Consider the following 119,414-nt stretch of genomic DNA (forward strand, 5'->3'; position numbering starts at 1 on the left):
TCTCTTTTGTTTTGTTTGATTATGTCAAATCTTATGGTATGTAATTTCAAAGACAGAGAAGAAATATGGTAGCAATTTTGGATTTACTGTTGGCTTGAAGTCCTTTATTGCATTCAGTGTTTTGTTTCTATTTGATTCTGTTCTGTTTGATTTTTATCATGTCCAAAGTTATCTGCAGCTATTTTGAAGACAACAAAAGGAATTATGGTAACTATTGTTGATTATGTAATGTTTTGAAGTCCTGTATCTCTCACTCTGGTTTGTTTTGATTGGTTTTATTCTGTTTTGTCCTCTTTAAAATAAAATTTAGGGCTGGGGATTTAGCTCAGTGGCACAAACGTCTGCCTGGCAAGCATGAGGTTGTAAGTTCAATCCCGGGTACTGAAAAAAAAAAATTAAAAATGTAGAAAAATACAATCACATCTACTCACTTACATAAGATCATTTTCTGTTAAAAAAGGACTTTTTTTTAGTAAAAAAAGGAAATATATTTGATCAGTTGGTTGAACCTTTTCAGTGATTTCCTACTGTACTTGAAATTAAATCCAGATTCTTTATCATGATTCTTTATCATGAAAATAGATTGCCTACTTTCTAGTCTTATGTGCTACTACTTTTTCCTTCTCTAGGTAAACTTCTTACTGGACCCAAGCTTTTTGCAATCCAACTTCTTACAACTTGAATTCTTTTTCCCCACAAGTTCTTTGCACTTAGCTATGTTTGATCTGTGGAAGAACAACTTCCCCTTTTTCTTCATCAATAGAATGGTGATTTTAGTTGGGAGAGCAACATTTATTTATAATATTTTCTCCCCTAACCTCCCTGTGGCTAGAAGTTGATGAGATATAAAGAAAAGTTACTGGGTGTGACCTTCTGGGAAATATATATATATATATAATTTTTACTATGTTTCCCAGATTGGCCTCACATTTTTGGGCTCAGCCTCTTGAATACCTGGGCCAACAGGTGAACACCATCATAGTGGACCAGTGGAAAGCTTTTTAAAAGAGCAAAACTGAGCTAGGTGTGGTGTCAGGGGCCTGTAATTCCAGTACTTGGGAGGCTGAGGCAGGAGGATTGCTATGAGTTTGAGGCCAGCTGGACTACATAGTGAGCACAGGACCAGCCTGAACTACATAGCAAGACCCTGTCTCCAAAAAAAGCAGAACCAACTGGCATTCTATTTCTTCCTTGTCTTGCTGAGTTTTCTGGTCATGAAAATTGTTATAAAGCTAAGGTTGAGGCTATCAAAGGGTTCTCCCACTTTATCAGCCTCAACATCACCTGGGAACTTACAAAAATGCAAATTACCAGGTTCTACGCCAGACACAGTAAATTAGGAAGTCTAGGAGAGAGGCCTGGTAATCTGTTTCAACAGACTTTCCTGTGATTTTTATACTTGTTGCAATTTGAAAGCCACTGAGTTAAAACATAAAAACTTCCTTAGTGAAAGCCAAAATGTTGAGAAAAAAATGAGTAAACCTAAGACACTGGGGAGCCACTGTACCAGCTTAGACTTCTTCAGGATTTGTGGTTATGTGAAAAAATATTCCCCACTTGGTTTAGCTCCCGTTATTAGGTTTCTGTTACACACAATTCTGAGAAATCACTTTGAAATCTCAGCTTAAACAGTATCTCTATAAAGAGGCTTCCATACCTATTCTGTTTACATATCCATCTCCAATAATAACCTCAACCTTCCCCTCCTATTTCTGTCTGTTAGGGCACTCATCATACCTGAAATTTTCTCACTCACTTGCTGTTTATATTTGATAGTGTGTACATTGTAAGAGTGCAAACTTCATACTGATAAGGTCTTTGTCTTTTCACTGCTGTACTGTAGTATACACTGAAGTGTCTGGCACATAATGGCTATCCTGTAATTATCTATAGCATGATTTTAAAAACTTTAAAATTATATATTCTATTTTAAAGCATGTATTTTTAAAACTTTTGAATGAAAAAATAATTCATTGCAGACAACTTTACAATTTTTAGGAGAAATTAATTTAAAAAGTAGCAGATACAAATGTAAAAAATGCATGTAATAAAGAATAGTCCTCCATACTTGTCTGTGACTATCTGCTACCTTCAGTGGCCTACCAATTCCAAAGCCATACATGACTAATAAAAGATCTAGGTAAACATTCAAGTCCTACAGAAATAAATACAGAAATGTAGCATTTCTTTGGTAATGCTCTTTTCACAGGCACCATTTTTTGTGTCACTTCAAAGTAGGAGACTTATTTAAAAACAAAACTTTATATAACACTTAAACACAAACTTTAATAAAGCAAAAATTCTAATCAATTTTCTCATGCATGTCAGAGGACACATAATTAGGTTTTAACTTGGGGGAAAAATACTCCCTCATCCATGTCCCTATCTTACCTCTTCTTGTAATCTCAAACTAGGCTTAAATTAATATCATTGCAAACAAATAAGGCCATCTCTTTTGTGGAAAGTTTGCAGAAGGGACACAGATTGTGGGGTTTCCTGTGGATGAAACTGAAGGTCTCTGCTCTCTGTATGAGTGAACCAAGAAGGCCCAGTGCTCTTGCAAAGGGAGAGGTGAATTTTACCTTTACCTCAGCTATAACTTTCTGGTCAACTTTTGGAAATCTATATTCCTTGGCTATATTTTTACAATGATAAGTTGCTAAGTCAAATTTAAGTAAATTATACAAATGCTTTTATCCATGGAACACAGAACCTTGAAACCGAAGAAAAATATACAGTTTTGCTTCCTGTGTAGAACGCTATCCGTTCTTTCTGGAGGGGCTCTAGAATCTACATAGATCTCCCCATGGCCACTACTGGGAAAAGAAGAAAATAGAAAAGTGTCAGAGGCTGAGCAGAGTGCTCACTAAGGAAAAAAGGGGTCCAGAGGTTTTTAAAGACAGTTTTCTTACTTAACCTATTAGGAAACATTTAAGAGTTTCACGGGAGTCCCTTCCAAATATGAGATGCTGTAAGGATTTGTCAGGAGTACTACAAGTGCAACTTTTAAGAAGTTCTGGGGATGGGGATTTAGCTCAGTGGCATAAGTGCCTGCCTTGAAAGTGTGCAGCCGTTAGTTCAATCCCTGGTGCCGATAAAAAAAAAAAAATAGAAGCTGATTTCTGTAGCTTTTCCTTGTTTTCTTTATCAGTAAAATAACCTTTTATCATATGAAAGGCAATGACTTTAAATTTCAATTATAGTAACTTATACATGCAGTGGAATCAGAAACCACGTTAAGTGTACTAGCCCTAATTTAGTAATGGCTACATGCTCTAAGGCTGAATTCTATTAATGTCTATCACAATTGCCTGGGGAGCTCACTGAAAATAATACAGATTCTGGAGCTCTTCTCAGAGTTCTGATTCAGTAGGTCTTGGATGGTACCAGGAATCTGCATTTTCAACAAGACCCTCCAGATGATTCTTGTGATGATAGTGTGAGGTTCACATCTGAGAAACATTGGCCTTAATTACCAGAATTACTTAATTAGCCAGAATTACTTTTTTTCCAGAGCCATACCTACTATGGAGAGTAATGATGAAAGGGTCTTCTTTCCTAGGAGAGGTTTTTAGTGAGGTGGTCATCTATACTTACCCTCAAAGAATAGGGAGGGAAAGGAGAGTAGGGGTTATTACCCAACTTTGTAAGTGAATAAATAATTGAGATTGGCACCTAGCTGGACATAATGATAAGCAGCAAACTTTTGATAACAGAAAAGTTGTGACTGCTTGTGGTCTAAGGAACCATCGTATGATCTCTTCCTTTTCCACTTTTTCTTTTCAGTGATGTTGGGCTAAGGATACCAAGTAGACCCAAACAGATAATATGTTGTTTGAATATGGGTGAATGTATACAGCTAAAGCAAATTCTGTCTCAGGAAACTCAGAAGAGTGAATTCCAGTTTGATACACGGCATCTATAACTGACTGAATATCAGTATACGGCATCTGGATGGGAAATCCTGTGACCTGGATCAAGGACAGAACAACACACAAACACATTACAATCATAGACGTAAACCAGAATTACTGTACCACAAAAATCATGGGAGTCTCAAATAAATAGTGGTCATAAAACAATAATTTGTTTTTATGGGAACTGATTATGTGCTAGGTATAGTGTTAAATGCTTTACACACATATTTAATCTCCAAACCACCTTATGAAGTAAATTCTATTACAACTCCTACTTTACAGATATGGAAGAGTACAACCAGGTCTGTCCTGATGCCAGAATCTGCTTAGTTAACAGTTATGAACTTGTACCCTTTCTAGGTAGCAAACTACTGGCAAGGAATTTGGTGGATCCTACATCCACATTTGAGTTTAAATGAGACTTCCTCCAGCAATGACTTGCTGTATATTTTGAAGTAACCACATGATAGTATTAAAGGACTGTGGTATGAACCTACTTAATAATACACAGATGAGAATCATAAATCTCATTTAACCCTTAGATTGTTTATCTAAGGAGGATTTTCCTCATCCTCAAGTCTATTCACATGTCCTTTTCATGTTATTGTGTAGAACACTATCTTTCCTTTTCTCAAATTACTAAAATATAGTGATTTCTTTTTCTTTCTTTCTTTTTTGGTACTACAAATCAAATCTTGTACTGAGCTATGCCTTTATTCCTTTTTATTTTTTATTTTGAGATAGGATCTTGCTAAGTCACCAATTTGCCCAGGCTAGGTTCAAACACTCTTTCTGCTTCAGCCTCCCAGAGTGTTAGTATTACAGGTGTGTGCCACCATGACCTTATCATTTCTGCAGTGCCTAGAGCAATACCTGTCATACAGGTATCATGTCAAGACATGATAGCATTTAATACATAGGTACTGGGTGCAATGCTATTAACTCACTCTATCCTTTTTCAGAACCACAAAGCAGATAGCTATTTTTATTCCTGTTATCTATTGGATACAATAAATAAAGAGTTTAGGTAATTTGTTCTGGGCCAAAGTTACTGAGTGGCTAATCCAGGATTTGAATACAGGTTGCCGGTTCAGTCCAGGTTTATTATTGTTGACTATATATTATTAAATAGATAATTTTATGTAGGAACTGAAAGTTTTTTTCTGTGAACATATTATTTTTCTGAATAGAACAGTTTAAGCAATATAGTGTTTCACCACAAGACAATCTGATATAACAGTAGCTACCATAGTGTTTCTTTCCTTGAAATAATGGAGTATACCTTCATATACTATAGTATCAAACATAAAAAGACAATGTAAAACCATTCAATAGAATGAAAGTATTACTGGGTATTCAGAGTTAACAAACAGAAAACAAACAAAGGTTACTATATTATCTCCTTGTCTATAAAATATTATGTTTATACTATCACATATAATAAAATCCAATAAGATACAACATGATAAAACCAATGGATACAGAAGAACAAAAGCTTCATGGGACTTCAAAACAAGATGATATTAAACCATCATTAGCTATTATAATGTTTTGTTTTCTTCAAAATAGCTGTTCATACCATCACAGACAATAAAATCAAACAACCCAGAATAAAACCATTCCAATGAATGAATGAAAACATTATAAGGCTTCAAAGCAATATAATGGGGAATCATGATTACTACATACTTTTATGTATTCTTACCATTTCTTACACTAGGGAAACTATTCGGTATTTATACATGTGAGTTTGATTTATTTCACTTAAGAGTATGGTCTCAAGCTGCATCCATTTATTTATAAATATCTCAATGTGATCATTCTTTATAGCTGAGTAGTAATCCATTGTATAAAAATACCACATCTTTTTTATCCATTCCTCAGTTGATTGACACTTAGGTTGTTTCCAAGATCTGGCTATTGCAAATTGTGCTGCTATAAACATGGGTGCACATATACCACTGTGGTATGATGTTTTCAGTTCTTCTGGGAATATGCTTACAAGTGGGATAGCTGGAACAAATGGTACCTCCAATCCCAGCTTTCTGAGAAATCTCCAGACTGACCTCCACAGTGGTTGCACCAGTCTACACTCCCACCAACAGTGCAGGAGAGTTACTTTTCCCCCACAGCCTCTCCAGCATTTGTTGTTGGTAGTTTTCTTGATCCTGGACATTCTTTCTAGAGTGAGATGGAATCTCAGTGTTGTTTTAATTTGCATTTCTCTAATGAGTAATGATGATGAACATATTTTCATGTATTTATTTGCCATTTGTATTTCTTCATCTAAGAATTGTGCATTCATCTCAGATGCCCATTTTTGGATTGGATCCTTAAATTTTGGGGTCTGATTATTTTTAATTCCTTATATGCTTTAGACAGAAGTCCTTTGTCTACAGAAGTCCTTTGTCTGAGGGACAGTTCACTAAGATTGTTTCCCAGTTTGTAGGTTTTCTTTTCACTATGCTAGAGATTTCTTTTGACGTGTAGAAACTTTTTACAAGAACTGTTTTTTTTTTTTTTTTTTTTTTTTTTTTTTTACATTTTTAAAAATCTTTTTATCGGTACCGGGGATCGAACTCATGACTGCCTGCTTACAAAGGCAGGTGCTTATGCCACTGAGCTAAATCCCCAGCCTGACATGTAGAAACTTTTTAATGAGACATGATCCCAGTTGTTGATTCTGGGAAGTATTTCCCGTGCGGTTTGATTCCTGTTCATGAACTCTCCACCTACCCCTATGTCCCCAACGGTTTTACCCAACTTGTTTTCCAATAGATTTAGTCTTTCTGTTTTAATATTCAGATCTTTGATCCATTTAGATTTTAACTTAGTACACGGTGATAGGCATGGATCTAGTCTTATTTTCGACATATGGAGAGCCAGAAACTGCAAGTTTTAAATCTTGTTCTACATTTAACTATATTTTGTTTCTCTATTTACTCCTAATTCTACTAAAAACAAAGCAAAACAAAACTTTCTGCTGTTCATGAATAGTGCCTGCCAGATTCCTCCCTAGTAGTCAAAGTACTACTCCCAGTAAATCCCTGACTTTCTCCTTTCAGAGGTTCCCCTAGGAGACACTTGGCTTATTGATTGGTAGGGGGAAGAGTTCTCACTCTTACAAGGCTGAGGTATTAAAAAACTTACTTGATTGGTTCATAAGGAAAGGAAGGAAAAAGGATGCCAGGTGCTGGGCTTAGAGCAGAAGAAGGAAAGAAGGACTTAACAAAATACTAAATGCCCAATATATTTGCTTATGGACTTGCTGAGTTTGAGACAGCTATCCAAGATGTCAATACAGTAATGACTTTAAGTGGAAGGTTAGAAGTGAAGACCAGGCTAAGTGTATACATTTTGGGGTAATTTGCACATGGGAGGTGTTGAAGCCTCCCTGGAATCTTCTTGCTCAGAACCAATAACAGGAAATTCATTGTATTACTACAGATCCTCTTTCTCAATTGCAGTATGGTTTCCTTCTGTATCTTTTCCCAAAGTTTATAGCTTATTCATCATAAAATGTATCTAGATTTTTAAAAAAAAAGCACTAGGCAATGTGGCTCTGGTAATAACTGTTCACTAGATTTGCTTTTTCCATTCTTGTCTCTAAGTAAATGCATTTAATGCCTTAGTATTTCTCTTTGCAGGTCAAGATAAAAAGGCATTTCAGAGATATTTAACATTGCTATTTATCAATCAACAACACACAAAAAAACCAAGTGTCACTAATGCATTAAATTGTATACAAACCCAGTAAAATTGTAATAGTCTTTCCAATTCATTCTCTTCTTCAGATAAAACAGGACTGTCTGTGCCAAGCTCCAGCTTAGGAAGAATTTGTTGCAAAACAGAAGTACACTGTCGATTCCAACGTGTTGAGTGCTTCGGTCTCCATTCCATTATTTTACATTTTAGAGTTCTTTCAATCCTAAAGTCAAAATGCAAAGTTAGTTCATAATGACAAATTATGATTAATTTAGTAAATATTATGCCAGTTTTGTCATTTTTAGTCAAGTACTATATGAAAATGGTGCTTTTGAGTTTAAAAGAAAACCAGCCCTCTACAGTGATCATTGTAACCATTCATGTTAATGAACTAAAGGATAAATAAACATTTAGTTGTCTCCAAAGCATGTCTCTATTACTGGTGTGTAAACAGTTGCCACCGGAATGTGTTTGACAACACCTACCATCCAATTACTGCATCAGTATTCCATTCTTTAAGATCTTCCTTTGATACAGAACATTATATTTCCAAGAAATCACCTTTACATAAACTCAGATATTTGCTGTAGGATGATGTTAGTAGGTGTGGGATCATTAGGTCAGCTAATTTAATAAGTAGGGTTGGGAGGACATGGGATAATGGCCTGATAAATTTGATGTTGGGCTTCTCCCCTCTAGAATGTAGTTTTCCATACAGGCAGGGAATTTTATTGGTATTCTTAGCCCCTAGAGTAGTTTATAGGGAAAAATGAAGCCTCAGATGGCTTTACTTTGGTTCAGGCTGTTGGGGGATTATGATTTCTGGCAGATATTAAATCCAAATCATCATGGTTTCAGCACAGGTGAGCCTCATCAATATCTAACATAACCAAGGTTGTCACTGGCATGTAACCACTATCATATAGACCGCTAAGCACAGCTGGACTAGCAGGTGTTACAGGGGCCTGAGGACTGCCGTGTGAGTAGCACCTGAGAATAAAGGCATGTTCAGACATTTCTGTGACTCTATATCTCTTCTTCAGGTGATCTGAATCTCAAGTGAACCTCCTCAGTTTGATCTGGTGACAAGACAGTCTCTGCTAAGCAACTGTGCTGGGAACAGTGTGACCTCATTGATGGAGTGGTCCTAGGAAGCTTCTCTTCTGTGCAGGATGACTGTGTGAGATACAGCCTTTACCACAGCATGTGTTACTGACAAAGCTTCTAGGAATCTCCTCTTGGCTAGCTTTATATTGCAACTAATATTGCTTATATTGCACAGGTTGGAGTTGCAGAGGGTCTCAGTTATGGCCATCCATCAGAATAAATAATCCATGGTGCTTTATTAGACTCTTTTTCCTCTATTTGTTCAATAAGCCTGGTCTGGGCTCCTGAAACAATTTTGATGAAAACTAGAGGTTCAGAACAATTTTTCTGCTGCATTTCTTACTTTTTAAAATTTGTTAAGAAATGGGAAGTGAGTGATGGGAATAAAAGGTGGAGTACATTGTGTGCTAGCAAGAAAAAGGAGTGGCAGAATGATATTCTTCATACTCTGTTTTGATTAATTGCTAGTGACATACCTGCAGGCATGGTATATGAAAACAGTCAGCTACAGAAGTTTCTGATGCATTTGAAGCAGAAATGAGACTTTTCAAAGTCTGTGACCCTTTGGGTTTGAATGAACAACTCCTCAAGGTACTAATATGCATGTATTTGGGGAAGAAGAGAGCATTCAGGTATGATAGCTATCTCTACCATCCAACTGGGATGGTTTTTCTATAGCCTGGGTCACAGGCCATTTACCTTTCTGTCCTTTCAGGAAGTGTTAGCTACTGGATTATTATTATTACCATAGCTCAACAAACATCTGTGCTGAGAAATTTGCAACAGTGGGCTACAAGGTTTTCCTGAATGTATATTCTTCTTTCACGGGGTGCCCTGGATGAAAGAGGGGTCATTCTTTAATGTCTTTATCAAGAAACAAGTACTGTAGTTCAGTGGAACTAACCATTATAATCTCCCTTTCCATGCTGCAATTGTAATCACTCAGGTGTTTTGAAAGACTGAGTTATAGGACTGTAGAGAGACTAACAAGAGATTAGCAGGAGAACATGATACCTGTTCTTTAGATCTTCTACCATATTTTTATTTGTATCAGAATAAATTATTTCTTCAGGCTGAAAGACACACAACTGAAAGTTAAAAAAGATTCTGGAAAAACCATTTTTATATTAATGTTACTTCTAGGAGATCTAGGAGTAAAGGGACCCAAACCAGTTTCTTATAGTAAAAACCCTAGATCCTTTAAATAAAACATAGATCACTGTGTTATCATTTGACTTTAAAATTACTTTAACAGAGCATGAGGCAAAGAAAGAGTCATATTTTAAAACAAAACAATTTTGTAACACGGACCTGCTGCTATCTTATTCATTTATCCAAATAAGCATTTGACATGCTATTGATTCTAACAAATAATCTCTGCCAAAGATTACTGGAATGAGTTTCTTCCAATTATTGTGTCTCTGGTAAAGTTACCTACACTCTGTCCTGAGTCTCACTTGCCTCATCTTAAGAATATGAACCACACTATAATAGTGCCTACTTACTCTGGGACCTTAGGAAGAGTTCTAAATACATGTAAAGCCTGACACAGATAGAATTCTCAGGAAACAACAGACATTATTTTTATTATTATTAATTTTTTAATGTGACTTCTCATCATTCTTCCCTGAGTTTTTGTTTCTCACAGTCACTAGGAGACAATTCCTTGTGCTTGTGTGTCTGTGTGCACACATGTATGAGTATACCAAAGAAAACACACACACACACACACACACACACACACACACACACACACACAAATCCATTTCAAACTTCTTTGCCTCCGTGCCTTTGCTCAGACAACTCCTCACGCCCAAAAGCTGCTCTTCCCTGTTTCCTTATGTTCCTGCTCTGGAAAAGGACTTCTCAGGTTCCTCCCCAACTCAACCCTGCCCTCTCTGCAGGAGTCACAAGGATGAAAACAAGGAACTGGGCTTAAGTTTTACTCTGAGCATTCCTGAGCTGATGAACAGAGAAAGTTATAGAGATAGATGTTTTTTCATGATTCCAATGAGGGTTGTACCAAAGGCGAGCAACACTTGTCAGTACTCTAGGTTTTTAATGTGTGACCTTTAGACCAGCAATGTCAGAATTGGAAACTTGTTAGAAATACAAATCTCAGAAACTCTGAGGTGAGGCCTAATGAGTCGTGTTTTAATAAGCACTGCCTTCAGACCCTTCCATGCTTGGAGAACCACTAAGGTGATAGTCTCAGGCCACAGGAGCATCCCCACCAGAGCATGGTAGGAAACACAGGATATTAAAAATGGAAATACAAATATAACTGTCACCTTGAAGGGGCTGGCAGCTATTCCAGACAGGACAGGAGGACTAAATTTCCTGATTGCTCTTACCAATTGCTGTCAGTCCTTCTATCCCAATCTGGCAATGCTTATGGATAAGCTAGGTCCCTTCAGTTTTGAAAATTAGGCCTGGAAATACTGAATTAACCTATTTATGGAGTCTGTTTTCTTTTTAGCGTAGGTCCACCCCATTTTTCTGGGAATTCATGTCCCACAAAATTTCTAGAAGGTTTTTACTGCTAACCTCAGCTTTTAATGCTCACATTCTCATCATGTACACTCAAATTTGTGTTTTGATCATATGTAACAGACAAGTGTTCACTCTAGATAGTAGTTTATTCTGGAACAAGTGTGGCAAAGCAGAAGTTGGAGGGTCATTAACCCACAGGAAATAAATAATAGAGATAGCAGTCAAACACGAGTATATCCTTTTATTTATGGGTTCCACTTGGTAGAAGATTTAGGTTTTACCCTAAGAGAGGCCCCTAAAACGCAAGTTGGTCATAGCACTTATTTGCCTTAGTGGTTTTGTCTTCTGACTGCCCTGTGGATAAAAGACCAAACACTTGATTTTATTCACTCCTTAACTCACTTCTGCTCACTCTCTGTCAACAGTCAAACTGGCGTGTCAGCTTCCTGACAGTTTATCTGCACGCCACTACAAGTCTCACTTTTCTTGTTTCCACTGGATACATTTTCCCCCCTGACTTTCATGTAGGAGAAGTCCTGCTCACCCTTTCTCATTCAGTTTGCCACCACTTCTGGGAGCCCTGCAACTCTGTTCGCTTAGGCCCTTCCATTAGGTACTCCTGAAGTTCATTCCTGTCTTCTCTAGGCATACTGATTATACACCACTGCTGTTGGTTGTTTTCTCCTTGTAGATAAGAAGTTCCCCAAACACTGAGATATATCTTTTTTTTCTAACACAGCAATGGGTCTTGGCAGGCACCAATAAATATCATCTGAATGAATAAGAGGATGATACTGTATTGAGCAAACAACCTCATTTTTCAATAGATTATTTGCCGTTGACTAGGCAGCCATGCTTCGCAACAGCTTTGGGCTAGGAAAAGCAAGACATGAACTATAGAAGCTGTAAATATGGTTTGCTTGAGAGATAAGCATATTTCTTGAGATAAAAATGACCTTTTCAATAGGAAACATACACTACATGTCTGTGCTTGATCTACATACAAATGCTTTGAAGGATATATAAGATACTAACTACTGGACAGTAGTTATTTCTTAGAGTATGCAGAGAAGACACTAGACAAAATCTCTCCATTTGATATACTTTGGTAGTCTTGTTAGCTCACCCCCAAACATTGTGCATTCTTTGTGACATGGTGAATTGCTTAAATTTATAAGCATAGAGAATAATATAATGAACATCTTCTTAGTATACCCATTACCAAGCTATATCTTATTATTGAATTATTCAATATTTATTTTAATTTTTTTTCTTTTTGGTACCAGGGATTGAACTCACGACCTCATGCTTGCCAGGCAGGTGCGTTTGCCGCTGAGCTAAATCCCCAGCCCTATTTTAGATTTTTAATGGAGAAAAAAATATGGAGGACTTCATGGAAAATGGTGGAATAGTGAACAGGAGAGAAAGATTCTAAGATTTGGTGTCCAGATACTGGTATATAGCAATGTGAAGAAAAGAAGGGGAGGGAGGTGAATCCCTGGGATACAGGAAGAATATGAAGTGAGAATTGAAGTCCACAGGGAGAGCAAACAAAGTGAATTCAACAAAAAAGGAGGAAGTGTCAGGTGACACATTCACTCTGAGCCCACAGCTTGAACATGCAGTTGCATGGTGATTACAGGTGACCTCAGAGGCCTCTACAGAGAAACAGCAGTGGAATGGAGTTATGGACACTGTGAATTGCAGTGGCTGGAGAGTTATTTGGGTTCAGACTTCCCTCAGGAGAGGGCAACTGGCTGGAAGCCATTTTGGAGAGAGGTTAACTGAGCTCAGAACTCAGGGCAACTGATTGCTCCATCTAAATGACTCCCAGTGTCAGGGTCAGGGATCTGAATTTATATCATTGGGAGGACAAGGAGCCCAGTTTGAGCTGGTAGGTAGCCAAATTCAGTCCAGGAGGAGGAACATGAGCTGAACGGGTCTGATTCCAGGCTCACAGCTTCAGTGGAACCAAAGGTGCAGGCTCTCTGGGATTATCCACTACCCTGCCATACAGCTACCCTGCTGGCTTACTGGGGATAGTCAGCTCAGATATGAACCCTGTCTGCTCATGTTGTCTACCAGACACAGCACAGACACAAGAAAAAAGTGGACATTTTTCTTCTTATATTTATTTTCTCCTTTCTCTTTTTTTTGTTTTTGTTTTGTTTTTCTTGATTGTTCTATGTATATGATTATGAGCATGGTTTTGAGGTTTTCTTGTTCTGTCTGCTCTTGTTTTTATTTCTTCCTTCTCTCTTTTCCTCCTGTCTACTTCATCAGTTTCCTAAAGTTTGACAGTTCTTCCTTTATCCTTCTGCCTGGCTTCTAATCTCTTCTTCTTTTTCTTTATTTTTTCTTCTAGTCCCTTTTAAATTTTCTCTCTGAAGATAAAATTGCCACACTGAGAACATATTTACTGCACACAATTTTCTGGTTCATTTAGATTTTGTTGCATGACCATTAATCTTTTTTTTTTTTTTTTTTTTTGGTACCAGGGATTGAACTCATGACTGTGTATTTGCAAGGCAGGCACTTATGCCACTGAGCTAAATCCCCTGCCCCAAACACAAATCTATTTCATATCGGGTCAGAGGTAGCAAATTAATGATTACTTCAATTTGTCATTTTCTAGGCTGTGTTGGATGCTATTGCTGATTGTACCACTTTGGCCAAAATGACATAATTATTATAACTAGTTTCCTAGTATACCAAGACTGAGATTGCCTGAGACATAAATAATAATATAGGCCAGTGCCAAAGAACCAGGGGCTGGGCTAAGTAGGTAGCAACGTCTCATTCTTAATAAATAAAAAGCTAGCATCTTGCAACAGACTCAAAACCCAAAACCCAGCTACACCTGAAAGACATCTCTGAGAAGGAGACATTTCTTCAGGGATCTAAATACTGGCAATAAATGTACTCACCAAGAGAAACTTACAGATATCAACACAGGAATTAAACTAAAAACCATATAAAATGAGAAGACACTTAAATGAGATGCAATTCCAGACTTCCAGATCACCAAAGGCAAACCAAGGGGGCAGCTACCCACCTGGACTCTCTGAAGTGGTAACAACAGAATTAACAAAGCAGATGGATGAAACTCTAGAAGACATCAAATCAGAAATAGTATCTCAGATTAACTACAGAAATGGTGACCATAATGAAAGGCATTCTCAATGACTCTACAATGGATACAGATAAAAAAAAAATAAGAGGAGCTTAGGAACATGATGGAAACCGTGAATGCCCAACATAGGAAAGAAATGAAATCTGTGACACAGATTCAAATAGATATCCAGATTAAAAATGCCACTGAAAGTATATGCAGCTGAACAAGCCAATGTGAGGATACAATCTCAGATATAGAACATAGGATTGTGATTAGTGGGCATGAAAAGATTCTTAGAAATAGCAAGGGACCATGAAAAACCAATCCAGAAACTGATAGATGATGCAAAGAACAATAACATAAGCTTAGCCAGAGTCAGTGAAGCATCAGAAGATAGTGCAAATGACATAAAAAATATGTCCATAGCAGTAGTAACAGAAACTTCCCAAGCAGAGAAAAAGAACTTGACATACAGATAAGTGAGACATGTAAAACTCCAATTAACCAGGATAAAAACAAGTCTACATCAAGTCATATAATAGTCAATATTCCAGAAATTCAACATAACAGAATATTAGAAGCTGACAGAAAAACAAAAAAGGCCCCTAAAGACCTATAAAGGAAAAGCCACCAAACTTCTCAACACAAACCCTCAAGTCAAAGAGTGTATGGAATAAAGTATTTCAAACCTAAAAGGAAACAACTTCCAAATCAGACTGATGTAACTTGCAAAACTATCTTTGAAAATTGATGGAGAAGGGGCTGGGGATTTAGCTCAGCAGCATAAGCACCTGCCTTGCAAGCAGGCGGTCGTGAGTTCGATCCCTGGTACCTACAAAAAGTTAAAAAAAGAAAATTGATGGAGAAATAAGATACTTCCATGACAAATATCAGCTAAAGAAACTCACCAACATGAAAACAGCATTCCAAAATGTTCTTAAAGACCTAAGAGATAACATGTATTAGATAACATGTATTAGAGCTGCATAAACCCTAACAAAATGATCCCATAAGGCAAGCCAAGCAATTAAACAGAGGGAAAAAAGTGTAGCCACAACAGGAATATAACATGATTATGATAAATCAATAAATATCAGTCATAACAATCATTATTAATGGCCTCAATTCACCAATCCAAAGAAACAGAAGACAGAAGAGATCAAGAAGCAAGATCCAGCAATATGCTGAATGAAAGAAACACATTTAATTCAAAAAGAAATTCATAGATTGAATGTTAAAGGAAGGGAAATAATACTTCATGAGTCAGGGACCCAGAAAAAAAGCATGGATAGCTATTTTATTTGCAGAAAAAATGGATTTCAAGCCAATATTTATTTAGAGAGATAAAGAAGGTCACTAAATCCTTGTAAAGGGAACAATCCAAGAGGAAGAAATAACAAACATAAATATATTTGTACCACATACAAATATTAATGGACATGAAATATCAAATAAGCACTAATAGAATTGTAATCAGAAACCTCAATACCTTACTCACTTACAAACTGACAGATCAGCTAGACAGAAGTCCACAGTGAAATAGAACAGAACCAAACTTTTTAACAAATGGACTTAGTACATATCTATAGTGTGCAACCCCACAATATCAGAATATACATTCTTCTCATGTATATGTGGGATGTTCTCTAAAGTAAACTATATACTAGCTCATAGAACATGCTTAAGTAAATGCAAAGGAGTTGAAATTTATCTCATACGTATTATCTGACCCTAGTGCAGTGTAATTAGAAACCAATGAAAAGAAACCAGAAACAGTTTCATAAACATATAGAAATTAAACAACACCCTCCTGAAAAAGCAATGAGTCACAGATGAAATTAAAGAAGAAATTAGACAGTTTCTACAATTTAACAGTAATACCAATAAAACATATCAGAACTTATAGGACACAATGAAAACACTCCTATGAGGGAAATTTGTAACAACAAACATCCATATTAGGAAAACAGAATGAGCTCAAATAAACAACCTAATATTGAACCTAAAGTTTCTAGATAAAGAAGAGCAAGTCAAGCCCAAAGCTCATAAGAGGGAGGAAATTAGAAAAATCAGAGCAGAAATTAATGCAATGGAGATTATAAAAACAATACAAAGAGTCAATGAATTAAAGTTTGTTCTTTGAAAGATTAAATAAAATTGACACACTCTTAACCAATCCTATCAAGAAGAGGAAAGAAAATACTCAAATCAAAGCAATTAAGAGTGAAAAGGGTAAAATCACAGCAGACTGCAAAAATCAAGATCACTAATACTTACTTTGACAACCTATATTCTAATAAGACAGAACACAAAGAAGAAATGGATAGATTCCTTGATACATATGAACTACTGAACCAGAATCAAGAAGATATGAAAACTCTAAACTAATATCAGCCAATGAAATTGAAGATGTAATTAAAAACTTACTAATGAAGCAAAGATTCACTGCTGAATTCTACATGAAATTTAGAGAAGACCTACCACTACTACTTCTCAAGCTCTTTAATGAAATTGAAAGGGAAGCAATACTCCCAAATGCATTTCTGGAAACCAACATTACCCTGATACCAAAACCAGACATGGATCCAACCATGAAAGAGAACTACAGGCCAATCTCCTTAAAGAACATACATGCAAAAATTCTCAATAAGATACTGTGCACAGAGCACAGCAAATCATCAAGATTATATACCATGATCAATTAGAATTCATCCTAGGGATGCAGGGATGGTTCAACACTCATAAATCAATACATATAATACATCACATTGACAAGACCAAGGACAAAAACCATACAATCATCTCAACAGATGCAGAAAAGTATTTGACAACATCCAACATCCATTTATGAAAAAACCCTACAGAAAATTGGAATAGATATTTTTTTCATTTCTTTCTTTCTTTTATTTATTTATATATATATATTTTTGGTACTAGGAATAGCACTCAGGACCTTGTGCTTGCCAGCTACATGCCCAGACCTGGAATAGATATTCATTTTTTTTTTTTAATTTTCAAGAGAATAAAACAAAACAAAACAGAATAAAGCAGATCAGAATAGAACAATTCAATGTAAGCAACACAGAACTTCAAAAAAGACAATAGGAAATCAACAGCAGCTACCATAATGTCTCTTGTTTTCTTTGAAATAGTTGTCCATACCTCTGTAGGCAGTAAGTTTAAACAAAACAAAATAGTATAAACACAATCAAAACAAAAGAATGAAAGCATTACAGGCCTTCAAAACCAGACAATAGGAAATCAACAATGGCTACCATAATGTCACTCGTGGAATAGATATTCTTTATCTTAACCTGATAAAAAGCCTTCTATGATGAACCAACAGATAACATCATACTAAATGGAGAAAAACTGAAATCTTTCTCTGTAAAAGCAGAAACAAGAATTATTTGGCAGGGAATACCAAGATGATGGAGTAGTATGCAGCAGAGAAAGAACCTCTCTGAGTGTCAGATCCTGGAACAAAGCAACATGAAGAAGGCAAAAGGAGGTAAGTAAGTCCACTGGATCCAGGAAGAATCTGAAGCGTGAATTGAAGCCCATAGAGAGAATGAAGAGAAAAATTTCAGTGAAGAAGGAGGTAGCCAGTGATGCCTTTCCCTTGAGATGAGACTCACTGGACAGATTCCTACATATATATGATTAACCAAAAATGAATCAAGAAGATATAAAAAATTTTAAATAAATCAATATCAATCAATGAAATTGAAGATAGTTAAAAACTTACCAACAAAGAGAAGCTCAGGCCTTGACAGATTCACTACTGAATTCTACTCGAAATTTAGAGAAGACCTAACACCACTACTTCTCAAACTCTTTAATGAAATTGAAAGGGAAGCAATATTCTTGCACTGATTCCTAGAAGTAACCTGACACCAAAACCAGAGAAGGGTCTAAGAAGGAAAATTACAGGCTAATACCTGCAACGAACATAGATAAAAAAATCCTCAATAAGATACTAGTATACCAAATGCATCAAATCATCAAGTAGATTATATGCCATGACCAAATGGGATTTATCCCAGAGACACAGGGATGGTTCAATATATGTTAATCAATAAATGTAATATACCATAATAACAGAGCCAAGGACAAAAATCAAATGATCATCTCAATAGATGCAGATCAAGCTTTTGATAAAATCTAACATTCATTCGTGGTAAAAACTGTATAGAAAATTGAAATAGTCTACCTCAATCTGATAAAAGCCATCTACAACAAACCAACAGCTAACATCTTACTAAATGGACAAAACCTGAAAGCTTTCTCTCTAAAATCAGGAACAAGATAAAGATGCCAACTATCTCTACTCTTATTCAACAAAATCCTGGAAACTTTAGCCAGAGCAACTAGATAAGAAAGAAATAAAAGGAATAAAGATAGGCAAAGAAGAAAAGAAGTTATTATTATTTGCAAGTGACATGATACTCTACATAGAAGACCCCAAAACTCCACTAAAAATCTGCTAGATTTAGTAAGCAAATTCAGTAGCATAGGTGGTTACAAAATCAACACTCAAAAATCAATAGCCCTTCCTGTAAACTAATAGCAAAGTCAATGTGAGAAAAAACTAGGGAAACAACACCTTTCACTATAACATCCAAAAAAAAAGGAAAGAAAGAAAGAAAGACCTAGGAATCAATCTGATGAAGGTTGTAAAAGACCTCTACATTGAAAACTACACTACTCTGAAAAGGAGATTGAAGGGGATATCAGAAAACTGAAAGACATCTCTTGCTTTTGAATAGGAAGAATCAATATAGTAAAAATGGCCATACTTTTAAAACTCTTATACAGATTTAGTGCAACTCTGATTGAAATTCCAATAGCATACCTAACAGAATTAGAGAAAACAATCCTACAATTCATCTGGAACCAGAAGAGACCTAGAATAGCAAAGGCAATTCTGAGCAACAAAGTCAAAACAGAGGGCATCACAATTCCTAACTTGAAATTAGACTATAAAGCTACAGTGATAAAAATAGCATAGTACTTGAAAAAACAAACAAACAAAAACCTAAAAAACTAAAACTACACCACCAACAAAAAGACCCAAAGATCAGTGGAACAAATTGGAAATAACTCCACACATACTAAACCATATTATCTTTGACAAAGGTGCCAAATATATTAACTAGGAGAAAGAGAGTTTCTTTTTCCCTCCACGTGCTTGCAAGGCATGTGCTTATGCTGCTGAGCTAAATCCCCAGCCCAAAAGATAGCTTTTTTAATAAATAGTGCTGGAAAAACTGTTTTTGTACATGCTGAAGATTAAAACTGGACTCATATCTTTCACCATGCACTAAACTAAAATTGAAATGTTTCAAAGATCTAAATATTAAACCAGATATTAAAAATCTGCTGGAAGATAAATAGGTAAAATTTCTGAAGACACTGGTGTAGGCAAAGACTTTATGAATAAAACCCTGATTGCACACAAACTGTCACAAAGAATCAACAACTGGCATCTCACCTTATTATAAAGCTTATGGTAAGAGAAACCACCAACAGAGTGAAGGGGCAACTTACAGTGTGGGAAAATGTGTGCCAGGTGTTTCTCAGACAAAGGGTTACCATCAAGAACATATAAAGAACTCAAAACAATTAAATCTCTCACATTTAAAGACCCAACCTAAAAATGGCATCTGAGCTAAATAAAAACTTCCCAATGAAGAAATACAAACTGCAAATAAATATATGAAGACATGTTCACTGGTCATTCAAGAGATGCAAATTAAAACAGCACTGAGATTCTACTGCACCCTGGAAAGAATGACTATTATCAAGAAATTAGTAAATGCTGGTGGAATTGTGGGGGGAAAGGATCTCTCCTCCACTGTTGATGGGAGTGAGGATTGTATAACCATTGTGGAAATTAGTGCGAAGATTCCTTCAAAAACTAGGATTGTAGGTCTCATTTGACCCAGCTATTTTACTTCTTGGGTATGCTCCCAGAAGAATTAAAAACATCCTACCACAACAATGTATGTGCACCTGTGTTTATAACAGCACAATTGTAATAGCTAGATCTTGGAAACAACCCAAATGTCCATCAACTGAAGAATGGATAAATAAGATGTGGTACAGTGAAGTACCAGTCAGCTATAAAGAAGGATGAACTCAAGGCTTTTATAGGTAAATGAGTGCAAATCAAGATCATACTCTTGAGTACATTGGTGTAGGCAAAGGCTTATGAACAAAACCCTGGTCACATGGGAAACATCACAAAGAATCAACAATTGAGACCTCAACTTATTAAACAACTTTTGGAGAGGAAGTAAAACTACTAACAGAGTGAAGAGACAACTCAGTGTGGGAAAATTTTTTTTCTAGCTGGTCCCCAGACAAGGTACTAATATCTAGAATGTATGAAGGACTCAAAAAAGTTAGACTCCCTAAATTCAAAAACTCAATCCAAAATGGCATCTGAAATGAGAAGACAGTTCTCAGAGGAAGAATTAGCAAATAAATTTATGAAAAAATGATCAACATCACTTATCATTCAAGAAATGCAAATTAAAACAATGCTGAGATTTCACCTCACCCTGGAGAGAATGACTAGTATCAAGAAATCAACCAATAAAAATGCAGGAAATATAGTGGGGAAAAGGAACTTTTTTCTACTGTTGATGGGACTGTGGACTGGTACAACCACTGTGGAAATCAGTGTGGAGATTTTTCAAAAAACTAAAACTAAAGGTTCTGTTTGACTCAGCTATTCTTTTTCATAGTATCTTGCCCAAACAATTAAAAACATCATACCACAGAAATACATGAGCACCCATTTTTATTGTAGCAGTTTGTAATAGCTAAATCTTGGAAACAGCCCAAATGTCCATCAACCAATGAATAGGTAAATTTGTGGTTTTTTAATGCAATGATGTTCTACTCTGTCATAAAGAAGGGTAAATTTGGGACATTTATAGTTAAATAGATGCACTTTGAGGTTAGACTCTTAAGTAAATTAAATTGAATACACATGTAAATATTGCATCGTTTCTCTGGTGCTTTAGAAATCAAAAGTGTAATTGAGGCCCAAAATGTATAATAGACATTGTGAAATAGGAGAAAATGTTGAAATGGGAAGGGAAACTAAGGAGGAGGCAGAGGGAAGGAAAGAAGGTTACAAAAAAAAGAAAAACAAGAAAAGAAGGAAAAACATGGGATTAATATTTTAAATAACTGGGAGGAGCAAAGATGGTGAATAGATAACAATTGGCTACACAGGCTCCCTGAGATAGTCAACTTAGAATTCAACATAATACAGAGTGCGGAGCCCCAAATAGAGGGAGATGAATTTTCTTGTCCCAAGAAATTAAGCAGGCGATTTGTTGACCATCTGAGGTCCCGCTGCGACTTGCCGAGGTCCTGCTGTGACTTGCTGAGATCCCACTGCGACTTGCCAAGCCATCCAAGGTTCCGATGCTTCGACTCACTGGAGGTGCAGTTACACTGAGTTCGGGGATCGTGAGCCGATGGAGAACTGAGTTGGCAGGGTGCCTACATCGAGCTGTATTGAGTGATGGGAGTGGAGCCATTCCATAGAAAGAGGGGCTCTGGTGGACGACATTCTGGGACCGGTCAGGACTGGCAAGTCCAAGGGGCAGCAGTGACTTCAGTCAATTGTTTCCTTCCCAAACGGGATTGGTGGAGTGTGCTAGGCCTGGGTCAGATGACCTGGCTGAGACCCAATAGGTTATCTGAAATCAAGTCCCTATAGCAGTGGCATGCACTAACCACACTATCCCAGTGAAGCCTCAGACTGATTTGGGGGGAGGCAGCGCAAAGTAATACAGTGCAGGCCACAGCAGCTTGATTGACCCCGAGGGGAGGGGCCAGCATATGCTGTCCCTGTCTGCAACTCATTAGCACACTGCAGTGGGAACGGTCATCTAGCCAGCGTGCTTCAGAAGAATTGTAACCAACAAACAAAGAAACTGGGGCCTCCTGGAAGAAGCAAAAAAGATGGGAAGAGGAAGCAACAACAAAAAGTCCCCAGGTCCCAACCCTGAGAACATTGACCCAGGACAGGTAAATACAAAGGAGAATGAGAACAGCAAACATACAATATCAGACACAGCGCCAGTGGACATAAAGAGATATATTTGGGACCTCATAGATGAGTTAAAAAATGAAGTATTTAGCCAAATAAAGCAAGATATAAGAAGATTAATAAAAGAGATACTAAGCACCCCTCAAGCAGACACAGATGGAAGAAAGGAGGAACTCAAACAAAGGAGAGAACCATTTGATGAAGAAAATAAAAAAAATCTATATGAAGCAGATTCAAAGAGATCACCAGGAAATTAAAAACTCTATGGAAAGATGGCAAATCAGCTTGAAAGAAACTAAGGATAGACTATCCAAACTGGAGGACAATTTTGCAATGTGGGAGTATGAAAGGGAAAACTTTTTAAAAATAACAAGGAAACAAGCAGTAACAATACAAAGGCTAGAAGATGACAAAAGGATCTGTAACTTGAGAATAAAGAATGTGAATGAAGAAGCAGGGGTACAAACAAAGGAACTACAAAGGTTATTCACAGAAATAATTAAGGAAAACTTCCCAAACATAGGAAAAGGAAATGATATTCTGATATATAAGGCATACAGAACTCCAGCCACCTACAACCAAAACAGAGCTACACCCAAGCATATGATAATCAAGATCCCAGAAATTCAATATAAGAACAGAATATTAAAAGTTGTTAGAGATGAAAGACCATCAGAATAATGGCAGACTTCTTGACACAAACCATGAAATCAAGAAGAGCCTGGAGCAAAATATTCCAAGTCCTGAAAGAAAATAACCTCCAGCCCACATTGATATACCCTGCTAAACTGTCTTTAGAAATTAATGGAGAAACAAGATGCTTCCAAGACAAAGAGGAACTTGGGAAATTCGCAACAGCCAATTGAACACTACAGAGAATACTGCAGGGCATTCTAGAGAGAGAGAAAAGTACTAAGATTCCAGGAACAGTGAGAGAGGCCTCAATGAATGGAGCAGAAAACAGAATGAAGAAGATAATCGACAACTGATGGCAAAAAAAGAGCATAACAGAAATGAGGCAAAGAAGATTTTATTCAAGACTGATATGATTAATAGTATCAAGTCTGAGAGTATAGGCAACTACACTGAAGATGACAAGACTCTACAATACACATTCTGGTTTAATAACTGCCAGTTTCTGAAGTTCTATACTATATACAAAGTTGTGTTTTTATTAATACTGTTATGTACCGATACATTCAATTATATTACATCTGATGATATAGCCAATTCTATTGGAGATAACAAGAGACAACACAGGAACTATGGTAGAATTCTTTGTACAATGGTCTTATAGGTTTATTTCATTTAATGTGTTTATAGGGATATGTTTTGTTTAGCCTTGCTTTGTTTTGCTTTTCTCTCTAATATAGAAAGGAAATACCTGTTAAGACTCATACATGTGTAGAATCTATAAACAGTTTATGAGAACTGATCTTACAACACATGATGAAAATGAACAGATACTTTGAAGAAAAAGAGACACTAAAGTACCCAGCGCTGATCCTGGAGTGTTATAATGTGAAACCCAGCAATAGTATTATTCTTTGTTCAGAGTGATATTAGCCTGCTTGGGTTTATTCACTCTCAACATAATTGAAGAGATGGATAACTGCATGTATGTTTAAGTGTATAGGATTGATAACCACATTTCTAAGTTTTTGTTGGATAGTTGAACAGAACTGGTTGCAATGTCACTGTTTGAATCCCCACTTTATGTGCTCCACTTTAGCATCTTGAATAACTATTTGTAAGAAGACAATGTGTAATCATCAACTAGTGATTTATTACTGTTTATTCTTTTCTTTGAAATTATGTATTATTTCTACCCGTTTTCTGTTTTGTTTAGTCTTTCTTTACATTAAATTTAAAAAAAGACACTACAGTAAAATTTTTTTAAAAATAAGTAGGGGGAAAGAGGTTAAAGGGAGGATACAGGAATGGGAAAAAAGAATCAAGATACATCATGCACAGATACAAATGTCCTATGATGAATGTGATCATTATATACATCTAAAATGTACCAATAAGCTTAATTAATTTTAAAAAAGAAATAAACCATGGAAAGCCTTGAAGAACTACATATATTGCTCCCTTATCTCCTTCCTTTTTTGTTCTCTCCTAAAGTAACCTCTAATCTGATTTTGCTATTTATCATTCCCATAAAAGCCCCTTCTCTCCATCTCTTTCACACTCAAATAATACATACTTTTCAAACTTCATGTAAATGGTTTTATACTCTATGTACACTAGGAATCATTTTGTATATTATTTATTTTGCTTAACATCAGATTTTTTATGTTCATGCTGATATGCTCTAGGTCAGTGGTTCCCGACCTTAATTGCACACTAAAATTACTCAAAAAGGTTTTAAAAGCTACTGATATGTACCTTTCACCTTCAGAGATTCTGGTGTAATGAGTGTACAGTCAAACTGAGAATTACTATAAATTTATCTCCCATTGTATTATTTCACAGCACATGTAGTGACTTCACTATTAATGGTTTCCTCTGTCTTCATATTTCATTGCATTCTGCAGTGAATACTATACTTCATTTCTGTGTGTTCCTCATCTACAGAAGATACTTAGAAGTTTGAATGAATGGATCAAAGATTATTCATCTTCACAATATCATCACATTGCTTTCCAAAGTACAGCAGTTTATATACTATTATTTATCTTCTTCTTTGCCAATATTGGTATGATAACACTTTTTTGGTCAATTTTATGCACTTGCCATAGTATTCTATTTTTTTAAAAATTGAAAATTTGAGTTACTGCTTCTGTGGATTGTCTTTGAACTATTTTTCTACAATTTGTTTTGTCTTTCCTCCCTTTTCTCTTTCTATTCCTGTCTTTCTGAGCTTACAGTGCCTAATTTGTGGACTTCATACTTATCTTTACCCTGCCATTCCATGGCCCTCAATCCAGAAACATCTGTGGAAATGATATTTGGAATGCCTTCCCAAAGTGATATGAGTACATCACAGATTCCATCAGCCAAGTCAACTACAGCTTGGATCAGACAGCAAGTTTATTGCTTTCAAAACCAGGGGAATAGGGAAGCCCTATCATAATCCCTGGCTTCAAAAAGTGAGTCTTTGATTTTCCTGAAACATTTTCAGACCTTATTAACACCTTTGGGTCAGTCCTACTCATTGCCAGTGTTTCTGTCCTATTTCCAGTTCATAAGATAACTACCACAGTTTGGGGCCCTGATATGCTAAAGTTTAAGCTAATTTTTTTTTTTTTGTCTTTTTCCTTTTTTATCGGTACCAGGGATCGAACTCACGACTGCCTGCTTGCAAGGCAGGCGCTTATGCCGCTGAGCTAAATCCCCAGCCCCCTAAAGTTTAAATTCATATCTGAGGGGCTGGGGGTTTAGGTCAGCGGCATAAGCGCCTGCCTTACAAGCAGGCAGTTGTGAGTTTGATCCCCGGTACCGATAAAAAAAAAAAAATTCACATTTGAGACAAAATCTTTTTCTCCATTTCTTCCTTTTTTCTTTTTTTTTTTTTTTTTTTTTTTTTTTTGCATTTAGAAGACAGGGTCAAAGTAACCCAAAGATCAAATGATAGAGAAAACTACTTTTTATTAACATTGTTAAATAATTCAAAAAGCAATTAATCATAAAACATAACAGGAGTTGTCACTAGAAATAATGGCTACTTTCATACAGACCCACTTGGAAAAACATAATTTACCTGTATGCTTTGTATTTTTGTTCCCTGAAAATTTTTTGGAAGCAACTGTTTCCAGAAACTTTCCTTTGAATAGTCAAAACATACAGCCATTGGTGTGTTATTTTGTTGAATATTAAACCAGACCTATTAAAACATTAACAGAAAACCAATGTAGGCCTATAGAAACACAAGGCCAGTAGTTAGTAAGACATAGTAAACATTTACAGTTTTACTACTCAACAAATTGGTAGAAGACAAGAGGATTTCTGAGGCATGAGATAGAGATGCCAGTATTTTGTGATCATAGGACTACCTCATTAGGCTGGGAAAGCTTTAAGGCTAAAGATTGCCTAACCTGTGTGCCCCATGAATTCTCACTGAATGCCTGTCTTCAAGGATGCCAGGTGATTCACATATAGGTAGGAGACTCTTGAGGAGATAAATAAAAATAATACTTACATTCTTATCATCAAACAAACAATCCACACTTTGTAAGGGACAAAATGGATCAAACTGCTTATGACACTGTCCAGTTGATGGGTTCCAAAGCAAATATTCTTTAGTTTCTTCAGTTAATACATAGGCAATGTGCCCCTAAAAGGAAAAATATTTAAAATCATTGTTGGTGGTTTTACTAACTGCTGTATGTGGAAATTATAATATATTGATTCTCATTCCTAAAATAATTTTTTAAAAATGGATTTTAGGGGCTAGAGGTTTAGCTCAGCGGCATAAGCACCTGCCTTGGAAGCAGGCAATCATGAGTTCGATCCCCGGTACCGATAAAAAGAAAAAAGAAAAAAAAATGGATTTTAAAATTTTTTTAAAATGAGGGGGAACCCTAAAGCTCCCAAAATCCACAGACTCCAGTTAGTAAGAGGATTTAAATGAGAGAATGCTGTGGGTGAGCCCTGATGCTAATACAATATATTACTCTAACAAAATTAATATATTAGGATGACTTTTCCAACAGATACTACTAATGTGTCTAGTTCACACAAAAGTATTACAGAAACTGGTTGCACTTTAGTTAGATTACACTTGAAGACTGAGGGTAATACCAGACTCAAGGGATGAAAAGTCAGGGCTTTAGGTTCTGACATAGCCATTAAAGATGTTATTAATAGAAATAGCCACTAAATTAAATTTGAAAACAAGATTTGGAGTTACAGGCTAAAGAGAAAGTACACAGGAAACCAGTCTACGATTAAAAAGCAGTCATGTCAGAACTTTGCCCTGCACATACCTTTTCAATGTAAGATTTTCTTAGCAAAGAATAAATATATCAAAATATGAGTATTTAACATTTATTATCTATGTGTATCAGGTACCATGATAAAGAATTATGCTGATTTTTTTTTTACTTTAATTCACTCTCAGTTCAGTGAGGTGGAGATGATTATTATGCCCACCTTTCATATAAAGAATCAGAGGTTAAGGGTTTCATCTAGGGTAATGGAAAGTGGCGTTATTACAATTCTGTGAGGAGATAACCTAGGCTCAGAGAAACAAACACAACTGAGATCATATAGATAGTAAGTGACATTGCTAGATTTTAAACTCTTGCCTGTGTCCCAAATTCATATTCTTAACACAACCCTGTGGAGCTTTGGCCTCTTTAACTCCAAAGCTCTTGCTCTCTATCACTGTGTTCATCTTCTGTCTAGTGTGGGGGAGGCTGCACTTCAACCACACAGCTGAGGTTATTCCCTGCAAGGCGATTCCCACAGAATGGGACTAGAGATGCAAATGCATATACTGTACCTGTTGAAACACTGTTGACCGTTTATTGCCACCTAGTGACACTTAAAATTACAGCAGAGGGTTATAACCAAGGATTAACCATGAGAATTAATTAACAAAGTTAACATAGAGATAAATTTGTTAAAGGAATGCAGGAAAGTAAATTATCATGAAAAAAATCATCAGGCAAGACTAGAACATGGACACTGAGCAAGATATTCATAGTGGAACTAAAAATCCAAAAGGACAGCTTTCTGAAGTATGAATTTAGGAAAACATACAGTGTGTACCGTTGTAAAAATTTCAGTTAAGGAGATATTAATTTCTCGGCTATTCTTGTAAAATTAAAGTCAGGAGATGGAGTTTGAGAAGAAATTTTTGTTGAAAATCTTAAAATACAGTATTGAAGACCCAAGAATAATCTTGGTCATGAGAAGGATAAGAGCCACCAGAATCATACTGTAACTAATGCTACAGAACCACTCTCCTCACACACTACATATTTGTATATTTGCTACAAACAGGTGCTGTTCTCTGTATCTTCTATGCACTAGGTAGTTTAATAGACCCGATGAAGTAGCACAATTTTTAGTGCTATTTTACAAAGGGAAAAACAAGAAGGAAATTTTCCCTAGAATTGCAGTAATTTTGGTGGGTCAATATCATCCTAATTATTCATTGACCATAAAATTCTTAAATTAGCTTATAAAAAAATGGAAATGTGGGGTTGAAGTTTTTAAACTTGCATTTGAAATCTGATTTAGTGTTGCATGTACAATTCCAAAACTTACTTCTAATAATGAGGTTCCCAGGAGGACCAATGCCTTCTTTCCAAAATACAAAAAGAAATTACAGAGAAGTATGGCATGCTCTTCCTTATTTCCGATAGCCAAACTGATGCAATGCTAAGGCAGAACAAAAGCAACAAGAACATCAAGGAGAAAAAAAGAAAGGAAAAAAAAAGAAGTTGCATAATGCAAGCATCCCAAAATTTATAGCTCTTCCATTCCTTCTAAACATATTTATTTTTACCAGTTGCTAAAATGACTTCAAAGCGGAAAGGTCTAGCTTTATTCAACAATAGAAGAGAACACTGATTTGAAAAACTGGGGTTGCCTTTGTTATGGGACACTTAACATGAATACAGTATAGAGGGATCAGATAATTTATACCAATTGTAATGTTTTTATCGAGAGCAAATCTTAAACTACTGTGGATAAGTAGGGACATAGGGACTGGTATTCTGAGGAATCTCATTTGAGAAGGAGTAGTTTAGTATTCTGGGAGGAAGTGATCCTTATTGGGTAACAGAACGACAGTATTTTGTCCTGTACCTATACCAACACAATATTCAACTCAAAGAGAGGAAGAGCCCCAAGTTCGGGAAGAATGACTGAAACTTTCAACTGAAAGAGCCAAGGCACTGTGTTGGGTGCAGGAGATCAAACATAGAGTGTCTAGTAAAGTTGTATAGCAGGAGAGCAAAAAGGCAACAGAAATGGCAGACTGATGATCTACGACCTAATTTTCATTGACAAGTGTATTTTGTTTGGCCTCTAGCATTGTTCTTTTAAAAATGGAAATTTTCATATGAAACTCTGGATTTCTGGCTTCTGTTGAAAAAAATTCCAAAAATGTTAGCTCTAACTCAGGCTCTAAAATACTAGGTAAGTGTCAGGACAATAAATTTCAAATGAAAGTGTCCCTTTGAAAGCGTCATATTTCTGTTTTCCAATTAGAAAGTTATTAAATGCCTGACAAATTTAAAACAGTACACGTTATTAATAGAAGAATAAATAAGAACAAAGTCTCTTACCTTGATAGAGTTTACAACTGTGTGTGTGCAGATTGTGGGTGCAGGGTCAATACACAAGCAACCAAATACAAAGTGAAAGGAAAGAAGTGAAGGCCAAATTTAGGGGGAAAAAAGGATGTCCAATTAAATTGAATTTCATATAAATGCCAAACATATCTTTAGTATGACAATGTCCCCAATTTGCACAGGACTTATATTTGAAATGGCAACTAAAAGTAACTTTAATCCAGTTGCTAAAGAAGAGCAGCACTATAAAGTTCTACATTTAGGTGGGGAACATTGAGGGAAGCTTTTGGGAAATGATGGGGTCAGATCTGATCATTTCTGTCTGTAAAATGTCATAATGTTGGACTCCTGAACTTTCCATTCAATCAAAATATTCATGAGCTACTATTTAGAATGTTGGAAAGGTTTTTGTTCTTCATGAATTTGTCCCATAGATTTTTATAAAATGGAAACAGATTTGTACAATTATCAAATACTTTTAAATCTTACAGGGCAAAGTATTATACTCTACATAATATTTTTTAGAGAAAAAAGCAAGTAAGGAATCCATCTTAACTATAAGTTATAACTTCTTACCTCTGATGTCATCCATATGTCAGAACCATCACTATCATCCAGTGTATCAGACATAAAAGGAATCAGAGACACAAATCGAGCAACGAGGCCCTACGGTAATGCCAACATTCATTGAGTGCACACAGTATTACATCACCAGAGTACTTTACAATTATCATCCATCTAGCATAGACTACAAGCCTATAAAGTAGACCTGTTATTATTCTCATTTTACCGAAGAAACAGTAAGTTTAGAGCAGTAAAATAACTTGTCCATGGTCACATGGCTAATGGAATATGTGGGGTCTGTAAGGGCTGAGCCCAAACTAGCTTTGCTTAGCCATTATATTTTCCGCAATAAATTATTGATTTTAAATATTATAGAAATTTTTATCAACAGTAAAAATGTACTTTAAAGTATGTCTACTACAAAATAATTTAAATATGTTGAAGAATAGTAAAAGTTTGATTTGCCTTTTGGTTTAAAAACTGTCAATTCTTTCTCTTAACATTCGCTCATTACTAGCTGCTTCATTTAGAGATGGTGGCACATTCTGCCATTTCTAAAGCAATGGAAGTTCTATGGGGGAAATTCCCACTAATGTGCTGGAGACAAGGGCTTAGACTAAGGTAAGAAAGGAGAAAAGGACACAAATAAACAATAAAGTTAGCATTAAAGTTCGCTGATGACTTAATGCACAATAACTGCCATTTCTGCATGATTTTTATTTTTGAGGCAGAATCTCACTACATAGTTCAGGATGGTCTTGAACTACATAGCTCAGGATGATCTCAAACTAATGGAAATCCTCCTGCCTCAGCCTCGTAGGCACTGGATTTATAGGTGTGTACCACCATGCCTGGCTTTCATGATATAGTACAGTAGTGATTTCTTGCAATTAATATATATGGCTCACAATCATTGACAAGGATGGAGCTAGGATTTATTATTTTATTTTATTTCATTTTGTAGGATTATTATTTTAAAGACAGTCTTTCAAATAAGTCTGAGAACACTATTATCTCCTGGACATTGAGGTCAGGACACAAAGGCAAGAAGAAACTCACAACTGAAAAGAAGAGTGTGAAAGAGGCAATATAAATCAGGACTTTTGATTTTACCTTAAAGAGTCTAGCTAAAGGAACTTTGTAACTCAAAAATAATATAAATAGTCTAAGGACAGCCACCTGAAGAGATTGACTCTACATAAATAAAAGATATAGTGATTCTTTTTAGAGGACCACCAGTCACAATAAACTTGTTAAAAATAATTGTAACTTACAAGTGTTGCATTAGAATCATGAAGAAATGTATCTAGAAGCTGTTGAGGTGGATTTAATGCCTTGATATATCTTGTTACTAAGATTTGTATCCCTTCATCATTAAAAACAGTAGTTATGATTCTTCGGTTGGGAAACATTGCTTTACAATTATTTTTAAAAATCTGTGCTCTCTGCAAAATATCTATTTGATCTGAAAACTAGAATCAAATTTAAAATATTTCAATATTGTACCATATTATTCCCACAAAAAGATCAAAAATTAATATCTATTTTTACCAGATTTAAAATTATTATCACTGATTTTTAAAATAGTTTACATTCTTTGATGATATATCTAAAAGTAATTCAGTACAAAACCTACCTGGTCAAATTTTGAATTATAGGTAACATATGATATTTGTGGTTCAATGGTAGCAAAAATATTTATGAAGGTACATTCTCTTAAATTCTGTCCATTGTAATCTTCTTTAGGAGATAAATAAGTCTTACTCCAAGTATATCCAAGCAAAATTGGTGGGATATTTACTTGAAATGTTCCATTAATCTGAAAGAATGTATCATGTGTGAGTAGAAGTAGGAGGTACATTACAGTCATAACCAATAATAACAACTAATGGCCAATTGTGCACTTACTATGTGCAAAGCACTGTGGTAAGTGCCCGACAGAGATTGTACCATTCAATGAAATAATATTACCTTTACCTCTGTTTCATACATAAGAAAACTGTGGCTCAGAGGGCTGAAGCAATTTGTGCAAGATCAAAGAACCAATGAGTAGTGGAGCCAGGATCACAATGCAGATTCATCTCCCTTTGAAACCCACATTGTTAGCCCTTTCTCAGTCTGAGCAGAGACTGAGAACCCCCTACAGGGACTCACAGGTATAGGAAGCAACACACCTCCAACATCGTAGATTCCTATGGCTTTTTATTGCAGTGTGATCCATCACGACTTCATGTTACTGTACAACATACAGTAACTTCTACTTTTCTTTCCTACCTAATATCCACTCTTTCCTCTTCTACCAACAGGTTTAGCGGGATAGTGGTCATGTCACATTAGTAAGATGCAAGAAGTATGCTGAAAATTCTTTCTTTTTTTGACTGGGTATGAAATCTACGGCCTTGCGTTGAGCTACATTTCCAATATTTTCTAGGTTTTGTCTTGAGACTGCTATGTTTTAGTCTTGCTAAATTGCCCAAACTGGGCTTGAACTTCTTGCCTCAGCTTCTTGAGTAGCTGGGATGCCCAGAAGTCTGTTGGAGTTTTCTGAGGAGCTGTCTGTTTTTCAGTTTTAAATGCTGCTGGTCTTTGTTCATCCATACTATAACACAGATACGAAGCTGGAATTGCAGCAAGCATTTTACAATTATGAGAATGAAAGTCACATGTAAGGACAGTGCGATGTAAAGACACAAGCGCCTTGGATTGTTGATGACGTCCTGCAACTGCTGCACTGGCACCTGAGACAGACAAACTTTTTACCTACATCAGCCATGGCTAGTTAAGCTTTCTGTTGCATATGAACTAGTACACACAATATTTTCTCACTCATATGTCTTCATTTGCTTGAAAAATTCATCTCATGGTTTGATTCAAAAGTTATCTCCTCAGGAAAAGTCCTCCCTGCCCTGCATTTTGCTCCTCATCTCTTGTCTACCACCAAACTTTCTGAGTTTTCTCAATTTCCTTTTAGTCCAGAAAAGTAAAGTGCACCTATGTGTTGGAGACCACTGCAAAGTGGCTCTGAGCAGGATTTAAATTTTACTAATTGGCTTTCTGTGTTTATCTGTGAGTTTGTCCTAGGTCTCGGCCCCTTGCCTGGCAATGGGAGATGATGACCGGAGCCGCGGGAGACAGGAGACCAAACTCGAGCAGGATCAGCTCTCAAACTTTATTGCGTACAGCGAACCGGACCTGACAAGGTCCGCCACCCTCTGTGTTGGTTCCTCTTCCGCCCGTTGGGGGCAGGAACAACCTCTTATAAGGGGAAGCAGTATCCAATCACAGAGAAGCGCGCCTAACAAGCTGATAGGCTAGCGTCACGGGTAACTGGGCAGATATGACAATTTGGCGGGCTTGTTCAGGCCGGGAAGAACCCGGAAGCAGGAAATGGGCGCCATTCATAGGCGGCTTCCCACAAGATGATTCATAGTAAGTGAACCTCTATGAATCATTGGTTCTGGCTGAGGCCTATAGAGGCCTGTGATGCCAGAGACGCCTCAAAGGGCAAGACAAAGCCACAGCTGTGGACACTCTGGCTCCAACCCCAATTAACAAGGTAGAGACTACAGCTGCAAAGATTACTCCTACAGTCTCACTTCTACCATGTCTTCATGATAAGACAGTGCTACTGAATTGACTTGATTCATGACTTGGAGACGTCCTTGAAGTGACTCCCAAGGTCCTGCTCACTGCTTGCATTTTCCTCAGTCTCTCTACCTTTGTCCTTGGTCATAATATAAGTGGACTGATCCAGAGAAGCTTTTGTCTTTACCCTCAAAGCCTCGAGCTTAATTAAAGGGTTTTGACCCTCTTGGAGCCCTAAAAACCATATAATTTGTCTCTGTTTATTTAACCTCCACCATGCACTTGTTTGGGAGATCAGGGATCTAGGACAGAACCTGATACTCATGTGTGTTCTTGCATCATGTATCTCATGCTTCTACCAAAGCATTTCACATTGTAACAGATAGTAGTTTTATTTTACAGATAGTAAACTCACAGGGGCAGAAAATTCATTTCTGACTCTTCAAATCTTCAGTGGCTGGTACAGCCTCAGAGATGTCAAGTACCTTGCCTCAGGTCACTTGATAAATAAATAACAGGGCCTAAAATGGAGTTTAGACTGTAATTCTTATGCTTTGCTGATCATGCAGGCATATTTTTACTGTATATCCCAACATCAGGGTTCTCTGAAGGTCTCACAGAGACCAATTCTAATAATCAGGCTCACTATTATCATTAAACAATAATGATAAGCTGAAATTCCTAAGATTTGTGATTAAAAATAGCACCATTAATAAGATTGTTTCATTAACCTGGTTAACAAATCTGTTACATGCAAATATGAATGTTGTTTTAAGATGCAAGGCTAGCCATTCTTTCTCTGTAAAGACTTTAAAGATATAAGAAATTTGTGAGTGTTCTTGTTATAGAGAGAGTCAAAATATTCGAACATTGCAAGGCTCCAGAACATTCTAATAAGTAATCACTTTTTAAATTAAACTTCTAACATGTCAAACATGGAATTTAATTCAGATAACAAAAAGCGATTCTATTAGCCAGAAGTCAAAATCTAGAATGATTATCTGTTACCTCAGACTGTTGCAAAAGAGCGGAGAAAGGAAAAACAATAGAACCAAGCCAATTCTTTCTTAGATATGCGTGACCACTGCAGCTCTTGAGACAGCGATCCTAGTAAGATAAATTAGAATTAAATGTATTAAAATACATTTTATATTATTTAATATATGAGTACCTTCTCAAACTCACAGGTAAGCATAAAATATTCTCCTTATTTTTGGGTTTTTTATTGTTTTGTTTTTGTTTTTTTGGTACTGGGGATCCAACTCATGACCTCACTCTTGCCAGGTAGGTGCTTGTGTTACTGAGTTAAATCCCCAGCCTCTCTTTTTGGGTTCTTAAAATGTGTCTTTCATTTTGAAAGAAACCAAAACAAAATTAGAAAATACATATTTCTTGCTTTCTAATTTCTTTAAAATATAATTATGTAGGGCAAAAATATGGCCTGTTATGTAGTTTCTGACATATACAAGTAAATGTATGAGAAGATTAATACAAAGTATAGGAGAGGGAAATGGAGGTGTTATAAAATCTCATTTATGCACCCTAATCTTGAAGGTGTAGGCAGAGACTTCATGAACAAAATCCAGATCCTATGAGAAATAATACAAAGAATCAACAGCTGGGATCTCATCTTATTAAAAAGCTTTTGCACAACAAAAGAAATCACTGACAGAGTGAAAAGATAACTCACAGAGTGAGAAAAAATTTTATCCAGTTGTCCCTCAGGCAAAGGATCTAGAACATATAAGGAATTGGAAAAAAAAAATCAGATCTCCCACATTTAAAGACCCAATCCAAAACTGGGCTTCTGAGATGAATATACACTTCTTAGAGGAAGGAATACAAATGGAAAATAAATATATGAAAACATATTCAACATCATTGGTCATTTGAGAGATGCAAATGAAAACACTAATTCCATCTCACTCCAGAAAGAATGACTATTATCAAATCAACCAATAACAAATGCTGGAGAGGCTGTGGGAGAAAAGGAAACTTTCTCCAATGTAGGTAGGAGTGTAGGCTGGTGCAACCACTATGGAAATCAGTATGGAAATTCCTTAAAAAGCTAAGAAAGAGGTCTTATTTGATCCAGCTCTTCTCCTGTGGGGTATATTCCCAAATAATTAAAAAATATCATACTACAGCAATAAATATGCACCTATGTTTATGTCAGCACAATTTGTAATAGTCAAATCTTAGAAACAACCCAAATGCCTATTAATTGAGGAATGCATAAAAAAGATGTGGTCTTTTTATACAGGAGTACTACTCAGCCATAAAGAAACATAAACTTGAGACTTTTGTAGTTAAACGAATGAAAGTCGAGATTGTACTTATAAGTGATGTAAATCAGACTCATGTAAGTCAACATCATATTGTCTCACTACTATGAGAAGTTGAAAGAGTGAATAAGGTAAAAAATATACAATAAACATTGTGAAATGTAAGGAAATGGTTCAAAATAAAAAGAGGAACTAGGGCTGAGGAAAGGGGAAAGGAAGGACGGGAAAACAAAAAAAATACTACAAAGAAAAATTTGTGCTAATATCATTTGGAGAATTTTTTATGCCCATATTTTGTACTCTGAATAATTATTTTTAAAATAACAATATTAATGCAATGTATCAACTATTGTTATTCTCTTATTATGCTTTGAAAGTTTGTTTTTTTCTGTAAAATAAAAAATTAAAAGGCAGAGATTATCAAAATGGATACGAAAACAAGATCCAACCATATTCTGTATAAGATAAAACCATTTTAAATATAAGGAAAAAGTTAAAAGAAAAAGAACTCTCATACAGTGCTGCATGCGTGTAATCCCAGCACTATGGGAGGCTGAAGCAGCAGGAATATACATTCAAGTCCAGCCCGGGCAAGTTAGCCACTTAGTGAGAATTTGTCTCAAAATAAATACAATACAATACAATACAATACAATACAATACAATACAATACAATACAATAAAAAGCTGGGAGGGGATATAGTTCAGTCAAAGGCCCTGGGAGCAGAAAAGAAACAAAAAAGAAAGAGACATAACATATAAACACTAATTAATAAAAAAACTAATTAAAAGAGCCAGAATGACTGTATTTTATAATAGAAGTAGTTTACTTTTCATTTTTTAGTTCAACAAATTCAACCCAGGTCTCACACATGCTAAGCATGTATTGTACCATTGAACTATATCCCCAGACCAAAAAGCAGATTTTAAAGGAAAAATTATAGCCAAGAATAAAGATATTTCATAATGATAGAAGAATCAATTCATCAAGAAGAAACACATTTCTAAAGACATATAAACTTAAAAGCAGAGTTGCAAAGTAAAAAGTTTTTTTAAAAAAATGACAACAAAGTCAAGCTGATATATCTGACCTCAACAAAATTAAAAATTTTCTTTTTGAAAATACAGTGTACTGGGGACTTCCGGGAGAACATGGCAGACAAATAACAGCAGCCACGGAGGCTCTCTGAGATTACCAGCTTAGAATCTAGGAGTGGTGCCACGTGAGGAGTCCTAAGCGAGGGGAGATGTACCCTGTCAACCCAGGAATGAACTAAACTGAGAGAAACCAACTGGAAATGCAATCCTGATGCTATATCAGGAACAGATAAAATCTCAGCACAGAAGCTGGATCCCGCATCATTGGAAGCCGTGATTTGAATTTCCTGCTGCTGCTGCTGTGTCCCAATTGGCACAGCAGGGAGAGAGCTGCGAGAAAGCTCTGAGAGTGGGAATTGGTGAACCAAACGGTGTTGAGAGCAGGACTGGCAGGGAGCCCTGCATCGACCTGTGATGAGTGAGAGAAATGGGGACCCTTTCATGGACTAGGAGGCTCCAACAGAGGACATTCTGGGAATGGGCAGACTAGCCGGAACAGGGCCCTGCAGTGACTTTAGTCGCATATTCCCCTCTCAAGCGGGATTGGTGGGGAGTGCTTGGCTTGGTGACGCCGTGGACTAAGATCCAGTAGGCTAGCCCAAATCAGGTTCCTGCGCCTGGCGGTGCACCCTAGCAGTGAAGCCTTCACTAGGTTGATCTGGAGGGACAGGCCCAGCAGAGGCTTCCCAGGTCTGTGTCTCCTAGTACACTGCAGTGGGCGGGAACACCTAGCCGGCAGATTCAAACAAACTGTAACAGACAAAGAGAAAAAAAAAAACTGGGCCTCCTACATATGCTTGTATGGAAGGAACAAAAAGTATGGGAAGAGGGAGCAACAAGAAAGGGTCCTCAGTCCCCAATCCTGAGAACACTGATCCAGGAAAGGTAAATTCAAAAGAGGACAGAAAACATGCAACATCAGACAAGGCACCAATATACATAAAGTGATATCTCCAGAGCCTCATAGACAAGTTTAAAAGTGAAGTTTTTAATAACCTAAAGCAAGATATAAATAGAATAGTTAGAGAAATGCTAAGCACCGCCCAAGAAAAAACAGATGGTGGAATGAAAGAACAGAAAAAAAGGGGAGAATTGTTTGATGGAGAAAACAGAGAAAACATAGAATAGGTGAAGCAGATTCAAAGAGATTACCAGGAAACTAAAAACTGTTGAAAGCTGGCATAACACCTTGAAAGAAACTAAGGGATAGATTATCAGAACCAGAGGACAGATTTGTAATGTGGGAGCATGAAATGAAAAACTTCTTAAAAATAACAAGAAAACAAACAGCAAATAATACAAAGGCTAGAAGATGATAAGAGGATCTATAACTTAAGAATTAAGAACATAAAAGAAGAAGTAGGGACACAAACAAATGAACTACAAAAGCTATTCACACAAATAATCCAGGAGAATTTCCCTAATTTAGCAAAAGGTAAAGATACTCAGATGTATGAGGCATACAGGACCCCAGCCACCTACAATCCAAACAGAGCTATACCCAGGCATATAATAATCAAAATTCCAGAAATTCAATATAAGAACAGAATATTAAAAGCTGTCAGAGACAAGAAACAGATCACTTACAAGGGAACACCCATCAGAATTACAGCAGACTTCTCGGCACAAACCATCAAATCACAAAGAGCATGGGGGGAAATAATTCAAGCTTCGAAAGAATAACCTCCAGCCAAGATTGATATATCCTACATAACAACAAATGACAGAAAAAGAACTCAACAGAAATGAGGCAGAGAAGGTTGGATGGTAGGAACAGCCATAGACCTGCAGTGAGTGAGAGGAACGGGGACCCTTCCATAGACTAGGAGGCTCCAAAAGAGGACATTCTGGGACCAGGCAGACTAGCCGGAATAGGACATTGCAGTGACTTTAGTCACATATTCCCCTCTCAAGCAGGATTGGTGTGGAGCGCTTGGCCTGTGTAATGCCGCTGACTAAGACCCAGTAGGCTAGCTCAAACAGGTCCCAGTGCCTGGTGGTGCACCCTAGTAGTGAAGCCTTCAGTAGGTTGACCTGGAGGGGCGAGCCCAGCAGAGGCTGCCCAGGGGTGTGTCTCCCTAGTACACTGCAGTGGGTGGGACCACCTAGCCAGTGGAATTCAAACAACTGTAACCAACAAAGAAAAACACTGGGCCTCCTATATACGCTTATATGGAAGGAACAAAAAGTATGGGAAGAGGGAGCAACAAGAAAGGGTCTTCAGTCCCCAATCCTGAGAACACTGATCCAGGAAAGGTAAATGCAAAGGAGAATGAGGACAGAAAACATGCAATATCAGACACGGCACCAACAGACATAAATCAATATTTCCGGAGCCTCATAGACGAGTTCAAAAGTGAAGTATTAACGAAATAAAGCAAGATATAAGCAGAATAGTTAGAGAAATGCTAAGCACCACCCAAGAAGAAACAGATGGTGGAATGGAAGAACAGAAAAAAAGGGGAGAATTGTTTGATGGAGAAAATAGAAAAAACATAGAATACGTGAAGCAAGTTCAAAGAGATTATCAGGAAACTAAAAACTGTTGAAAGCTGGCATAACAGCTTGAAAGAAACTAAGGATAGATTGTCTGAACTGGAGGGCAGATTTGTAATGTGGGAGCATGAAATGAAAAACTTCTTTAAAATAACAAGAAAACAAACAGCAATAATACAAAGGCTAGAAGATGATAAGAGGATCTATAACTTAAGAATTAAGAACACAGAAGAAGTAGAGACACAAACAAATGAATTACAAAAGCTATTCACAGAAATAATCCAGGAGAATTTCCCTAATTTAGCAAAAGGTAAAGATACTCAGATGTATGAGGCATACAGGACCCCAGCCACCTACAACCCAAAAAGAGCTACATCCAAGAATATAAAAATCAAAATTCCAGAAATCCAATGTAAGAACAGAATAGTAAAAGCCGTCAGAGACAAGGAACAGATCACTTACAAGGGAACACCCATCAGAATTACAGCAGATTTCTCAGCACAAACCATCACATCACAAAGAGCATGAGGGGAAATAATTCAAGCTTTGAAAGACAATAACATCTAGCCAAGATTAATATATCCTGCATAACTATCCCTAGAAATTGATGGAAAAACAAGGTGCTTCCAGGATAAAGAGGAACTAGGGGAATTTGCAACCACCAATTCAACTCTACAGAGAATACTGCAGGATATTCTAAAAAAGGAAAATACCAAGATTCCAGAAAAAGTGGCAGAGAGGCCACAATGAATAGAGCAGAAGGCGAAATGAAGAAGACAAACTGACAACAAACGACAGAAAAAGAACTCAACAGAAATGAGGCAGAGAAGGTTGGATGGTAGGAACAGCTATTTTGGAGAAAACAAGACATCATAATTGCTAGTGCTGATTTAGTATCATCTTGTTTTGAAGTCCCATCAAGCTTTTGTTCTTTTGCCTCCATCAGTCCTAACAGGTTGTGTCTTATTGAACAGGAGCTGTATCACTGCTCTCTCGTGTCACGAGTCTTGGCTGAGAAGTTACTGCTTTTCCTGGTTCCCTGGCCTGAAGACAGCCATTGCAGAGTTGTTTAGCCTCTGACTCTGTAAGCCAATCTAATAAATTCCCTCTTACATACATTTCATTGGCTCTATTTTAGAGAACACTACATTTACCTATAGTTACTTATCTCAAAAAAGTAGGCACAATGGATATTCATATTTTTAGTGCCAACTTTCAGTGCTTACTATAGTAGTCGGCATTGTGTTAGAAACTTTCACATTGTAAGAGGAAGACATTCAGCCATTTTAGGGACAACATCAAATAGACTAAATTTTAGTTCTGGAAGTAACTCAGTCTTTATAGAAGTGGTGTATTTTATTTATTCAGACAAGAAACATTCAACCTATTTTTGTTTCTGTCTTCATTACTGGGAAGCTCATATTTATAGGTAATGTTCAACTGTAAAAATCCTATTACTTTCAAGTTCTGGAATATTTAATCTTTCCTCCTCTTACATGAAGTTTATGATCTATATTATTTTTTAAATGAGTTGTCATATGTCAATTTTGCTATAATTTGCCTCAAATTCTTTTTTGAAAGCTTTGGGTAGAAATATTACATTTAAAATAAATTTACTAATATGCTACTAAATTTCACTCAGCTTAATCTTCTTAGAATTATTTCAACATTGATTATTCATACATTACCTCATGTTTTTCAATGGTCACTTCATCAAAAATGTTGATGTATATATTATCTTTGATTTTAGATAAGTTTGAAAAGCTGTAATCATGTCCTGGTGAACTGCAAGCAAGAAAGACAAATATAAATGATTTTTTTTTCTGAATATATTTTCTAATGGTATTATTTATAAATAACAATAACAGTACTTCTGTTATTTTCTTTTATAAAATGTAAGCTTAGAAAAAGTTATACAGTGCTTTGTCATTTATCAGCATTGCTTTGTAATTTACCTTGTATCTCTTTTAAGGTAAAAGATGAAAACATTTAAATGTCAAACAGAAAGAAAGGTTTTCATTATAGTCAACCACTGCAAGTGAATTGTCTGAAATTTTCCATCTTACCTATATGTGAATATAATATACATTATATTCAAATATATATAATATATATTTTTATGTATATATAATTTTTTTTGCTCTAGTTAACAGATATGACTGTTTAACCACAGAATTTATTCTTTTTTTCATATTTATTTTTTAACTGAAATTTGGGACAATAGAGTACATTTAATTTTGTCAGCTGTCTGCTGATGGCCTACTTGATTAGGCACATTTTGGAGTTAAATGATAATACGTATCATGAGCAATGAAATTACACTGTCAGCTTCAGATTGGTATTGAATTTCCATCAAGTATTCAACTGATTAAAATAACAATCCTCTGCTATTTAACACATGAAATTAAAGCTCAGAGAAGTTAAATAACTTGCTCAAGATATTCCCCTTTAGTGAATGACAGAGCTTTGATCTAAATATAGATCCAATAGACCTCAAAGACCAGATCTTTTTGCTATACCATTGCCACTGGAATTGTTTAATCTTGTTTTTTTAAGGAAACAAATACTATTTCAAAGGCTTGCCAGCCATTTCTATAAATTTCTGAGTTCTATAGCCCTTAACAATTGGAAAAATGCTAGTTAAGTTTAGGGAACAATTTTTAATTGAGGGTTCCTTATATGGCCAAGTGATAAGAAACAAGCGGGCTCCCATACTTTGCTTTTGAAGGGGTTCTTCTCATGTTGAAAATGCTTCAAGTAGGGAAGGCGAGGTGATGAATATTTATAATAATATGCCAGAATGATAAAGAATGTCAATCATTCTCAAGCCAGTTTTGAACTGTTTAATATGTCTATTAAATTATTTGAGTTTCTCTTCACTATTTTACATTTTATATTCTACTAAATCTTACCTTAAAATTTGCCACAATTCCGCCTCCAAAGTAGAGGTCTTGGATCTAATTACTACTGCTTTACTATTTATTCATTTTCGTATGGTTTTTATTCACTACAATATTACATGAAAAGTATGTGTCTTATATCAAAGACAGCAAAAAGTGATGGATGGTTTTGCTTAGCTGAGTACTCTGATCCACTAGGTTGCACTCTGAATGTGTCTCTAGCTTCTCTGTTATAATTGCAAGAATGTAAAGTCTACAGTCTTTTCCTTAGATCATAGTGTGTTTGTTAACTGTTATGTTTTCTTAAACCAATTTATTTAATATACTGTATTTCTTCTGATACTCAGTTAACAGTTTAAATATTTCTAAACACACATAACTACATATTTATGTATTTCTGTTCTCTTTCCTTATGATATTGCTGAGTTTTCCACATTAGCTTCTCTGGCAAGCCATCTTCATCATCAAACTGTTCTGTAGACCCCACAATGACTGGATGAGGAGTTGTTGTTGCTGGTAAATGACAAAGCAGTGTATAACTTTTTCCAAGCTTACATTTTATAAAAGAAAGTAACAGAAGTACTGTTATTGATCTTTATGAATAATACCATTCGAAAATATATTCAGAACACCCCTTTACCATATCTCTCCTGAGCCTTTTGTGCAGGAAGTTTTGCTGTAAATTCTACAACACCTTTTCCCTTAGCTCTACCTCGATCATTCACAACCACAACTTTCTCTACTGGGCCAAACTAAGGAAATGCTTGCTCGACAAGCTCATTGGAAATACTGGAGAACGGTTCTTGACAGAGCCACTCCGTGTATAGCAAAGCAAATTCACAGAAGTCTGCTCTTCAAAATGGTGCCATCCAGTTCTGCTTTTGCAGTTTCAGCCAGTATTCTGGATTCCAGCTGGATGAAGCTGAAACCACAGTCCCAGGTGATGAAGACTTCGCTAGGCTGTCTGCTGTGCTTGAAGGGCAGCTTGAAGTCCTCCTTGTGATGTCAATGGGCAGGTTCCTCATAGACAGGTGGCAGAGTGTGTGTGTGTGTGTGTGTGTGTGTGTGTGTGTGTGTGTGTGTATGTGTGTGTGTGTGTTGTCAAACATCATGTTTAGTGCTGCAGGATAATTTTACTCTTTAGTTTGTTCTTTCTTGGTAGCAAGCAGGAACATAGACGTATATTTCACATTTGGTTTTAAAATTTGGTTTATTAACTATTTTAATTAAGAACATGATATATGCATAGGAATATTATAGGACAATATATCTTTATTCATTCTTTAGGAGGTATAAGTAGTCTAAAACTTTAATGTAAAACAGTGAAAATTTTTAAAGTAAAACAAATACACTATGGATTAAATAATTTTTTTAAAAAGCACTCAGAAAGAAAAAGATTGATAAAATTAATAATTATTTTATTAAACTATATTAAGAAAATAAAAACCAAGACAGTAATAAAAGGTACTTTTAACATATATAACTGACAAAAAGCTAACCCACATGGTATAGAGAGTCAGATAGATAGATAGATAGATAGATAGATAGATACTCCTTTAGACAAAGGAAACAATAAAAAAAGGAGAAAGACAGAAAATAAAATACTAGTAGGCAAAAGATGTATGCAGCAAAACTCAATGAGTGGATAAACTGTGATACATTCATACAATGGAGTAATACTATCTAGTAAAAAGAAATGAGCTATCAAGTTATGAAAAGACATGGACGGAACTATAAAGTATTCTACTGAAAATGTTCCATGCATGATGACTCCAACTCAATGACTCTGATGGTTACATTTGTATTATCTTGGCTAGGCCACAGTTTCTCTATATACAAGCAATGTTATTATGCATGCTTCTGTAAAGATATTCTTAACTTTTTGCAATTAATTTCATTGGTACACTTTTGATACACATAATGATCACATTCATCATAGGAAATTTGTACCTATACACAATATATCTTGATTCTTTTTTTCTCCATTTCCCTCTTGTTCTTTCAACCCTTCTTCCCCTTCATATTTACAAAGCTTTGTTTCCATTTTTTTCTTCTATTTTCTTTTTTTATTTTTCCCTTCTCCCTCGGCCCACTTTGTTCCCCTTCCCATTTTCTTCCTATTTAACAATATATATCATTATACTTACCTGGCAGGGGAGATACCATGATCACAGTATCTATCATCCATTTTGGTCCTTATTTACACTTTCAATTTCTTACACTAGAGAAACAATGTGATATTTAAACACATATTTCTAATTTATTTCTCTTAAAAGTATGGCCTCGAGGTGTATCCACTTACCTAAATATGTTTCAGGTTTATCCTTTCTTATGATAATGTACATAAAAATCACATTTTATTTATCAGTTCATTCACTAATGGGCATTTGGGCTGTTTCCAAGAGTTAGTTTTAGAAATTGTGTTGCTATAAAACACAGGTATTCATATATCACTGTGGTATGATACTACATTGAGAACTACTTTGAGAAGATATCAACAAGGGGAATAACTAGGTCAAAGAGACCTCTGGTTTCATTTTTTAGAGGGATCTGCATACTGATTCCCCTCCAACAGTGGAGATTCTTTTTCCCCTACAGCCTTACTAGCATCTGGAGAGGTCTGATCTTTTTCAGTTTTTTATATGCTCAAAATATTAGTTGCTTGCCTGAGAGACAACAGGCTAAAAATTTTCCCACTCCGTGTGTTGTCCTTTCATTCTATTGATAATTTATTTTTCTGTTCCAAAGATTTTAGCAGGATGAGATCCCAGTTGCTCTTTGTGTTATTTCCCACTTCAAGGGGGTTTTGTTCACGAAATTTTTGCTTATACCAGTATCTTCAAGCGGTCTACCTATTCTTTCTTCCAATAGATTTAGTGTTTCTGTTTTAATATTTAAATCTTTGATTCATTTTATTTCAGTTTACTGTATGATGAGATACATGAATATATATTTAGTATTTGGCATGTGGAAAGTCATTCTTTCCAGTGCATTTATGAGAGAGGCTGTCTTTCTTCTAGTGACAGTTTTGTCCTTTGCCAAAGATAAGGTGGCTGAGTGTGTTTGGAGTTGTTTCTGAGTCTTTTAGTCTGTTCCATTGATTCTTAGATCTGTTTTCCCCCCAGTACCATGTTATTTTACCACAGTAGCTTTTGTAGTTTAATTTCATACCAGGGATTATTGACAAGGACTGCTTTTGCTATCCTAGGTTTCTTCTGGTTCCACATGAATATTAGGAAAATTTTTTCTAGTTCTGTGAGGCATGCTAATGGTATTTTGATTGAGACTGTATTAAATCTATATAACAATTTTGAGAATATGGCCATTTTCACTATGTTGATTTTTCCTATGAGCAAGATTAATCTTTCAATTTTCTGATATCCTCCTTGATGTCCATTTTCAGAGTTCTGTAACTTTCAATGTATAGATCTTTTACCTTTTTTGTTACATTAATTCCTAAGTATTTTACTTTTTCAGTGTTATTGTAAAGGGTGTTGTTTCCTTAATTTCTTGCTCAGTGCGTTTGTTGTTTGTATACAGGAATGTTATTGGTTTTTGAATGCTTTTTAACCAGCTATGCTATTGAATTGGGTGACCCAATCTACAAGTCTTTTGTAGACTTTTTGGGGGTCTTCTATGTAGAATATCATGTCATCTACACATAATGACAGTTTAACTTCTCCTTTGCTATCCTTATTCCTTATTTTTGTCTAATTGCTCTCACTGTTTCCAGAACTATGCTGAATATGAATAGTGATAGTGGACATCCTTGTCTCATTTCTGATTTTACAGTGAAAATTTTCAGTTTTTGTCCATTTAGTATGACAGGGTCTATTGGTTTGTCATAGATGACTTTTATCAGATTGAGATAAAGACCATCTATTCCAATTTTCAGTATAGTTTTTTTTTTTTTAAATCATGAATGGGTGTTGGACTTTGTCAAAAGCTTTTTTTGTGTCTATTGAGAGGAAAATGCACTTTTTGTTGTTGGCTCTGTTAATATAGTATATTACATTTATTGATCGTGAATGTTGAACGTGCTTGTGTCCCTAGGATGAATACGAGTTGATCATGGCATATAGTCTTGATGATTTGCTGTATTTTGTTTGCGAGTATCTTAGATTTTTGCACCTATGTTCATTAAGGAGACTGGCCTGTTGTTCTCTTTTTTGATGAGGCCCTTCTCTGGTTTTTGTATCAAGGTAATGCTTGCTTCCAGGAATGAATTGGGAATATTGCTTCCCTTTCCAAGAATTTCATCAGCAGTGGTATTAAGTCTTTCTTAAATTTCTTGTAGAATTCAGCAGTGAATCTGGCAGGACCTAGTCTTTTTTTTGTTGTTGTTGTTCGTTAATTTTTTATTACATTTTCAATTTCATTGACTTACATTGAGTTAGTTAGCATTTTTATATCTTCATGATTTAGTTTTTTCATTTCACATGTATCCTAAGATTCTGTCCATTTCTTCTGTACAGTTGTTGAGCTATATACTGATGATCATCTGGATTTCCACAAGCTCCACTGTGATTTTACCCTTTTTACTCCTAATTGCATTGATGTGAGTCTTTTCTTTTCTCCATAAAGTTGGCTAAGGGTTTAATGATTTAATACTTCAAAGAACCAACTCTTTGTTTTTTTTTTTTTTTTTATTTAAGAGGAAAAAGAGAAAAACACAAAACAAACCAAAGCGGCGTAAGGGTACACGCAATACAGAACTACAAAACAAAACAAAACAAAACAAAACAAAAAACCATAACAGTAAGAAATTACCTGCTAGTAGATTACACACTATTTTCTTGAAAATAGTTCCTCAAATCACAGTATCAAAGAACACAAGGTGGACATTCAAACAGGGAGACTGCAAACAGCTGTAGAACCAACTCTTTGATCCACTGATTCTTTGTATTGTGTTTTTAGTCTCAATTGCACTAATTTCTGTTCTGACTTTTCTAATTTCTTTCCTTGTACAAGCTTTGGGTTGACTTTGTTCTTATTTTTCTAGTAGTTTGAGGTTCTTCAACATTAGGTTGTTTATTTGACCCATTCCATTTTCTTTCTCTCCTTCTACCTCTCTCTCTCTTTCTTTTTTTTCTTTCACCAGGGATCAAACTCAGGACCTCACACTTGTCAGGCAGATGCCATGCTGCTGAGCTATACCCTGGGCTCATAGGCTTACACAGTTTTTGTGGTTTCTTTTACCATAAATTTTGAATTTTACTGCACTATGGTCAAATAATATTCATAGAATAATTTCAAGTGCTTTTCATTTACTTAAGCATGTTCTGTGGGCTAGTATATGGTATTTGGAGAACATGTGAAGCTGAGGAAAATGTGTATTCTGATGCTGTGTGGCAGAACACTCTGTAGACATCTATCAAGTCCATTTGCTAACAGGTTTGGCTTAGTTCTGATATTTATTTATTTTTTGTCTAGTTGATCTATATATTTGTGAAAATGGGTATTAAGGTCCCCTATTACAACTGCATTAGCACTTATTTGATTTTTCATGTCCTTTAATATTTGTTTTATATAGTTGGATGCACCAGCATTTGGTGCATATATATTTTTGATTGTCATCCCTTCTTCTTGGAGTTTTCCCTTAATAAAGATATAGTGACGTTCTTTGTCTCTTTTGATCAGTCTTTGACTTGAAGTTCACATTGTCTGAAAATAGAATAACTATCTCTGCTTTTTTCTGGGATCCTGTCACGAGGAGTGTTTTTTTTTTTTTTTTTTCCCATCCTTTGACAAAGTTCAGTCTATGAACTTTCTTTTGAATTAAATATTTCTTTTTTCCTGCATAGGTTGGATCTTGCTTTTTGATCCATTCTATCAGTGTGTTTCTTTTGATTTGTGAATTGAGACTGTTTACATTGATGGTCATAACTGATGTGCATTGGCCTATCCTTTTCATAGTTTTTCCTGTTGTTGGCTACCACTCCCCTCATCCCCCTGTCTAACTGCTTGCCCTGCCTGATGACTTTTTTTCTGTTGGTATTCATGGATTTTTGGTCCTCCTTATCTTTTCCTAAATATCCGTTAGAGCCTTTTGGAGAACTAGTTTGATGGCCATCGTTCTTTATCATGAAAATATCTTATTTCCCCATTGGTTTTGAAAGATACTTTTGCAGAGTTCATCAATTAGATTGGGGATTGTTTTCTTTTAGGGCTTGAAATACTTCACTCCAAGCTCTCCTTGACTTGAGGGTTTATGTTGAGAAGTCTGCCATTATTTCAATGGATTTTCCTTTATAGATGATTTGTTTCTTCTCTCTGATCACTTAATATTCTGTTATTGTGCTGAATTTCTGGAATCTTGCTTATTATATGCTTTGAAGTAGATTTATTTTAGTCATGGCTATTTGGAGTTCTAGATGCCTCACTTGTTTTTATGTTAAATTCTTTATCAATGTTTGGGAAGTTTTCTGCCATGCCTTCGGTGAAGAAGTTTTTATGACATTTGTGCTATCTCATTGACTCCAGTCAATCATATGTTGCTCTTTTTTAATCTGGCAGCTGTTGGACTGATTTTTCACAGTCCTATATTTTTAATATATCTTTCTTTTCATGATTACTAATCCCAATCCTGTCTTCTACACCTTATATTCTATTTTGTTGAATATACTTTCAGTGGAATTTTTAATCACCTGGATATTTATTTGTATCTGTTTTATAGCTTCCATTTCTTTTCTATGGCAGGTATTCATGGTTTCCATTGTTGTCCTAAGCTCCTTTTTTTTTTTTTCTGTGTCTACTCTAGATTCATTGGGCGTGTCTTTCATTTTGACCATTTCTCTTTTTACTTGAGAGACTATTTTTTTTATCACTACTTCCATTTTTTCTTTCACTGCTGAGGCTAGCATTTCAGGAAGTTCCAGGGTATCTTCAGATTTTTTCTCTCATTGTTCTCTGAAGTTGTCTGGGTGGGCTGGAGGTCTGGGGTTGCATTTTGCTTCTGCATCTTGTCATTTTCTAAGATTTTTTTTTTAATTTTAAAGATAATAAAACCCAACAAAACAGAATAAAGCCAATAAAAACAAAGCAGTGAAATTAGTACAGAACTTCAAAGCAGGATAATAGGAAAACAACAATGACCACCACAGTATATCTTGTTATCTTCACAACAGTTGTTCATTCCACCACATACAGCAAAATCAAACCAAAGCAAATTAGAATAAAACCAATCAAAACAGAACATAGAATAAAGCTAAACTATTGGAACAAAATAAAACAGTGAGAACCATATTGGACCTCAAAAACAAGATAGAAGGAAATTCCCCATATTTGGGGAGATGCAGCAGATCTGCCTTCACCTGCTGGCTGCCACCACCAGAAGTCTCCTTCTTGTGGGCAGCCAGCAGAAGCAGGGACACATAGCCAGGTAACCCCCATGCACCTGTAAGCTACCATTGGAGGCCATTGGTTCCTTTGGGCAGCCATCACTGGGAGAATCAGGCAAACACACCTCTGTGTCATGCCACCTCCATGTTGTGCCACCATCATAGGAGTTCACAGGCTGAGAGAAGCAGTCCCACCTTCATGCACACTTGGTCATCGGGCAAGCCCCAGTATAGCTGCACAAGTGTGGAAAAGCCTGCTGCCTCCCTGTAAATCTGGGATCAAAGAACCCTAAGTGCCTATCCCATTCCCTATACCATGAAGGGGCAGCCAAAGTGGGAAGAACCTGGGGCCCCATAATTAGCTTGTTGGGAGGATGTCAAGATGATGGAACAAAAGGCAATCTCAGACCTCCAACCCACACAGAACAAGTCTGGGAGATACAGTCATGGAAGAAAATGGAAGTCACACATCTAAAATCTCTCTGGAAGGATAGCAACTGAGGTAAAGAAACAACTTCATGAGATTGTAAAAGCAATCAAATCCGAAATAATGTCTCAGATTAAAGAAGAAATCACAAACATAATGAAAAAATTGCTCAGCATTATCTAAAGACAGATAAAAAAGAGGAGCATAGAAAAATGATGGAAACCTTGAACAAACAATATAGAAAGGAATTACAATGCATGAAACAGATTCAAAGAGAGACCCAGGAAATTAAAAAGTCAATTGAAAGCTGGCAAAACCGCTTGAAAGAGACTGAAGGTAGATTTTCAAACCTTGAACATTGCAGCTAATGATTATGAAAGGAAAAATCTCTTAAAAATAACAAGGAAATAACAATTCAACAGCTGCAAGATGATGCAAACAAGCATAATATAAGAGTGATAGGTATCATTGAAGCAAGAATCAACACAAACGAAATTAAAAGGCTATTTACAGAAGTAGTAGCAGAAAATTTTCGAAACATGGGAAAAGGATCTGACATACAGTGAGGCATACAGTGAGGCATACGTGAGGCATATAGAACTCCAACTAGCCATAACCAAAGTAAATCTATACCCAGACATACAATAATCAAGATCCCAGAAATTCAGCACAAGAAAAGAATATTAAAAGCTGTTAGAGAAAAGAAACAGATCACTTGTAAAGGAAAGCCAGTAAGAATCATGGCAGATTCATCAACACAAACCATCAAGTTAAGAAGAGTTTGGAGTGGAGTGTTTGAAATCCTGAAAGAAAACAACTTCCAACCCAGACTGATGTATCCTGCAAAACTGTCTTTTACAATTAATGGAGAAATAATATATTCCATGACAAAGGACAAGGAATTCATAACTGCCAAACCAACCCTACAGAGAGTTCTAAAGGATATTGTAGAGAGAGATAAAGATAACCATGGTTTCAGGAACAACAGAGGAGAGGACTGCCAAATAAGGCAATTGAATGAATGGGAAAAGTGGAGGGCAAACCACAGGAGGATAGCATGCAGAGACAAATCAAGGTATGCTGGTTGTAACCATTCATGTAGATGGCCTTAATTAAGTAATGAAAAGAAATACAGGGAAAGTGGATCAAGAAACAAGATCCACCAATATAGTGTATACAGGAAACAAAGCTAGAAAAGAAATGCATAGACTGAAAATCAAAGGGTAGAGAACGATTGTTCCATATGACAGGAAACCAGAAAAAAAAGCAAGTATAACTTGCCCATCAACTGCAGAATGGATAAGAAAGATATGTTATTTTCATACAATGGAAAGCTACCCAGCTATAAAGTAGAATAATCTCAAAGCTCTTGTGGGTAAACGGATGAAACTGGAGATCATGTTCATGGTCAAAACAGTTTGAATTCATACAAGTGAACCCTAGAATAAAAAACAGAAGGTATTAATGGGATCCAAAAAGCAAAATAGTTATTGTAAAAGTGATAAGGGAGGAAAAACCTGGAAAGGAAAGGTAGTAACTATTGTTCATTTTTTATTGTCTTATCTGGAACTCTTGTATTGTTTTCTCAATTTTGTTAGCTTTGGTTTTGTTTTGCCTTGTTTTTTTAGATTTTATTTTGTCTGATGGTATGGGCAGCTATTTTGAACATAATGGGATGTATATGGTAATCATGGCTAGTTTCCTATTATATTGTTTTGAAGTCTTATAATGCTTTCATTCATTTGTTTAATTGGTTTTATTGTTTTGGGTTTTTTTGTTTGACTTTATTATGTGTGATGGTATGAACAGCTATTCTGAAGAAAACGAGATATTATGGTAGCCATTGCTGATTTACTATCATCTTTTTTTTTTAAATTTTTTTTTTTTGTCTTTTTCCTTTTTATCGGTACCAGGGATTGAACTCATGACTGCCTGGTTGCAAGGCAGGCGCTTATGCCGCTGAGCTAAATCCCCAGCCCTTACCATCTTTTGAAGTCCTATCATGCATTTATTCTTTTGATTGGCTGTATTCTGTTGTGCTTTAATTAATTTCATTATGTGTGATGGTATGACAACTTTTTTGAAGAAAATGAGATTTTATAGTAACCATTGTTCATTTCCTGTTTTCTGGTTTTGAAGTCCTGTAATGCTTGTATTCTTTTGATTGGTTTTATATATTTTTTTATGTTTGATATTATTGTGTGTGAAGGTATGGTCAACTATTTCAAAGGAAACAAGAGACATCATGGTAGCCATTGTTGATATCCTGTTGTCTTGTTATGAAGTTCTGTGTTGCCTGCATGGGTCTGTTCTGATTTACTTTGTTCTGTTCTGAATTTTGTTTTGTTTTATTCTCTTTAAAATAAAAAAGTTTTTTTGGAAGATAACAAATCTTAATGGTCAAAAAACAAAAAACAACAAGAACACCCCAACCAAACTGAAAATGGAAAACCACTTAAAGAAAAAGAAAGATAAAAAAATTAAAAGAAATAAAAATAATAAAATTCCTCTTGTGTTCACAGTTCTTTAGTGTCTAGAGGCATGCTGAGTAACCCTGCCAAGTTTGCAGCAGAAATTTTGCTTGATATGGGGTGATTTTAGCCTTTGAATGTGAGAACTGGGACCAATCTTTGGTTGACAATGTTTTCTTTTTTTTTAACTTTTATTTTTATTTGCTGACAATATTTTCAATGTCTCTCTCTCTCTCTCTCTCTCTCTCTCTCTCTCTCTCTCTCTCTCTCTCTCTCTCTTCTCTTTTCAGGTACCAGGGATCAAGTTCATGACTGAGTGCTTGCAAGGCAAGTGCTTATCCCGCTAAATCCTCAGCCTCATCTCTGCTTATTGTGTTTATCTTTCTCGCAGTCTGTCAGTTGATGTGGTGTCGTAGGATAGGGAGAGCCTAAGGTTGCTGCCATGTACAGTTGACTTCTTCCAGACCTTGCCCAGTTTCTCTGTTCCACACCACTAGCTCCTCTTCACTGCTGGTCACTGAGTAGCAGTACTCTTGTCTCACCATAGACCAAGGCTGTTGCCTGCTTGTGCCACTAGGCCAAGGCAGCCACATGAGTGGAGTCTGTGTGGTCCCAGCTCCAGCGCTGCAATAGAATTCCTCCTGGTTTGTTTCTCAGCTGCTGGCAGTCCACTGTGACTGGATGTCTCTTCCCTCCTCCCACTTTGGGACTTGGCAGTGTAGCAACCTGGGATTGTTCTGCTGCTGAGGTTCACCCCAAATCCACTGAGTTATGGCAGCTCCACCTGCTCTCTTATGCTCTGCATGTCTGTGTACTGAAACACAGCACCAGTTTGCCTCACTCACCAACAGCTGGCTCTGTGGGGCCCCTGAGAAAACTGTGTCATGCCACTGGACTGCTTTGCTAGGCTCCTCTGCTGGGCACACTGAGCTGCTCTGCTGGACTGCAATGGGCTCTAAATACTAGATTTGGGCTTTGGATTGTACTTCTTCTAGTTTCTTGAGGTACATCTCAGGTAATTTATTTGAGCTCACTGGATTTTAGGAGATACATTTAGACAAGAGCAAAAAGATAAAGTATAATTATGAACATGGATGAATCTCTCAAAATAAGTGTAATGAATAAAACTGGAGAAAAATACATAAATATGACTCAATTTGTATAAAGTCAAAAGCATGATTAGCTATATAATGGGAACAAATAACTATGAAGCAAAACTGTAAAGGAAGAGAGAATGATAAATACAGATTCATGACTGACACCACTGGGAGGAAAGAAAAGCTGAACAGTTAGGTAATCATACAGAGAATCTTCAGAAGTGTTGGTAATACTCTTTTTAAGCTGGATATTAGATACACAGGTATTCATCTCATTATTTGCCTTCAAAATTTACACGTATATATTACATATATAATAACTTATTATGAATATAATATTTCATGATTTTAAAGCTTAAAAATAAAGCCTATTCCGGGCATGATTTTCAATAAATGGCTCAGGAAAATAAATTTTTAAGGAAATGTGGAAATATAGATTCCAACTTACATAAAATCTACTTTAATTTCTTCATTCCAGCATGGATGAGATCCACTTTCTGTATTAGTATGATATACAGTATGTTGAAAAGAAACTTCTATGAAAGGGTGTACAGTATCCTGAAAAACGTAAGCATTGACTAGGTTTTTGTAACATTTTATATAGTTGGTAACAGTAGAAGGCTGGAAATTTCTTGGCAACTGGATGGCTTAATATTTTTAGTTTTCTAAACCTTTATTATTTATTTTGTTAATTTAATAAATATCTATCTGTATCAGGTACTTTTCTAGAATGCAAGAGTAAGTAGTACTGACTCATAAGGATTTAAAAATCTACCAGGGGAAAATAAACAGGTAAATAAGTACAATGAAATACAAGGAAAAAATCCAAGTGAAATATACTAAAGTGTAATACAGGAGAAAGAATGAGTGAGCTTCTGAATAAAAAGAGCCTCACAGAGAAATTACTTCTTGAGCTTGAGCTTTGAGATATTGAGTAGAATTTGGTTTGTCCAATAGTATGGAGCTGTATGGAGACCATTCATGGCAAGGAAATGACTTACATATTGTGGAACACGTAGTAGTATGACATGGCTATGGGGTGGAGAAAAATAAGGCTAATTGTTAGTCAAGAGCCCAAACAAAATTCATTCTAAGGAGCTTGTATAGATCCTGACAGGAGAAAATGAAATGGGTAGAGTTACATTTTATGAAGACCTCCACTAAGTTGTAGAAAGTAAACTGGAAGCTGAAGAAAATATACATGGAGAGACCAATTAGCAGACATATGCAATTCAGAGCAAAATAGTCAATATTGTACTTTGCAGAAATCTTAGATACTTACCTCATTTAAGATACTATCTGAGTCTATTGATGTGGTTGTTTCTTTATGTCTGAAGCAAGGCATAGATGATTTCAAATAAGCAGGCATATCCACAACTCTTCAGGAAAAACAATATAAAGACTACATTTAATTAATTTTGGTATTGGTTTTGGTAGAAATGTGTCACTATTTTCCCTGTGTTTCTGGAAATACATAATTCAGTTATCCTGGATCTAAGTTTTTGTCATGTCTTATATCAGTGGTTAGAACTAAATATTTGATAGTTAATATTCTGGAAGAGTGACTTGTAAATGCTGAACTATGGATTTGATCCAGTCTCAGAGAAAATTTTCACTACTATTCAGCAAAAGGAAACAAATAAAGCCAGCGACACTTTAAAGACTGTCCTGCTTGCTTTTTACACTATTCTTTTACAAATAATTATACAAAATGATTTTATATGTTCTTGTATCACAAAACAATCTTTGAAATATTCACATATTTTTTTTAGTTTTTTTTTTTTTGTCTTTTTCGTTTTTATTGGTACCAGAGATTGAACTCACGACTGCCTGCTTGCAAGGCAGGTGCTTATGCCACTGAGCTAAATCCCCAGCCAAAATATTCACATATTATGAGAATATTCAATTCTATTCATGGATAAACTCATGGTTTGTAAAACATAGGCAAAGCATGTATTTTATATATGTACCATGCACTAACCAATTGTACCACTGGAGCTTTAAAGTATTTTAAATATAGACTAATATAGTCTATAGGTAAAATGTTTGCTTTTTTAAAAAGGTAAAATTTTTGTTGAAATGAGCATAAAATATGTAAGAAGAATACATGTGTACTAACCATGGGTAGAGAAGGCTATCTAATATTCTTGAGGCATTGGGGCACAAAATATTCATAATATATCATATATGACACTAAATATATAAGATAGTAAATATTCAGAATTGAATTCAACACTGAATATATATAAACACAATATTCATAATGCTTTAATTTGGCTATCTATTGGTGATGTCCATTTGAGCCCCACACATCCTTAATTCAAGAAATAAGCCCCAATCAGTGTGGACCAAAGTGATAGATAAAATCATACAAGTCCATAATATAAGTCACCTGCAAGTTCATAATGTAACAGGGTGCAACTGTAGTAACTCTAATTTCATGAACGATTCATTTGCCTCACAGCTTTCCTAGGACATTAGCTAAAACAAAACTGGTGCCCCACCTACTTTTTCTAGCTTCCTACTTCCAATATGGTAAGGGCCAGTGACATGGAATAGTGTGATTGGCAGTAGAAACTTTGTATTTTCACCAAAGTGAATAGTGACAAAAGGAATTTATTCACCAAAGCATGAGAAGGTGAACATATGACAAACACTACACCTTAAAATTATTTTGGAATCTCAAACTTCTGAAAACTCGATATATAGCACTGAAAGCAGTTATGACTATTTTAACTTTTACTATTTTTAAGTATGTAAAGCATTAATAAAGTGGAAATTTTTACAAATGAGATCAACAAATTTATCACATTTAAGATGAATATTTTGCAATTTCAAAAACTGAAGTATATTTCCCTACCTATTGACTGCTGTTTTCCTGGTAGGAATATTATAGGCCCTCAATATTCTTATGAGAATTTTAATATCTCCATCAGAAATAGTCTGTGCTGTAACTCTTTTCCTTTCTTTCCTCCGAGGTTTTAACTTTCTGCGTGGTTCAACAAACTTACAAATTGCATGTGTCAACTGGCTACAGAAGAAAAAATGATCAGCCTATAGACATAAAATATTGTAGCTGATTAACTGTAAATAAGGGCATTATTCCAAACCATATTAATTATTCTGGGCACAGAGTTGTTTTAAACCCAGGAAGGAATACTTTTTCTGAGCACAGAAAGGAAGAAATGCTATATTTTCTCATCTTGAGAGGCAACGTGTTGCTCTGCATTCTTTGGGTACATGCTCCAGTATGAGACAAGAACAAAGAGGTAAGGCCACAAAACACGATGATCTTTCAGAAAGTTATTCACTTTTCAGGAATCTTTCTCCTGTAAGTGACTGAATATTTGGTCTCCATGGCTCTGAAACCAGAGTTAGTTTATATATACTGTGAACCATGGTAACAAAAATCCATAGAATTATATAGTCGCACCTATTTTCTACCAAGACTGAAAATAAACCCAAGAGATTTCAGCATTCTACACCAGTTAAAACCTCTAATTTCACACACACAAATATCAAGCATTTACATGTGGCCTCCAGAGAGGTTTCCTAGAGACGTGGCAGACATACTCCTGTTCTTAGTCTGAAGTTTCACAAATAGACAGCATATATATTGAGTTACTTCAGTGAAGGTTCCCTCAGTTACTCATTGTAGACCTCAGTGCCCTGGCACAACTCAGGATTCTCAGATTTGCAAGGGGAGACCATAGGCTTACAACTAAAGCAACAGCTTGTCCAGTAGCAGTCCTGCAATAAGAAAACCTTAGGGCAAGACAATTTAGGCCAAAGGTATTTTTTTGTTTGTTTCTTTTCTTTTTTAATAAAAACTTCTTACCAATAAAGAGGTGAAAAACTTTGCTAAAATATAATATTAAAAACATATTAGGGCTGTGGTGATACAGCTCAGTGGCACAGTGCTTGTCTGGCAAGCACAAGTTCGATTCCTGGTATCAAAATAAATACATAAATAAATAAAAAATAAAAACACACCATGTATATATTCTAAAATGCAAATTAAAAATGATCAAATATATTTTAAGTATTTTTATTTTATTTTCTGAAACTGCATCTTTTGGCAGGTAATTTAATATAAAAATAGAGAAGTTAGAGTATTCAAGCAAGGTTTAAACCTTTATATTTCTCACTCAAATTTTAATAGTACCTTGAAGATACAATTTCTTCATAATCAGCCACAATATCTGCCAAGTTAAATTTGTTAACTTTGATGACTCTTTTCATTACTGATCTTCTCTCCTAAAAAAATACCCAGAATTAAACACTAAAAGACATTGTTTATATTTAACATTAAATACTAAACCACGCTTCTAGTTTTTGCAGGCAGTAAATGGAAAGTGTTCTTAAACGAGTGAAATATGATTCTGTTTCTACCATGAAATCATTCAGAACTCACACAACCACACCAAAGCTAGTTCGTTCTTCCCACTTTTTTCTTTCTAGGTCCATTTGGTTTCATCCTAATTTCTTTGCTTACATGTGTTCTAACTCTGTATACATGGCCACCAGCTCTCTTTGTTGAAGGGGATGGATGCCTTTTTGAACTAATTTCTGTAGAAGCCACTACCTAATTGACATAAATCTTGACCTACAAACTCAAAGAAATCTAACCACATGTTTGTATTTCCTTTGAGTCACTCCCATGCTGACTTTAAACCCTCATTCTACGAGTTTGGCCCAAAAGTTAGTACTTAAGCAAAGACATTTCCCAAAGCCTTTGCAGTAGACCTTGATTCTTTCTGTGAAAATATTCTTTTCACTCTGAGAAAATTCCTCCTTTTCTCCTTTAGCTCTGTTCTTTATAACAGGTTTAGTCTTTCAGGCCTAAAACTAGAAAACAAAGGTACCAGGTAGCTATTCTTTGCTTTCTGATCTTTCTTGCTGCAGATCATTCCGGAGATAATACAACCTAGAGCCTAACAGCCTGCTTGAAAGTGACAGGAAAATGGAATTGTGAGAAGAATGAGAAAAACATATCTAATTCCTGAAAATTATCCTTCCAGATGGGCAACGAATTGTTCCCCTGGAAGGTGAATCAGGCTCCTCTGGCCCCAAGACTATTCACTCTTTTTCTCTCTCCCTCAGCATCCTTCAGAGTGGAATGTTTGCTGGAATCCCTCATGCTAGGAGCGCTTTCTTCAGTTTTTACATGTGGTCTCATTAATCCTAGAGTATTTTTTCTCCCTGCAAAACTCCATGACCAGTTCCCTTACTTCCTTTAAGTCTAAGTAAGTGGTAGTTCCTTTTTGAAGCATTACCTTTTCATGAACTTCCTTGCACAACTTGTATCACATTGCATCCTTCCACTACAGGACTCTTTACTTTCTGCTTTATTTTTATAGCCAGTCTCATCTGACACACTAGTAATGGTTGCTCATTGTCTGACTTCTCCCTCTAGAATATAACTCAGAATGTCATAATATTAAGCTATCCTGGGGCCAGGGATGTGGTTCAGCGGTAGAGTTCTTGTCTTGTATGCATAAGGTCCTCAGTTCGGTCCCTAGTATCACACACACACACACACACACACACACACACACACACACACACAAACCAAATAAAAATAAACTATTCTAAGATAGTAAGTAAGTGTTTATAGGAGTTGAAACATGATTTTTTAAAAGTTTCTTCTCTGGATTTCTAAATAAATTTTAAACACCTTCAGCATCCCTTCTTCTCTTGCCCTCTTACTGATTCTCTACTCTCCTCCCTCCTGGGTTTCCCCATACATAAAAAAGAGAAAATATACAGGTGATATGAATTCTTTTTTCTTATGAGCGAGAACATGTATTTTTCAAGATAATAAAATCATTATTAAAGTATGTTCCAACTTTTTTTCTTTTATGTCAATAACTGGTGAAGAGGAGCAAGGATAGAGAAAAACATCTGCCAGTGCTAAAGGAGGGCTTAAAGTGAACTTTGGGTGGTATGTAACACATTTAAACAGAAGTCAGAATGTACTTTTAATAACTTAAGAGTTCACTGTCAATAATGTAACCTACATCTGAAAGGGAAGTCTTAAGAGAACAGAAAACTCAGTGCTTTAGAAAGGTGATGAATAAGTAGATTTGTCCACCTAATTGTCTGGGAATGGACTATTGCTATGTGCCTAGCATATCAGTTTTCATAAAAATAATGGCAAACAACGTGATCATTCAGTGTCATTGCTTCTGTTACCTTTTTCAGAAAATTGATGGCATTAATCCTTTGTGTAATAATAGAATTTACATCTGACATAGACATAGCCATTTCTACCTGACTTTCATACTCCTAAACAGAGAATTTAGTTAGTTTCATTTGAACGTAACAAATTGTTCATGTAAGGTATACTGATATAAAAAATCGTTACTTATTTCAGTTCACATGTAGGGATGACAATGGCACTACGCTGGTATTGGCAGAAGAAAACATTTTGTCTGACTCTCCCACTGAGAACTAAATAAAAATTATCATTATAGTCTATTTGCTTCTGAAATAAACTCTATTCATTTTTAAAACAGAATAATGGTTAAGAAAAAAATCTGTGATTGAAAAATGAGATGACAAAAAGTCATTTTGCATCAACATGTCCGATCTTGCCTGATCTTAGAAGCTAAGCAGGGTCAGACCTGGTTAGTACTAAATGGGAGAAAAGTCATTTTGCACTTTTCTTTTCACTTCTGAGCCATACCTAAAGAATGTCATTATCTCACTTGACTCAGACCACGAGCATGCTCCCTCTGCAATTTGAGTCTTACAGATAATGAACCCGTATAGTGCGTGTCCTATAAGCGGCTGAGTGAAGATCAGACTATTTCATCTTAATCTAAGTTGGCTGATCTCACTCTCCAATCGTAATTTTACTGCATAGGCATTGGCTTCAGAGATGGAAAAATAACTCCTTTATTCTTGAACTAACCCATAGCAAGTTCAAGTACTATAATTACTTCAATTAGTTATTTCTACAAGAACCATTTCTTATAATTCCTCTGTTGTAAAACTGGTGGCATGCTGGTATTTAACACTGGGTTCTTTTGAAGTGGGAGGGAAATCTCCAATTTGTAGCATTTAGTGATTTTTCGCATAAATACTCCCCCAGCAGCAAATGAAATCACTAAAAGTAGAGTTGGGATGAGATATGTACAATAGTCTCTCACGGGGTGATGACAGCCAGCTACAGCACACCACTAAGTAAGACATACTTTTCTTTCTTTTTTGAATATTTAAAAAATTCTGAAATAGAGATATGCCCTATAATCACTGTGTAAATTAATTATGATAATTTCTTCCTTTAGCTCCAAGAGCTACCATTAATTTAATAAAATAACAAAAATGTAATATAATAACAAAAATACAGCAATGAAATAAATTTAAAGCATTGAAATATGCTTTAAAGGATTTTGGTTGTTAAATACATTGTTTGGCTAGTACTAAGTTGTGAAGCCAACCTAAGGATTTTTTGAAATATGGGGTATCTATTCCTTCTTAATGCCTAAAAAGAAGGGCATAATGGGGTTATGGTGATCTGCCTGCAGATATTAATTAAAAATAATAAAAAACTAGGATAGATTTAAAGCACAAAAATATTAACTTTATTATACAAGCAACCATATCCAAATAGAAATCAATACCTGAAAGACTAAATCTGGAATCTCTCTATCATAGAGGGGCACTTGCTGCAAGAGAAAAATATTTAATTGACCTGCATTTCTAAGTTGCAGAAGCTGAAAACGTTTGCTCTTTTTCATTTCTTCTTCAGAAACAAAGTTAAATTCATCTTGCAGTTGTTCAAGACGGAAATACTGTGGGACATCCTGCCCTTTATGTTTCATATACTGTAAAGACGAAAATGTAAAATCTTGAAATATTTTTTTTAAAACAAGAGTTATTTAAAAAAAAAAAAACCCACCACCATGAGATGTAAGATTCACAATACAAGCAAGTATGGTGCAACTGGATCTGTAGAGGAATAGGACCTGCAAAAATACAGAATCCTTAAGAAGAATGAGAACTTTTTTTTTTTTTTTTTTTTTTTGAGATGGGGTCTTGCTATACAGTTCAGGCTGTCACTGAGCTGACTTTGTAGCCCAGGCTGGTCTTGAACGCTCAACGATCTTCCCATATCAGCCTCCTGAGTGCTGGGATTACAAGCGTAAGCCACCACGCCCGGCTAATGAGAACTTTTTGAAGGCTGGAAATTTATCCTCCAGCAGAGATGAACTTGGCCATTTGAAAGATGTCAGTAGCTGATACATGGGGGATTATTTATCTATGCAAATTAAATATTAACAAGTAAATCTATCACATCAAGAAGAGGAAGAATATAATGGAGATTCAAGCAGGAAAAATAAACACAGAATTCTACTTGCAATGCTTTCCAATCTCTGCTCAGTCATGACTTACACAGGAAATGAAAATTATTCTAACAATTAAAAGATGAGATTATTATTATCTAGTCGCCCTAAAAGCTGAGAAAGAATCAATATTTCTGTATATCTGTAACCAATTTGCCTATCAGTTGGGAAGCTCTGGCCAAGGAAGCTTAATTTTACCTATCTAAACTATGAGTTTCCTTTATTTAAGTACCACAAATTAAGTGAATGGTAAATGCAAGGAATATTGCTAGCTGCCATCAGAGAGACAAATATTATTAGCTGTAGTACTATACAGAAAGATAAGACACATGAATGGTTACATTAACAGGCAGAAAGTGAGTAACATCATAAGAGATTATTTAAAAGAAAGAAGAAAGAAAAGAAAGGAAGAAAGGAAAGAAAGAAAAGAAAGAAAGAAAGAAGGAAAGAAGGGAGAGAAGAAGAAAGAAAGAAAAAGAGGAATTTGAGAAGAAGGCCAGGAAAGAGGAGTGCATGCCTAACTGCAAACATTGATCAGACTTGCAAAGTGGATTAGAGTGCCACAATGGGTGTCCTAGGTAGAGCAATGGTATGGATAAAGGTATGAAGACAGCATATATGGAATACATAGAACAACAGTTCATTTGGCTATAAGGAAGAATAGCAGGTGGGCAGATAACAGATCCTGAGGGGAAAAGTTCATTTATAAGACATTCAGTAGATCATTCTGATATCTGCAGTACCTACTGGCACCTGACAAATGTACAACTGATGCTGGCCAGATGAACTTGCTGAATGTGCTGTGCACTACGCAGAGTCCATCACACCTGAAGTAGGAATTATTTCAGTTGCTGAATATCTAATTGCCTTTATAATATTGTAAGCTGAAAACTGCATCTGTCCTGTAATTTATCTTTACATATCTTTAGTGCTTGAAAAAAACATAGATGACTATGGGGGAGTACAGAGAGATAGACTAGGAAACAGAATATATTTATGTACTGATATTTGCTATAACTTACCATAATAAATTCCATTATATCAGAATATTCTGGATTATTTGGATCAATTCTGATTTCATCTGCCCATTGAAAAAGCTTCTGTGCATTAATAAACCATGGAATTCCAGGAATACCTCTGACCTCTACATTCCTTAACAAACTAACATAGAGAAAATATTTTGTGATTTGCAAGCAATATGTGGATTAGACATCTTATATAGCCTACAGCCTATCCAGTTGAAGTATTTACAGATAAAATCTATATGTTATTCATAATGCAATGAATATATACCAATTCCCCATGATGAATGTATTTATTATGCATTGCAACATATAGTAATGAAAAAGGGGAAAAAACAAAGAAAATACAACATAAAAGATACATTTTCTAGTTCTTCTCATTCTAACTCTGTTATAGCTTTTTGATAAATATCCACCCTCCCTTAAGAGACTAAAAGTTTCATAAGGGTTTAAAGTCTATAAATATTTATCTTTACTATGTCTGCTTTATGGATAGCTAAATTATAGCCAATAATTACATAGTGATTATTGAATGTATTCTGTAAACACAAAGCATAGTAACTTAGCACTTTTTTCTTACAAGATATACAATATGAAATTTTAATCCAAATATTTTCTTAAGTGAAATTAAGTAAATAATACACAATGCATAAACTTTAGATTGTGTCTTTACAGTTGAAATATTATAGAGAGTAATGCAATTAAGTGGGCAGTATTGGGCAGATATGTATGTGGTTATATGAGATCATTCAAACATTATGGTTATAAAAGATAGGTTAAGATTAGTAATAATATTCTCAGTATTCTAACTATAGCCTAAGAGCAGAAGGAATTCAACACTAAAGAACAAAGATTTCTTGAGAGCCATCAATTATCCTGTTTACTATTTTCACAAAAAAATCTCTTCTATCATGTGAAATAAGAATTTAGACTCGATTTCTAAAATTCTTCTCTAATGTGGCTTGAGAAAAGTTTATGTCTATAAATAAAGATTCCAGAAATATCTTTTTGACACAGTCAATAATGTTTTAGCCCAGACACGGAGACATTTTTTTTTTTTTTTTGTCTTTTTCATTCTTATTGGTACCGGGAATCGAACTCACGACCGCCTGCTTGCAAGGCAGGTACTTATGCCGCTGAGCTAAATCCCCAACCCCCACGGAGACATATTTTATACTGTCTCCTTTTTATTAATCCCTGTTCATGTATTTCTGTTGAGTCTTCTCAAGCTATTGCTGATAAAGTCAAAACCTGGAATGCTAGAATGTAAACAAAATTACAAATAGATGAAGTATGAACAGTCTTTTAGTTCCTATTCTGCTCTCATGGTTGAACTGTTTCGATATCTTTGTTATAAGAGATTTCTAGCGCCCCATACCCTTGACACATCATGAAACGTATTTTCCTTTTCCTAAGAATGGTTTTAGCATAGATACCCTAGGAAGCAGAGCCATCAAAGCAAGGCTTAAATGTTAATGAATTGATTATGGAGAGAAATTTATCCTCTTTTCTTTTTTAAAAGAAAGTTATAATTGGATTTCAACAAAGCCCCTTGATTTTTGTCTCTGGTAAAGTAATAAAAACCTCAAAGTCTTGTTAGACTGACTCCCCCGGTTGCTGTTATAGGTGTTTAGTTGATGACTGTGACAAAATCCACAGTGATCTGCACACCCTCTTTCCACAACCAAATACTAAGTGAGCAAAGCGGTCTCTTGGCTCAAAATCCAAAGTGTTAAAGATTTTCACTTTGCAGATGAGTTTGAGGTAGCGTTAAAAGGTATGTGAATTCCTGAGACATAAAATTCCTAAGATTTTTCCTTTCTAAAAAAAGATAATATATAAATCATTCTTTGGTTATCCAGAATGACAGGGAAACTGAAACACACTAGAAATAAAATCTTTGGGAGTTGTAGCCTTTGCTTATAAATTAAGGATTCTGGAAATGCCTCTCTCATTATCCATGTGGCTATAATCCTAAACCCTCTTACATACAAATACATCTATGTCTTAGTACAATGATTTATGTAAAAAGCAAGTCAATATCCAAATAAATTAAATTGTTTTCTGTGCATGTGTGTTTTGTGTGGTGCCTGGCTGAGATCACGTTTTTCTACATGTTCTAGCATGTTCTACACATGTATGTTTTGTGTAGAAATGTATGCTTTATGTGATGCCTGGCTGCGATCACATTATTTTTCAAACATAAAACTTTGTTACCTATAATTTTCAGATCTTAATGACTGTGGTAGAGGTGCCAGAGGAATGCCATTTTCATCTAAGGCCCATGATAGAGAATAGCTGAGTTTTCCTGATGTTAAAAGACAAAGCTCTTCAGTTCCATTTCCCTCAAGAAGAAAAGGCACATCTGTTTATAAAAGGAATTAAAAACACGATTTGTTTAAAAAGTGTACAGTTGAAGCATGTGGTAAATTGTTCCCCTTACTTCCACTTATGGTACCCCAGGAACACAAAATTAGTTCTGTGTTGACCCCAGTTCTATTCCAAGCACTCTTTCTCATTTCTTCTCTAAGATACCTCAAGGAAGACTGCTTCACTCAAACTACAAAAGAGACGAAATATATTGGGCAGACTGCACAGAGATAAACATCTCTACTTTTCTTTTCTGATGCCTGGACCTTTCTTAACCATTCTTTCTGGGAATGGCTTCCAAAAGGAAAAAAAAAAAAAAAAAAGACCATTGGCAGCAGAAAAGCATTTTTCCATATATTTTAGTCTTCTGCCTATCTTCATTTTTAATCTCAGCCTCTAGAGAGTTGAACAATACTATTTAAAACTTTTTCTGAGTTCCCAGGTTTCTTAGAGTTCTTGAGCGCAAAGTTTTTTCTCCTGGGTCTCCATGTGCTGCTCTGCTTTATATGGATCCTATGCAAGTGGTGTTTTTCTCTCATTCCCTGTCCTTTTGATTTCTTTTATCTACTTTTTCCCCTCTCTTTTTTATTCACTTATTCTTGCTTTCTTCCTTTTCACTAGATGGGCACAAGTTTGCAAAACTTCTGCGAAGCTTTACTAAAGGAATCTTGGGAAAAGAGAGAGAAGACAGTTATCTCAGGGATGTCCTAACTTTAATTACATAAGAATAAAATCATTGGAAACAAACAGAAACATTTCTTCTTTTCTCTGTCCCTTTCTTAGCCCCCTACTTCTTTTCTTCTCTCCTTTTCTTTTTCCCTTCCCTACACAGTTTGAAGACTAATTCACACGTCATGGAACACCATTAGCTTTCTCGAAGGTTACAGGCAAGGCTAGAGTAATTCTTTCCACAGAAGCAGAGCTACTGCTTGGAGAGCATCTTTTTGCCTCATGGCGTAGGAAAAGCATTAACTTCTCATAGCCCAAAGAAACCTGAAGTGCTAACTGCAAATTTTAAACTTCCCAAAGATCTGATTCAAGGAAAAGTTTTACACAATCTAGTTCAATTCATTTTAAGCCAAATATAAACACAGGATTAATTCCTCTTGCAAAGAACTCAGGGTTTTCTGTAGAAAGTTGGGAAGGGGTATTTGGTATAAACTCACTGCTTCCTACTTCTCCATCCGCAGGGCTGACCAGCTTCTCAGAGCTAAACTCTACATATTCCAAAACAGTTCTGCCTCTCAACTCTGTGTTGTTAGGTAAAGGTAAATATAATTTTGCCAGTAAACTTGTCCTTTTACTTATTTCATAAAGCTAAATATAAAAGAAATAAACATATACAATATACTGAAAATTACACAATAGAAAAATAAAAACATAAGGACCTTCAATAAAATACTTGTGTTCATTTTTTAAAAATACTAAAATAAAAATATAACATTTCATTCACATATTTAAGGGAAAAGCATATAATCATATGACCTTAGAAATATAATCCCTTCACATACATAAATCTTTTTTTCCCTACTAACTTTACTTGTAGGCCTAGTTTAAAGCATAATACCTTAGCACCAGGACTTCTTGATTAATCTCTTTAACTGTTCCTAATTTTCTCCATTATCCTATTTTTCTTCTTCATTTAATAGAGAAAGTTTTGTACTTTCAGGGGTGTATCCTGTGTTTTTTTTTTTTGTTTGTTTGTTTGGTTCTTAAAGGGATCCAAACTATCAATGACAAAGAAACACAGGAACAGACTGAATCCACCAAGTCGCTATGGAAATGTGTAGAAAACATCCAATGGTCACAAAAGGTATGCAACATATTCTACTTTAAACAACTGTCTTCCAACTCACTTGTAAGTGAAAAATATTGCTACATAGCCAAGGTCAGCAGGAATTTTAACAGGAGAGACTTATTCAAAGCAATCACAAATCACATAATGTAATTATGACATAAACGACCATAAAAGGTAGATTATACATTTGTTTATTATAAATACATTAATAGGCAAAGAAAACTATGATTGCTTAATATAAAAGAAATAACATCATATAGAATAATATGTAACAAGAAAAAAATATGTATGGCATAAAATACGAAAGCAAATAACAGTGGCATACCTCCAAGCAAATTGTTTCTGGCCAATATATTAACTGAATATTGAAAATTTGCTGAAACATGACTTTAAAATCAAACTGTAGGGAAGATACTGAAGTGCAAGAAACCTCTTTGTTGTTGTAAAATATCTTAATAAAATATTTCAGCTTCTGAATCTTGGCTCTCCTCTTTTGTTCATGCCTGTAAATTAGATAAATCTTTAAACGAACAATGAAAAGCAAAATGAGTGTACAATAGTCTTTTAAAAAAATGTATCATCATGTTATAAAGCGGATGATCATTTAGAGGACAAGTGGTGTCTTAAATCAAACAACAGTTGCCTATTTATGGGTAAAAATTTTCCTTTTCCACTCAAGATGTCTTTTAGAAAAAGACATACACTCAAAAATAGAACACATAGTAACATCAAGGTACTAGAAATCATTCAGCCATTTATTTTACTAGATGTTTAATAAAAGGAGAAAATTAGGGGACTTGGGCATTGATGGAGGTTATATAAAAAATCAAAAATATTTCCTAATTTTTATAGAACTTATAAAGCTCCCTACACACATTTTAAAGATATGCAATAGGTTAACAGACTTTTCATTATCTTTTCTTTTTTGTTTCTTTGAGACAGGATTACACTATGCACCTCAGACTGGCTTTGAACTTTCTTTGTAACCTAGGCCAGCCTTGAACTCACAGCAATCTTCCTGCTTCATCCCTCTGAGTGTTGGGATTGTAGGAGTGCACCACCATGCTAGGTTTGCTTTATTTTATTTTATTCTTTCTTTCTCAGTACTAGAGATTGACCTCAGGACCTTTCACTGAGCTACTGCCTGAGTTGCTTTTTATTATTCTTATGTTGAAATGAGTCTTGCTGAGTTGCCTAGGCTGAGGTTTTTTTTTTTTTTTTTTTTTTTTTTTTTTTTTTTTTTTTTTTATTTAAAGAAAAGGAAACGAAAAAAGAAAAAAAAATACATGGAGATAAAAAAAAAGGGTAGAAATAATACTAAATTACAGACAAACAAAAGGTAAGAAATTGCCAGTTGATAAGTTACAAATTGTCATCTTCGAAATGGCTGTTCAGGTTATAGAATTAAAGTATTTAGAATGACATTCAAAAAAGTGACCCTACAAACCATTCTGCTCTATGGTCGAACAAAAGCTCCGTAATATGATTATCAGTCCTACCTATTTGTTTTACATCTCTAAGAGGGTAAGGTTAACCATATCAAAACAGAACAGAACATTTAAAAAAAAATAAAAAATAAAAAACAATTTAAAGAAATACAGATTTCAAAGCAAGTCCACTGGAGATCTACCTTACATGCAATAAGTATATAAAGTGGGTGAAGTTAGGGACAACTATTTGTAAGAAGCTAGGCTGAGTTCTAACTGGCTATCCTCTTGTCTTAGCCTCTCACAGTGCTGGACTCTTGTCCTCTTAAAGATCTTTGCAAATCACTTTAGGCTTCAGGCCGTGTAATCACTTTCTCCAGGACAGTTGGAAAAGTGTTCTTTCTTTGAATTCAAATGTTAGAGAAGCAAGCAAGGTTACATTGAGGCTTCTAGGTAAACATTTGTTAGAAATAAAATGACCCTGTGAATGCTATGGAACTCTTAAGGGCCATTCATTCATTCACCCAATCAACACTTATTGTTTTTCTTGGCTGCAAGAAATGAGATTTTAGCCCCTTCTTCACAAGAGAGCAAATTGGTTTAAAGATAAACCCCAGGCTGATACATGAAACTTCCTTTTATTCTCCATCCTAATCCTACTATGAATCCAAGGTCTCCCTACTCCATTATCTGCCTATATTATCTATAACCTCAGAGTTTTTTTTTTTAATTTTAATTTTAATTTTTATTTATTTATTATTCCTTTTTTATTTAAAGAGAAAAAAACAAAAAATAAATACAAAGCAGTAAAAGGGTACAAGTAATACAGAATTTCAAGAAAAAAATATACAGTAAGAAATCACTAGTTAATAGATTACATATTGTCATCTTAGAAACAGTTGTCCAAATTACAAAATTAAAGCATACAAAGTGGACATTCATACAGTGAGATTGCAGACAGTTCTGTTCAATGATCCAACAAAAACGCAGTAATATGGTTTTCTATCCTACACACTTAAATATACATGCACTTTCTTTTCCTCTCTTTTTTACAATAACAATTACACTTTTTGGGTTTTATTACTCCCACAGTTCTTATAACTTTTTTTTAAGAGGGGGAAAAAAAAAAACCAAATGCGACAAGGAAAAACCAAGTCAGAACAGAAGGATGGACATAGCACATGATGCAAAAACAGAATAGCAGGTGATCAACAATGGTTACCATTATGCCTCTTGCTATCTTAAAAAGAGTTGCCTATATCAACAGGTATAATAGAATTGAACCAAACAGTACAGAACAAGACCAATAAAACCTACATTGGAGACCTTACAGAACTTCAAAAGAAGATAATAGTCAAACCATAATGGGCATCATAGTAAATCTTATTGCCTTCAAAGTGGTTGCCTATACCCTCAAACTTGATACTATCAAACAAAACAGAATATAGTAAAATCAGTCAGAACAAGATGGGGAGAGCAATACAGGGGTTCAAATCAGGTTAACAGGAAAACAAAAAAGTTACTATAATATATCCCGCTATTTTTAATTTAGTTTTGCCTTAATTAAAAAAAATAAGAAAAAATATTTTTTTTAAAAAGGGGGAGATTGAGATAAGGAGGACACAGTAACAGAACAACACAGGTCACAACTGAACAACTTAAGCATCATTGTGTTTCACCACCAGATAACCTGACATAATAGTAGTCACCATAGTGTCTCCTTCCTTGAAATATTTGAGTATAACTTCGTATATTATAGCATCAAACATATCAAGACAGTGTGAAGCTATTCAAGAGAATGAAAGAATTACAGGGTATTTAGAACCAGCTAACAGAAAACGAACAACGTTTTCTCTATTATCTCTTTGCCTATAAAAATTTTTGTTTAATACTATCGCATACAGTAAAATATAATAAGATACAACATGTTAGAACCAATGGAACCAGATGAACAATAGCCTGATGGGACTTAAAAAACAAGATGATATTAAATCAGCACTAGCTATTATGATGTCTTGTTTTCTTCAAAATAGCTATTCGTACTATCACAGACAATAAAATTGAACAATCTAGATTAAAACCATTCCAATTAATGAGTGAAAACTTTATATGGTTTCAAACCAATATCATTGGGAATCATCATTACCACCTACTTTTATGTATATTCTTACCATTTCTTACACTAGGGAAACTATCTGGTATTCATACATGTCAGTTTGATTTATTTCACTTATGAGTATGGTCTCAAGCTGCGTCCATTTATTTATAAATATCTCAATGTGATCATTCTTTATAGTGAGTAGTACTCCATTGTATAAAAATACTACAACTTTTATCCATTCCTCAGTTGATGGACACTTAGGTTGTTTCCAAGATCTGGCTATTACAAATTGTGCTGCTATAAACATGGGTGCACATATATCACTGTGGTATGAGGTTTTCAGTTCTTCTGGGAATATGCCTAGAAGTGGAATAGCTAGGTCAAATGGGGCTTCTAATCCCAGCTTTCTGAAAAATCTCCAGACTGACCTCCACAATGGATGCACCAGTCTACACTCCCACCAACAGTGCAGGAGAGTTCCTTTTTCCCCACAGCCTCTCCAGCATTTGTTGTTGGTGGTTTTCTTGATCTTGGCCATTCTTTCAGGAGTGAGATGAAATCTCAGTGTGGTTTTAATTTGCATTTCTCTAATGACTAATGATGATGAACATTTTTTCATGTATTTGTCGTTTGCATTTCTTCATCTGAGAATTGTGTATTCATCTCAGATGCCCATTTTTGGATTGGGTCTTTGAATTTTGGGGGTCTGATTTTTTTTAATTCTTTATATATTTTAGACAGAAATCCTTTGTCTGAGGGGCAGTTCACTAAGATTTTTTCCCAGTTTGTTGGTTTTCTTTTCACTATGCTGGAGATTTCCTTTCTTGTGCAGAAACTTTTTAATAAGAGGTGATTGGAAATATTTCCCGTGCGGTTTGAGTCCTGTTCATGAATTCTCTATCTACTCCTATGTCTTCAAGGTTTTTACCCAATTTGTCTTCCAATAGATTTAGTGTTTCTGTTTTAATATTTAGATTTTATTTTAGTACATGGTGATATGCATGGATCTAGTTTTAGTTTTTGGCATATGGAGAGCCAGTTTTTCCAACACCATTTATTAAAGAGACTGTCATTCTTCCAGAGAACATGTTTGGCCCCTTTATCAAAGATAAGGTGGTTGAGTGTGTCTGTAGTTGTGGTTGTATCTTCTAATCTATTCCACTGATCTTCAGCTCTGTTTTGGTTCCAGTACCATGTTGATTTTACTACGGCTGCTTTGTAGTATAACTTCAAGTCAGGGATTGTGATACCTCCTGCCTTGCCTTTGCTGCTTAGAACTGTCCTTGCTATTCTAGGTCTCTTCTCACTTCAGATGAATTTTAAGAGTGATTTCTCGAGATCTAAGAGGTATGTTGATCTATGAGGTATTTTTATCAGGAATGCACTGAATCTGTATAACAGTTTTGGGAGAATGGCCATTTTCACAATATTTATTCTTCCTATCCATGAGCAAGCGAGGTCTTTCCATTTTCTGAGATATCTTCAATTTCATTTTTCAATGTATTATAATTTTCCCTGTATAGGTCTTTCATTTCTTTCGTGAGAGTAATTCCTAAATATTTCATTTTTTTGGTTGCTAGTGTGAAGGGTGTAGCTTCTCTTATTTCTCTCTGTGATTTTGTTGTTAGTGTATAGGAATGCTATTGATTTTTGAATATTGATTTTGTGTCCAGCCACATTGCTAAATTTATTTACTATATCTAGGAGTCTTTCAATGGAGTTTTGGGGGTCTTCTATGTAGAGTATCATGTCATCTTCAAATAATGATAATTTAATTTCTTTTCCTATCTTTACGCCTTTTATTTCTCTCTTTTGTCTAATTGCTCTGGCTAGTATTTCCAGTATTATATTAAATAGGAGTGGTGATAAGGGACATCCTTGTCTTAAGCCTGATTTTAAAGAAAAGGCCTTCAATTTTTGGCCATTTAGTATGATACTGGCTGTTGGTTTGTCATAGATGGCCTTTATTATATTTGAGGTAAAGACAATCTATTCCAACTTTCTGCAAGGTTCATATCGTAAATAAATGTTGGACCTTATCAAAAGCTTTTTCTGCATCTATAGAAATGATCATGTGATTCTTTTGGCTCTATTGATATGGTAGATTACATTTATTGATTTACGTATGTTGAACCATCCCTGCATGCCTGAGATGAATCCCACTTGGGCATGGTGTATGATCTTCGTGATGATTTGCTGCATCCTATTTGCCAATATTTTTTATTGAGAATTTCTGCATCAGTGTTCATTAGGGAGATTGGTCTGTAGTCCTCTTTTTCAGTTGGGTCCTTCTCAGGTTTTGGTACTAGAGTAATATTTGCTTCTAGGAATGATTTAGGAAGGATTGCTTCCCTTTCAATTTCATGGAAGAGTTTGAGGAGTGTTGGCATTAGGTCTTCTTTGTATTTCTTGTAGAATTCTGCAGTGAATCCATCTGGGCCTGGGCTCTTCTTAGTACGTAAGGACTTAATTACGTTTTCAATTTCATTAATAGAAATTGAGTTATTCAGCAGTTTAACATCTTCTTGACCTAGCTTTGGTACTTCATATGCTTCTAGGAATCTGTCTGTTTCCCCTGTGTTATCAAACCTTTGAGTGTAGAGGTTTCTCAAATAGGTGTTGATGATCTTCTGTATTTCTATAGGGACTGTAGTGATAACACCTTTTTCATTCTTTATTGCGTGAATTTGAGCTTTTTCTTCCCTTTTTTATATAAGGTTGGCTAGGGGCTTATCGATGTTATTTATTCTTTCAAAGAACCAACTCTTTGATTCATTGATTTTTTTGGATTTCTTTCTTAGTCTCTATTGCATTGATTTCTGCTCTGATTTTTATAATTTCCTCTCTTCTTTTGGCTTTGGGCTTGACTTGCTCTTCTTTTTCTAGATGTTTGAGGTGTAGCATCACATTATTTATTTGTATTCGTTCTGTTTTCCTGATGTGGGAACTCAGTGCAATAAATTTTCCCCTGAGGACAGCTTTCATTGCATCCCACATATTCCGGTAAGTTGTATTTGTGTTTTCGTTTGTTGTAGGTATTGTTTAATTGCTTCTTTAATTTCTCCTGTGACCCACTGATTACTCAATAATGTGTTATTCAGTTTCCATGTGTTTGTGGGATGTTTCCAATATCTTTTATCATTAATTTCTAATTTCATCATGCTATGATCCGATAATGTGCAAGGGATAATTTCAACTCTTTTGCATTTATTTAAATATGTTCTGTGAGTTAATTTATGTTTTATTTTAGAGAATGACCCATGTACTACTGCGAAGAATGTGTATTCTGTTGTGGTTTGGTGAAATACTCTGTATGTGTCTATCAAGTCCATTTGTTCACAGGTGTGATTCAGTTCTTTTATTTCTTTGCTGAATTTCTGTCTGGTTGATCTGTCCTTTGGTGTCAATGGTGTGTTAAGATCTCCTGTTATAATTGTCTTACTGCTAATTTGGTTTTTTATTTCTGTTAATACTTGTTTTATATAACTGGGTGCTCTGGAGTTTGGTGCATATATATTTAAGACAGTTACTTCTTCCTCTTGAAGTTTTCCCATAACCAGTGTGTAGTGACCTTCTTTATCCCTTCTGATCATTATTGGTTTGAAGTTTACATTATCTGCAAACAGAATAGCTATTCCCACTTTTTTTGGGTTCCTGTTGCATGAAGTATTGTTTTCCATCCTTTGACTTTCAGTCTGTGAGTATCCTTTTGGGTTAGATGGGTTTTTTTGTAGACAGCATATGGTTGGATGTTGTTTCTTGATCCATTCTGCCAGTCTGTTTCTTTTAATTGGTGCATTGAGACCATTTACATTAATGGTTATAACTGTTATATATATTGTTGACACGTTATCTTTCTGCTGTTGCATCTTTATCTTTCTGTTCTGTTTAATTGTCTGCTTTGTTTAGTGGTTTTTTTCCTAAATGTATCTAGGCTGTGTTTCAGTATTCTTTGCAGGGTTGGCTTGGTGATCATGAAGTTCTTCAGCTGTTCTTTGTCATGGAAGTATCTTATTTCTCCATCGATTTTGAAGGACAATTTTGCCGGGTACATCAGTAGGTTAGAAATCATTTTCCTTTAGGATCTGAAATACTTCACTCCATGCTCTTCTTGACTTTATTGTTTGTGCTGAGAAGTCTGCTGTAATTCTGATAGGTTTTTCTTTATAGATGATCTGTCTTTTCCCTCTGACAGCTTTTATAATATTCTATTCTTTTGTTTGATTTATGGAATGGCGATTATTATTTGTCTGGGTGTAGTTTTGTTTTGGTTATGGATATTTGGAATTCCATATGCTTTATTGATCTTGATATCAGTTTCCAATGTCATGTTTGGGAAATTTTCAGCTATTACTTCTCTAAATATCCTCTTGACATCCTTTATGTTGTCCCCTTCTTTTTCATTTATCCCTATCACCCTTATGGTTTTTTTTTTTTTTTTTTTTTGCGTCATCTTGCAGGTGTTGAATTATTTCCTGATTTCTTGTTATTTTTAAAAGATCTTTCTTTTCCTGTTCACTAGCTGCAATCTTGTCTTCGAGGTCTGAAATTCTATCTTCATATTCATTGAGGCGGTTTTTACAATTTTCAATGGAATTTTTGATTTCCTGTATATCTCTTTGCATCTGCTTTATATATTGTTTGTTTCTTATATTGCTCATCCAGGGATTCTTTTTGTTTAGTGCCTCCAGTATTTTTTTAACTGTGTCTTCTTTAGATATGTTCTGCATCTCCTTCTTTCTTTTATCATTTCTTCTTTTACCTGAGAGATTATTTCTAGTTTGAATTCCTTTAAGGCTTCCCGGAGGTGCTTCTTTATTTCGGTTACTATTATTTCAGGTATTTCAGGCATATGGCATGTATTTTCTTCTATGTACATGGCTCCTAGGCTTTCTTGGGATGGGGTGGATGTTTGAGATTGCATTTTGGTCTTTCGTTTTGTCATTTTCCTATATTTCTGAGCTTCAAGTGTTGTTCCAAGCTTCCCCTGGGCATGTTGGATATTGTCTCTTATGTCCTGGACTCTTGGAACTCCTCTGGCAGTGTAGCTCCCTTCTTGAGCAGTGAAGCCCCCAGATTAAGAGAAGGTTGCCAGGCTCCTTTCAGGTAGACCTAAAGCCTCCTCAAGCTACACAGCTCCCCCACTGTGGCAGCAAAGAAGGCCACCTGGTGTGGTCCAGGCAATCTCAAATCCGTTAAACCCAATCTAGTGTGGCTGCAAGCCCAGTGGGCCCCCAATCCCCTAAAGCAAGGGTCTCATACTCTCCTGGGGATTGGATGTTGTATAACCATCCAGCTCCTTGGATGGCAAAGCTCCCCAGGCTGATAGAGGGTCCCCCTATGGCCTAGGTAGGCCTCAAACCTTCTCAGAAGGGCTGCTCCCTCCTCCAGGTGATAGCAGTATTGCTGGTGCTCTTCAGGCCGAAAGAAGCAAGGTTGGAGCAGTTTCCCGCAGCTTGGCCCAATTCCCTCCTTCAGGTGGGGCAGCTGCCGTGTGCCCTCTGGGTGACAGAGGGTGGTCGGCAAGGCTGCAACAGGGTCCTGCAGCTCAGCCCATCTCACTCTTCCCGGCAGGGTGCTGTGGTGTGGCCTTTGAGTGAGAGAGGGTGGTCTGCCAGGCTGAAACGGGGTCCCATGGCTTGGCCCAACTCACTTTTCCTGGCAGGCTGCTGTAGTGTGGCCTTCGGGTGAGAGAGGGTGGTCCGTCAGGCTCAACCTCAGCGGTTTTGGGAATATAAACTACTTTTTTTTCTGTCTCTCTGTTGGCCTCTTCTGACCATCTTTCTAATTATCTTCAGAGAAATAGCTAAGTAAATATTTCCCTTTATGCTGTTCTCTAAATGTAGTTTTAACACTGAGCTCATAAATTTAAATAAAATTTTGTTAATTCAGGATTATATTTAAAGGAGATCTTACCTTTTTATTCAACTGTAAATCATTTTAAATTCTTTTTTTAATCTTTGTATTCTTTTCATCTTTATCTTTGATAAAGGATATTTTTATTGAACTGGGTGTTTGGACTGCAACACCACAGATACTATGGCTTTAAAAAGATAAAAAGTATTATATATCCCTTTGCCTTGACTTCCACTGTCAAGCTAGCTCTTCCTTCTAGCTCTTCCTTCAAGCTCAGCAATATGTTCTTTCTTCTCTTTCTTTCAACTTAAATTTTATGGCTCCTGTTTCCTTACCCTCATGTAGATGATCCTTTTCTACGTATGTCTTACATCACAAATGATTCCAGGAACTTATTGGAAAGAGGCATAGAACAAATAAAAAATTGCTTCACTGCGGACTTCTCTGGTCAGAAAGATGGTTATGATAATTAGACATTTATGTTTGCTATTATGTTCAGTTTAAAATGTAACCCTTCTGTTATGATTTATAACCAAATGTTCCCCAAGAGTCTCAGGGCTTTTTGGAAGATGATTATATCATGGAAGTATTATAGCCAACTTGCTGTTCGGAAGTGAGACCTGGGCCACTGGAGGTGAGACCTGATAGGGCCTATCTTCCTCATGGGCTCCTCCTTCCTCTCTGCTTCTTGGTCATCTGACAGGAGCAGGATTCCTCTGCATAAGCCCTTCTCTCGTGTCACATCTTCCCTGAACTAGCTGACTATGAACTGAAAACTCTAAAAACATGAACCAAAAATGTACCTGTTATTAAGTTGGGGGTGTTGGGTACTTTGTTCCACCAACAAGGAAAGTATAGAAGACATGCCCAGTTATTCATTTAATGAATATCAATGTGTATTGTTACCCACTGTGTTCTAACTCCGTGATAACTGATGAACAACCACAATATTCAAAAATGGATGAGAAAAATGTCTCCTATGGGATAGAGATGTTTAAAAATTGGAACTAGTTCAAGTGGTCTAAATTGCCATATCCTCGTTAAGATCAGTGGGACCCATATCCTAGTAGACTAGAGAAATGAGAATATGCAGGATGTGTTTTTGCATTAGTCTTCTGGTGTATCATTCATGGAAGAATTGTAACTGGGAAGAATGAGGTTTGTGCTGTCAGAGAAAGAAATTGTCTGGAGGCATCCTTTTGCTGTGGAATAAATTTTTTTTGCTAAGTTTACAGTACAATAATCTTTATTGGCTTCCATGGTGAATGAAAGAGGGATTATGACAGCTATAGCTCTGGGGCAGAGTCAGTAAACAGAGTCGTAGGCCTCCAAAAAAAGTTACATGGAATAGTTTTTATGAGAGCTAAAAGTGCTTTAACAAGGAAAGATGATGGTACAATCTTTCTCCTTCTTTCCCATCTTCTCTCACCTTTTTCCTCATTTTTGCTGTAATCTTTTCTCTCTATACCTAAAAAAATTTACTACCTCACAAACTTTTAAAAGGTGATCAATATATTAAGTTTATTACAAAATACATGACAAGGCAAACTGGTTTATGTTTCAGCTCAGGCACGCACCTATTAAATGTGTGATCTTGGACTACTTAACCTTCCGTAAGACCCAATTCCTTCACTTCTAAAATAAGGATAATGTAAGACTTCGTAGTGCTATCATGACAATTAAATATGAAAATGTAAATTAAAAAAATTAACAAGTTGTCTAGTATATGGTATCCATCCAAGAAATCTAATATTATTATTAAGAACAATATAATTAATAAGCAATATATAATGAAAATATAATTCTTTAAAAATGCTTACAGTGAACAGTTGAATAACTTTGTTACTTCTGCTGTGAAATCAAGTTGTGGCCTGAAGGTAATTGGATTTATTCTTTCAATTTCTGTGTCATCAAGTTCAGAAGCTAAAGAAGAAAAGTTCTAGAAACAAAATAAATGAATTAATTAATCTACAATTTACCATGTACATTTATCATCTAAGAAAATGATTCTTAAAAGTAAAGTTCTATTTCTTATATTTATTATTTTGTTTGTATCTTTTACATATCTCAAAATTTCCTATTTCAGTGAAATATTATAACTAGATGAGAGGAATTAAAGGTTACTTTGTGATATAAATACCTCCTGTTTTTCTTCATTCTTAAGTACTTTTCCTTCACTTTTCTTTTTAGTCTCAGACACTTCTGACATTTGTGTTTCTTCTTGCTCATTACATTCATTCATTTTTATCCTAATTAGTAATAAATAGAATTATTTAAAGCAAAATAATGGAAGTATTTGAGACTTCTGGGAAGTCTTGCCAAAACAGACACACATGCAAACACCCTTACACATATTTACTCACAACCCATCATTTGCAACAATTTGCTTTATATCCTAAGGAAGCAATCAATATGCTAACACTTGACAAAAAGAGTTTCTTGCCAAAATGAGAATATTAGGGCTTTATCTGCAACTTCTACCACTATCATGGTATAAACTTGCTTTAGCTAAGATTACCGTGAACATCCATATCAAGAAATTCAATGGACATTTTTAGTCCTGAACTCAATTGGTATTTTAGAAGCATTAAGCATTGTCAGTGACTTTCCCCTGTTTAAAATACAGTGCTCTCTTTTCTTTGCTTCTATGGTGAAAGGCCCTAAGTCAGTGATGGTTAATCTTTTTAGAGACTGAGTGCCCAAACTGAAATCTAACCATTTATTAATCACACAGTGCCAACACTGCAATTAAACCTGCATATTGAGATTTTAATTTAGAAAAAACACCTCAAATGTTAACATCTTTTGTCTTAAAAGAGCCTTCATTGATACAAAAAGCTTTTTACTGAAAGGTAAAAGTATGCATTTGACGTACTTCTGCACAATTAATGTGATCTCTGCTGTTGTACGCATGCTGATAATCTGTCAAAGTTTGGCTGGGGGAGTTTGGCTCATGCAGGAACAGAGAGGGTTCTCTGGGCCTGCTGTGGCACACATGCCATAGGTGCGCCAGCACTGCTCTAACTAATGCTTCCTCTGATTCATCCTCTTTCTCCCAACCATTTGAAGCAGCTTTGCAAATCTCAGTCCTTGGGTTTCTTCTCATCTTATTTTTACCTTCTCCCTAAGCAGTTTCTATATAGATATGGCTTCAGTTACAATTACTAAGCTGAAGGGTTTCATATTTTTATTTTTAGCACAAACCATACATTCAGCTGTGCACTTGGGTGCTTTATTTCGAAAAATCTTAAAGTCATATCAAATCAGTTGCAAGTTACAGAGTTTCATATTTTCATTTTTAGCACAAACCATACATTTATCTGTGTACTCAGGTGCTTTACTGAGAAAATCTTATCAAATTCAGTATGCCTTGAAACAAACATATGAAGAAAAATAAACTGAGCTTAGTGTGTAGGTAATCAGCTTTCTTATCATAAATACAACCTTTCTGCAAGTTTATTCTGTTAGGGTGCAAAGGTATCAGGCTTGTTGTTAGATCAAAAATGATAAACTTGGCCAGGAAAGAGTTTCTGAAGCATCTTCAAACATAATGCTTTTCTAATTGATCAGAAGGATACTTGAACAGCTTAAACAAAATGCCCCAGTTTAGGATCACAGAAGGCTAATCCTTTGGTGCCAGTCTAGTCAATGACACTGTGGGATTTATTCAGAGGTATCCAGGAAGAAGTGGTCTGGAGAGATGAATCTAAGCCCAAATCTAGTGGGAAAGCCCAAATCCAGTGAATAATTAAATGTCAGGGAGAACAAATATGAAGGGCTCATGTGACACTGGAGTTTAAAGTAATGGAAACAAGATGTGGTAGTGAATAGACAATGTGGATCCAGAACACTGTTCTGGGAACCTTATGATATCAGTGGCTCTTCTTTGTTGCTCAGGAGTTCATGACACATGGATGTGACAAGGTGATTTAAAAGATTAGAAGCAACTCATCAAATTTACATTAATTTAGAAGTACACAAATCATGCTGAATTTAGGTTTACAGATTGTCAGAAACACTCCTTAAAACAGGTCTACCTATAATTTCAGCACTCTAGGAGGCTGAATCAGGAGAATTGAAGGTTTGAGTCCAATCTGTGCAATTTAATTGCACAGATTGTCTCTAATTTAAAGCAGGACAGGGATGAGGATAAAGCTCAGTTTAAAGCTGACAATTGTTCAATTAACAATACCACAAAAACTGTAGCAGACAAAAATTAACAAGACACGTATTTCCTAATTGCCTGAAGTTACACTAAAAGTATATAGTTTTGAAAAAGAAAAGACCCAAGACAATGAGCTGTGGGGATAGAACCAGTTGTTTCACTCTGAGTTCACAAGCAGTTTAAGTGATTAACAAATTTTGTTTTTGTATTATAATTATCTCTTCCAGTACAAATGTTTTGACAACTTCATCTGATTACTTAAAATATGCTTCACCCTGGAGTATGGTTGCCAGGTTTAAGTTTATTAAAGGTGTTTCCAAAGTGGCTATCTGATTTTGCATGCCCACTAACTATAAATGAAAGTGTCTTTGGCTCAGGTTCTTTCACAAAAGTTGTATCTTTTAGGCACTGGCACAGGTGTGTAGTAGTATTTCATTCCAATTTTAATTTGCATTTCTCTATTGATATAACATGATGTCATGAACAAGAATTTTTCGTGTGTTCATTTGCCACCTTCTTTAGTAAAGTGTTCAAAGCCTGTGTCCATTTTTAAACTGGCTGTCTTCTTAAACTGTAAGGATTGTTTATAAGTTTTTTGTTGATCAAATGGAACTGTTGTATAGATTCTAGATCTTTTCCCCAGTTAACATAATTTTTCATTATTCAGGAGCAGTTTCTTAGGAAACAAGAGCAATAAAGCAGCTTCTTACCTCTGAAACAGTAACTTTATCGTAGTGCTTGTGAAACCTTGCCGTTGTCTAAGGGACTTTATCTGTTTCCAGGTCTGTAATATACTATGTAGAAGGGACAGGTCCTTTTCCAGTTCAAAGTTATATAGTTGTTTTGTATTACTGCAAAAATATAATGGCAAAATCAAAAATAAGTCCGTGGGTTAGAACTCTCAACTATTAAAAACAGTCTGGAAGAATAAATTAGAGTAATTTCTCTGAACCTCCACTTTATTTTCCATTGTACCTGAAATGTCTGTCTTATTTAACATATTTTAATAATTTATCATTAAAAATAATTCTTTAAAGATTTTTTCTCTGTTCAAAAATTCCCTGATAAAATGCAAATTCTCCTGAAAACAGAAATACCCTAACTAGAATTCCACAAGATACCAAATACCAAAGAAAGAAGGATATGGAGGAAAATAACAATAAAGAGGTTGGAAGCCCATACATTGTGATAATTGCTCCTGCAATACGTGTAGCATTTTAGTTAATTTCTAACTAATAATTCACTATGTGTGAAACAGAATACATGCCCATCTGTTGTTTTTTGCTTGCTTTGGTATGGCTGAGGCACCCACAACTTTTATTTTGTCAACACATAAGTTATGTAGGTGGCTCCAAAGCCACTACAGTAGGACTGGTTCCAATTTAGGATGTTAGAATTTCAAGAGAACCTACAAGGAGTTAAGAAGAAGCTCTTGCAACAATGAGGCAAGGTAAAGCAACAAAGGTTTCCATCTCTTTGCACTGCTGTAATCAGAAGTAGTAATCAGTGATAATAGCATAGAGCCCAATATCTGAACTGTAAGGTCCTTTTCTGTCTTCCCAGAACTGTATCTTATTTGGAGATATCTTCAATCTTGCCTTTTATTTAAATAAAGTTATATTACATATTTGATGATTCCATTATCTTTCCTAAGTCTTATACATCTCTACGATTACTGGTGCTCTTTCTTCCTCCTGGTATCTTTGTGTAATTGCAAAAGAAGAGATCATGTTCTCTATAATAATGTATCTACGAATAATCTCTGAGCTAGGATTAAAACTGTGTTCTTCCAGATGACTATATAGTTGGTTTGCCAGTTGTTTGTTATCACTACCAATGTGGGACCATCTCAAGTTAAATACTAAATTTGAGCTGGGTATGGTGGATCATGCCAATAGTTCTAGCTATTTGGGAGGATGAGACAGGAGGACAGTAAGCCTGAGCCCAGCCTGGGCACCTTAACACAATTCTGTATCAATGGAGATGTAGCCCTAGATTCAATCACCAATATCACAAAAAATTAAATGAATAAATGAATTAATAAATAAACAAGAGAAAGGCCTGGAGATGTAGCTCAGTGGTGGTATGTCCCAGATGCAACCTTCAATACTATCAAAATTTTAAAAATAAATCTATCTAATTCAGGTCATAATTCTGAATTAAGTTTGGTTTTTTATTATGAATTTTTTTCTGGTTTCAGGGATTAAATTCATGATCTTGTGCTTGCCAGGCAGGTGCTTATGCCCCTGAACTAAATCCCTGGCCCTGATTATGAACTGTCAAAAGGGAAATTTTCCTCTTTTCTTAGTGTCAAGATCAAAGACAAGTTTCTTTATCATTCCCTTTTGATTACTTTCTGAGATTTAACACCTGTTACATAGTAATCTTTATTAGACTTTAGTCTAAACTCGCTTTATTTTTTGCCTCAGTACTCTATTACACCTCTTTAATGATAGCTCAGTGTAAAAGGTAGTTTGTTTCTGATTTCCTAGGATTTTTCCTTTCACTTTGTTTTTGACTTCTGCATACTCCTTATGTTCCTGCTACCTCAGGAATTTGTTTATAAAAATAAATTATGTATTTCATTTGACATTTTAGTTGTTTACCCTGGTAGGGCTATTCAGGAAATCCAGGTTACTATACTGCTAGAAACAGAAGCCTATTTTCCTCAATCATCCACTCATTCAGTGGGTAATTATTCAATACTTGTTACATGTCAGGCATTGTGCTGGCAAACATGAGCAAACAGGTCAAAAGACATGCTCTATGGATTTAAGGAACTTATAGACATGCAAATTAATCAATGCAATAGAGCATTATAGATGTTGCATTAGAAACCTAGACAATGTAGAATTTGATCATAAATAATAGAATGGTACGCAATAGTAGAGAAAGACTTAATAAAATTATAGGTACTCATAAAGAATAGTATTCATTTCAAATCAATAAATACATAATAGATATTTATTATATGGCAGGAATTATTTTAGATGCCAGAAACTACTATCTAAATGAAGAATACAGAATAAAGACTTATAAATGTGATGAGAATTATGAAACAGGAACTACAAAACACTATCCCTTTATAGAATATATATATATATATATATATATATATATATATATATATATTCTAATGGGTACATAAGAGCATTGCTGAAAAATTGACATAACATTGAAATAAATTTTGTATGCTAAGTATTAAACAGAAAAAAATGACAGAGTATTTACAAACAAAAGCATTAAAACACAATAGAGAGGTATTAAGATGCTCCATTTAGGATACTGAAGTATAAAGTTCCAAGACATAGAGCCCCTAATATGAGAATGGAGAGGTGAACAGGAGTGAGATTATGCAAAGAACTGCAGATCATGCTAAAGCTTTTGAGTTTTATTTTGAAGGAAGTATGGAGAATCATTAATGAAGTTTTGTTTACTAAGCAAATTCAGTCTGATTTCAGAATGGAGTAGGGTTTAAAGAGAGGTATATTAGCAGACAAAGTAGTCCATCTGGAAGATGAAGGCTTGAAGTAAGCAGGACTGGCGAGAATGCAGAAGAGAGAAAGGACAGGATGGAAAAGAAATTTTAAAAATTAAAAAGTAAAAGAATGTGGTTACTAGTTGGACATAAAGGATGAGAGAAGCAGCAAAAAGAGGAGTCATAAATGACTTGGAGATGTCTTTCCTGGGTCCTAGTTAATTGTGGGCAAGGAGAAAGTCATTAAAGGTTAAGTACATGTGTATCATTTTTCATTGTTTTTCATGTTACATCTCTTTTAACACAGATATTGTCTTTCAGATATCCAAAATATACCGTGTACCATTTCTAAACCACAAAATCAATTGTCCTGAGTCAAAATTTATTACATTGTTATTTTTATATTTTAATAAATGTGATTACCTAGTAAGCACCTCACTCCACCTCCTGTAGTGGACCATTCCCTACCAGTATTGGACCCCATATAGAGCCAACTTTTCCCTGTTTCTTGCATCAAAGTTTACTTGTTCTGTGTTCATTATGTCAATGGCTGTTCTTTGCCTTCAATTTTAGTTAATATAAATAACATCAGTTTATTGTGTTGTAAATACTGATTGTTTTTATTTATTCTGCTAATATTTATTGAGTACTCATCTCATGCCAGGCCTTTTTTAAAAGGATATGCTAACCTGTTCAAATAATATTATCTGCATTTTAAAATGTTGTTCTAGGAAACATCAGTTATTTGTCTTCTCTTGTGGCTAAGGTTCTGAAGAATCATATCAGGTCAATGGGCAAAGAATCAGAAATTTTTTGCACCTATCAAATCATTTATATATGTGTGTGTGTGTGTGTGTGTGTACAATTAAACTTTCTACCAAGTAAGTTATCTTCCAAATGAGCTTTCCTACTTTTGAAACTTCTTTGACACATTATTATGCTTCATTTTATAGTTTCCCAGTTGTTCAATACTCTGGTAACTTCTCTCAACTAGTTTATAAGCCAGTATTTCTTAATTAGTTTATAAGCCAAGTTTCTCAACTTGTAATCCATGTTTTTTTTACACAAGGGTCTTAAGTTCATATGTTTATAGAGCCACATCTTTGGAGTGAATTATGTACTTTGTACTTATGTAAATGCACACTAATTTTCAAATATATGCAAATATCTGAGATTATCATCCAAGTCCATTTAGTTAATCCATTAACTTTCTTCAATAAATATTTTTAGAAAACATTAGTGGATATTAAAACAACAACTGCTTTCTCATGGCACTTCTGTGAAATATTTTTACACAAACATTAGTCTAAGAAAGACTGTGACCATTTCTATAATTTCCTAAAGATTAGGGATCTTGTACTTCTCTTACATCTTCTACAGCAAGTGCAGTGATTTATCTAAAGAAGTTAATACATGTTTGATGAATGCATGAATGATTAATATCCTACCTTATCTGCCAATAATAATCTTGTAAAGACTTTCTGATAAGCTGGGTTATTTCAAAGTTTTCATTAATTGATTGGGTAGCATTTGTCAGTGTTTGCAACTATAAAACAAAGAAAAGAGCTCTTTGGTATATTACGTCTACCTGTAAGCATTACTGCAATTCATCTGTAAGTGTAAGCACATATATAGAACTATTTTGAGTATTACTGTCTTGTTTTTCAAGATATACCCCATATAACAAGTTTGGAGCAAAACTGACAAGATTCTGAATTATCTACTCGAGCAGTAAACAATCATATCTTCAACATACCAGGCAATCAATTCATCGGTTGTTTAAAGAAATGCCATTAGATCAAAATGGCAGATTGAGCAGAGGTATGTACTTTATCTTCCACTTAAAACCTCGTAGTAAGAGAAAAGATATGCCTTTATCCATAGACATTGCCATTATCACATCCATATTTATATACATATATTGACAATCTATGTATCCCCATGAAAGTGTAACACATAATGTAGGAAAATAAGAAAAAATAAAATCAAGAAAGTATACTGCAGAAGGTATAAAACAGTTATCTTACACATGTTGTCATCGAGAAATAAACTGAAGGAAACTATACCCTAAACTTGTAGGAGAAATTTGTACAAGGGTGACTACTGCCAACTGATACCAACTTTCCAACTGGCATACATGAAAGGTCCAAACAAATAGGGATACACTTTATTCCTAGCTAAGCAATAAAGACACAGTTTCTTTCACAGCACAACAATATAGTATAACCACAATAAAGTGATAACAAAGTATAGGATGATGTGAATTCTAAGGTTTCCGTGGAATATCAAATCCATTGAGTATCCAAAATATTTTAGAAAACACAATGAAAAGATAATTTTCCTACTACATATCATGATTTAATAATTATACATGGTAAAATGTAATTAAACACAGTGATGAAAATAGGGCAGGACTAGACCAGTATGTCTATAGAATAAATAATTCTTGAACAAATCTATAAAAATATGATGTGTAGCTGACTTATTCTAAATGCAGTGCTTAAAGTACAGAAATTATGTATATAGTTACATAATAGTTATAAAATTATGTAAATTAACCAAAGAATTTAAATACAAAAAAACCCAAAAATTATTGTTTGGTTATTTTGCTAATCTCTGAGGAGAAATATTGATTTGGACCCTAACTTCACCCAAGACACAACTATAAACACTAGATAGAAGACAAGGCTAGACATTACACACATACCATAACACACCACACCACACACACCACACACCACACACCACACACCACACACACACACACACACACACACACACACACACACTGCAAGGATACGTAGAAAAGTATTTTACATTTTTGGTTTATCAGATATTAGACACTACTGGATGCTCTTAAATGATCAGTTTTCTTGGTTGGCAGAACACTGATTGCTTCAGCATATCTTAGTGACTCCTTCAGAATTAAATGTTTAACTATATTATGGTTAAAATAGGCTTAATCCCCAGTATTGCCAAAAAAGTAAATTGTTTATAGATTTCTACTTTATAGAACTTTTTCTTCAACAATATTATCTAATCTTAAAATCTGATCTAGTAATAACAATTTTGTTTCATTAGCGTATTTATATACAGAGACTTTAGGATGTTTTTCATTTGCTCATTAGATGAACACAATCTATCAAAACACCTTGTCAAAGAGAACACTACTTTAAAAAAAACACTCATATATTGGCAACCCAGCAGAGTCTAAATGACAGGTGTAGGTTTCTGAAAATGATTAGTGGGAACTCTTTTTGATTCCTCCTCAGAATTTATACAGTTTTCATGTCATTAGATGACAAATTGGATTGCTTATCTCAGACCAAGACTCTTCAATTTGACATGAAATTCAAGATCTCCAATATTTTTATCAAAATACTCTATTACAAAACTTTAAAAGTAGACATGGCTCTTTTAAGTCAAAGCCATAGAAACAACAATATCACCAATAAGTAAGTAATGTGTATGTGATAAAATTACTGCAGGATTTTTGAAGGTGTCTCAACAAGTCAACTCTCAGGTGTTTTTTTTTTTTTCTTTTCACAAAAACTAAAATCACTGCTATAACTGATTAAGAATAACAAGAGGGCACTGGGGATTTAGCTCAGTGGCATAAGCACGAGTTCATGAGTTCAATTCCTGGTACAAAAAAAAAAAAGCAAGGGAAAATGTTCTATGATAACTTGCTGTATACTGAGAACTTTTGCTCTTTCATACTAAATGTTCAGCTCTGAAATACAACAAAGTCCATTCTCACCTTTTCATAAAGTAGCTGTGGTAAATTCTGTTGCTGCCTGTCCTGAAAACATTCATAAAGTTGCAGGAGCCTAGCACATAATACTTGTTCCTGATTGAATAGAGGATGATGACTAAATTGCAAACCAATAATGTTGAGATCTAATTGGTATATTTCCCTTTGTCCTTCTATTTTGCTTCTAAAAGAACTTCCGATGTCAGATTTTATTGCCTTTTAAAGAAAAATATAAACAATGTTGATTTGATTCTTTTAAAAATTGTAAGTAACTTCTTATAAAAGTAGCATGTAAATTGTAGAAAAATAATACAAACAAGCAAAAACAATGTTTTTCTTTGAAACTGATTACAATCTTTAATCATGTTTGTATTATGGCATTTTAGTTATCTTGCTATAAATTATTGTCATCTATCTTACTCTTGCTTACTGGTCAAAGTTGAATTTTTGAATTATGGGACCAAAAATACTTTCCTACAGAAACACCATGACAAATGTAACAAGTTTTGGGTTGAGTTTGATTATATGGCGGTACACTGATCATCTGTGGGCTAGAGTCAAATACTAATGATTCAGTAAAGCATTGTTTCTAAATGAATATATTGGTAATCATCTAGAAAATTCACTGGAGGCACTTCAGTCACCTAAACAAATGCTACATAGGGAAAATGTTGCTTTTTAAATTTTTATTTTTTTAAAGAGAAAAAACACAGAAGGAAAAGAAAAACAAAAAGCAAAAGAGACAAAACAAATAAACAAAAAATCCAAAACCAATAACAATATAGTTTTCAAAACAGGATGGTAGGAATTCAACAATGGTTGTTATATTGCAAACTGTTATCTTCAAAAGTGTTGTTTAAATTACCAGATATAGACATGCAAAATTGATTTAATCATATGAGTATTAACTGTTCTTTTCTAAGAACATAATTAGTAGTATAGTCATCTTAGCTATCATATATATATTCCATATATATATATATATTATATGGAAAGAGATATAGGTTTACTTTTAGAAGATTATTGATTATGGGAGCACTGTATTTATCCACTGATAAAATTGTAGCTGAATATGCTATTAGGAAGTGGGGCCTCATTAGAAGTCACAGGTCACTGGGTGGGAGATGATCTGGACTTACTCCCCTTCTCTTTCTGCTTCCTCACTGCCATGGGTTGAGCACCTTTTCCTCAACCATGCCCCTTTTATTGTTAGTGACTTAGAATAAGATGTCCATGGACTAAAACTGTGAGCCAAAATAAATTTCTCCTCCTTTAAGTTGTTAATGTTGTACTTTCATCCCAGAGACAGGAAATTGACTAAGAGAGATAGTCTTTTCTTTTTTTTTTTTTTTTTTGGCCTTTTTTTTTGTTTTTTTATCGGTACCAGGGATCAAACTCACGACTGCCTGCTTTCAAGGCAGGTGCTTATGCCGCTGAGCTAAATCCCCAGCCCCTGAGAGATAGTCTTTATCTGATCCCTAGATTGTCCCTAAATTGCTGAAATTCTGTAGGCCTAGATTATATGCAAAATGATTCATGAATGGTTTAGTCCATTTTGAGTTTAATCGCATATATTTGAACATTAATGTGATTCATCTGGCGATTCAGTTTGAAGTTACTGTGTTACTTAACATGTACAACTTAATTCTTGCATATCATCAAATCGACAAATTCATCAATTTCTAGTTACTCCCAGTAAGTGCTATGATAAATGTATCTAAGAGGGAGAAAAATGAAGTAGGGCACGGTGGCACATGATTGTAATCCCAGTGCTCTGGGAGACTAAGACAGGGTGATCCAAGCCTGGGCAACTGAGAAAATCAAGGAAACTTTATCTTAAAAAATAATAAAGGACAGGAGATGTAGCTCAGTGAGAAGGCCTCGTATTACAAAATAAATTAACCAACACTGAACCCGCTCTCTGGATCCATCTAGTATAAAACGGCATGTGCTATTGTTTAATCTCATCTGAAACTCATATTGTATTGAAGTTCAATGCCATTATGAGATATTTAAAGATGGGACTAGGGGAGACCTGTTCAGACAAGATTAGGGCTCTGGCCTTATGAATGGATTAATTCATGAATGTGATTAGTAGCTTAATGGGTTATCACAAGAATGTGTTTACTATAAAAGCCAGTTTGGCTGGATCTCTTTGGGGCTGGCATATCCCCTTGTCTCTTGTCATTTGATGCCCTGTGCCATATCAGGAACCTACCAGCAAAAATGTCATCATCAGATACAGCCCCTCAACGTGGCACAAAACCATGAACCAAAAATGAACCTCTACTCTTATACATACTGTGTGTGCTATTCTGTAATTTTCAACAGAAAATAAACTGTCTAGTTTGTGACAGTGCTATTACATTTGCTTGGTATTCTGAAAAAACTGTTCCCCATTGCAAACCTGATGTAAACAGATCAATGTCCCTCAAGGAATACAGGCTACCATTATAGCAGCTAAATGTTTCCTGAGCGAGGAAGCATCTTTATTCCTCAGTTGGATTTCAAGAAGGCAGGCAAACAACTACAAGGTTTTAGAAGTCTGTTGCTTATAACCAATGTGTCAGGGAGTTTACCTCTCGAGAATTAATTTCAGTGTTACACAGTTTTGTTTTTGGCTTTCTGTTAACATTTATCCCTCATCATTTCTATCTTTTTGACCTTGCTTGGTTATAGAGAACTAATAAAATATTTCACCTGAAAGATAGCTCTTCAGAAACTTGAAGCCCACAATGACTTCCTCCTCTAGCTTTTTTGCTCTCCAGTCTAAACTCACTTTGAGTGTCCTTAGAAATTCCACCATCCCAATTACCTTCTCCAGCTTCTGAGAGCCACAGTAGGTGGTAGAAGTTATTAATGGTTACCTTGAAAGCCATTAATTTATTCGTTGTTTTGTCAAAATTAGGAATGGCCTTGATGCTGGATTTTTCTTTTTTTTACTCCACATTTTATTTTGAGCATTTTTCCATGTTATAAAATATTCCTCAAAAACACTATTTTAAGGGATGCTTTAGATTTCATTATAGATTATGTTATATTACTAGACTCAATATATTTAAAGGGTAAAATTAAACCATAAAAACTTGTTATAATTGATATCACAAGAATTCCAGCCATCATTACATGGTTACCTTCTTGTATGTAGTCTTTAGTGCTGGGTTTAAAGATTCCTTGCTGATGTTTAATCTGAAATTCCACGACTGTCTAATAGGTGAAGGTAATGACATTATTTTTCCACTCTCTTCAAACCAACACTTTCCCTATAAAAATATTTAAGAATTATAGTAAATATTTCTCTAAAAATAAGTCTCATGCACAATATCCATAACTTGTATAACTTGTCAACTAGTGCACTTGCCTCACTTAGTGTAAGCAGGCGATTTTCCATTTTGTTGCAGGTCTTTTTAAATACTTTGGGCTTTTTCTGAATATAGAATCCTTCATCTTCTAAAATGCGTGGGGTCATACCTTTTGGCAGTTTATACTGGTTGGCCACTTAATAATAAAACAGATATTAAAGTCCAAAACAGAAGAAAAACATAGAAAACTTATAAAAACGCTTAAGATCAATGTTTTCATTTATCCAGAATACAAATCTTAAAATATGTTTCAATAACTTGACAATATTCTAGTGGAAAAGTACATTACCTGGGGAACTACTTGGCATAAAAATATTTGCCTGCTCTTTTGTTAGTTTTTCTTGATCATCTTCATATTCAGCAGCTTTTACTTCAAATAAATCTGCAAAAACGACTTCTTCCATAAAATCTTCATCTTGGCTTTTAGCAACATTTTGTAATTTATTACCAACTGTAAAGCATTTGGAGTAACTATCATTTAATGATCTCTGTTGAATACCAAAAAGAAAAATAAGTTTACATCTTGTCCCCAATGATTAAGACATGGATGAATAAAATATACTGCAACCTTACCGTAATCTGTATTTCTGATATACCTCTTTCAGATCAAGTATTAGCTCGAAGTGTGTTATAATGAAATTTCACTTTACATAGAGGAATTCATCACTATACAATATGATTTTTCTATAGCCAATTTTGTAATTCTCCAATTAAAGGTGCTGAAATAGAACTGTAATTTAAACTCCTCCTGCCCTGTGGGAAAATGTTTCAAAATATTGGATTATGATATTTCAAATAGGAGACTCAAAAGTATAGGATAGAATCCAGAGATGACAGATCATATTATCTTAATCGCTCCTTTTTTCTATCACTCACAAAGCAGTGCTACCTGAAATAATATGAAATAGGAATGCTATTTCCTAGAAGAAATTTAAAGGCAAAAAAGCATAAAAGATTCAACAAATAAGCAACAAATAAGCAGAGTCATTACAGTGAAATTCTGAAGTATTATATATATACGGTATATGATATATAGTATAAATAACTTGACTATAGATACAAAGATATATTGCTAAATAATAAAATATATATTTTAATACCATGATCAGGAGTCTTTTCACAAAAATAAAAGCATGAATTTTCTTGTATGATATCTCATTTGAAATCTACACGTACTGAATGAGTATAACTAAAAATACATTCTCAAAAATTAAGTAGGGTAAAAAATGAAATAAAGAATTATTTTGAATACAAAACCTTGCATGGCCTTTACCAACTCTGACAAAATTCTAAAAATGCTGTAAACATCACGCAGGTTCATATCAAGTCATCATATCATTATACCTGCTTATCCCTTTCATAAAATCAAAAAAATTTACATACATAAATCCTTATGTTCTTTTTTATACTTCAGACAAGGTATGATAATGTCTAAGAGCAAGATTTGGCAGATTTGCACATAGTGTATCTCTCTGAAGATCTCAATAACAGACTAACAGCTGATCTCTGTTCCAGCTGGAGATGCCATCCAACTTTCCTGTACAGCGCTGCGAATGTGTGGGCCAGGGCTTTCAAACTGCCCTCAGAGCCAAGGTCTGCTCAAATGGTAGTCTCTGAAACTCAATCTAGCTTCTGTCTTTTGTCCCTACAGGTCTCTTTTATGACCTCTATCCAATGTGACTCTATTTTTAGCCCAAGACAAACTGTGATATTGACTAATATAAGATATCTATGTCCTAATTTGTTCTTATATAGTCTAAGTCCAACTACTTCCCTAGATCACCTTCCTGGTCTTCACCACACAGTGTACAGCACAGCAGTATCTGTGTGACAGGGAACAATTCAGAAGGTAAGAGTGTGGATGCTTCTAAATGACTATTGAGTGGTAAAAAACAAATATTACCTACCCCTATTTCATCTTTTCCATCTTAGAGCAACATGCCTGTTAAACTGTGGTGCAAACATTTGGAACTATTTTTAGATCTAAATCAAGGTTGTCTAGACAAGATACTTGGAACTAGTCTTCAATCTCTCAGCAGAAAGAGACCACAAACAAATTCAGTCTCCAGTGAAATAGGGGCTTTTCCACTTTATGATAGGGAGACTAATTTTCTCTAGGTCACAAAATCACCAGGTAGACAGCTTCTCCAGACACCTCTAAATATCTAACCCTGGAATTCCTCATACTCAAGTAGTTTTTTGCCACTCCTCCAATCTTATTGAACTGATTTATTGTGGACTTGCCCTAAGAGAGGGAAGAATAGTCATGGCTCCAGTACCTACACTGGCACTCTGCTGCATGGGAGGATCAAGGACAGGATTCTCATGTTGTAATCTATACCACTGGATGGTGGGATGCAATTAACTTGGAATTTAAGAACACAGGGATGTTTGGTAAACATTTTTTTGATATTCAAATATTCATTGAGTGTCTAATGTATTCTGCAAATAAGATGAATAAATAGACATAGTGTTACATGGCAATATGTTGTGAAGAAAAATAAAACAAGAGAAAATGCTGGGCTGAGTGACATTTTAGGAACAGCTGTCAGATACAGTATTTTTAACAATGTGTCATTTGAATAGAGACCCAAATGTACCTAAGGGATAGAGCATTAGGATAGGACAGGAATCTCTAAGCCAGTGATGGCAAACTTTTAGAGTTTTTAATGGTAGCAAATAGCTTGCTGTGGCATGGGTATCACAGATTCAACATCACTGTTTTACGCAGATACATAGGCAAAAGAATGCTGTAAGTGAAGAACATTAGGAAGCCAGTGTGGTTGAAGGTAGATGTGAGAAAAGGTCTAAGTAGAAGAAATGAAATGAAGTTAGAGTGGTGCTGAAGGGGCCAGGTCACATAAGGACTTTAGCATACACTTTAAGTGAGGCAGGAAATCATTAAATCGTGTAAGCAAAAGAATAGTTTGTCCTAGATTTCAACAGGATCACACTGAATATTGTGTAGCATGTAAATAAGCTGTAAGAGACGGTGAAGAACAGATTTGTCATGAACAAGTCACCCAAATAAAGGAATATCCAAGGATGACATCTGGTTTGGCTGAGCAACTGAAAAAAATGGAATTATCATTCACTTGTGATTCTATTTATATAAAACTATGTGTATGGATGTATGAGCATAGGCACAGAGAAAGGTATGAAAAATGATAGCAGTGGTTGTCTCAGGGCAGTAGGATTTCGGATGATCTTTATTTTCTTTCTCATGGTTTTCTGTGCTATTTCTGCATCATCTGGTTGACATTTTAAATGATAAAATTTTTATCATGAAAAAAACCAAAAGGAATGAAAAAACACAGAGCAAAGAATACAAAGGAAGGAATGATGGAGACTGGGAAGTAAATAGGAGGGCAAACGGAGGCCCCAAGAAGGACTTGAAAGGAGAACCTGAGGGCTGTGGAATGAATGAAAGTATCAGAAGACATTAGGTGGGACAACTGGAATAGGTAGCTCCAAGTAGCAGGGGCCTTAAAAATACCATGAAGACAGCTGGGCATAGTGGTTCACGCCTGTAAGCCCAGTGCTTGGGAAACTGAGGAAGGAGGATCATCATGAATTTTAGATCAGCCTGAGCCATTAATAAGTTTAAGACCAGTCCAGAATACAAAACCCTGTCTTAAAAACTAAAACAAATGAAAAACCCGTGAAGAGATTTGAAAGTACAGAGGAACTGGAAAAAATTCTAAGAACAGGAAAAAATAAGAAAGTTAATGAGATGACAAATCAGGTAGGTGTGCAAAAAGATAAGTGAGACTAATTCATCCTGGAGGAAAGGGCCAGCACAGAGCAACAGAAGACTAAGAAACTGAAAGAACTAGGAGAAATCAAACTGCAGGATTGGCCTTGGAGGCATGAAGACTGGGGAAACAATAAGCAATAGTAGAGATGATGGAGAACAATGTAGGGTACTTGGAGAGAAACTGGGGAAAAAATACACAGGCTTCCGAGCAGACAGCCTATACTCCCCAGCTCTATCAATGCTCAACCAACTCTGTCTCAGGTTCCTCACCTGTAGGATAAAAATAACAATGCCTGATTCACAGAGTTGTCACAGGGATTCAAATTACCCAGTTCATCTTACAGGCTTAGTGTATCATTGGCATCCAATATATAATAAATGTTAGGTATTATTATGAACAATTTCTCAGGTGAAAGAGGAGAGGAAAACAAAATAAAAATTTCATCTCCAATAAAATATTGCATCCTATGCCTCCAATAAAGAGTTGCTTTCTTGAGAATGAGAATGTGAGAGGGAAACGAAGAAATCCAACCTGCTTTGATGACTGGCCCAACATTGAGCCTTCTTCACCACTCAGAATGAAAAATGCAAGACCTTCATCCAGTAAGACTTCAGTCTGGGGGTTAAATAATAGTAAGTGAGTACTTAAGTGTTTAAATGAACATTTTTCTTCTTATAGGTGAAGAAATACTTGCCTGTAATATGGTAAACTATTATTTAAAAAAAGGAAGAGGACAACTAAGTTATTTCTATCAAGTTATATTTAGATTTGAGTCTATTTAGTTTGTGAGATTTCAAAAATTCTTTTATGTTTTGGTAATTGCAATATAAACCAGAATAAAGAAAAGCCACTATCTCCATCCTCCCAAGATATTTCCTCACTTTAATCTGAGAATTAAGAGTATCACCTCACAGTCTGAACAATATACTGGCTCAAGTCTGATATTTTTCTCTCTATTTTTAAACGTTCTGAGTTTTCACATACAGACACAAGTACCATTTCATCTCACAATCTTTGGTGGAATTATGGATAATTTAATATCTTGGCATATTCTTAGTTATAAACTTGCCAATAAATAAGATTTTATTTTTGTCATGTTGTGAAAAATGGATCTTTAAAATGAAAATCATGACTTTGATATATATATATATATATATATATATATCAAAGTGTTTTAAGAGAGATTTGTGAGGAAACAGTTCTAAAATAAAAAGTAAAACACACAGCTAATAGCAATAAATTCAACATCTGAGAAATACCCAAGTTTATCTTGTAGCCTGTCTGCATCTATGATTTAGCTATCCTATTAACTTTAAAAGTTAATCACTGTGTTGGAGATACAGTGCAGTGGCAGAGTGCTTGCCTGCACAAAGAAATCCTTTAAAATTTTATTACACCTAAGTTTATCTTTTTTTTTTTTTCATCAGTACCGGAGATTAAACTTGTGACCACGCGCTTACAAAGCAGGCACTTATGCCGCTGAGCTAAATCTCCAGCCCTTAAGTTTATCTTTTAAGAATATTTTATCATACTTTTTTAGGATAAAAAGTAATGCCAACTGTAAATGGGGAGTGACTGAAAATTACCATGAGGGCTCCTTTTCCAAGTGGTAAGCCTAGAACTAGACTGTAGTGTCAACTGCGTAATTCTAGAAAGTTAACTAAAAGTTATTGGATCATACACTTAAAGTGGGTAATTTTTGCAGTCAACAAAACTATTTTAAAAAGTTTTGTTTAAAAAAAAGTTATTCATCTTAGACCACTAATGCCATCTCAATATCAATGAACAGCTGAGTTGAAGACTTTTCCCGTCAGCATAATTAAATTATAAAAATAAGCGTAAGTGTGCCCAGGAATCTTATATAACAAAAATTAAGACTTTCTGAAGTTTTTCTTTTTAGAAGTATACATGTATATGTATGTACATATGTGTTTTCACAAGATGTCATATATAATTAATATGACTCACTCACATCTTTTTTTTGAGTCTTTAGACTTTACATTATAGGAATGTCACACAACAAAATGGGAAAAAGCAGCAAAGAATTTGAAGCTTTCTAAAATTAAGGAGCTCTGTTGAAGATTGAACTTTATGACTGGGGATGCATCTTAAAGGTATGGCGTAGCACTGTCTGGCATGTATGAGCTTTGGACCAAGCCCCATATTGAAAAAAATCACAGACAATAAAAAGGACTGAATTTCAATTTTTTTTTCTGGTACTAAGGATTAAACCCAAGGCCTTTGCACTCAGCTCCTTGAGACAAGGTGTCGCCACGTTCCTAAACTATCCAGGCTGGGCTTTAACTTGAGATCCTTCTATCTGTCTCCTATTCCCAGAGTGCTATTATTACACATGTGTCACCTATGGCTACTTCAGGTTTTTTTTAAAAATACAAGTTTATTATTCTATATTTTTCATTTAAAGTGATAAACTTGAAAACAAGAACTTTAAAAAAATAATTACCTTAGCATTTCTTAGTTTTTCTCTTATTTTGCCTCTTACTGTCTCTAGTATGCTTTGATTTTCTTCTGTATCTAAATCAGGAAACCAACAAAATGTAGAGTTCACAGTACTTTCTTATAATTAAATAGCAGTAACAACAGAAGTATTTACTAGACACCGTAATTGCATGCATTTCTAAGCATCATTACAATTCTAAAAGCTAGACCACTACCCCAAGAGAGCTTAGAATCCTCTTCTTATCTGAAACACTTAAATCTTATGATGACTTCTGGCTCTTTGTGACCTCTTCATCTTCTTTTTCTACTTCTGCAGGTACTGGACAGAGTCTTTCTTTGAGTACCTGTTCTAAGTACTTAATATCCATCTTATAGAATCAGTATAATAATCTGACCCCTACTTTGGCCAGTTCTTAGAGGAAATGAAACAATCCTGTAGGGTATAAAGTAGGGTATAAAGAAGGTCTCATCTGTTGTGTGCACTCTAACCAATGTGTTATTTTCTGTATAATTACTGTATGATGCACTGGTTGGACTAAGAAAGAGAGAGGAAAGCCCTGGATGCAGGCAAAAAAGTATAGGATCTAATGGTCAGTTAGCTCTGTGTTTTGATTTTTCCTCTTTTTGTCACTGAGTACTGAAAGGTTACATTGGTGGAAAAGGGGGAGGTAGGTACGATCTAAATCACAGTAGTTCATGAAAATCTTTGTGAACTTAACTATAGTATTCCTTGGTACAACTTAAAAGTTACAAGTTAGTTTCATACTCTATTCCTAGCCTGAGACTGGCAGTCAGCACATTAAAAGTTGCTCAATAAATATTTGCTGGATAAACAAACCAGAGTTCAACCATTATTTATTTTTCTCCCCAAGATTTGGATCTTCCTGAAGCAGGTTCTATATCTATAGGCTGTCTCAAGCACCACTGAATTCTCTATGTTTGTAGAAAAAGAAAGATGGAAAATATGAAACTTATTTGTACTAGATACATTGAGTTTTTTAGGTATTTCCTTATGTCTGTCTTATATTACCTAATCATTCTTTTAAAAAGTTATGTTCTTGGCTGAATGTCTAGCATAAGAGTAATCATTTATATCTTTTAAAAACAAAAATTAAGAAAATCATGTGGTATACTTATTGAAAACCTTTTGAGAGATGCTTGCCTGTAATTTCTTCTACTGCAATGTTGTCTGTCTTTTCTGACATCTGTCAAAACAGAAAAGCAGGTTAACTTGCATCTTCATTTTGTCATTGAACATCTTTTCATATGCCCACCAGCTTACTGACCATCATTTCTTTTAAAATACCTGTTTTCTTAAATTTCATAATTTTATTAATTTATGAATTTTGTCTTTACATATGGTAATTTTATAAATTAAAGAAATGCTCTCTGTAATATCAGAAAATACCTATTAATAGTAAAAAAAAATACCCAATGGTTAATTCTCTGTGTTCATGTATTACCTATCATTCATCTCCTAATAGAGTCAGATGAGAACATACCTGTATGAAAATCCTCTGAAAACTCAGTACATACCAGAGTTAGCTATTTCTTGATTATCCTATACTGTCTTACAATGTTGAGCACCCTTAGAAAACTTTACAAATCTTTCCAATCTAATTTTAAATTTCTTGTTTCTTATATCCTTTCATAGTCATACTTTTTTTCCAATAGAATGAACATAGTCATATTTAAAGGCTTTGAAGAGTGCATGTACTCTCATGGGTCCTCAGATCTATTTCCAGCTTTCATTGTTCTCATGAGCATTAAAAATGTATTTTTAGTTGTCTCTTATTAATTCTAATTGAGTATCTTAAATCATTAAAAATTTTATATTTTTTATTTTAAAGAGGGTAAAACAGAACAAAGCAGATCAGAAACAAAACAATGCAAGTGACACAGAATGAAATTTCAAAGCAAGAAACAGGAGATCAACAGTGGCTACCATAATGGCTCTTGTTTTGTTCAAAATAGTTGTTCATATCTTCATACGCAATGAATTAAAACAAAACAAAATAGTACAAAATTGATCAAAACAGAAGAATGAAAGCATTACAGCCTTCAAAACAAAAATTCTGTATATTAAAATGAACATTTTTCCAATTTTAGAAGCTCAATCTTCTAAAGTAAAACATTCTAACAATGTTAAATCCTTTTTAGAATGATACACAGTACGAATTTGGCAAGAAATATAATAGCAAACATTCTTGAAATAATAACACTGCATGCTAGCCAAACTACTGTGCAGCTGGAATGGAAAGAGCAAGAAAACACATTAGCTTTACTGTTGCATTAATATCATGGATTCATGTCAAAAACCAAAGTAGGATGTTAACATGCTCATGATAAAAACCTCATTATAACATGAGTCCAGGATACATAATTTCTAAAAGAACTTCAAAATCCACCTTCAACATCTTCCTCAAGACAAATAAAAATACAGAATTCCACTCTTGACCAAAGAATAGCACTGTTAAACATATGATGGAACATTAACGCCAGCAAGTTATTGATAGATGGCTATCTTTAATTCCCAATAATCTTACCCACCATTCCTGGGATTCTGCACACTTTTAACTAATTCCACATCTCCATCTAGAAGACAGGGAATAAAATAATCATCTTATTCATAGTTATTCTAACAGACAAGCAAATATATATGTTTTAATCACTGACTAGATGAAACTTCTTTTTGAGCAAAGCAGAGAAAGGTCTCAGGGTTGACAGAGATAATATATAAATAAATAAGAATATTTAAGTAAAAGAATGATTAAATTCTTAAATAAATTACTTCTAATGGGTCTTTATACTAGTGGCAATCAAAATATAAGTATCATTTATCTCTATCCTCACTTAAGGCTTAACATGTGAATTATAAAATTTTTATGTAGAACCAAATATATAACATTATTAGGATTCTTTTACATTTAAAGTTAAGCTATGTAGAATACTATCATTTATCTCTATCCTCACTTAAGGCTTAACATGTGAATTATAAAATTTTTATGTAGAACCAATTATATAACATTATTAGGATTCTTTTACATTTAGAGTTAAGCTATGTAGAATACCCAGGATCCTTATAAAGCAGTTTATAGTTTGTTATATATAACAATTATAAACATATAATTTATGTTTGTTTGTGAGAAAAGAACTCTTGACAGAAAGTGTTGCTAGATAATTGAAGTTATTTACCAAAAGATAATGTAAAGTGAGTACACTTGAGTAGATGAAATTATAAAATGAATTTTCATTTGCCTAAAAGAAAGCAGGGAATGACTTTAATAACCTCTCATCCAATAATATTATGCCTAAATTGTTTGCTTGTTTAAGAATGAGATGTTTTTCAGAGAGCATAAAAGTAACGGAATGCAAATATAAACTGTCTGCAGGAAAATATATCTCTTGACAAACTGCTATAAGAAACTTACATTAAAACTTTTTATAAACTCCATTAATACTTTACCATTTTAAAAATCTCTTCTCTTTGAGCTCTTTTTCATTAAAAAAATCTATTTTCTACTTTCTAAATAGAGAAGAATGACACATCATGCCACTGAAAGACTTTATAACATGAGATAAAAGTACAGTGTTAAAAATTATTGTTACTGCCTTTCTTTTGAATGGCACTTGGCAAAAGAATTCACAGTATTTTTTTTATGTGTGTGCGTGTGTATGACAGGTTCTCACTGTAAAATTCAGGCTTTCTTTGAACTCACTATGTAGCTTAGACTGACCTTCAACTCTCACCAATCCTTCTGCTTCAACCTTCTGCCTGGGTTTACAGGCATGCACCACCACATCAGGCAAACACGCACCATATTTTTTATCTTTCCCATACCAACATGAAAGAGAACTTCCAGAACTGCTTCAGAAAGTGGCATGAACTCTGGGATAAGTGTGCTTGAAGAAATGAGGAGTAATTTGAGGAGACTGTAGCAATATGTCTTTTACTGTGATAAAATTTTCAAACTTTGAACATTCACCGTATATTTTGATCATTTCTCATAGATAGAAAATCCAAGAATCCCAATCAAAAAAATTTAGATGTAATTAGAACACTGTTAAGTATTAGAATCAAAGAATATATGAGAAAGGCGGTATCTTCCTTACATAGTGATATGATACGAAAAGATTGCTTTTATAAAACACTTTAAAATTTTTCAAAATGCCTAGGAATTTATTTAAAATGCATAGTAACTCTCTTTCCCCAAAACTATAAAGCCTTATAGCATAATGAAAAAATGGATGAGCTTAAATATAGATACTCTATAGAGGCAGGGAGATTAGGAGGCCATTTTAACAGTCCTAATAGGAGATACTAAAGATCTCATTAAAAATATTGATATGGGAATATTTAGACTGGATGTTTAGACTCAGGTGAGTCATGTGACAGGTATCTTAAATTTTTCAGTAGATTTGGAACAGAAAAGAATTAAGCTTATGGTAAATTTTTTGTTTAATCAATAAAAATATTATTTAACACATTGGCTTAATGACTCTAACACTGTCAACACCCTTAGAGATTCTTACTAATATCACAGAACTAAATACAACACTAGTAAAATAGTGAAAAAGGTGAATTTCAGATTTTCTTTTCATTGTCCAAGAATTTCTGAGACAAACTTCAAGAGTATACCTGGCTTTCTGGTGCCTACATCTATATATTTTGTCTAATAGAGAAAATAATAGCAGTAGCATATTCTACAGATAATAAAATCATAAAGATATATTATCAAATAAAACATTACTGTAGATGAAAATGTATTGTTTTTCAGACTGAGAAAGTACCTAACTCGTTCATCTATCATTCCAAACAAAATAAATGGTTAGATCAAAATATTGGATCTTCTTGAGCAATTCAACTTTTTAAAAAAATTTTATTTAAAAGGAAAAAGAGAAAAACAAAACAAAACAAAACAAAACAAAGCGGTGTAAGGTTACAAGTAATACAAAACTACAAAAAAAACAGTAAGAAATCACCAGTTAATAGATTACACATTATTGTCTTAGAGATAGTTGCTCAAGTCACAGTATCAAAGCGTACAAAGTGAACATTCAAGCAGAGAGACTGCAAACAGTTGTGTTCAATGATCCAACCAAAAACATTAATATGGTCAGCTATTTAACACCCCTAAACACACTTGCAGTTGTATCCTTTAGAGCACTTTTTTCCCCTCTCTTTTTTACAACAAAATTTACACATTTTGGGTTTTATTACTCCTTAGTTCTTATTACTTTTTTTTTGGAAGAGAATAAAGTCAAATATGGCAAAACAAAGCTGTCAATCAAAACCAAGTATAGACTTAGTACATGATGTAAGAACAGAGTACAAGGTTATCAACAATGGTTACCATAATGCCTCTTGTTTCCTTAAAAAGAATTGTCTATCTCATTAGGTATTATAAAGTTGAACAAAACAGGAGAGAACAAGATCAATAAAACTTAAACATTGTAAACATTACAGGACTTCCAAAGGAGATAATAGTCAAACCAGAATGGGCATCTTAGTGAATCTTACTGCCTTCAAAGTAGTTGCCTATACCCCCAAACTTCATACTATCATACAGAATGGAACAGAGTCTAATCAGTCAAAACAAGATAGTGGGAGTATTACAGGACTTCAAAACAAGTTAATAGGAAATCAAAAAAAGTTACTATAATATATCCTGCTAATTTTTTTATTTTTCCCCTTAATTAAAAAAACCATAAAAAATAACTAATTTTTTTAATGAATAAGGGAGAGATTGAGATAAAAGAGGACATAACAACATAACAATACAGGTCAAAGCATGACTGTTTCGGTGACCTAGTGCTTCACCACCAAATAACCTGATTTAATAGTAGTTACCATAGTGTCTGTCTTTTTCCTTGAAATATTTTAATATAACTTCATATACTATTTTTAAAGAAAATCTTTTTTTTTTTTTTTTTTTGTCTTTTTTGGTACCAGGGATTGAACTCACGACTGCCTGCTTGCAAGGCAGGTGCTTTTGCCACTGAGCTAAATCCCCAGCCCCAGCAATTCAACTTTTTGTCTTACAAAACTGGCTCCAAAAGTTAAGCATAATCTTTTCTTTGAAGATATCACTAATTTACAATTCTTGCAGTTAAAGCTTTTTCTAAAGGGTAAGTAAATTAAGGATTAACCATATTTCCATTGAACAACCTAAAAGTTCATGTCAAAGCATGAAAATTAAAGCTACCTTTTCTCATCTATAGAAACAGAAGGCAATTTTATGTGCACAAATGTTTGTCCCTTTCTTGGCATTTAGAAATCTCGGAGTTTAGCTAATTATTTAGTATTGTTGTACTGAATATGGTGAATCCTGAAATCAAACTTCCTAAAGCAGATTTTATGTTATGTGCAAATTTAACATTCATATAGAAGTGTCACTTGGACTTTTGAAAAACAAAAAAATATGGTTTTGTAGATCCATTCTTAGACAAGCTTGGCATCTGTAACCATGCTAAAAAAGTCCAATTTATATTCTACAAGTATCTACCTGTGACTGATGTCTCTATGATAACAGATGTGATATAATATCTTAAAATTTGATTTTCAACAGGGATGCTAGGTTGATAGATTTTAGCATATACTATTTGTATTTGCAATTAAAATGATTTAAGTAAAAGATGCAACCAAAAGCACTACTATCTTGATTACAAAGGGCAGAATTCCTAGTATCTCACACTATCAATCATAATACAATAATATCCAGCAAAACATCATTTTAATAAAAACCTAAAGAACAATTTGTTCAGGGTAACACAAAAATATGCAGCAATTGCCTAGTTTGAAATTTCAGTATCAGTCCAGAGTCCAATTTTAGCCTTATCTCAGTTAATCTGTTCTCACATCATTTGAAGGGAGTTCTTTCTGAACTCTCTGTGTTTCTTAAATCACGATCCTCTGGAGTTCTCGGATTTGAATTAGGTTATTCTGCCAAAGAATTAGTTTCCCCTAAATTTACAATAAATTAAGGCATTTTTGTGACAATACAAATTTATTAAATATAAGCACCAGCCATCTTTTAATGGTACTAGGAAAAACTAGAATTTTTTAAAAAAATCACTTAATTATGATACATGAGTAGTTCACAGCATTCTATAAAATAAACATCATGACTTTAGGTATTCCATTACATGACACATTTGAAAATTAGTATCTTTTAGTTAACTGTGACCTTTTTTCCAAAACCAAAAACTAGAATAAGAGGCCTGGAAAAATATTTTCTCATCTGTGCATTTATATATGTCCTTCAAAGGAAATGAAACTAAATCACCCACTACTTTTCAGACTAAGTCTTAAATCATAGCCTGCTCCTGGAGGTCAAGAAATATTTGGGTTCACCTGTCTTTTTCTTAGACTTTGGTACATAAAAATCAAATGGGGAAAACAGGTTATGAAAACCAGCATATTTTCACATTTTATATCTAATACACACAATGCAATGCAATTATCTTACTCATGAATTAATTACGATGTATTTGAACTTACTTATGCACAGTAAAACCACATCCATGAGGTCCAGTAAGTCAACATGAGTAAGTCCTTGATGCCTTTTATTCTAAGGTAAACAGGTGTTTCTGTGTCTTCAGCCCTATCAGAAAGTGAGGCCAGTGACTCTCCAGCTCACTTCCCCACATAAGCCCTACCCAGCACTCTCCAATGTAAATCTCAAGTATGACAGGATTAAATTCTTACATTTTCTGCCTCTCTTTCTTTTTGATTTTTGCAGCTTCCCGTAACAGAAAGCATTCCACGTTTCACAGCCTATTCACACTCCACATCTTCCAGGAAGCTTTTTCTGATCCTGACCCTTGACCTCAAAGGTCAATTAAGAGTCCATCTTTCAGTTCATTACATTTTGCCTTTCAAATTCCCCTTCCTTCCCATCTTAAAGTCAGGCCTAAACCCGGGTGATGGGCTCCTTTAAGTCCTAGCAACCTGGACACAGCACTCAATAGGCACTTCATAAATAATAGGCTGACCTCCACTTAACACAGAGTAATAGCTGCACTCGTTTCTGTGATGGGGAAGAATGAAAAGCAGAGCAGGCTCCAGGGACAGCGGCCCGTCCTCTGACCCAAAGGATCCCATGGATCTGCGTCCTTTGTGCCACCCCCTCCACTGCACCCGGGTATCCCGGCCCCTATGGGCTTTCCCACGGAGCAACCTTCAATGCAGTATGGGAGAGTCTGCGGGAAAGCGCGCAGGGCACTTCACCGGCAGCCTGTTCACCTGGGCGGATAGCTCACACCTGCTGTGTCCTGGGAGCAGAGGCGAAGGACTAAGCAAGGCCACCAACCGGTCCTCCAAATGCGCAGGCGAGGCAGGCCCCGGCGCATGCGCGGTTCGGCCTGGGTCAGCACACCAAGGGCATCCCGCGCCTTCCAGAATCTTCTGAGCTGCGTGTCTGTTGCTCCTCACTTGTGGTTCAAAAGAGGCGCCAGCGGGCTGCGCTGCTCTCCACTCCGCGCCTGCGCGCGATGTGCACAGCGCCATCTGGCGGCCTCCTGCAGTACCGTACCTCAGGACCGGAGCTGCCCACCGCGGGTTCCTGCTGGAAGGCCCAGCCTCGCGGCCTTCCCGCTCCCGATGAGTGGCGCTGAGTGGCGGGCTCCGTGGAGGATGCGCGGCAGCAGCACGGCCCTCTCGCTCGCACAGTCGCGCGTCACACCGCTCCCCAGTTGGCTGTTTGGCTTAAGGTGAGGAGTGTGGCATCCACAAAAGCCCTGTCAGTATGCAAGCGTTTTTTTAACGCCCTCCTCTAACTTGCTATTGGCAAAAATTTAATATATTTGAGGCCTAAGATAGGGCATACTCGGGTAGCATAATTGCTAAATAAACAATTTACGTTTGATTTTGTTTTTATTTTTTGGTGTCTTACCGCAAGTTAAAATACAAAGTTAAATTAACAAACGTTAATTTACGTGGTTTGAAACTTGTGTTGGGAAACTGGGGTGGGGAAGTTAGATTTGCTAGTGTGGCGGGCAGTACGGTTCTGGTTCGGGTGCTTAGGTGCAGCCAGATGCTGAAGATATGTTGATTCGCTGCCTTCTGGGCCAGGCTCAGTGCATGGCACTGTAACTGTGGAAAAAATGACTAACAAGGGCTGGTTTAGCTGTGTGTAGAGTTGTGGTACAAAGTCCCTCCTCCCAGTGTGGGGAATCGAGTACTGTCATACATAATTTTTTGTTTTAAATTTTATGTTAAAAAAAGATTAAAATAAAAGAGGACATAACACAGATCAGAACAATTTAAGCAACATAGTGTTTCGCCACAAGACAATCTGACATAACAGTAGCTACCATAATGTCTCTTTCCTTGAAATATTTAATTATACCTTCATATAAAATAGTATCAAACATAAAAAGACAGTGAAAACCATTCAAGAGAATGAAAGTATTACAGAGTATTCAGAACAAAGTAATAGAAAACAATGGTTTCTATATTATCTCCTTGTCTATAAAAATTTTGTTTATACTATCACATAAAATCCAATAAGATATAACATGATAAAACCAATAGAGACAGAAAAAGCTTGGTGAGACTTAAAAACAAGATGATATGAAATCATCACTAGATATTATAGTGTCTTGTTTTCTTCAAAATAGCTGTTCATACCATCACAGACAATAAAATCATACAACCCAGAATAAAACCATTCCAATTAATGAATGAAAACATTATAAGGCTTCAAAGCAATATAATGGGGAATCATGATTACCACATACTTTTATGTATTCTTACCATTTCTTATACTAGGAAAATTATTCAGTATTTATACATGTGAGTTCGATTTATTTTGCTTATGAATATGGTCTCAAGCTGCATCCATTTATTTATAAATATCTCAATGTGATCATTCTTTATAGCTGAGTAGTACTCCATTGTATAAAAATACCACAACTTTTTTATCCATTCCACAGTTGATGGACACTTAGGTTTTTTCCACGATCTGGCTATTACAAATTGTGCTGCTATAAACATGGGTGCACATATATCACTGTGGTATGATGTTTTCAGTTCTTCTGGGAATATGCCTAGAAGTGGAATAGCTAGCACAAATAAGACCTCCAATCCCAGCTTTCTGAGAAATCTCCAGACTGACCTCCACAATGGTTGCACCAGTCTACACTCCCACCAACAGTGCAGGAGAGTTCCTTTTTCCCCACATGTTGTAGTCAGGGGTTGTACACAGAGAACAATTCAGATCAGGACATGGAGTTTATAATATTTTTATAATGGTCACCAGAAGTTAACACAGGAGAATGCAGGAAATCTATCCACAACACCGACATAGATTAATTAGTCAAAAGTCTAAACCCCACAGCAATGTCCCACATGAGTCCAGATAAAAACCCAGAGCTCAGGCCACTGCCTCCACGAGTCCAACTAGAGGTCCAGAGCCCACAAGAAAGACTCATGCCAGTCTCTTTTACGGATCCGAGCCGGGAAGACCCAAGGGTCAGAGGTGGAAACCAGAAAGTCTATGCCAGCAGGATGAAGGAGCTGTGCTAGTGGGATGAGGGTTCTACACTGGAGCCGAGAAGTCACACTCACAACAAAGAGCGGGGCTGTCCTGAAAGGCACCACAGCTGTCCTCAGCGACACAGAGGCCCCGAGCTCCTCTGACAACAAGCACAGTCAGGTACGAGCCAGGAGACAGCGTGATGAGTTCATCCTGGAGACCAGGCAGCACATGTCTTCCCCTCCGGAGCCAGGAAGCAATGCTCAATGTGAAGACCAAAGCTTCTCTAGAACCAACAGCTCAGACAGCAACTCGTAGGAGAATCAACAATGCCTCCATAACGCCTCAATCCCTCTCAACATCTCCCGTCTTCTCCACCTATTTATCCTGGCAACCGTCCTCAGGTGGAGCATATTCTCTCAATGCATGCTGATGTAATCCAGCTGGTGTTAAGTTCACCACCAGTTTTCAAACCATAACACCACAGCCTCTCCAGCATTTGTTGCTGATCATTTTCTTGATCTTGGCCATTCTTTTTGGAGTGACATGGAATCTCAGTGTGGTTTTAATTTGCATTTCTCTAATGAGTAGTGAGGATGAAAATTTTTTCATGTAATTATTTGCCATTTGTATTTCTTCATCTGAGAATTGTGTATTCATCTCAGATGCCCATTTTTGGATTGGATCCTTGAATTTTTAATTCTTTGTATGTTTTACACAGAAGTCCTTTGTCTGAGGGACAGTTCACTAATATTGTTTCCCAGTTTGTAGGTTTTCTTTTCACTATGCTAGAGATTTCATTTGAGGTGCAGAAACTTTTTAATAAGACATGATCCCAGTTGTTGATTCTGGGAAGTATTTCCCGTGCAGTTTGATTCCTGTTCACGAATTCTCTACCTACCGCTATATCTTCAAGGATTTACCCAACTTGTCTTCCAATAGATTTAGTGTTTCTTTTTTAATATTCAGATCTTTGATCCATTTAGATTTTAATTTAGTACATGGTGATAGGCATGGATCTAGTCTTAGTTTTCAGCATACAGAGAGCCAGTTTTTCCAACACCATTTAGTAAAGAGACTGTCATTCTTCCAGTGAACATGTTACATGTTTGCCCCTTTATCAAAGATAAGGTGGTTGAGTGTGTTTGTAGTTGTGGTTGTATCTTCGAATCTATTCAATTGATCTTCGACTCTATTTTGTTTACAGTACCATGTTGATTTTACTATTGTTTCTTTGTAGTATAACTTCAAGTAAGGGATTGTGATACCTTCTGCCTTGCCTTTGCTGCTTAGAACTGTCCTTGCTATTCTAGGTCTTTTCTCGCTCCAGATGAATTTTAATGATTTTAGGATAATTTAGGAGAGTATGTTGATCTACGAGGTATTTTTATCAGGAATGCATTGAATCTGTATAACAGTTTTGGGAGAATGGCCATTTTCACAATATTTATTCTTCCTATCCATGAGCAAGGGATGTCTTTCCATTTTCTGAGATCCTCTTCAATTTCTTTTTTCAGTGTATTATAATTTTTCATACATAGATATTTCACTTCGTTCCTGAGAATAATTCCTAAATATTTCACTTTTTTGATTGCTAGTGTGAAGGGTGTGGCTTCTCTTATTTCTCTAACAGTGATTTTGTTGTTATTGAATAGAAATACTATTGATTTTTGAGTATTGATTTTGTTTCCAGCCACATTGCTGAATTTATTTATTATATCTAGGAGTCAATGGAGTTTTGGGGGTCTTCTATGTAGGGTATCATGTCATCTTCAAATAATAATAATTTAATTTCTTTTCCTATCTTTACGCCTTTTATTTCTCTCTCTTGTCTAATTGCTCTGGCTAGTATTTCCAGTACTATATTAAATAGGAGCAGTGATAAGGGACATCCTTGTCTTGTGCCTGATTTTAAAGTAAAGGCCTTCAGGTTTTGGCCAGAAGATACTGGCTGTTAGTTTGTCATAGATGACCTTTATCATATTGAAATAAAGACCATCTATTCCAATTTTCTGTGGGGTTCTTGTCATGAATGAATGTTGGACCTTATCAAAAGCTTTTTCTGCATCTATAGAAATGATCATGTGATTCTTACTTTTGGCTTTATTGATATGGTGGATTATATTTTTTGATTTACGTATGTTGAATTATCCCTGCATGCCTGGGATGAATCCCATTTGGTCATGGTGTATCATTTCTTGATGATTTGCTGCATCCTGTTTACCAATATTTTATTGAGGATTTTTCCATCTGTGTTCTTTAGGTAGATTGGCCTGTAGTTCTCTTTTTTAGTTGGGTCTTTCTCAGGTTTTGGTACTACAGTAATATTTGCTTCCAGGAATGACTTAGGAAGGATTGCTTCCCTTTCAATTTCATTGAAGAGTTTGAGGAGTGTCAGCAGTAAGTCTTTGTATTTCTTGTAGAATTCTGCAGTGAATCCGTCTGGGCCTGGGCTCTTCTGTGTAGGTAAGGATTTAATTACATTGTCAATTTTATTAATAGAAATTGGGTTATTCAGAAGTTTTACATCTTCCTGACCTAGCTATGGTACTTCATATGTTTATAGTAATCTGTCTATCTCTTCTGTATTACCAAACCTATGAGAGTAGAGGTTTTTGAAATAGGTGTTGATGATCTTCTGTATTTCTACAGAGTCTGTGGTGATTTTGCCTTTTTCATTCCTTATTGCATGAATTTGAGCTTTTTCTTCCCTTTTTAAAATACGGTTGGCTAGAGGCTTATCAATGTTATTTATTCTTTCAAATAACCAACTCTTTGATTCATTGATTCTTTGCATTGTTTTCTTAATCTCTACTGCATTAATTTCTGCTTTGATTTTTATAATTTCCTCTCTTCTTTTGGCTTTGGGCTTGACTTGCCCTTCTTTTTCTAGATGTTTGAGGTGTAGCATCACATTATTTATTTGTATTCGTTCTGTTTTCCTGATGTGGGAACTCAGTGCAATAAATTTTCCTCTGAGGACAGCTTTCATTGCATCCCACATATTCTAGTAGGTTGTATTTGTATTTTCATTTGCTTGTAGGTATTGTTTAATTTCTTCTTTAATTTCTCCTGTGACCCACTGATTACTCAAGATTGTGTTATTCAGTTTCTATGTGTTTGTGGGATTTTTGCTGTATCTTTTATCATTAATTTCTAGTTTCATGGCACTATGATCCAAAATAACACGCATGGGATAATTTCAACTCTTTCACATTTATTTAAATATGTTCTGTGGGCTGGTATATGGTATATTTTAGAGAATGTCCCATGTACTGCTGAGAAGAATGTATATTCTGATGTTGTTGGATGGAACATTCTGCATATGTCTATCAAGTCCATTTGTTCACAGGTGTGATTCAGTTCTGTTATTTCTTTGCTGAATTTCTGCCTGGTTGATCTGTCCCTTGGTGTCAATGGTGTATTAAGGTTTCCTGTTATAATTGTGTTACTGCTAATTTAGTTTTTCATTTCTGTTAAAAGTTGTTTTATATAACTGGGTGCTATGGAATTTGGTGCGTATATATTTAAGTTTGTTATCTCTTCCTCTTGAAGTTTTCTCCTAACCAGTATGTAATGACCTTCTTTATCTCTTCTGATCATTATTGTTTTGAAGTTCACATTGTCTGCAATCAGAATAGCTACTCCTGCTTTTTTTTTTGGTTCTTGTTGCATGAAGTATTGTTTTCCATCCTTTGACTTTCAGTCTGTGAGTATCGTTTTGGGTTAGATGGGTTTCTTGTAGACAGCATATGGTTGGATATTGTTTCTTGATCCATTCTGCCAGTCTGTTTCTTTAAATTGGTGCATTGAGACCATTTACATTAATGATTATAACTTATATATATTGGCTTATTGTTGACATGTTATCTTTCTGCTGTTGCATCTTTATCTTTCTGTTCTGTTTAATTGTCTGTTTTGCTTAGTGGTTTTTTCCTAAGTGTATCTAAACTGTCTTTCAGTATTCTTTGCAGGGTTGGCTTGGTGGTCATGAAGTTCTTCAGCTGTTCTTTGTCATGGAAGTATCTTATTTCTCCATCGATTTTGAAGGACAGTTTTGCAGAGTACATCAGTCTAGGTTGGAAATCATTTTCCTTTAGGATCTGAAACACTTCACTCCATGCTCTTCTTGCCTTTATTGTTTGTACTGAGAAGTCTGCTGTGATTCTGATAGGTTTTCCTTTATAGGTGATCTGTCTTTTCTCTCTGACAGCTTTTAATATTATATTCTTATGTTGGATTTCTGGGATGGTAACTATTATATGTCTGGGTGTAGTTTTATTTTGGTTATGGCTATTTGGAGTTATATGCTTCACTGATCCTGATGTAAGTTTCCATTCTTATGTTTGGATAATTTTCAGCCATTACTTCTCTAAATATCCTCTTGACATCCTTTATGTTGTCTTTTTCATTTATTTGTATCAATCTTATGTTGTTTTTCTTTACATCATCTTGCAGCTCTTGAATTGTTATTTCCTGATTCCTTGTTATTTTTAAACGATCTTTTCTTTCTTGTTCACTAGCTGCAATCTTGTCTTTGAGGTCTGAAATTCTATTTTCATTTTCATTGAGGCGTTTTTGACAACTTTGAATGGAATTTTTGATTTCCTGTATATCTCTTTGCATCTGCTTCCTGTATTCTGTTTGTTTCTTATATTGTTCATCCAAGGATTCTATCTTTTTGTTTAATTCCTCCAATTTTTTAACTGTCTCTTCTTTAGATATGTTCAGCATCTCTTTCATTTCTTTTATCATTTCTTCTTTTACCTGGGAGATTATTTCTAGTTTGAATTCCTTTAAAGCTTCCTGTAGTTGCTTCTTTATTTCAGTTGCTATTATTTCAGGTATATGGCATGCTTTCTTCTATGTACCTAGCTCCTAAGTTTTCTTGGGATGGGCTGGAGGCTTGAGATTGTATTTTGGTCTTTTGTTTTGTCATTTTCCTATATTTCTGTGTTTCAAGTGTTAATCCAAGGCTTCCCTTGGGCCTGTTGGAAATCCTCTTCTATGCTCTCAGCTACTGGGCCCCTGGCTGCCTAGTTTCCTGGATTGACAGAGGTTCCCTGGGGTGCAGCAGGCAGGCCTAAGCCCTGCTGAGCTGGTCCAGTGCAGCAGGAAGCCGCAAATTTCCCTGGCCAGCAGGAGCAAGGATCTTAAACTCCTTCCCAGGCTCAGGATGATGCGGGGACACTCACCCCAGGTGTCCAGAATTGAGGGTGCAGGCAGGCAGACCCAAATATCCTGAGATGTCTTACATAATTCTTACTATATACAGTTGAATTTAAACTGAAGTCTATTTTTTCTAATGTAAATATTCACAATTTTTGTAATTGTAATTCTCTTAAAAATTTCAATTTTATGTACCTTTTAAGAATTCTTAAACTTTGGTTTAATGTTCTGAATGAATGTATTATGTGTATTATGTTAAAATAAAAATAATGTTAATCTCTTTATTTTTATATTCAGGACTGAGTCTCTTAGAATTGTTTTTATTTTAAAATAGTACAGTAACCAAAACTAATACTATCATAACTGTTGTAGTTAGGGGTTGTGCAGAGAACAACTAGAATCAGAAAATAATATTAGTTTATAATGGTCACTGGGAGTTAACACAAGAAAATGCGGAAATATATCTGCAACACCAAAGACATAGAATATTTAGTTAAGGGCCTAAATTCCACATCTATGTCCCACATGAGTCCAAATTAATACCCAGAGCTTGTGACAATGCCTCCCATGAGTCCAACTGGAGATCCAGAGCCCACAAGAAGGACTCACACCAGTCTCTTTTATGAATCCATGCTAGGAAAGTCAAAAGGTCACATGTGGAATCCAGAAAGTCCATGCCAGCATGGTGAAGGAACTGTGCTGGAAGGTTGAGGGTTCTATGCTGGAGCCAAGAAGTGACACTCACAACAAAGACCAGGGCTGTCCTGAAAGGCACCACAGCCATCCTCAGTGACACAGAGTTCTTGAGCTCCTCCTCCGACAAGCATGCTGCCAGGAAGCCAGCATGACGAGTTCATCCTGAAGATCAAGTGGCACACGTCTTCCCCTCCGGAGCTAGGAAGCAATGCTCGATATGAGGCCCAAAGCTTCTCCAGGAGAACCAATGGCTCAAACAGCGACTTGTAGGAGAACCCACAATGCCTCAACGCAACAACACATTCACACCTTCCTTCTCCTTCTCCAAATCTTTATTTATGCTGGCAACTTTCCTCAAGTAGAGCATCTATGCTCAGTGCCATGCAGAGGTAATCCAGCTGGCATTAATTGACCATCATTTCTTAGTCCATAACAATAATCTTATTGACCAAAATAAAGTTTAGTGTCTCTGAAAGCTTTTCACCAAAACAGTATTAGGAGAGTTTCATTTGAGAGTAGGGTAGGTAAGTCCTACCCTCCCTTCATTTCAGTCATATTTGGTAGGAAGGGAAGGGGGCATTGATTCATGCACTGGAGGAAAGCAGGTACACTGAGCCAGGGGTAGTAAAGAGAGTCAGACATAAGAAAGCGAACACAAAGAGGCTCACTGAACCAAAATCCTGTATCAGGGCAGTTTATAAAAGGAGGCTGGACTGCTGGGCCACATAACCCCATACACTCAGATCTGGTGCACACACCATTTTGAGATAGGTTTGAGTCCCCTGAGAGAAGACAGCCAGGATGATGGAACAGGTTCTCAGTCTTTCTACCCTTCCCATCAGGAAAGAAAGACATCAACATCAGAGAAACTGACAACCATGAATGGTATAGGAGAGGATACCTGTGCACAGTTTGAAAATGAGCCCACAATTCCCAGGGGCTGTGTCAACAAGCATTGTCTGTGAGTGGTGGGACCCTGGGAAGAGAAAAGACCAATCTGACCCAGAAATACTTGCCCATTCTTTCCCCAAACAGTGGTAGTGTCATGCCCACTGTCCACTATCCAGTAGGAACCTACATGGGAGGCACCAATAATCTCTGCAAAGGATTGCTGAATTCAGTGAGCCGTGTGAATCTACTAAGTTAATGCGTTAGAGTGACGCTTTAGGGAAAGTGACTAAGGAAGGCCGGTGGGCAGAAGGACAAAGGCCCTGTCTTCTAGTCCTTAAATTGGTCACTTCTGCTGCCCATATTTTCAGTATGTTTTTTAATCTTTTTAGTTTCTGGTTGGCATCTTTTCTATGAACTTCAGTTCTTTTCCATACTGGTCATTAATTTTTTATATAATTTTTGTTTAGCTCAGCTAGCTTTTTATTAGTGCCTTTTATATATTGCTGATCACTTTTTCTAATTAAGCCCATTATCTGTTTATCTGTTCATTATCTGTTCATTGAACTCTCCAAGAGTCGTATCAACGTGTTTTATTATCTCCTTATATTCTTTTGAATAATTTGGCTGGTGGCTTTTGGTTTCTTCTCCTTTAACGCCCTATGAATCTGCTTTGGTGCAGTTAGGAGCATTTGGAAGCATTTTGTTGCTTTGTCTTCATATTTCTATATATGTTTTTTGTTTGCTTTTTATGCTGAAGCTTTTAGCTTGTTTATTATTGCTAGTATGGAGGTCTCTATACTTAATGTCTGCTTTCAGACACTAACAAAGTTACTGCTATCTATTGGCTCAAAGGAACCTTTTTCTTTTTCATGTAACTTTAACAAGGAACCTATCTAATGATAATTGTTTTTACGTCCTTTTGAGAATTTTGTGGAAATGTGAGAATGCATTGTTGTTAAACAGATTCATCACTTGGCACTGCTATAGCCTTATTTGAATTTTTTTGTAGAATAGATTCTACAAAATCTAGCACTGGTATGCACTTTTTTTTCTGTACCAGTAATCTAATTTAGGAAGGCACTGTGCTGCTGAGCTGTATCCCCAGCAGGTCCTCACATTTTAAACATTTCTCTAATCTCATTTGAAGTGAGAGATTCCTCTGCCTTGTTCTCCTGTTCTTCTGCAGATGAGATGTCCATAACTCATTGTTGGATAACCCAGAGTTTCACATTGAGAGATAAAGAGCAAACCCATTGGCTCAATTGTGATCATGTGATACTCAGTGTCACAAACTACATATATTGCAAGACATCAGTCACATCAATTAAAATCTATTAGAAATGCTTGCTCATCTTGTTGAAAACTTGCAGAACAAGTTACAATCCAGGGTTTTATTGTATCTGATAATGGTACTATTCCCATAATTAACAGTATACCTATAAAAATTTTCATCTCACTAATTATAACATGTTTTCTTCATTTTACACTAAAACTGTAGTGTATGGCATATTTGTTTTTTCAACTATAATTTTGAGCATATTATCAGATATGAATAATTTATATAATGCAAAAGGATCATAGTTATTAATATTTATTAGAAGTTCTGCATTTTGTGTTCCATGTGTTCATCTTGTCACTTCTTTCTATTATTGGCTATCATTATTCCTTTTGATCTACATATCCAAATTCACACTATATTCATTGAATGAATAAACTACAGATTAATCCTAACTCTAATTCATTTCAGTTGAAGAATAATAGATAAGTCATGGATTTTTCTTCTGATGAGATATAATCATAGAGTATTAAAGATTTTTCTGATGAACTACTCATTTTCTGTGTTTGATATTCTGAGAAACAAATTTTATATTAAAAAGCCTTAAAACTGAAAATTGAAGAAGTTATACTATACATGTATGTATATAAAATTTTTGTATCACTTACAAATACACCCCCAAGATAAAAAAAATCACCAAGGAACAATAAAGGAATAATAAAATTTTATCACTGAGCTTAGTCATAATCTAAGCTCATGATATAACAATGACTGTGTTTGTTTTAGTGTCTTATGTTAACAAAAAAAGCATACTCTGGTTAGCTATGTAGCATCAGATGATCAAATTCAAATCAGAATTGTTTGGCAGCAAGATATACAAATTAAATCAGTGCCACTTGGCAGTGAGATATATGAGTTATGGTCATTCTATGAACATGTTAATAAATACTGCATGTCAATATTTGGTTTGTCTTAGTGTTTTAGTGTTTGTACTGCAATTATAGATCTTTTCTCTGTAATTAAGGGTGCTAAATTATTTGATGTTATGCTATGTTAATATCCAGTTTGTCTTTGATGCTATTGTTGTTGATGTTGTTGCTATTGCCAGAGTGGCACAGTCATTACTATTATCTGGTTTTCATTTTATGCCAATATCTGGATTGCATTTGTTATTAACAGTACGTGGTCCATTCCTGGAGAACAAAGTACTGGATCAATCATACTATGAACTCCCCTCCCAAATAAACAGAAGTAGTTGGATATTGGAAGAGGGAAAGGCATGTAGTTAGTGATTCCCAGTGTCTTAGTTACTTTTATCATACCTGGAACATAGCTCATCGTTTGTAAAGGTTTCAGTGTAAAAAAGGCTGTCTATATGGCAGAGTGGCTTGGCAGAAGGGCATTACAGAGGAGAAATAGTTTATGGCAAACAGAAGATAGAAAAAGCAGACAAGCAAGGGACCTCGGCGGTATTTTTGTGCTCCTTTAATTTTCTTTCTAGGCTACCAGGATTAAGTCAATGCCAAACTAATCAGTAGACTAATTTAGTTATTGTACACCCTTAATCCAAGCATCACACTCTAGATTCAGCCACTTCTGAAAAAGCCCACTTATGACTACATGAGGCTATAGGGGGACATCCAGACATAAACCATAACACCTAGACTGCATCAGTGAAAAGCAAACTAAAGAGATCTTTATACTATAATTGACAGGTAAAACTCAAAATAACTGAAAAACAAATGAACAATAGATGAGATTAGGAGTGTTCAGGGTGGAATGGCTGTAGACCAGATGAGTAATAGAAACATGAAAAGAGACGGCTACAAAATTCTTCCCCAAACTCCTACCTCCCCTAAAGCTGACACCAGAGAACATGAAAAATGAACCCAACATCTGCTAGATGATACAAAGAAGACTAATCTAAGATTAACTGATATTGGTAAAAATCAGAAGTCAGTACAAGTGACATTAAGAAGCCATATACAGAACTAGTTGAAAAATTCCCAAAATATACAAAAAGAATATAACATATTTATAAGTGATACATGTAAAACCTCAAATAGCCATGATCAGACAAGAACTCCATAATGTTATCATAGGCAAAATCTCAAAAGTCTCAAAAAGATAGAATCTTCAAAGCTGTTAGACAAAAGCAATGAATTACTTAAAAAGATGAAACTATTATAATTACAGCAGACTTCTTACTACAAAATTTAAAGGCCAGCAGAGCTTAGAGTGAAGTGGTTCAAACCTAAAAGAAAAACTTCCAATACTGGTGAAGCCTGCAAAACTATCTTTCAAAACTGATTGAGAAATAAGAATTTTCCATGATAAGGAACACATCTAAAAATTCATAACCACCAAATGAAGGATACTCAAGAATATAGTAGACCAATGATGGCAAAGCTTTTGGAGCTTTCATTGATACAAAAACCTACTTTGGCCTGTATGCCATGAGTTCACTATTGTGCTAGACAGAAAGAATGCATCCAATTTTAAGACCTAAGATACTAATAGAATAAATACACCCAACCAGCATGAAAAGCAGAAAGGGGGAAAAATGGAATCAGTAACAAGAAAATAGTACAATAAAATCTTTTTACTCCAGTTACTCCTTGGATAGAGCACTAACTATCTAGAATATATTAAGAACTCAAAAAATTAGATCCCCTAAAATGAAGGGGACACATTTTTAAAACTGAATGCACTTTTTGAACTGAATGCACTTTTCAGTATAAATTGCTAAAAAGTACATGAAAAAATTGTTCAAAAATTTTGGCCATTAGAGAAATGAAGACCAAAGCAATTCTGAGATTCTACTTTACTCCAGGAATAATGATTGCCATCAAAAAATCAAATTATAGCCAAGTGTGGTGGCACATGCCTATAATCTCAGCATTCAGGAGGCTGAGGCATGAGGATTGTTGTGAGTTTGAGACTATCCTGGGCTACAAAGTAAGCTCAAGGCCAGCCTGAATGTCACAGTGAGACTTTGTCTCCAAAAGATAGAAAGAAAGAAAGATAGATAGATAGATAGATAGATAGATAGATAGATAGAAAGAAAGAAAAATCAAAT

General features: G+C 35.3%; 1 protein-coding gene across 1 annotated transcript; it reads right to left on the reverse strand.

Annotated features, from left to right (window-relative positions):
- Positions 1-3,567: 3,567 nt before the first annotated feature.
- Cc2d2b (coiled-coil and C2 domain containing 2B) lies at positions 3,568-101,318 on the reverse strand (the record flags this gene model as incomplete). Its single annotated transcript, XM_063245163.1, has 34 exons — positions 3,568-3,971; positions 7,668-7,845; positions 9,744-9,802; positions 26,118-26,240; positions 26,556-26,690; positions 28,631-28,744; positions 30,238-30,327; positions 31,500-31,697; positions 31,862-32,044; positions 34,819-34,917; positions 41,377-41,473; positions 54,372-54,481; positions 55,206-55,302; positions 56,784-56,954; positions 58,089-58,180; positions 60,119-60,211; positions 61,552-61,755; positions 63,297-63,435; positions 65,514-65,661; positions 66,833-66,983; positions 67,790-67,967; positions 78,669-78,787; positions 78,989-79,097; positions 81,724-81,864; positions 85,940-86,037; positions 88,252-88,461; positions 91,380-91,508; positions 91,607-91,743; positions 91,897-92,095; positions 95,897-96,036; positions 96,763-96,772; positions 97,830-97,907; positions 98,971-99,030; positions 101,292-101,318. Coding segments are annotated over 34 exons (4,305 nt in total), but the record flags the coding sequence as incomplete, so codon positions are not given.
- Positions 101,319-119,414: the final 18,096 nt, after the last annotated feature.

Source organism: Cavia porcellus, unplaced genomic scaffold (assembly GCF_034190915.1).
Source record: "Cavia porcellus strain 051 isolate PalLab524CR breed Dunkin Hartley unplaced genomic scaffold, mCavPor4.1 scaffold_2, whole genome shotgun sequence".
Classification (NCBI taxonomy): domain Eukaryota; kingdom Metazoa; phylum Chordata; class Mammalia; order Rodentia; family Caviidae; genus Cavia; species Cavia porcellus.